This window comes from Homo sapiens, chromosome 2 (genome assembly GCF_000001405.40).
Source record: "Homo sapiens chromosome 2, GRCh38.p14 Primary Assembly".
NCBI classification, from domain to species: domain Eukaryota; kingdom Metazoa; phylum Chordata; class Mammalia; order Primates; family Hominidae; genus Homo; species Homo sapiens.
Window position 1 is genome coordinate 176,592,045 of NC_000002.12, and position 144,179 is coordinate 176,736,223.

A 144,179-nucleotide genomic window follows, 5' to 3' on the forward strand; every position below is an offset into this window, starting at 1 on the left:
GCACCTTAGGCATCAGTGGGTAACTGAGTCTCCATTCACTCTGAGTCCTAGTGAGGCTGGACCTGCCAGCCAGTTCCAGGTCCTGTGCGAGCTGGAGAAGCTCCCCAGATGTGAGGGAGACCTGGTTGTTATTGGCCCCCACCATGGTGGGGCTGGGCCTAAAGAAGGCACAGCACAGTTAATGACCTTTGAGATCCCATCAAGGAGAAGCAATGTGTTCCCCAATAGGATTCAGGATAGATTTCCAGATAAGAACAGGATAAGCTTCCCAAAGCCAGGGGCTTATGTTTTAGAGCAGAGATTTCTTCTTCTTGGTGGTGATCACAGAGAGAGTGGCAATAAGCTAGGCCTGGTAAGATGTTAGTACTTGTATGACGTCAGCGGATGGAGCTGGGCAGGAACAAAATCCCTGTGGATAGAAAGGAGACAGCAAAGATATGGGGGTGGGAAAGCACGCGGTGAGGGGGAGATTTACTTAGAAGAATTCAGGCCTGCAAGCTGGGGAAATTGGGCCGTAAAATTGGCATTGTTTTTTAGAATAATCACATAATTTTCTCGTTCTGGAGATTATCTTGACCTGTTCTTAATCTCCAGAGGAATTCGCTGCTTATGTATCCCTTCTTGACGCCAACCCCCTGTCAGTAACTGAGATTCAGTGTGTCCATGATCCTCAATAAGGGAGGAGATGCAGTGGTGGTGGTGGGGCAGGCATCAGCACTGATGAGTGGAGATTCTACTTTGAAAAGGTTTTACTCCACTGCAACCCTAGATGGTAATCAGTCAATTCCTGCTCTCAAGAGGAACAACCACTGGATGCTGGAACTTAGTTTTGGTCAAACATAGGGTTGCGCTGGATAGTATTTAAGATTCCTTCTGAGCTCAGATTCCAGGACTCTCTTCTCAAGGCTTGTTCATGCTGACAAGGTCATCTCCAAGTAGATAATATTTAAAGGAGCTAGAAATGTTTCGATTGAACTAGAAGAGTAGCTGCCACTTTTTCCATCTCACAATAGAATATTGATATTAGCCACTTTGAGAATGAATTATAAATCATTCCAATAACTATGAATTATATATTTATTGTGTACATGGAAGGCTGTGTGATATAAATGGGTATGACATGGCCCCTTACCTTGAGGGACTCTCAATGTGGTGAGACTAATATTTAAACACACAAATAGATGTGGCAATGTAACACAATGGTTGAGAAGGTGGGCCCCAGACACTGTTACATTGCTAAATATTTAACAATAACAACTGTTGATCTGAAAGAGAATTGTGGGAGGAGGGTACGCTGGTGTGTAGTTCATGCCTATTTCCATGGTGTAAATACTCTCACTATAGCTTATTTCAAGCTACCAACTTGACATCACTGAATGGAGAGTTAGAAAGAGATCCTAATAATAGACTCTCTAATGCTGGTATGAACTGGCTCTGGTGATAACCTATCTGGTCTTGAGTCTCAACTCTGGCATGTACTACTGTAGTCTCCGCTTTGTAACTCCTTTATCCTTTAGCACCATCTGGAAAGTGGGATGTTAGTGGTGCTTTTTCATAAGTTCATTTGAGGGTTCCATGTAAAGTACTTAGAACAGTGTCTGGTGCATGGTCTCAGTAAGCATGAATGTACTTATTATGATTAAATACAAAGAGGATGGAGAGATGGCTACCAGGTAGGGGATTCCAGGACTTAAGAAGGGGTAAATTTTTCTACAGGTGGGGATGGTGGGGATTGTCCTCCATCTCAAGGGTTGGGGGACAGCATGGCAAAGCCAAGCAGGTAAGAAAGTACCAATAATGTTTGGAAAATTCCTTGTAGCTCAGTTTGGCCTGGATACAGGTTTGCCTTTTTAGGGAGATTATGTGCTTAGGAATTAGGGTGGGCCACGTTGCAGGGGTCTTGAATGCAGGAAGATCGGACTTACTACAGGGGACAGTGAGGAGCCACTAACTATTTAGGGACAGCAGAGTGACATGAGACCTGGTATTCCCAACAAAACTTCTTTAAGCTGAGGGTGACATGAATGTCCAAGTGATGTGAGGTGACTGCTTCAAATTATCCCTTGGGAATGCAGACTTAATCTATGATTTAAAACCAGTATCGACTGGCTACAGCCAAGTCTGGCATGCAACTAAAGGACATCAAGGCAAACTCTGGGTTTCAATACAGTGTTCAGGACTCCAATTGGGCCAATGAAAGTTGTCAAACAGGTATATCTTCCATAATAATTAACTCACATTAATGAAATTTCCTATCAAGTAGATGCTCCATAGATATATGATCGAACTGACTGGAATCATCAGTTCACAGAAACTCTAATACAAAACAAATTGCTGCCCTTTAGAAATGACTTACAAATAGAACTTCTGCAAATATTATAGGATAGGAGAAGAGTATCACTTTCTACAGAGCTGATTGAAGGAGAAATTGCTCAGTTGATATTGTTTTCCAGAATGTCACCCCTTCAGAAAACACTCTTTCAAAATGGCTCATTTACTTTGCATCTAATTTCTATCAATTCAGGCTTTGTTTTGTAAACAATGTTCCAAGAGCCAAGTTCCTTTTTAACAGCTTACAAATTACCCCAAATCACACTATTGTTTGTAACAGCCTTCACATTTCGTGTGCTGATTACCAATTTAGAAGGTACAGTGGCATGCGTTGTTTCCTCTCATCTTCATAGTAGCCCTGTGAGAGGGAACTGCAGGACTTGAGAGTTGGAAGGGACCTGTGAGATGACATTGAAGGCCCTCTTTCCTCATTAATTCATTCAACAAACCTTTGTTGTATATTGACAGAAACTTGACAGAAACTGTGCCAGGATTACCCATGCTGAATAAGAGAGAAGGTTCCTGTTCTCAAGGAACTGACATTCTTAGTGGGAGGCCAACTGCAAACAAATGCACAAATGTATTATCAAGATAATTAAATTGTGGTATATTCTCTGAAGGGAATATACAGGTTCTATGATAGAGAGGATTTGGGTTGAAATTGTACTTTAGATATCACTGTCAGGAGGTGACATTTGAACTGAGACTTGAATAGTAAGAAGGAGCTAGTCGTTGAAGACCTTGGGGCAGAGCATTTAAGGCAGAGAGAACAGCAAGGACTCAGGCCAACAGTGAGCCTGGCATGGCTAAGGAAGGTGAGGACCAGTGTGGCAAAGCAAAATAAGCAAAGGGGACAGTGGTACAAGATGACATAGGAAACTTGGACACAACCCAGATTCTGAGGACTGAATTTCAACCCAAGCCATGGAAGTGTTCTGAGCAGAGGAGAGATATGTATCTGCTGGGAGGTGAAGGGATGTGTCGAGGTACTAAGAGTGTCAGCAGTGGGACCACTCAGGAAGCCGAAGCCCAGAGAGAGAAAGTAACTTTTTCAAGATCATTCAGATGGTTGGTGGCAGAATTGGTTCTAGAACCAGGTTTTCGCCCTCAAGTTTTAAGTGTTCTTGTCATTTTGCAAATAAGAAAGTGTCTAAGGGATTTTAATTACTGTTTGTACAGGAGCATCTAGAAAGTTTATAATCATCCCAGTCTTCAGAAAAAATATTATATTGCAGAGTATATTTTTAGTGTGTGTGTGTGTGAACACGTGTGTGTGTACGTTAGAAACACTGAGATCAGTCTATACTTCGTAGACACTAGGTATGTGGGTGTGGCAGACACACCTTATTGTCTATATTATTATAGTCTCCATCCTTTTCCTTTCTCCTGCCCACAGACTCCTCATTTTGTTCCAGATAACATTGTATTTTCCAGTCTCCTTTGCAGTTAAGAGTAACCTAGTTTTGACCAATTAGAATTTTGCTGAGGTTTTCTGGAAAATTTTTACTTTTCTCATAAAAGCCCCATTTTTTCTACATTCTTGTCATTTTCTCTTTCTTTTGTGAAACCATGGAAATGAAAGCCACATATTAAGATGGCAAAGTAAGAAGCTGGAAGGAGCCTGGTCCTTGGTGGTTTAAAAGTCATGGCACCAACTCTGTGCATATTATATTACTTCTGAACTTCATGGCAGTTAAGAAAATGTTAGTTAAACCACTGTGTTTGGATCTTTGTTAAATGCAGCTGAACGCATGAGCTAATTCACTGGCCTGGAGAGAGAAAGAGCGATAAGTTAATACACAGTGGCTGCAATCCAATATAAACAGCTTATGAAAATATGAGATGGGATCAACGATGTGCTAGAACCAGGAAAAGTAAGAGTTGTGGATTTTCCTAAACCAAAGTGGTATTTTTCTAAGCAAAGCTATGGTAGCACTTTCTTTAGGAGGAATTAAGCCATCAGCTTTTACAATAAAATTTCCTATCCATGTGGGCCCAAGAATCAAGGAGACCTAGAACCAGGGACATTTGAATTATACCAGGAGAAGGAACCCTGAGAGGGTGTTCAATCAAGCTGCTGTCAATCACCTGCAAATTCACTTAAAGCAATTGTCAAGAGGTCTAGGCAAGTTTAAGCCTCCTTTGCAGGTTATGAGTCCATCTGAGGTTGCATCCAGAGTCAGCTCAAGGGATTCTTGGTCCCTTTTATAGATCAGGCTCACAGTACATCTTCCTTCCAGGCTACTCACACCCAAGATGGTGATGAGCCTCTAAAGGTCACCCTATTTTCAATCTAGGGATCTCCATGGCTAGCCAAAGGAGATGTAAATAAGAGCTTTCTGTGTCATTTCTTTTCATGACTACCTGAAAACATTGTCTGACCCTACTCAAGTCCTTTGACAGTTATTCAAAGATGCTATTTGGGTCAAGGAGCAAAGGACTTATTCATGCCCTCATTTTCTCACATTAGAGCTGCTCTTAGAATTTGCATTTTCTCTCTTATACATAGACACACATAGACATTAGACTATAAATTTGAAGGCAAAGTCTATTTGTAATGGTTACTATATAATTCCAAGCCCCAGTACAGCATAAAGTACTATGTGTTATTCCATAAATATTCACTGTGTATCTGACTCGTGGACACAGACGTTCCTACAGCTTCCATAGAAAAGGCTCTAATAGGTCACTTACAGCTTCCATAGAAAAGGCTTAATAGGTCACTGAACAGGTACACAGAGGTAAGAGGAATATCAGGCTCTCCATCCCTCTAAAAGTTTCCCAGAAGCATGACCACTGAATACCCACCAGACTAAACTAAGAAATCCACCTGGGCCTTATCCATAACAACAAGATGTGACATTGAAAAAGCATTTTCACTTCTGAGGCTTCTGGTTCTTCTTGCATTATCCACCCACCACTCTATCCATGTAGCACACATTTATTGTTTCCTAGTTTCAGTTATTCTCAAATTCTTTTAGCTTGTGGGGTATCTGGGAAAATAAAGCATTTGAAAGCAAAGAAAGCCTGACCATGAACCAGCAGTCTCATGTAGCTACAACCCTGCAGGCCAGACTGTTACTCTAAAAGACATGTCATGGAGGTGGCTCAATTACCATGAAGGGGTTCCCTGCTGAGTGATGGGAGCACCTTTACAGCCTTCAGTAGTTACAATATCCCCTCTTAGTGGCTTATACTTTGGTATTAAAAACAGAATTTGTATCAGAAGTAAAAACTGGTCATGGCTCACATTTGGGAAATACTGTTGCCACGCTAATTTATTTTTCTTTTAAAAATACATCTTAACGTATTTTTTGACATTCCTTGGTCTCCTCTCCAAATGATGCCCTAGGAAACACTGGCGTTGCGGTCATAACTGGTTTTGAGCTAGTGACTTGCAGTGATTTTTCAAGCTTGGGTTGGGGGAGAGGAAGAAGAGAGGAGTGAGTTTGTTATTGGGCGTCAGGGATATACTTTTCAAAAATGCACAGCATCTTGGAAATTTGGTTTCCCATCACCATTTATATTGCTGAGGAATAGACATGTCTCTCACTCTGCAGTAGTGTTTCATGACATTTGGATTTACAGTGTTCAAGCTGAAGTCTCTAGCCCCTTGCAGTCTGTCAAAAACAGCTTCTTTGTCCATTTATTTTTGTCTTCCACACCCAGTCTGAATATCTTTTGTAAATTTATACTTGACAACCCTCGTATTTCAGTAGCTGGCTTTGGTTTCACAATCTACCTTGCTTGCTCAGTTACATTAGCTGAAACAACAAATTTAATCCATGATGTCAATAGTAAATTATAACAGAGAGGTAATATATGTCTGACATCATAAAGGTCAAGGCTATGGTGGAAACACTGCAAATTCTGGAGCCATTGTTTGAGCAAGTGGTTGGCTTTTGCTAAACACTAATATTATGAAAATCAGATTATAAAAGCTACATTTGGCTAATCTTATTTTTTTAATGGAAAATTTCTAAAAGCAGAAAGCTCTCATACTCTATACTGCACTGTGGATTTTGTTCCCATGGACATTGGCTATGTAATTATATTTTATATTTGGTAGTGGATAAATAATTAAAATGAGAATTACTTTCCTGAAAAGATTCATTTAGAGCACACATTTTCTATTACCATAGCTGTTAGATAGGGGAGGGGACATTGCCTCCTACCTACCTAAACTACCTTGCCATTAAAGTATCTAAATTACCTCGGTGAATTCTGACCACAGAAGTGGTTGATGAATTGCTTTTGCATAAATGCGCTTTCCCTTTGCTAGAATCTAATTTTATGAAACACACTCATGTGTGTGCCCACATGCACACACACACTCACCAAGAGACACACATATACCAAAGCAACCACTGAACCCTCTCAAGAAGAAAAATTGAAGGCTGGAATTTTCTCTATATAATGAAGTTTTTTTAAATGTTGCCAGTAATATAAGCATTGCTGAGGAAAGCCCAAATGGTTTCATCTCCTGTAGGCAAGAGCAGTTCATGAATCATTGTTTCCATGCAAAAGTGTTTCATTCCTTTAACTGGTGCTATCAATTGTACTGGCTGAATTTTTTTTTTTTAAAGTATCAAAATTTGATTCTGGCTTAAACTCATTTCTTACAAGTAGGGAAAAAAATCTTTCTGCAGAGTAAGCCCAAAAGCCATTCCGTGGATGAAAGGGTCTGAAAATCCCATCCCTTTTGTCATTATGATGTGTTTAAAAGCTTTGATCCATCATAGGCAAGCCCAGCAGCCAAGGAGGGTTCTTAAGCAGCTATATCTCTCACTTGGCGCAGATGTATTTTTATTTGTTAATTAGAAGCATTTATTATAGTTGCCATGTATTCTTGCTGCATGTGTTAGACTAGGAAAGAATACAGTATCTGAGCCCCAAGATATGATGTGGTGGAATAATTCGTGTTAGGTATTATCTCAAGGTAGTGTCATTTTTGTTTGTGTCCCTGAGAAGGGAGAAGATGACTTTAGTCCCCCAGTGTCAAGGATAACCAGCCGTTCATAAGATGAGAGTTGGAGCAACTGCTCTAAGGAATCTGAAGACAAACAGGCTGGCGGAAAGGAAGTCACCTCCAGTGCTCTAAGTCAGAGCCTCTCTGATTCGCCTGTCTCCATTATTGCACAGCACATGATGAGTCTGACTTTGAGAGATAAGTTGGCCAAAGTGGAGGAATGCCACATGCCTAGGCCACTTTCTCTGCCTAACTTTCGATCACTTACCATGAACAAGCTGAAGAAACTTACTCCTCAAACTGGCCTTTGCTCAAGTTCATAAAGCACTTCAAAGAAAGAAAATGACTCCTGTATATGAATGTTGTTGCAATTAATAACTGCCCATTTTTTATTTCTAAGCTATCTTTAATTTGGTGGTTGAGGCCTATGAATATGCCCAAGAGATCATGAACAAGACACAATTTCTGCCTTCAAGAACCTTAAAATTGAAAAATCACGACGAAAAAAAACAAAGCCCTCTGATCTGGTTTGGATTTGTGTCCCCACCCAAATCTCATGTCAAATTGTGATCCCCAGTGTTGGAGGAGGGTCCTGGTGGGAGTTGATTAGATCATGAGGCGACATCCCCCCTGCTGTTCTTGTGATAATGAGTAAGTTCTCACAAGATCTGGTTGTTTAGAAATGCGTAACAGCTCCCTTTTTGCCCTCTCCCTCCTGCTCTGGCCTGCTTTCCCTTCGCCTTTCGCCATGATTGTAAGTTTTCTGCAGCCTCCCCAGTCATATTCCCTGTACAGCCTGTGGAGCTGTGAGTCAATTAAACCTCTTTTCTTTGTAAATTACCCAGTCTCAGGCAGTTCTTTATAGCAAAGCAAGAACAGACTAATACACCCTCTACCCAGTCTCTCAGTCTATAATCCCTCTTGATGTCACGCTGCTGCAAGTGAGGATGAGAAATTGGAGAACAGGTGTGTGTCATTCACGATGGGCTTCATCACAGCGTCTACCACAGCGTATTTTGCTACACTGACAGCATTACCATCACTTATGTGTACTGATTTATATGCCAAAGAAAGATCACTGGGGTGTGGTGTGTACCTTGCCTTATATCACCAACATGTAACTTTGATATTTCTTCTTCATAACAAAAAAGAAAAATTATTTAATTTCTCTAATTTTTGTTACAAAGTAAAGTAACATCCTACAAAGCAGGTTTTGATCATTTCTGGCAGCAATCAGTTTTCTTCTCTACTTTAATTCAAGAGTAAATTTTGTTTTCGAATGAATGAATAAGTGAATTGTAGCTGGTACTATGATCCACCCACCTGTACTTCTTTTTGACTCTGATAGTGAATAGAAGTTTACAAAAGTTTACCCTCCTAGTTTGGCCTTAAAAACATAGAACCTTGGTTTCAGGGCTATTTGACTGCTGCTTTAGCTAAACAATAGCAATAATTAACCATTACTATGTCCCATGTCATAGGTACCATGCCTGGCACATCATTTGCTGTATCTCATTCAGTGTTTGCAATAGCCCTTTGAGTTAGGTATTGTTATTTTTCCGTTTTACAAAGAGAGAAGTAGGATTCAGCAAAACTCGATAACGATCAAATGCTACAAAAACAAAAAATAGGTTGATTGCTAGCCTATGGATTGATTTCCTTTGGGTCAGGTGTCCACTCCTGCTCCAAAAATCCATTCAAGGATACAAATCTGACCGCCTCCAAATGCAATGTCTCTTATCTCTGCCCAGTCCTACTTCATTGATGGTTCACATTACTAAGTTCCCTTGATGTGGATTATTCTCCCTGTTAATTCTCTCGGTCCTAGAGTGACAATTGTACTTCCTTTAGCAATTAGAAAGCAGTGGTTTCCTGGGCTTGCTTCATCACCTCAAGCAAGCCTGTTAGCTACTGCTCTTAGCAGGGGAACTGGGAACATGACGAATGATGGCCATCTGCTCCAGGAATAAACAAACTCTTCATTATTCCATTAGTGATTTTCCATTTCCTGCTAAGCCTAACAATTTATTAGCACTATTTAGGCTAATGTATGGCTGTATTATTTTACATAGTTACTTCATATTCTTCATGTGATGACATATTTAGGTGTTCAGATCCTCTGTGTGGTTTTCTGCAGACAGAATTGGATGAGTTTGAGAAGATAACTCTCCCAGCACTGGTAAGACCACCATTAATTCCTCTTTGTGGAGCAACTTTTCTCCAAGGATTTTAAAAGAAATGACCGCATGGCCATTGTGAATCAAATAGGTTTGAAATGCAATGCATTAGGAGGAAACATTTATGTGTGCTTCTCAGTCACGCTACACTGAACATAATTCTTAGGGTTGTGTTGAAAGCAGCACTAGACAAGGCCCCAGGACCCCAATTTCCAGCCCTCTACTCTGTAGGGTTTTTATGAAAATCAGCAAAGGCATGTAGGTGATGACTCTGAAAAAGTGACTCTTATCCAGACTCCTTTAAAAGAAACACCTTTATTGCAAGATCACACGTGGACTGGAATTGGAAGAAGAAAGCAAAGTCCCAGGGGATAGAGAACACTCTAGGTCTCCTCTGGCCACCTCTCTCTCTCCTTTTCAGGTGACATGTTCTTGCTCCCATTGTGTCTGTTCTCTGTGACGTTGCTGTCCTCTTGCTGTGGCCACTGCTCTCTCGACACTGACCAGCTTCTTTCTTCCATCTCTTCCAAGATTCAGAAAATGGTGGCCAAGAAGCCAAATACAGCCTGAAGTTGTGCTTTATTTGGCCAGCTTAATATTTAGATCAAATTTTGAATTTGAATGTTTTTGGCAAGGCATGTATTAATTTTTGCCACTTAGTTGCAAATCCGTACATTTACTTTTTTTCAGATGAAGGCATTCAAGTTTAAAACCACTTTATATATTTTCTCTACTTCCTTATCCTTATTCATAGTTTTCGCTACTTCTTAACTTTCTATGACTTCACATGCTGTCCACCCATCTAATAACGTGCTCTGCTACAATTGTATGTCCTGTCACTGCTAACCCTCAGTTGATCTGTTTATCTCCATTGACATTTCTGAGAAAGAACACTGCTGTCCCATATGACATAATAGGTCATTCCAAGACATCACTACTGACATGTGTATTGTAAGTGGAAAAGTTGTAGGGTATCCATTATTATTATTGTTATTCTTATGTGGTAGTATATATTAGGGCCATATAATAACTCCAACTCCAAAAAAATTTCTTTCCTGGCATATGTGATGATTTATTGCTTTGGAGTTTATCCAAAGACCTTAGCTAAGAAGCACAGCAGTTAAGCTATGGACCCATTTTTTTTACTGATGTGAACATACCCGTGGGTCTTCTGTACACATCTGTGAGGCAATAGTTTCAGGTTCAGACAAACCACTCAGGTTCTTAGTTGAGTGAGGTAGTCTGTAGGCAGAGCCAAAGCACCCTGGAGATACATGGGCAGGCACAGGTCATTTGGGGCTACCTTGAAAAGAGTTTAAAAAAACTTTTGGATACAACAAAGCCATCAGTGTTGAAGAATGTTATGTGGTCCTTACTTATGCTTACAAATTTGGCCCCTTCTTCATCTTTGATACACCTACCTTCTATTCACTCAGTCATTTGTCTGTTTTATTCTGTTCCAACCTCCTCTGCCAACATGGACTCAGATTAAAAATAAAATGAAGACAAATAAGGGAAAATAGACCATTTTCTGCTTTCTGCCAGGTCTAGGCACCAAGGCTGAATGTGTCTCTTTCAGTATCTCATTTTATAAAGAGATAAAGACCACAATTATCAGAGAAGCCAAACTACTAGACTGAAAGATTTCATAAATATTTAGACTTAACTAATAAAGTAGCATATGTTTACAAAGAATATAGTCTTGGAGATCTCATAACTAGAACTAATTAAGGTTGGGAATTAACTTTGGAAAGAACTCAAAAGCAATGAAAACAATTAGACAAATGATCTCTTAGTCCAGAAGATGCAAGATTTTGCAAGTGGCTATGACTCGGCCAATGTCTCTTAAGCTTTCTACTTTAGACATTGTACTGGAAGCTCAAGAGGCCAGATCTTAGCCCATGAGTTATCTGCCTTGGAACAATTCTAAGGGGTGTCATGAAGATAAAAGAGATAATCAATGTAAAGACATATCAAGCATTTAGAAAGAAAGGTACTGTATACACCCAAGGTATTATTAGCATTATTACCATTACCTGTTCTAGCAGGCTTTTTTCTTCAAGGATGCTGCAGTGTAGTACCCAGTTGTAAAAAGCCTAAGTAAAAACAAACAAAAACAAGACCAACATGCAAACAACAAATATCTTAAGGCCATCCAGGAATGCCTGGAAAATCATCCTTTCATGTGCGTGGGAACTTTGCACTTTTGAAGGCTGCAGGCAGGCTGAGCACAGAGCTTAAGAGCAACATTGTAATGGGACCAAATCACTTGGCTCACAAACTTGTGTGTGTGTCTTTTTTGGGAGGGTGGGGGAGGGTGTTGATTAATCCCTCTTGGTGGCCATAAGTGATGCAAAGGGCCCTAACTTGAGAAGAACTGAGTCTCTGTAGATGCCAACTGACCTGCCCCATGTCTTCAGGTGGTAATTCCTTTGCACCAATGTCAAAATAGCAGGGATTAGAGCAGTTAGCAAACGTTAAGAGGTGTATTTATTATCAGTATCATTTGAACGTCTTCATCTGCCCAGGATTCTTTTTTAAGACTTTGTTTTCCAGGCACCTAATGACTAACTAGAAAAGCCCAGTTAAAATTATTATTATTTTTTTTAATTTTAGTAGCAGATTTCCTTTGAGAGGAGGATGTGGACAATATGGGCATTTGTAATTTTTAAGAAGTCAGTTGTTTTAAAAAGGATGATAAGGGTGATATAAGGTTACATTCAGCTCATTCTCAGCAGTATTAAGTCAATGTTTGTGGAACACTGTGTGGAAACAATGTTGAATTAGGCCATAATGACTAGAAAAAAGGAGGATACAATAGCAACTTGGAGAGATGGGAGAGAATAAATTTAAAAATTGTAGTCATTAAATCAGAAGTTCCAAGTTGAAAAGAATCCCAATTGTCTTCTACTCTGGTTTCTCAAATTTTAACTTGGACAAGAATCACCCAGAGGTCTTGTTAAAATGCAGATTCTGGGCCAGGTGTGGTGGCTCACACCTGTAATCCTAGCACTTTGGGAGGCCGAGGTGGGTGGATCACTTGAGGCCAGGAGTTCAAGACCAGCCTGGGCAACATGGCAAAACCCCGTCTCTACTAAAAATACAAAAATTAGCTGTGCATGGTGGCACATACTTGTAAACCAAGCTACTTGGGTGGCTGAGGCATGAGAATTGCTTGAACTCATGAGGCAGAGGCTACAGTGAGCCGAGATCAGACCATTGCACTCTAGCCTGAGCAACAGAGCAAGACTCTGTCTTGAAAAAACAAAAAATAAAAAAATAAAAATAAAAAAGCAGATTCTGATTCAGAAGGTGAGGTGGTGGGTTGCTGAGTTTCTGAATTTCTAACCAGCTCCCAGATGATGGGTCCATAGACTAGCTAGGGAGCTCTACCCTAGCTCCCTACCTGGAAAATGAGTCCATTCAACCACACAATACCTTTTACATCTGGTACGGGCCGTAGAGTTCACAAAGCACTTTCATATGTCTTCTCATCTGATTTTCCTAATCCTTACTTTATATTCTGCCAACCTACTCCCTTGGCCCATTTTACCAGTGAGAAAACCAAGGCTTAGATGAGTTGGACAGGGTCTCGTGGTTACAGAGGGCAGACCAGGACAGAGGTCTTCTTCCTCCTAGCCTACATCTCTTATCTCAGAGGGGCTGTACTTGGGTGTAGATACCAGATAAATAAGCAGAGAATGATAGCTAGTTAGAGGAGAAGTATTGCAGTAATTTTGGGAGCGTTTCTTCTGTGAAGTTCAAAAGTTCTTTGTACACATTACTATACAACCTAGTGTAGGACTTGATTCTCTTTTAGTTTTATTGTATGAGGGGCCTTTTGACAATATGTTGAAAGGTATGAGCCCTTCTCAGAAAATTTCACTCACACTCACACCCAAATGTTAAGAGTTATAAATTTTCTTGAAACCTATGTCACTACAGCCAGGCTAAGGAGTCTGTCTCTGCTAGAAGCTACCTTTCAGTTTTTTTTCTCACCTTGTACCTTGAATTCTCCAACTAGCAAAAACATATTTCCCTCTCTTTGTCTCCTTCTATTCTCTTGGAGGTTATGATTACAGGTGACATATAATTTATGCACAAACTTCTAGGTGATAGCACTCAAGGTATTATTATGTTCCCTTCCCTACCTCATTCCTTTCTTCCTTTATCTCTCTCTGTCTCTCCCACCTTCCCCGCCCACCCTCCCCCCCACCCCCCGTCATATCACACTCCTGTCTTGGGCTGAACTTGTCATCTAATAAGATCTATTTATTACATGATTTGCTGCTAGGTCAGTGTCTTCACCTGGGTTCCCACCAAAGTAGAGTAAGTAGAGTCTGATGACCAGGACCTGTGTGCAGCAGGTGTCTTTGAAGATGATCCTAGGGATCAGGAGTGACAACCAGGGACAGAGGAGAAGCCCATCAGTTCCTTATAGAGTTGGTTCCTCTTGTACTCAACTGGACTATCTTGTTAGGACCATCTGAGGATATAGAATGCTACTCAGAATTGCTCATAATGAAAACCACTGAAACAAAACACATTTATCCATCAACTCTCATACCTGTTGTCTAGGAGTTGCCCCAGCTACTGTTGCATGTGACCTGAGCAGGCTTCTCTAGGTGCAGTTCCTAAGAATCGCAGGGCTTTATCCGTTTCTTCAAGGTTATCCAATTTGTTGGCATATAATTGTTCACAGTAGCCTCTTATGGTCTTTTATATTCTGTGGCATCAGTTATAATGTCTCCTCTTTCATTTCTGATTCTATTTATTTGAATCTTATTTTCTTAGTTGAGCTGAATTTTGTCAGTTTTAACCATCCTTCTCAGGGGAAAAAGACAATTTTTCCGTGGATGGGGTGGTGGTCGGGGGATGGTTTCATCAGGCATTAGGTTCTTCTAAGGAGTGCGCAGCATAGATCTTTTGCATGCACAGTTCACAATAGGGTTCTTTTCAAGAAAACAACTGTTTTGTGATTTTCTAAAATTTTCTATTTCATTTATTTCTGCTCTAATATTTACTATTTCCTTTCTTCTGCTAATTTGGCTTAGTTTGTCCTTTTCTAGGTCCTTTACGTATAAAGTTGGGTTGTTTATTTGTGATCTTTCTTCCTTTTTAATGTAGGTGTTTATTACTACACAAGCTCATAAAAGTGGAGAGTAGAAGTGTGGTCACCCGGGACTGGGGGAGAAAGAAATGGAGAGCTGTTCAATGGGTATAAAGTTTCAGTTATGCAACATGAATAAGTTCTGGAGAACTGCTATACATCACAGTACCTATAGTTAACAATACCGTACTGGGCCCTTAAAAATTTTAGGGGAGTAGATCTCATATTAGGTGTGCTTACCACAAAAACAAACAAACATACAAACAAAAACCAAACAAAAAAATACAGAGTCACAAGGAAACTTTCGGAGAGGTTAATGATGGATAAATATGATGGATATGTTTATTACCTAGCTTATGGTGATGGTTCCATGTGTGTACACATATATCCAAACTCATCAAATTATAGACATTAAATATGTGCAGATTTTTGCACATCAGTTATACTTAATAAAGCTGGAAGAAGGAGAAGGAAGAGGAGGTGGGAGGAAGAGAAAGAGAAGGAGAAGGAGAAACAGAAGGAGAAGGAGGAGAAGGAGAAGAAGGAGGAGGAGAATAATAATAATCTCAGGGCAGAAATGTGAGCTCTTTAAATGAGGTTCTGTTAGCAGAAGTGTCCTGCAGAGCTTCTAGCACAGTGGTTCCCAACCTTTTTGGCACTAAAACCTTTTTTGTGGAAGACAATTTTTCCACAGATAGGGTGGTGGTCATTTCATCAGGCATTAGATTTTCATAAGGAGTGTGCAACCTCCATCCCTCACATGCACAGTTCATAGTAGGGTTTGAGCTCCTATGAGAATTGAATGCTGCCACTGATCTCACAGGAGGTGGAACTCAGCTGGTAATGCTCGCTAACCTGTGGCTCACCTCCTGCTGTGTGGCCCGGGTCCTAACAGGCCATGGACCAGTACCTGTCCATGGCTCAGGTGTTGGGACCCCTGTTTTAGAGGATATGTGCCACAGCAGCAGCTAGAATTAGAAGTGAGGCTAGGCCAGGCACGGTGGCTCATGCCTATAATCCCAGCACTCTGGGAGATTGAGGCTGGTGGGTCACTTGAGGCCAGGAGTTCGAGACCAGACTGGCCAACATGGTGAAACCCTGTCTCTACAAAGAAATACAAAAATTAGCTGGGCTTGGTGTTGAATGCCTGTAATCCCAACTACTTGGGAGGCTGAAGCAGGAGAATCACTTGAGCCCGGGAGGTGGAGGTTGCAGTGAGCTGAGATGGCGCCACTGCACTCCAGCCTGAGCAACAGGACAAGGCCCTGTCTCAAGGGGGGGGGAAGAGAAAGGCTGGCAAGATACAAGGTGATGCCCAAGAGACTCTGATGCGTGAGATCTTCCTCAGCCTGCTTTTGTGCAATTGACTTATGTTAATCTAATAGAGAAATTGAGAGTTATTCCTCTTATTTTCACCTTATTGATTTTTGCCTAGCAATTTAGCCTAGAGAATATTTCAAATATTCTGTTTCCTTCACTTACAGTTGTGCCAATCTTGGCCAGTTTTGCCTGTCCACTAGGTGGTTTGCCTTTGGATGTGGAGTCTGCTGGCTTGGACTCAAATCCCAGTTCCATCAACTAGCAGTGCGACTTCAGGGAAGTTACTTAACTTCTCTCACTTATAAATTGGGGATTTATAACCCTATTGTGAACTGTGCATTACAGTATGTACATAATAAAATTTTTGTTCTAAAGATTAAATGAAATAATCCTTGAACAATTAGCTGAGTATATGGATTATGTAAAATAAATGCTTAATAAATATAAACTATATTTTTAAATCTGATAAGTTTATAACCCCATCTAAGTCATTGGTAAAAGGATTGAACAGGAAAGGTTCAAATGAAGAACCTAATGGCAATTTTTCTGAGCCTTTCCTTTGGGTTATTCTCAATCTACAGGATCTCATAAAATCTGCTTTGAGTCCAACCACCAATCTCTTGCTTGAGTTCACCACAACAGATGACCTCAATTGCTTTGCTGAACTAAAGGAATCCTTTATCTACATAACTCAAAGTGTGGCCCATCAACTATTACTAGTCTGAAATGAGATGTACAGAAATTGAGAGTAATTGGGCACAAATTTTTATAGGAATTTGACATTGCCTTAACGTTCAAATGCATGGTCAATGGACTGTCTTCATTGAACAGTATATAGACCAGATCAGGGAGTTTTGAAATCATAAGGTGAGCTACAGATGGTAAGTAGTAAGAACATGCTAAAGCATGTAATATTTTAAGGTTAAGTTGTCAACTGTAACTCAAATGTATATAAATACAAAAGTCCCTGTCTGTTCAAAAGTTAACTACAAATTTACAGAATAAATTGTTGGAACTGCTTACTGATAAAGAATTTAAAAATTTTGCATAGAGCATCACTTGCTACATTTTGGGAAAAAATGTTAAAAATGAATATCCTGTTTTCTTTGCCATGAATATATCTATGTAAGACTGGTTTGTCTATTTTGTTATCAAAACATAGAGACAGTTTTGATATACATTATCCCCTATAAGTAGCACTGTCATCAGTCTAGCCTAGATTAGATAAGTTAACATCAAGAAGCAAGCTCATTCATCACAGGAAAATTACACATTAATATACAAATTGTTCATTAAAGTGTGTACATAGGTGCTTAATATGCAGAATTTATTCCATTCATAACTTCGTTATGATTGAAGAATTACAAAAATTATGAGTGTAACAGTAATTTTCTCTATTTGTCTCTCCAGACATTGTCAATGAACAATGTGTACAGTTTTTTAAAATTCACTTTTTTTCTTATGTTTGGTAATATTAGTTGAAATGTAATTTTATGTCTACTGAATATAATATTAAAAGGGGGCAAGCATTTTGCATTCTTTAACTTTTTTTAAATTGACAAATTGTAATTATATATATTTATGGAGTACAATGTGATGTTTTGATACATGTATCTGTTATATAATGATCAAATCAGCTTAGTTAGCATACCATCACCTCATGCTCTTATCATTTATTTGTGTTTAGGACATTCAAAAACCTCTCTTCCAGCTATTTTATAATACACAATACCTTACTGTTAACCATAGTCACCCTACTGTGCAACAGGACACCAGAATTTTATTCCTCCTAATTGTAACTTTGTACCCATTGACAAACCTCTCCCTGTTTTTCCCCTCATTCATCCCCGTCTGCAGTCTCTAGTAACCACTGTTCTGCTCTGCTTCTGTGATACCCCCTTTTTTTTTTTTTTTTTTTTTGAGACGGAGTCTCGCTCTGTCCCCCAGGCTGGAGGGCAGTGGCGTGATCTCGGCTCACTGCAAGCTCCGCCTCCCGGGTTCACGCCATTCTCTTGCCTCAGCCTCCCGAGTAGCTGGGACTACAGGCGCCTGCCACCGCGCCAGGCTAATTTTTTGTATTTTTAGTAGAGACAGGGTTTCACTGTGTTAGCCAGAATGGTCTCGATCTCCTGACCTCGTGATCCGCCTGCCTCGGCCTCCCAAGGTGCTGGGATTACAGGCGTGAACCACTGCGCCGGGCCCCAACCTTTTTTTTAAGTTTCCACATATGAGTGAGATCATGTGGTGTTTCTTTCTGTGTCTGACTTAGTTCACTTAACATAAGGTCTTCCAGATTCATGCATGTTGTCGCGAATCACAGGATTTCATTCTTTTTTTATGGTGCAGTAGTATTCTATTGTGAATATATATATATCACGTTTTCTTTATTCATTTATCCACTGTTGGACACTTAGCTAGTGTGAGTAGTGCTGCAATAAGCATGGGAGTGCAGAAATCTCTTTAATATACTGATTTTTATTTTCAGATATATACCCATTAGTGGGGTTCCTGGATCATATGGTAGTACTTGTTTTAATTTTCTGGGATACCACTATACTGTTTTCCATAATGGCTGTACTAATTTACATTCCTACCAATAGTATGTAAGAAAAGACACTTTTCTTTTGTCTTTTTGGTAACCGCCTTCTAATTGGAGCAAGGTGGTATCTCATTGTGCTTTGGGTTTGCATTTCCCTGATGATTAGTGATGTTGAGCATTTTTTCATACCACGACCATTTGTATGTCTTCTTTTGAAAAACAGTAGTTTATTTTTATTGGTTTTACAAAAGTTGCCAACCTCTTGGAAAATTTTTTAAAAAGCTAACCTTCCACAAGAGATAGTTTGAGAAGCTCTTCTCTATGCTATTCACTTGATTCACCAACCATCCCCAGAAAAGGAAATGAGTAACTCTCATGAACCGAATATAACCCTTATAAGATTTTATTATCTATAAAATAACTGAAATTATCTCACACAAGACATTGTAAGGCTGAATTATTGTTTATGAATCAGCTTTGAAGACAGGTTAAAAAATAACCACCGATTTTTACATTCATAACAATGTCCACCAATCTCTTCTGTAACCACAGAGTGTAGTAGTGGAAGGTATCAGAGAATACCTTTCAAATTATGGTACACAAGATCACAATAAGCATCAATACCCAGAGAAGGCAAGGAGCACCCTGGGAGGTGAGGTGAGTAGGAGGAAGTGCAGGAGCTCATGAAGAGCCTCTCTCTGGGTCAGTTTCATTTTTTAGTAAAATTTTTCATACTGACCCCATAACACAGACAATATAGCCTGGCCTGGCAGTGCTAAAACTGGAATAAAGCTACAATTCATTAGCCAACATTTATCAGTTCTGGAGTATATCCTGGGATCACCAAGACTTGAAGAAGGCAATATAAAAACACAGAAGGAAGGAAGTCAATGATAATAACAAAACCCAATGCATGATTTTTTAGGGAAAATAATGGATAAAAACATTTATGGTTTTAAAACATCTTTATTGAGACATAATCACATAAATAACATAAAAAACACCCATTTAAAGTATACATTTTAATGGTTTGTAGTATAGTCACAGAATTGTGCAATGATCATAATTTATTTTTTTAAATTTTAATATATTCACTTTTATTATATATAACTATTAATTGTGCACACACATATATGCTAAGTTACTGAATAAAAAATACATCAATGGTCACCTTGGAGGAATTAACAATGCCTAACAAAAGGAGCTTAGCTTCTTGCTACTTCCCTGTTTACTGCTCCAGAGGGGAGGTGAATGAGCAGCCCAGGGCTGGAAGTCCTCACCTCCCCATCAGAGATGGGCTGCAGTAAGCTAGCTGACCTTCCCCTACCATGACCCCGATCCTGACTGTGAGTGGTACTGGGCCTCCTGGGCAGGTTTTGACCAGTAGCTGTGCCTCACCAGCCCAAGTTAGTGGTTCTATTGGTTTCTCAATGTTGACTCTAGTCTGGTTGCAACTACCAATGTATTTTCCATGTGGCCACAGAACATCAGATAATGATTTTACTTCCTACTAATCTGGAGTAGGTTCAAATTGGATGTCTACAGAGAAGAGAAGGCATGGGTATGTTTCCCCATTTCTTTTCCTATATTCCAAATCCTAAGTTCCTTGAACCACTTCCTGTTTCCAAATGAGTCTGTCCTTCTAGTCTCCCACTTCCCACAATTCTCACTCTTTTCTTTGACTCTTTAGGAAAACTGATTGCCACTCTTGGAAGCGTATCTGGGATAACTGTCTTTTGATGAACTGTTACTGTTTCAGTGCCTAGACACTTAGCCAACAAAGTATTTTCTCAAGTGCAAATAACACATTGTTTTCCAAGCGCACCACTCCAGAGCATCCCAGCCACCAACCATAGCGCCACGTGGACCCCTTCATGCATTAAAATAATAAATGCATTAATCTGGGAAGAGGGAAGAAAATGAGAATGCTATTTTATTGGAAAGCCCAAATGATTTAAAAATAAATATAAGGAAAATATAGCTCCCTAATGTAAACTTCACTGCAAAAAGGCAAACATAAAAATGTGGTCTCTGTTTCAGGTGTTCTGGAAACAAATTCACTTTTAAGATTTGGGGACCAAGTCCAAGCACTGACAAAATTAAGAGAGAAATCTGTTTTTGTAATATTTTCCTTCCTTTGTTAAACAATCTTTTCTATCTTGCAGAAGTTTTAAGATTGCAATTTTGGTTCTGATAAACAGTGATTTCACTAACATGTATTTAAATAATTCAAAATTTGGAAACGATAGACAAACAGCACACTGGTTTACCTTCTCACTGTGTACTCATAATGCAAACCAACTGTGTAAAAACATTGGTAACATAAAATTACAACCTGAAGAGAGCTCTTCAATATTTTTGTGAGTGCTCACCGTGTGCCAGCACTGGGCCAGGACACCACATAACCTGCACGTACAGGGTGCATTCCAGAGCAGAAACAAGTGGTAAGCAGCTATGATAAAGAAGAATGCTATGCTAGATAAACAGCATGGTTCTATGACAGTTCGTGGCAAAGGCACTGCCAGAGGAAGTGCTAACCTCATGGCAAATGGAAATCACAGGTTTCTAGAAGTAAAGTGATTTTAGCTTCACTGCTTCATACTTGGAACAGCAGACACCCATAGAGAATACAAACTTCTCTGTTCCACTCAAGTTAGAAGCAGCAACTCAAATGCAGAAAACCACCAAAATAGAAATGCTGCCTCAATGCATTTGAAAGGAATTTTTCAACAAGAACAGCAATTGCATATTGTCTGAAGAGGAGCAAACTGGCAATCTTTTCCATTTTTCTTTCTTCTCTAAGATGCTGGCATCTGTTTCTGCTCTGTTTACTAAGGTTTTCATTAGAAAAAGTACAATATATACAACTTTTCTCTATCATTAATATAATACATACTATCTTTTTTGAGTGTTGAATTCAGACAAGTAAAGTATCTCTGTATTTTCCATCATAGTTGGCCATAAATCCTGCAGCCTGCAAGTGATAATGTGCTTTGGCTTTATGTAATTGTGCTGGCTGGAGCTCTGCATGCTCGTGTCTCCAGTTTTATTGTGTTGGGAAGACAGAAAACTCTTCCAAGTTCCTGATGGAGATGTTGGCAATGGTTCAGCTCTCTTGGGTGATGATATGTGGGTTGCTTTCTCTAAGGAATTGCTTCTCTCTGACCAGCAATTTCTCTCGTGGCAGTAGTATGTCCATCCTTTGGAAGACCATGAAAAAAGTACAAATATTCCCCCTCTCCATAGCTTAATGTGAGAATGAGGGTGGAGGGTGGAAATGGACATGTTGGCTTTAAAAGCATAAAAGAAAATAAGTGAGTCACATTAAATGCATACACATTAATTCACCCACTCCTTCCTCCCTCCCTCCTCCCTCCCTTCCTTTATACCTTCCTTCCTCAATTCCATATGCATTTATTAAATACCTTACATGTCCTGCACTATATTGAATGTCACGAAAGTCCTAAAGGAATTTCAAGTTCTGACATGGAAAAGACAACTATAATGGAAACTTTGGGGAAGAGTGTCAGCTTTGGCAGTATATGTGTTAGGGTAACATTAGCTGCTATTAACAATAAACTTCAAAATACCAGCGACTTCACACAACAGAAGTTTCTCTCTCACTCAGATAACAATCCAAAGCAGATGTTCCTTATCTGTGGGAGGTTTTCCTCCATGTGGTGATAAAGGATTCAGCCTTCTCTCTTGAGGCTTGGCTTTTCCCTATGGCTTCAGAATCATTTCCAGTCCCCAGAGATACTGGAAAAGGCACAGCCACTTAGAAACTCTACTTCTGCTTATTTTCCATTGGCGAGAACTTGTCACATGACCCAGCTAGATGCAAAGGAGGCTTGGAAGTGCAGTCCCTGGCCAGGCACCTGTATTCCCCAGTATGGAAGGAGAAATGAAAAACTAAGGGACAGCCACAAGAAGAATAGAAATGAATTCTCTCTCTTCTCTTTTTTTAAACAATTAATGATAGTAGAACACTTGGTAGGAAAATACTGGTGGACCTACCGAGATAAGCTAGAAATAGAACAAGGAGATTTGAGAGTCTAAAGGCTGGCATATAAGCAGATCCAACCTCCTATTTTTCAGGCAAGAAAACATGATATTGTTTATGCTACTTCTCATTTTCAAATCCCCTATCACAGTGTGATTTGGCTCATTTTCTTTCCCTTTTTTTCTTGAAGCAATCATAAAAATTAAGTCTAAAACAAAAGTAATTCTTCAGATGGCAGGTTTGGCTGCCCTTTAAGATACCTAATTTACAAAGCTCCCTTTAATGGGTGCCATCTTACAGCCGGGGAAATGAGCCACTACCATGGAAGTCAGGTTTGTTAGCTTTTTTGCCTGAATCCCCTCCGTTTTTCTCCCAGCCTCAGCAAGCACAGTTTCTTTTCATCCTAATGTGGAGAGGGATAAAATGAAAGGAAATTTTTCCTTAATCCAATAGTGAAACTTTCCAGTTGTGAAGCACTTTGAAATACAAACTAATTAATAAACACAACTCTCTTCCAAAGCAGTAAGGATTGCCATTCTCATTTTTCACAGCTGAGAAAGCTGCAGTTAAAATAGTTTGCCCCAGGCTGCGTACCTTGTCTGTGGAAAAACTTTGAGGCACCAGCCCTGTATTCTCTCAGGATGGCATGTTGCCTCTCTAGAGAGTAATTGGCTTTCATACGGGTTGTAGCTAACAGTGACTTCCTCAATGACTCCACAGTGCCCCTGGCACCAGCTATGCAATTGCTAATGCTCTTGTCACAAACTGTGAGTGACCCACTAAAGAAAATAAAGAAAAAGTAATTCACTGGATGGCCCTCTCTCTCACAAACACTTCTGGAGATTGAAGAAATACTTTTGCAATCATAAGTCCTGTGCTAAACTGAGAATCAGACAAATGAAAAGTATTTGTTCATATCCTCATGGTACTAAGACCTTAGGGCCAAAATTATTACTGCCATTTCACAGGTGGAGAAACTAAGAACCAGAGATCATTGCTCCCAGTGGGAAGTCATTACAAGTCTCTCATCTCAATGCTATCATTTTGTCTTATCTCATTAAAAGAAATACGCTTGTATACAACAGCACTGCAGCTATTTCAGTAAGAAAAAAATGATCACAGGTGACATTATGTGTGAGAGTTTGCCTTGACCATGCCTTTTATGATGGAATAATTGGTTCTGAGTTGTATCATAGATGCATAATCACAAACAGGCCCCAGTGATGGTGGAATCTAGCCAATCTGGGAAGCCCAAAATGCTTTTACTATACCCACAGTTAAAACATTTGTATTTACAATACTGTGTCATAGCTTGCTTATGAAGTATAGGGCTTGTCATAAACACTATTGGCTGTCAAATATAAGAGAAATGCCTAGGACATAGATCTTTACAGAATCTTTGTTCTCCCTTCTTGAAGCATACACTGTTTATGTAAGTGAGGGATTAGTTATCATGAATAAATCCAGCCAGAATACTCTGGGTTCATTTTCATTGGTGACCATGGTGAGATTTAATGTTGATGTTATAAAACTGGACTCCTCAATATAAGAGCCACTAGCCACATGTGGCTATTGAGCTCTGCAATTTGCTGGTACAAATTGAAACATATACATGTAAAATACACACCAGATTTTGAAGACTTCATATAAAAACAAAATTGCAAAATAGCTCATTATTTTTATATTGATTCCACGTTGAAATGATAATATTTTGGAAATACTGGGTGAAATATAAGATTATTAAAATGAATTTCACCTTTTTTTTTGTAATGTTATTACGGAGCTACTAGAACATTTAAAATTCTATTCGTGAATCACATATTTCTACTGGAAAGTGCTATTACAGAATTCTCTCAAGAGCTTCCTAAATTGAAAGCTTATTCAATCATTCAGTCCCCCAGACCACCAGCAACAGCTTCCTGCCAAATGCACAGTGTATTAGGCCATTTGCGTTGCTATGAAAAAATACCTGATGCTGGGTAATTTATAAACGAAAGGGCTTTAATTGGCTCATGTTTCTGCAGGCTGTACAAGCATGGCACCAGCATCTGCTAGGCTTCTGGTGAAGGCCTCAGGAATCTTCCAATCATGGTAGAAGGAGAAGTGGAAGCAGGCACGTCACATGGTGAGAGCTAGAGCAAGAAAGAGAGACGGGGAGGTCCTAGACTTTTAAACAACCAGATGTCTCATGAATTAACTGGGTGGGAACTCACTTATCATCAAGGGGATGATGCAAAACCATTCATGAGGGATCCGCCTCCATGGTCCAGTCACCCCCAACACTGGCAATCAATATCAACATGAGATTTGGAGGGGACAAACATCCAAACTGTATCACACAGGAAGAGAATATTCAAGGAAGAGAATGTTTCCTGGCTTTAACATCTGTCTTAATTATTTTATTTTCTAATATTGGAAAAGACACTATAAAGTATTTTTCTTATATTTCTCCCTTGACTAATTCCTACATGTCCTTCAAGACAGCTCCACATCACCGCCACTTGGAAGCCATGCCTCACTACCACATCCCTCCATTCCTGGCTGTCTGGTGGCATGAAGCTGGCTGGGTTAGGTGCTCCTGTTCTGTGCTACTCTAGCCATATTATAATCTTGTCTCATTATAATCTACTTGTCTCTTAAACCCATTTCCTATAAATTCCTATGGTAAAAGTCTCTGTCTAAATTTCTCTTATGTAGCACAGTACCTGGAAACATTTCACAAACAATCATTTGTTGAATGATTGCTTAAATGAAGAACAAATAAATAAAAATAATTATTGGCTGGGCATGGTGACTTTTGCCTATAATCCCAGCAATTTGGGAGGCCAAGGTGGAAGGATCACTTAAGACCAGAAGTTCAAGACCAGCCTGTGCAACATAGAGAGAGTCCCTCTCTACAAAAAACAAACAAACAAACAAAAGTTAAAAGAATTAGCTGGGTATAGTGATGCATGCCTGTAGTCCCAGTTACTCTGGAGGCTGAGGCAGAAGGATGGCTTGAGCCCAGGAGTCTCAGGCTGCAGTGAGCTATGATCATGCCACTGCACTCCAGCCTGGTTGACAGAGCAAGCCTCTGTCTCTAAAAATAGTAATAATACTGCTTTAGTTGACATTGTTATTTCAGAATTATAAATTACAGTAGTTTACTTTTTTTTTTTTTTTTGAGACAGGGTCTCACTCTGTCATCCAGGCTGGAGTGCAGTGGCATGCTCACGGCTCACTGCAGCCTTGACCTCCAGGGCTCAGTTGATCCTCCCACCTCAGCCTCCCAGGTAGCTGGGACTACAGGTGTGTGCCACCATGCCCAGCTAATTTTTTGTATTTTTAGTTTTTGTAGAGATAGTGTTTCATCATGTTGCCCAGGTTGGTCTTCAACTCCTAGTCTCAAGTGATCTTCTCACCTTGGCCTCCCAAAGTGTTGGGGTTACAGGCTTGAGCCACTGTGCTTGGCCAGTAAGTTTGCATTTAATTGACACTATACAAAAGTTATGTTAGTTTATTCTCATAAATGTATTTGAAAGAAAATCCTTCATCATTTTATTAATCACAATTCTTTGTAATTACTCTCCCTCAACTCAGGAGTGCTGTGAAAATGATATTGATGACTAGAAATTGCTATGTGAAAAATATAAAGTAAAAATGTATTTGTATTTGTATATCACAAATCAACCAAACCGATGGTAGAGAGGTTAGTGGTGATACATATGAAGCATTTGCTGGGAATTGAGAAGGTGCCTATTATAAAATTAATGCGTTTGTGTCATATAATTTACTGACCAAACCCAGAGACTCTGAGAGTTAATGGTAGTGCTGTAATATTTATTCTGGGACAAAAAGCATAAATAGGACTGTCAGGAACAAATCAGGACATATGGGCACCTCGTTACATTAAATGAGAACCGTTTCTTATGCAGGTAACCCACAGTATAGAAGTAATGGATGGGCTGTCCTCACAGGTTTATAGGAAGAAAGGGACCCTCATCCTTAATGGAAGTCCCACGAGTTAGAACCAGCAGTTACAAGATTCTGTCTTTTCTACTGGCCACTCTGTCTCGGGTGGATGAAACCTTTCAGCAGTCCCCTTCCCGATGGAGCAACTGACGAGCCCTGTGAGTGGAAGCTCTATCACTTTGCCCATCAGCTCACAAACTCAGAAAACTGCTTGGATGGATCTGTTCTGTCGGGTGTGGGGAGAGTCCTTCCTTGATCAATGCTTAATGAGCCAACTCTGTCATCTTCCTTTCTGTGCCCTCCATCAGAGAGGTTGGAAAGAGGGAGGAGCTATAGAGCTGCAGCTTACTAAAGCCACTAGCCTCTGTCATTGTTCTGTTTGTTCCTCCTCGCCTTGGGAAAAAACTCAAAGCTATATCATCTTGATAAGAGCTTTCTATTAAAAACCAGTGCATACATTATTATTATCTCTTGAGAGATGAAGAAATGGAGGCTCAGAGACATTAAGAGATTTGCCCAGAGGGAGTATCATGGTGGAGACTTCCGAGGCCCGGGCTGGGGCATTTTCCACCGTAACACAGTGCTACATGGAAACACCTCATAAAGACTGCATTGCTTTAATTTAATTTACAATATAAGCTTGAGTGTTTCCAAAGAAATCAAATGTGATGTTCACGCTTTGTTTCCTACAGCGGTGGTTACCCTGTATCATTCCGTAGGCTTGCTGTCCTTGGGCAAATGTGACGCTGCACACCTAATAATCACAGCCAGTCTAGCGGAGGCCTGTGCTGCCGGAGAGCTCCGTGGATGCCGACCAGCATTATTTAAGTTTTCATTCAAAATCTCCTTTAGGGTGACTTCTGTGCACCTGAACTTCCCGTTCAAGAAGATCAACAAATGGCTGAAGACAGATTTTTCAGCCAGAGGAAAGAATTATTACCTTACCATCAGTCTAATGAAAACAGAGGTGAAATACCAACCTGCAGTAGATAAACAGCACACCGAGCCATCCATCACATTCAGCCTTACTGAGCAGAACACCCTAACCGATTTCGCCTGATTTTCCTGCGCCTCTTGCAGACAGGCATTCACAATATCAGAGAGCTGAGACATTTTCCAGCAAGCTTTCGTCAGAATAAAAACCTGATCAGGAATCCTTGAAGCCATCCCGTCTCCCAATCTAAATTCCCCTTTCTCTCTAGCTATGAACACCAATAGCTTATTAAAGACTTGCTTCTCACTCGCAAGCTCTGCCAAGCTGGCATTCCCTTCCAGGAGCTGGTTTCTATTATTATTGGATCTACACAGCACCTCCAACGACAACTCTCTTTTTCAGAACCTTCTAGTTGATAATTAGCATATCCATTCATTCAGCAGAAATACCTGCCCATTACTAGGCACTCCGGGTATAGAGATACAAGGCCCCTGTCTTCCAGGAGCTGAAAGTCAAAGGAAAAAGGCATCTTGCCTATCTATAGACCTTTTCTTTCATTTTTCACATATATCATCACTCATTTTGCCTTAGCAATGGTGAATCAAAGACAGCAATGCACATGTTGTTAACAATGGCCGTTGAGGAACATGTTTGAAGGGCTCTAACACATTATAAATTGTGCTAATGTCTGTTGATCTTTGCAATAAGGAATCATAATAGAAACAACAAAACTATGAAATAGATTTGTGGAATGCTTATGATGTGAAAGGCGCTAATCATATTTTGTTTAATACTTATGGAAATCCCACAAGATCGTAGTATCCCCAATACACAAATGAAGAAATGGAGCCCAGCCTGAGAGTATACATCTAGTGAGTAGCAAAGCCACTATTTGGACCCAGGTATTTTTCAGGGTATTCAGAGATGGTCATACTGTATCTGGTTAATTCACAAGAAACTAATAAGTAAAAGAAAATTTTCACTATCCATAGTGGAGGATATCCCTTTCTGGGGTCCAGAATACCTTGCTCCTATCCATGGAACACCTTCCTCATATCACATTTTTAATCAGAAATCTGCAAAGGGAGAGCGAATAGTATCAGAGGATGTTCCATACAGACTACGGTAAGGACAGATGAGATGACACTTCAAGTCATACACACATGTGTACACACACAAACACACATACATGCACACGGACATGATCTCTGGTGACTGGAGTGATTCCCCCTTTCACTTCCATCACCATCTCTCTAGGACAATTCTACACAAGTCACAAAACTCTGCCTATATGATTACTTATTTTGTGTTCCAGTGCAGATCATCCAAGGTGAGCTTTTGTCCTTAGCCTGGGATAGGCCATATTCCCAGAGTAAGTATGCCTTGTAAATTAGCTCCTTAGTACACTAATGAGTATGACATTTTTAAAAAAGCAAGAGGTCATGTGATAGAGTTCTATGGTTTAAAACATGTTTAAGAAATGCAAATGTAAACAAAGTGAAATCGGCACTGTGACTATGGAAGATTGTCCCAAACAGATTTGAGAAGCACTGTAGGACTCATGCTCCTTAGGACACTGGGCTGTACTCCTGCTTCTTCTGAAATCACATTTTGCAAAAGGTAAAGAAACATTCTATCTCCTTCAATTATGCATGTATTTAAGTAACTTAATGCTTAGAGCACAACTACTTGCCCTAACTTCCAAGCTTCGGAGAGATACCTCCATGTCACCCCCAAGAACCATAAGATGTATCACTTATTTATTTCTATTGCCTCTAACACTTACACTTAGTAGAGAAATAAACTTTTAAGTAATCATCTTTTTACTGGAATCACCGTGTCCAGTCATATTAGTATCTCACCCAATGTGGCTGCTCCATAAAATGTCAATAAGGAGTTGAGATTTCAGACTTTTCTTCTGTGGCTGTGAAACTGGGATGTAATCCAGCTGTTGGGTCAAAGACAAACATCACCTGTACTGTTTCAGATCCATCATGAGTATGATGTGCAAAGATAAGGTTACACCCAGTCAGGTGCTGACACATAGGAAATCGAATCGACCCAAGGGCCACGTTAATTAAAGCAGAGCTCTGCCAAGCAGGGTTTATCAACTGAAGGGGCCGAAGACTCCCTAAATGTGGGCAGCTCAAGATCAAACCCAGTGAACCCTTGCCCTTGGCTGTGAGGCACTCTGAGGACTCGTTTGAAGTACAACCTGAACTTTGCTGGCACTGACCCAAATGCCTACACAAGGCTTTGATCATGTAGCTCTGCGTGCCACAGGATTTCAGTCCAAACTGAGGCTCACTAACAACGACAGAAGGTGGAGATTAGAGGAAAGCAAGAAAGACCCAAAACTTCAAGCACATGCCAAGGAGATAACACTGTGTTGAGAGGCAGTCAGTGCCTCATGAACAATGCTTTGAGCTGCAGTTAATAACAGAGGCATCAACACCTCCCTCACAGATACTATCTTTTCACATTGCCCTCTTGTGTTTTGTATGTTAACATTTATTTCTCTAGTGCATTTATGCTGTCTATGCCATGTGATGTGCTATGACAATCAGAGAATTTTGATGTGGCCTAGATTCTGGAAAAACATAATGAAGATTTGTTTTTCTTTGTTATGATGGAATTCAAACTAAGCCCTACACTGGAAAGGTGTTCTCATGGTAAGTTTACTGGTTTTGGAAATAGATGTGGTATTTGTCTAACCCTTATTTCTTGTGTATCTTTTTCCTTAGGCGGCTCCATTCATGGGTTCTGTGAAGGGCTGGGAGCCAAGTGTTGAGAGAAGGAAAGCTGGTGTGCGTGATCTGTGCTGATGAATTGAGGGTGGCTGGGGGAGCCCATCAGCCGTGCTGAGTGACATTCCACAGAGTTAGCCTCAGCAGATGTCCTGTACAGAGGGCTTTGTGGTACCCACACAAGTTATGAACTCTGGAGTCTGTAGCTATGAAGAGGTATTTCAAGAAAGAAATTCCTTCTGCATTCATCCTCTTTCTGGTGCATCTAATACTTTCCCTGTGGATGGAGGAATTTTGTATGGTGCTAAGTATCACCTGATGAAATAGTTACTTTAGGCCGGCGTGGTGGCTCATGCCTGTAATCCCAGCACTTCCGGAGGCCAAGGTGGACGGATCACTTGAGGTCAGGAGTTCGAGACTAGCCTGGCCAACATGGTGAAATCCTGTTTCTACTAAGAATACAAAAATTAGCTGTGTGTGGTGGTGCATACCTGTAATCCCAGCTACTCGGGAGGCTGAGACAGGAGAATCACTTGAACCTGGGAGGCAGAAGTTGTAGTGAGCTGAGATGGTGCCACGACACTCCAGCCTGGGACACAGAGTGAGACTCTCTCAAAAAAATAAATAAAAAGAAATAGTTACTTTAATTGCTTGTTATACTAGTAGTGGACAAGAATAGGGCCTCTGAATGGCTAGATGAAAACAACAATAAGAAAACCACAATTTTCTATGTCGTCATAACTGGATAATCATTTAGGGTGAAGGTGGATTCTAAAACATCTTTGGTAGCTGAAGTTACCTCCTTTCTTGTTCTTTCACTTCCGTGCATGGATCTCTTGCTTACTATAGTAATGTGCATAAGCATATTCCGTAAGATGTGCATAAGATCTGCCTTTTGCATAAGATGTGCATATGTTAAACAGGGAATCCTTTCCCCATTGCTTGTTTTTGTCAGGTTTGTCAAAGATCAGATGGTTGGAGATGTGTGGCGTTATTTCTGAGGCCTCTGTTCTGTTCCATAGGTCTATATATCTGTTTTGGTACCAGTTCCAAGCTGTTTTAGCTACTGTAGCCTTGTAGTATAGTCTGAAGTCAGGTAGTGTGATGCCTCCAGCTTTGTTCTTTTTGCTTAGGATTGTCTTGGCTATATGGGCTCGTTTTTGGTTCCATATGAAATTTAAAGTAGTTTTTTTCTAATTCTGTGAAGTAAGTCAATGGTAGCTTAATGGGGATAGCATTGAATCTATAAATTACTTTGGGCAGTATGGCCATTTTCATGATATTGATTCTTCCTATCCATGAGCATGGAATGTTTTGCCATTTCTTTGTTTCTTCTCTTATTTCCTTGAGCAGTGGTTTGTGGTTCTCCTTGAAGAGGTCCTTCACATCCCTTGTAAGTTGTATTCCTAGGTATTTTATTCTCTTTGTAGCAATTGTGAATGAGAGTTCACTCATGATTTAGCTCTCTGTTTGTCTATTATTGGTGTACAGGAATGCTTGTGATTTTTGCAAATTGATTTTGTATCTTGAGACTTTGCTGAAATTGCTTATCAACTTAAGGACATTTTGGGCTGAGACAATGGGGTTTTCTAAATATACACTCATGTCATCTGCAAACAGAGACAATTTGACTTCCTCTCTTCCTATTTGAATACCCTTTCCTCTCTTCCTAATTGAATACCCTTTATTTCCTTCTCCTGCCTAATTGTCCTGGCCAGAACTTCCAATACTATGTTGAATAGGAGTGGTGAGAAAGGGCATGCTTGTCTTGAGCCAGTTTTCAAAGGGAATGCTTCCAGCTTTTGCCCATTCAGTATGATATTGGCTATGGGTTTGTCATAAATAGCTCTTATTATTTTGAGAAACATTCCATTAATACGTAGTTTATTGAGAGTTTTTAGCATGAAGGGGTGTTGAATTTTATGGAAGGTCTTTACTGCATCTATTGAGATAATCATGTGGTTTTTGTCATTGGTTCTGTTTATGTGATGGATTACGTTAACTGATTTGCCTATGTTGAACCAGCCTTGCATCCCAGGGATGAAGTTGACTTGTTCGTGGTGGATAAGCTTTTTGATGTGCTGCTGGATTTGGTTTGCCAGTATTTTATTATCAATGTTCATCAGAGATATTGGTCTAAAATTCTCTTTTTGTGTGTCTCTGCCGGCTTTGGTATCAGGATGATGCTGGCCTCATAAAATGAGTTAGGGAGGAGTCCCTCCTTTTCTATTGTTTGGAATAGTTTCAGAAGGAATGGTACCAGCTCCTCTTTGTACCTCTGGTAGAATTCAGCTGTGAATCCATCTGGTCCTGGGCTTTTTTGGTTGGTAGGCTATTAATTACTGCCTCAATTTCAGAACTTGTTATTGGTTTATTCAGGGATTCGGCTTCTTCCTGGTTTAGTCTTGGGAGTGTGTATGTGCCCAGGAATTTATCCATTTCTTCTAGATTTTCTAGTTTATTTGCATAGAGGTGTTTATAGTATTCACTGATGGTAGTTTTTATTTCTGTGGGATCAGTGGTGATATCCCCTTTATCACTTTTTATTGTGTGAAAACTGGCTAGCCATATCAGAAAACTGAAACTAGACCTCTTCCTTACACCTTACACAAAAATTAACTCAAGATGGATTAAGGACTTAAACGTAAGACCTAAAACCATAAAAACCCTAGAAGAAAACCTAGGCAATACCATTCAGGACACAGGCATGGGCAAAGACTTCATGACTAAAATACCAAAAGCAATGGGAACAAAAGCCAAAATTGACAAATGGGATCTAATTAAACTAAAGAGCTTCTGCACAGCAAAAGAAACTATCATCAGAATGAACAGGCAAGCCACAGAATGGGAGAAAATTTTTGCAATCTGTCCATCTGACAAAGGGCTAATATCCAGAATCTACAAAGAACTTAAACAAATTTACAAGAAAAAAAACAAACAATCCCATCAAAAAGTGGGCAAAGGATATGAACAGACACTTCTCAAAAGAAGACATTTATGCGGCCAACAAACACATGAAAAAAAGCTCATCATCACTGATCATTAGAGAAATACAAATCAAAACCACGATGAGATACCATCTCATGCCAGTTAGAATGGATCATTAAAAAGTCAGGAAAACAAATGCTGGAGAGGATGTGGAGAAACAGGAACACTTTTACACTGTTGGTGGGAGTGTAAATTAGTTCAACCATTGTGGCAGACAGTGTGGCAATTCCTCAAGGATCTAGATCCAGAAATACCATTTGACCCAGCAATCCCATTACTGGGCATATACCCAAAGGATTATAAGTCATTCTACTATGAAGACACATGCATGTGTATGTTTATTGCAGCACAGTTCACAACAGCAAAGACTTGGAACCAACCCAAATACTCATCAATCATAGACTGGATAAAGAAAATGTGGCACATATACACCATGGAATATTATCCAGCCATAAAAAAGAATGAGTTCATGTCCTCTGCAGGGACATGGATGAAGCTGGAAACCATCATGCTCAGCAAACCAACACAAGAACAGAAAACCAAACACCGCATGTTCTCAATCATAAGTGGGAGTTGAACAGTGAGCACACATGGACACATGGAGGGGAATATCACACACTGGGGCCTGTCGGGGGGTGGGGAGCTAGGGGAGGGATAGCATTAGGAGAAATACCTAATGTAGATGATGGGTTGGTAGGTGCAGCAAACCATCATGGCACGTGTACAGCTATGTAACAATCCTGCACGTTCTACACATGTATCCTAGAACTTAAAGTATAATAATAATAAAAGATGTGCATATGTTCTGCATCTTGCATAGGATCCCTGGGTAAGACTTGACTGTGTTGGGATCCTTTTACTTAATGAACTTTTGATAGCTGAGCTTTGTTCCATGTTGAGTTACCATTATTGTTTTAAATCATTAAAACTGTCATTTAAAATAGTCTTTAAAGCAGAAAAGGACACAACCTAGTCTATCCATCTATTTGGATCTTCCAGTCTGAAGTGCACATATTACATAGCAGCAAACAACAGTCTTTCTCCAACCACTTGGTTAAGTGATGACCACTGTCCTTTCCCCCTGATTCTTTTTTTCTTTTTTTAAGGTATGCACTTTTATTCAACTGGTCTTAAGTCAGTGTACAGGTAAGCCCTGGCTGCCTCCACACCTCCACCCCCTCCCAGGGAGACCAAAAGCATTCATACATCGCAAGTTGGGAGACAAAAAAGGGGGGCCACGATGGCTGATCATTCAAAATAAAAAAGTATTAAATTGAAGATTAAAAAAATTACATTACCTTATTTACATTGAAAGCACTGCTATCACCTCCCATGTGTGGGACTCGGGAGAGGACTGGGCCATTCTCCTTAGAGAGAAGTGGGGTGGTTTTGGGGATGGCAAGCGTCTTCCTGTAACAATGCATCTCACGATATTTGGAATGACTTAAAAAAAGATTAATCAAAGTCCTCAGACACATTGCAGAACTTTGGGGGATGCTCACTCCAACTGACTGCTGTCACCTTCATCGGTCTAGTTTTTTTAAATCCTGAGTCAATCCAAAAACAAAACAAAACAAAAGCCTTGCCAATCTTGTTTTTTGCCCATAGATAGGTTTTGGCAAGAAAGGGTATAACGCAACTAAGTAACAGTCTGCCTAGAGGCATTTGCAGCGGACAGCGGAGGGGCTGGACTCGTATTCCCGCTTGCTGATCCACATCTGCTGGAAGGTGGACAGTGAGGCCAGGATGGAGCCTGCCCTGGATTCTGACTTCAATTCCTAACTCCCCTCTCCTTGCTCTTTCTGCTTCAGCCCAAGTGACCTGCTTAACGTGCCAGGGCACACGGCAGGACAGGGACTTTGCACTTGCTGTTTCTTCAGTCTGATGGCTCCTCTCCAGCTATCTGCATGACTCGTCCTTGCTTCCTCCAGGTCTTTGTTCAAATGTCATCCTCTTAGTGAGGCCTCCCCTGGCCGCTCTGTCTAAAGTTCGCCTTGCACCCGGCACTTTCTGTTCTCCTTCCTTGCTTTATATTTCTCCCACATATTTATTGCTATACTATAAATATATACATACTGTATTTTTTAGTTTTGGCTCATTTTAGTGTTGATCTTCCCAGGCAGAATGTGAGGACAGAATTTTTGTTTGTTTTGCTCTCTGTTGCATTAGGGCACATGACAAGTATTTAATATAAATTTTTGAATGAATGAATGAATGAATAGGGTCCAGGTTCTCTGCTGGTCACAACTGATCAAGTCAAATATGGTTTTTCATTGCAAGGAGTTTATGTCTCATGAGGATGGCAGATATTTAAGTAATTAAAATGTGTCCACACATAAACCTGCATACAGATGTTTATGGCAGCTTTATCCACAATTCCCGAAATTTGGAAGCAACCATGGTGTCCTTCAGTATGTGAATGGATAAATAAGCTTGAGGACATCCAGACAATGAAATATTTATTCAGTACTAAAAATAGCTATCAAGCCATGAAAAGATGTGGAACAAAGTTAAATGCATTTTACTAAGTGAATGAAGCCAATCTAAAAAGGCTATATACTATAATAATTCCAACTATATGACATTCTGGAAAAGGCAAAACCATGAAGATAGTAAAAAGACCAGTGGTTTCCAGTGCTTAGGGACAGTGAGTGATGAATAGATGGAGCATAGAGGAGTTTTTTTTTTTTAAGCAGTGGAACTACTGTGTATGATACAATAATGGTAGATATATGTCATTATACATTTGTCCAAACCCATAGACTATGAATGAATCCTGATGTAAACTATGGACTTTGAGTGATAATGATATGTTCATGTAGGTCCATGAATTGTTTTAAATGTACCACTCTGGTAGGGGATGTTGATGGTGGGGGGTGTTGATAACATGGGGAGTGGCAGGGGCATATGTGAGATCTCTGTACCTTCCCCTCAACTTTGCTGTGAATGTAAAATTACCTAAAAAATAGTCTATTAAAAATGTGCAAATAATTTGTGAGAAAATCTAAGTGTCTCCAAGATCATGAGTTTGAACTTGAAAATGGCTGTCTATACAAAAAAAAAAAAAAAAAAAAGAAAGGGGTCACTGCAGGGGTGAGAAGGAATAGCAGTGGAGCCTAATCCGGTCTTCCTGTGGAAGTGATGTTTAAACCAACACCTGAGCTTTATGTGAGGGGCCAGAGGCAAGAGAGAGTATGGCAGTTGCCAGTTCCAGGTGGCTGGAGCTGGGACGCAAGAAGTGAGAAGGGTCCAGATGTTAAATGAAGCTCAAGGTGGCAGGGGGAGCGGGGTGGATGCAAAGATCTGGCATGAAATCTTCAGGAGACTGAGCAACAGGGAGCCATAGAGGGGTCTGAAGCAGGAAAATGACATGACCAGAATAGTATTTTAGCCAGATTTGAGAGAAGCAAGAAGAAAAGTTAAAATGAAACAGATCTCAATGTGTGCAGACTGTCAAATCTGTCTCTAGGAGAACTGATTCACTCTGGACAGACAAAAATAGTAAGCACATAGAGTACAAGTGAAATTTTCTTGGGGTCCTTACAGCTCTGGGAACACTGAGCCCATCCCTGCCTCAGCATTTCACCCACCATGTCCCCTTACTGAAAATGTTCTTTTCTTCCATCCACAGCCACTCATCCTTCACAAATACAGTTGCAGTCTACTTCCTCTGGAGAACTCTTTCTGTCCTCATTGGTATTTCTTTCCTTTGATTTCCTAAAGCACTAAGGTGCACACCATGCAACTTAGCTCTTAATGGTCTACCTTACTGAATAATCTGATACCTTAGTAACCCAAGTAGAATGTTCTTTCCTGACTAACAAAGACTCCATACCCCACCCACCTCCTCACTACCTACCAGGTTCTTCCAAAATGTATCAAATAATTTAGGTCCAGAGTATTGAATATAACCTGGCAGTCTGCAATCTTAGAATGACTCTTCAAAGACTCACACTTTATAAATGAGAACATCTGGACATGAGTAGGTCAGCAGGGAAAGCCAGGAGAACTAGGCTTTGGAGTTATTATCTAGCTATAATTTAGTTGAGTGACCCCATGCCAAAAAAATCAGAAGACCCTCTATGACAGTTGAGCATTTGTGAAGAACAAAGGCAGAATATCCAAAACGTAAGGACAAATCTTAAATATAGTAAAAAATTAGGCAACTGCCACATGAAAACACCTAGTAGAATCTGAAAAACAAACTTCAGTGAAATTTGGCCAACTGTGTAAATGACCACAGACCTCAGTATGGTCAGTATTGATATCCAAAATAATGGAGTAAAATATATAAAAACAGCTCTATTTCTGGAGTAAGATGTCAGAGCATTCCCTCCCTCCCTTCCTCCCTCCCTCCCTCCCTTCCTCCCTTCCTCCTTTCCTCCCTTCCTTCCTTTCCTCCTCCTCCCTGTCTCCCTCCCTACCTGGTGTTGAAAATATTATCAATAGACCTATTAACAATTACTGCATTCACGTATTCTTCCAGTGTCTTTTTATTGGCTGTCAAGGACCATTAAATGGATCAACATAAAACAGTGTGCTACCTCTTGACTCCAGTTTCAAAATCTCAGTATATTTCAGTAAACTATCTCTTTAGTGAGAGTGATGATGTTTGACCATAAGGCCTTGTTGAGAGTGACAACAATGAATGGGTTACACATTGCTGATCTAGATCAAGAAGCTTGTCAGATGTTACAGTATGCTCACACATTAAAGTTACACTATGCGGCAATTACCCTAAGTTTATTTTGTGTCAGTTACAGCATGATGGGGATGCCAATCACAGAGCTCTCCTTGCAGGTAGGTTAGCATTTCTATTCTAGGTCCCCATATTCAAAAGCGTTCATAACTTGGTCATAAAAACTAATCATGGAATGAATCTTGGCATATAAAAGTCATTTCTCAGAAGATTAAAAAAATACAAATTAGAAAAAAGCCCCAAGTGCTTTGCCATTCTGATGTTACCCACAGGCCCCAAAATGAATTAGCAAGTCAGCAAGTCCTTTTCACTTATTTTTTTCTTTCTCCAAGAAAACTGTGTACTTCAGGGCCTTTGGGTCAGTTTTTAAGCTGACTTGTCTGGAAAAGGTTATCACTTGGAGGGAAAGAAGTTCTTTTCCAGCCTGGACAATATAGTTGAGACTCGGTCTCTATAAAAAATTTAAAAAGACAAATCAGCCAGGCATGGTGGCTCACACCTGCAGTTCCAGCTACTCGGAAGGCTGAGGTGGGAGGATGACTTGAGCTCAGGAGTTCAAGGCTGCAGTGAGCCATGATGGTGCCACCACACTCCAGCCTGGGTGATGGCAGAGTGAGACCCTGTTTTAAAAGGAAAAAAAAAGAATTAGAATTAAGTTCTTTTGTGCTACACAAAGATATTTTCCTTCAGGTGGTGATGGGAGGAGGGAAGGTTGGCTAACACTGAAGTTTCAAGTTTGAGTTCAGGGCTGTATTTCTGAATATAAACAAGATGCTATTGAAACTGTTCATTTAGATGCTCTCTCTCTTTTCTTTAAATAATCTCTAAAATTTTATATAATGAGAAACTGAGAACAAAGATTCAATCTTGTTTTTCCCTTGCAACTGCAGTAGCAGATATTTACTGATGGCAAACTGTTCCAGATATTTTGTGAACGTTATGCCATTTAATACTAATTTTAATATTGCAAAAAGGCACCACTTACTGCCTTTGTTTTATAAATGAGGAAACTTAGGCTCAGACCAGTTAAGAAACCTGCCAGGGGACATACACTGAAGCTGAAACCCGGGAAACCCAGGCCCATAATAAGTTAAATGTGTGTGTTCTATTAGTCATATATGCTTTTTAGCATGACACACAAAGGTAGGTCATGCTAAAAAGTGCCAATACCTATGTGGAAGAAAATACTCACAGTTAAACATATGCTCTAAAGGTCTTAATGTTAACATACAGGTGTCTGAATGGCAACTGCTAGGGCTTTGTGGGGCTGGGCCTAAGTAAATGCTGATACAGGCAGCCCCTTCACTTAGCCCATCCATTTTTGCCCACATTGTCTTTGGCAATTTCTGTAGTCATCTCCAATTCATTTAAAAAGTTTACTACAAGAGTTAATTGATCTTGATTGCTGGTGGGTAGCATTAACTCAAATACAGAAATGCTCTTGCTCTCCAAGATGACTCCTATTTTAGGGCCTGGCCACCGCTAGGCTAAGCTTGGTGGGTTACCCTCAAATGACCACCCACATTCATGTAAGGTGAACTTGTCCTCAAACAGCTGCTGGCTATTAAAGTTAAATTTTGATCAGATCTTCCAACATTTAGTAGTACAATTCCAACTCACTAGGTTTTCCAGGTTTTTCAAAAATCACCTTTCGTTCTCATGGTGAATAATTTTAATTGGAGAAAGAAAAAAAAATCTCAAATGCACAAAATCTTTTACCATGTTTCATCTTTTTAATAATGTATTTATTTTTATTCTAAGTCCAACAGGCAAAGACCAAGTCAATTTCAGTATTTGGCACAAAGCCTGCTGCAATATTGATGATATAATATCAATCATGATTATAAGTTACTCTGTTATTATGTGAATATTATTTTATAAGCTTTAATAAGATGCTTGAGCATTTAAGATGAATGGTTTAAAGTCTAAATTCATATTCATGCCAAATATGTAGGACATATTTTTCATAATTGTTCTTGTCCCTTGGGTCAGTAATATACTTTATAATCATCATAAAATTTCATTCTTAATTCATTTTAATTTATCAGAAGGAAAATATGGATGGTTATTGCCCAATTAAAATACTCCTGATGCTTTTAAGGTAGATATTATTGGGGTTTTGGAGTTTCACTGAAGACAATTTAAAAAAAAAAAAAGAGCAGCTGCATGGCTTCAAAGTGTTTTTAAGTGCTCTGAGTTTCCAGAGATATCCAGCTGTTTAGCAGTTCCCTGTCCCATGTCCTGTTCTCGTATCATCTGTGATGTAATCAAGGAAAGACTGGAACATTTTTCCCACATGAAAGGTGCAGGAGCATGTGACTAGAGATAGAATTTTCACTTGGTACCTAGAGAATCCATTCTAATACTTATGTACACTTGGCTTACAGTTGCCAAGAGCAGGATCTAGGAAGAAGGTCACCAAAAAACCTGAGATAAATGCATGAATCTGAGTCTGCCTCCTTGGCTAGACATAGTACCACTTGCTTTGTGAGAGACACAAGAGGTGTGCCCTTGGAATGGATGCTTTTTGAAGGTGTTTGCTAAAGGCATTTTCTCTAGACAATTCACATGATACTGGCTAGAAAGCAAACCGGTAGGTGCCCATACAGAACCCAATAGAGCAGATTCTGTTACAAAAGCTACAGTTTCTTCCAGAGAAATTAAATGAATCAAAGTGATTAATGTCCATAAAAGAAAACATATAGTCAGAAAAACTGCATTTCAGTTCATTTTGAAAAAATTACAAACAGAATTCAGTCTGACCGTTCTTCCTTTGATGCATTTGATTTCTACTTTCTTCTCAATTTCATCAAGATCTTAAGCCATAACTGTATTGACACCTATTTTTATTTTCTTCCCCTCACTTATCAGGATATTGTAATTTTATATACACGTGTTCAGTTCTCTGAAAAGAAAGTCCCCAAAGTTCATAATCTTCTAAATGTTTACCTAATATTAAGATGAAAGCACTCTTAAGGACGGATACTATGAAGATGCCTTAAGATTGTTTGAAAGTCCAGGCTTTCAAACAATTGGTGTTCCTCTCCAAAAAGAGGAGAGTCTTTGCAGTGGGAGCATAAGGATTAGTTGGTGGATGTGGTAAAGGCAGACAAGTTTATTAAAATATATGCAAATTGCTTTCATTTGGAGGTGTGTTATAGTTTACAAAGAGCTTTGGCATGCACATGTTGTATCATTTGGTAAAAATTAGCATACCCACCATTCTTAGAAGCAATTCAGTTGTCTTCTAATACACTGCTCATTTGTGAATATTTTCTTTTCGAACAGGCAGATTTTCACTTGAAATATTGAACTGTAAGATTCACATCATAAGGGGCGATAAAGTCATATGCATTCTTAAATAAAAATAATAGCACATTCTTAAAAGGACATTTGTTTGTTTATTACTTAAATGGGTTTCAGCCACTAGCGTACATTTGGCACCAGTTGCTGTGTTTTGCTCTAGCCTGAGACTCTAATGCCTGAGCACTAGTTACTCCGGTTCTAAAAAGCTATGAATTTTGATATATAGCCTACGTTATGAAAGCTTACCTCTTTATGGCTTCAACCAGGTGAGTGTATGGCTCCGGGCTTTTCTTTTCTTTTTTTTTTTTTTTTTTTGAGACGGAGTCTCGCTCTGTCGCCCAGGCTGGAGTGCAGTGGCGGGATCTCGGCTCACTGCAAGCTCCGCCTCCCGGGTTCACGCCATTCTCCTGCCTCAGCCTCCCAAGGAGCTGGGACTACAGGCGCCCGCCACTACGCCCGGCTAATTTTTTGTATTTTTAGTAGAGACGGGGTTTCACCGTTTTAGCCGGGATGGTCTCGATCTCCTGACCTCGTGATCCGCCCGCCTCGGCCTCCCAAAGTGCTGGGATTACAGGCGTGAGCCACCGCGCCCGGCCCGGGCTTTTCTTTTAGGCTCTTTGACCTAGAGAAATGAAGCTTGGAACAGGGGATCTGCAGGCACTAACTTGTAGAGGAGAGTCCCAGAGGTGCAGGTATCATGCATTCAGTGAGCTGGGAAACTCTAGCCCGGGAACATGGAGTCACTAAGTCTTTCAATGTAGGAAAGGAGCCCCAACTGTTAAGGCAGCTAGCCAAGCAGGTGACAAACTGTTGCACTTCAAAGACAGGAAATCCCTTCAAACGTTAAATTGTAAGGACACAAAATGACCTACATTCAGGAAAATGGGGAGTCAGTAATTCCACATCAGGCTTGTTCCAGTTTATTGAAGCATGTCTGGTGGATATTAACTGGTCCTAAGGATCCCACTCTAAGTGAATGGCAGCCTTTTCCACCAGAAACCCACATTTTCAACATCTTATTTTTAAAAAGTCATTCGAGTTCACATCAGATTGAAGTTATTATGTAAGGACTCTCTCTGGGACAGTTTTCAACCCTAAAATTAGTCTAGTTTAAAATTACAATTACTCAGAATGTTTAAGAAATCTATGAACATGTTTAAAAAATCTTCTGAACATCAAAACTAAGAGAAGGCATCAGTCTACAGTGCAGTCTTAGAAAACAACTGATGGATTGCTTAAAATTGGAAAGACAGCCTAGAAGTGCCACAATATCAAGGCATAGGACTTCCTAGTAGTTTTACCCAGCTCAGAAGGCAAAGTCTAGATGGATTTCCTGCCAATCCCCAAAACTACCTAGGGCTGTGGATGCAGCAGTTTGAAACATGTGTCAATGCTAAATACTTGTCCAACTGGCTTGAAATAAAGGGAGGGCTGGGGGTGGGGATGGTTGAAGGGGGCAGAGAAATGGCATATGCTTTTCTCAAGGCAGGGCCTCTGTCCCCCAGCACTCGAAGAATTACTGAACAAATGTGTTAAGTGGGAAGGAAATGGATGGGTAAAAGCTAACTTCATCTCAGCACAAAAGAAGTTGTCCTTCCATGCTTACATTTTCAAAATGCAAAAATCCAAAAAGCATCGATATTGGAAAATTCTTGGGAAACTGAAAAGCTTAACCATATTCCATAATTTTATTAATTTAAGACCTTCCAAGCAGGGAGGTCAAACTTAACTCTGCTTCCAGCTTACAAAGCACGTCAACTTATTTTGTATGTATAGCTATAAACTGTTTGCAAGTTTCCTCAGTCAGGTACTCGGGATGAATTATGAATGGAATTAGCCAGCCTGACTTGGAATTTCCTCACTTTTACTGGTCTTTAAACAAGATTTTTATACATTCATATGTAATCGATGGAACCAACACATGAAATGGCCCTTCACATAAAACACTCTCTTTTAAAGTGATTTTGCAGTTAAGGAAACCTAAATATGAACTTCTGATGTGGAAAAGGTAGTTTTTATATGCTATTTAGAAACTGATCTGAAAAACTGATGAGCTGACCACAAGATTTCTGTCAGAAACTGAAATTAGGATTATATTTTAAAATACAATTGTAAATGCTTGCTTTCTTTTATAAAACCAATCTGCTTCTCATATTCCTAGCCTTAGTCACACTGAAAATACATAAATTTGGTATTTGGTTATTGAGTTTTGAAGTTGCAAGGCAGGATAATTTAGATATTCATAAATACAGAGCATAAGAAAATCCTTCCTGAGTGCAAAACTATCTTTAAAATAATCATCCAAAGGAGTGAATGCCACACCTCCTGATTTAATTTTGGCTATTAGCTATTCATTCCTTAATATACATTCTTCCACATAAAACTTGCACTGTCTTAAAACTTGCCTACAAACTGGCATGTCCAAATTGTGTGCATAAAAAATAAGATGAAGATCGATGCCAAGTTTTCAAGAAAGAAATGAATTTGGATTGTTTATTACACCAACAAGACACATGTTCAAATTTATCCCCTGTATATAAAAAGATTAGTATAAAATATTTCTCAATTGTTTATGCAGAAAGTAGTAGGGAACAAATTCCAATAATTTTTATCACATAGCTGATATAGCTAAATATTTGGAACCTTTAAAAGAAAAGTGCTAATTAAAATACATATAAATTTTTCAAAGTTTAAAAAGCAGTTGGAAAAATACTTCTACCACTTAGAACACAATTACCTGCACAGCTTAATAGTCTTATGGATTTCAGTAGTAAAATATGTTTAGAAACATCTTGTCTTTTCCATTCCCTCAAACACACAGTGGGCTGAGAATATAACTCTTCATAATATATTAAAAAGTATCCACCATCTTGAGAAAACTATATATTATGGTAATAATTTTTACATCTGATTATGCCATTTTTAGACTATGGAATATAGTTTCTGAATTCTTTTGGGGGGAGGGAAATGGTGTGGAAAAACTACTTTTAAAACGTGCTTCTATCTTCATTTAAAATGTATAAATTCTCAAGTTTCTTAACAAAAAACTTTGATCCCACTATTTTATATAGACTGCATTTATAGGCTTGGAAATCCTGTTCTCTCTATTAAACTCCTTAGACAGGATTATATTAATCTTACTTAAAAGAAAAAACTACTTACAGCAAACATGGCACTCAAAAGAATTAAAAATAATACTTGCAATATTTTAATATTTATGAAAATCTGTTTTTTGAAAGACAGATGAACTTAGAAATGTGAACACACAAAAAAATACAAGTATAAAGTTTCCTTTCGAAACTTTTCCTTTCAAAGAAATATTTATCCCACATTTCTACATGCAAAACTTTTAGTGTAAACTATTGAGAAAATCCTAAATAGTAAAACATTTGTTTCTGTAAGTCCATAAGCACTTGCTGTACATACTCAGAGGCAGCCCTGGCCCACTGTATCCGCAAATGCATCTGCAGGGGGAATGGTTCCAAGCCAGTCACTGAGTGTCATCTGTCCCTTCTCCAGGGGCAGGGACATTGAGTCACAATGAAATTTTATTATTTATATACATTATTTTAAATTCTGTTTTTCTTAGAGCTCAAAGCTTTGACAGTAAATGTCAAACCACACTGAAGTTGACTTGTTAGCTTTTGTAGCTAGCCTTACTGCTGTCGGCTATTTCAAATTGCAAATGACAATAAACAGGTGGTTTTTTCTTTTAATCACTAAAGAACATCCCTTTTCATATAGCTAATATAACAAAAAAGTCTAAAACATGGGCATATAATTCCCACTGTAAATTAATTATAATTATTTCAGGCTTAAGTATTAATAGTAAGTGAATTCTTTTCAAGAGATCCTTGGCGGTTCCATTTGCCCTTGAACATTAACCCTGCCACCTCAAAACTCAATGCCTTTGCACTTAGTCTAGAAAATTAAAAATACAACTCGTCCTCATCCTAGTAACCTGCGCAAGTCTCTACAAGAGACTGGAGGATCTACGTGGTAACTAACTTTAACTTACCTCTTCTAGGCTTTATTAACGAGTTTATCAAAAAATATTAACTTTCAGGCAAGATGTGGCTAATTCTTAAATGCAGCTTAAAACTTTCGACATCCCCTTGTAAAAATGATGCCACGAAATGTGCCACTGTCCATTTATTTCCCATTTCACTTAACGCATTAATATTGACCCTTCGGACAGCAGCGCTGGCATCATTTTGGAGCTGCAAAGCAAGACGTGGCGCGTTGATGAGCTAAAAAGGACCCGTCTTTCTCTGGGCCCCTTACCAACATCTCTCTCCCTAGAAGACAAATACTTTTCAGATCTCGCACCCCTCTTTACAAACCTGAGCGGGGCTTTCGGGGTAAGGGGAGGCAAGACTTTGGTGGGAGCTGCTCGTCTTCAGCAAAGCGAGGGCCGGCTGCAAAGGCGCAGGCTGGCAGTTCGGGTCATTTCCTGCCGATTCCCCATTCCCCTCGGAGCAGCTTGGAGAGGAAGTCGGACTTCTTTTCCAGGCGGAGCCTCCACGATGGGCGTGGGCGCCTCGTGCGTGGGCCGGGGGCCTCGTGCGTGGGCGGGGATCGGGGCCTGGGAAAAACGGGAACCCGGTACCCGCCCGCGCCCTCGCGCGTCGGCCAGGAACCTCGGCCCCATGCGGGCGGGCCAGCGCGGCCAGGAGGGCCGGGAAGAGGGGTCCCCGGGGCCCCGGATGCGCTGAACTCCGGGGAGGGGATGGGCAGGAGAGAGAGCACACTCCTGGAGCCGCGACGTCCAAACCCGGACGCACTTGAACCCGCAGCGAGGCCCGTGGCTCGCGGCCTTCGGAGAGCACCCGCGCCCCGCGCAGACCGGACGCCGGCCTTGCCCGATCCTCGGCATCCTTCGGCGGGGCGGCCAGTCCCAGGGCGCTCGCTGAGGGCCACACCCTGGCCCCAGAGTTTAGCACCGCCGCGGGCAGGGCGCTCCGCTCCCGGACCCCGAATCTGAAAGCGGAGACCAAGGGCTGCCTGCGGCAAAGCTCGACATACACTTGATTTTCTTCCGATTTGGAGAAAATGTCACGGGCGAGAGCAAAAAAAAAAAAAAAAAAAAAAAAAAAAACCCTAACTGTAAATATTATTTGGAGGTGGGCGAGGGCGCGGCGTGCGCGCGGCGGCGGGTGGCGGGCGGCGCGGGCGCCCTTGCGGGGATTCCCGGTCTCTCAGCGCGCCCTAGTGGACGCCCTGCCTTTCGCTGGCTCCCCGTGCTCGTTACAATCTGCAATATATTATTTCTTCCGAAGTATTGACAATGTGTGAGACTCCAGTAACCCCGGAGCTCTCGTCTGTAATCAGCACATTTATCCACATTTAAGGGGGAAAATCCGAATTAAATCCCCGTGACCCTGATTGGGTTACAGTGTCATTTTCCCTGGATCCTCTTTTAAATCCACTCCACACTGCTTCTCTGTCTATTACATGCTAATTTAATTTTACTGTGGAAGATATTTTCAGGATTTGCTGAGGACAGTAAATTTTGTAGTTTATGTTATTTCACTTTTTATGACTTTTTAACACTTAATAAAATTTTATTAGAGCACTTTTGTGTTTACAAGGCCACAAAACTCTTGGCAGGTTGTCAGAAGTCCTTTTTATTATGATCCTACTGATATACTGCGAGTAATGAAATAATCATGTCCAGAAATGTATCAAAGGCCAGAGGGATTATCCCACTTAATAGCTCCACAGATGCGCCCAGAAGAATGTGGACGCGCGACAGGACGGGCTGAAAGGCTGCAGGAGGAAGCAGGCAGCCCCGGCTCCTGGCTTTACCATTTCGGTTGCTTTCCTAAAAGGCTACATGCAGGGTCATGTGACTTTCCGCGGTCTCAATAAAAAAAAAAAAAAAAAAAAAAAAAAAGAATTTATTCTATTGCAAAATGTGCTTTTCTTTTTATACTCCTTGTGTGGGCATTTAAGACTGTTCTAGTGGCAGTGGGGTTGGCTGTACATATCCATGTCAGTCACCGCGCCCGGCCCCACTTTCTTCTCATTTCTAAGTGTACTTTTGTGGCATTTAAACTGCCGATGGTGACTTTGGTGTTGAGCGGTGTTGTTTCCACAGCCCACACTGAAGGCATTGGGAGGGACCCAGGAGGGCACAAGGTGTTTTAAGGCCCTTTCCCACCTGCCAAACACCTTTTGCTGTTGCTTTTTGGTTTTATTTTGTTTTGCGAAACCGGGGAATAGTGACTTAAGGACTCGGCTTTCTGCCTTGTGCCAGAGAGCCACAGTACACTGCTTTTATTTTTATTTTTTGGTAAGACTTGGCTATAGGAAGGACTGAGAATATAGCTTTCATTTCTTTTAAAAAACATTTCCTTTTCTTTTAAATAGATACGTGATCATTTAACACACGGGTGTTAAGTTCATTCTTGCTGCAAAAGAAGGCCATTGTACCTCCTGACCCTGAAAGCAAGGTGGGTGGCTTTGTTTTATAATTAAATTTTCTGTCTTCAGCTTCATATTTCTCTTTCTCTGTTATTTCCTAAAGAGTGTGTCAAAGTGATAAAAGAGGTGAGGAATGGACTCATAAACAGAGTGATTTTGAAATTACTGTTGGTGTATCCATAGCACGTGTTCTTCTAAACTTTGGCTTTTAAGGATTTCAGCAGGGTTTTTCACAAGCAAGTGTGTGTGTGTGTTTCATGTTCCAACATATCACATTAGGATTTTGTAATCTGTCACTGTTTAAAACAGCCTCTGGGAAGCGCGCCTCTCTCTGGATTGCCTCCATCACACGTGTGTTCTCTCCCATTCAGAAATACATAAGGCTGCTCATGATGCTCTTTGATTTCAACTTCAAGGAAGCAGTTTAGTTTTTTGTATGTCGTTTGCTAACCATGGACAAAATTTAGCACCTGGTCTAATAGTCTTCTGTGTGTCTGTGATGGCCTAGATTCTGAAAAGAGCTTACGAAGGACTGCAGTCCTACCTTAAAAATAATTATGTCCTGAGATCATTTGGGCAGCCATTTATCTCCTTTTCTGGTATTTTCTATTTGCAAATATGAGTCAGTTTTTCTTTCTCTTTTTCAAATTATTTCTCTAACAGTTAAAGAACTAGGAAAGAAAGTGATGTTAGGCCCTGACTAAATATTCTTCCTTCATTCTGCTTACTACTGACGGCTTGTTTTCTTTGCCTTTTACCACATGAGACACAAGATATGAGACGGAGCAGAGAAAAAGGTTCTGATGTTAGCTCTCCAAATTCCAGAGTGTTTTGCATAAGGGAATTTATGCTCAAGTTCAGGAATCAAGAGGAACATATTAATTTTCATTCTGCTATGAAGTGACAGTTCAATTTTATGAGTAATTTGTGTCTGGGACAATTTAAATAATACTTAAAAGCCTGCAGTAGCTTTCAAGTTAAAAATCTATTGTGTTCAATTATGAAGTAAACCTCCCCAAGGCAGATCCATTTAATGCATCAAAGTATGTTTTTAACTCTTATTCAAAACTCCAAGAGATTGGCTTAAATATGGTAACTGATGGCACACAGCTGTGTTAATGGAGGGCTAACTAGTGTCCACACCGACTTCACAGTCCCTTCTCAAGTCTTCAGTGATGAAAGGAAAGAAAAGAGTGAAGCCTCAATCTTTTCATCTAGAGAATCGATCTTCAAAAACAGGAGTAAAGGAGCCACACCAGAAGCATGCAATGGTCTCCTCATAAGAAAACGTGCTGTTACAAAGCAGTAAGGTATTGGTGATACCAGGGCAGACCCTAGAACCACTTTGCTTGTTTCCAATCCAGTTCTGCTGTCTATTACTGTGTGGCCCTGGACAAGTTATATAACCTCTCTGTGATTAGTTTTTTCATCTGTAGAATGAGACTGATGCTAGTCCCCCCCTCCTAGTTTTGTTGAAAAGTTTAAAGAGTTAATTCATATGAAATGCTTAAAACAGACCCTGAGTGCTTCTTAAAACAAACTCCTGGAAGACTGACATATCCATCACCTAGCACAGTGCCTGGCACATAGTAGGTCAATCAATATTTGTTGGATGAATATTGGATGTTATTTCATTGAGTGCCCTAGTTGGTTCAGGTGTGACCCATGAAGCAATGACTGAAGCACTCTCAGCCTCAGGTGTGGACTTGACTACTGAGAGTGGGCAGCACTCCAAGAGAAGTTTTATCCAACTGCAATTTTACTTTTTCTACGGATTTCTATGTTGTCTTCTTGATTAACAATTGGGTTATAAAGCTTTTGAGAAAAGAGCATCCGAAATTTTGAGGGGTCTCTATAGCACTTACCACAGTGCTTTGTACATAAGTAATAGACAATTGGTAAGACAGTATGCCACACATATCAGAGCAGTATGCATTACAGTCTTTTATTCAATAAACGATGGTTACAGGCACTATGCGAAATCTTTTCCATACATTGTTTCATTTTATTCACACTAATTTTCATACAGGTAGTTACAATCCCTATTGTATAGGTAAGGAAAATATGAGGCTCAGAGAAGCCTAGTGACTTTCCCAAGGTCACACAGCTAGTAAATGACAGGTCTGGATGTTTAGTCCAGGTCTATGGAAATGTCAAACATATACAGTTAGCACTACCCTGCACTGCCTCCCAATCTGTTTGGCTTTAAAGAGTCCCTAATCAATCTGGTCATTTACAATTAATGTGTAAACCATAATGAAAATGGAAATGATTAAGGCTGGAACCCAGGCCTATTATTCTTGAATTAGTCTTGTGCGGTGGTTGGAATACTAGGCCCAGTGGGGTGAGACACAGGCCTGCCTCCCAGGGTCTTTCCTGTCCTCCGCTCATTCCACCACTACATGTAGATATTTGAAAAGGCCCAGAGGAAAAGTCAGGGTTACTTTTTTCCCCTCTGTGGAAAAACATGATGAAGCTGAATTTACCTCAACTAGTATTAAAACATCAAGTGAACAGATGTACATATTGATTAAAGATGAAGAAAGGAGAACTCAGACAAGTGGGTGGCAGAGCAGTTTTTCCTTTTAACCAAACGTTCTTTCTTTATGGCCTTTAAAGATATGCATTCTTCCAAGATACTTGATGGGTGTTCTGACCATTTCAGGGAATGAAGAACAGCCTGAGACCATAAGGAAAGCCTTGATTCATGTACGAGTTTCTTTAATGAGTAAGCAAGAGTCATGCAAGAGTGCTCTGCTGTAGCCATGTGATTCATTCTGTACCCCTGAAACAAATATGTACAGAACCCCAAAAGAGGAAGCTAAGGAGCCTGTGAGTTATTCTAAGGAATGTGCAACACCCCCTATTAAAAACTCCATCCTAAAACGGTGAAACCCCGTCTCTACTAAAAAAATACAAAAAATTAGCCGGGCGTAGTGGCGGGCGCCTGTAGTCCCAGCTACTTGGGAGGCTGAGGCAGGAGAATGGCGTGAACCCGGGAGGCGGAGCTTGCAGTGAGCCGAGATCCCGCCACTGCACTCCAGCCTGGGCGACAGAGCGAGATTCCGTCTCAAAAAAAAAAAAAAAAAAAACTCCATCCAAGGATAAATTTCAAAAGTAGATGCTGAAAAGATGGAAGTCACTGGCTCCACCTGGTAAATCCTATACTATCCCTGAGAAGGCAGAAGTCATTCTTAGGTTTAGAGAGAGTCTACTACAGCCAAAACAGTTAGAATTAATCTTGGACTTATGACTTTGTGGCTGTTATTGCTGGGACAGGGGGACGGAAATGGGGGGAGGAATTGAGGGATACCTCCAAAGAACTCACAAGTCTGCAGAGACCGAGCTCACTACATAAATACAGCAGTGGCAGACTCCAAACCTCAACTTGCTGCTCAGGGAACCCCAGGCAGTACCAGGCTTTGGTGGCTTTGCTGGAAAAGAGTTCTGGGGTTTACCAGCCCTCTCATGCATTTAACTCTGGGCACTCAACTCACCTTAAGTCTTTGAGTTTTCTTATTGAAAGAGAAAAGTAATCACACCTTAAATTAAATTTATGGGTTTTTTTGAATAAAGGATATACTTATAGTTTCCAGCTCTTCACTGTGAAGTCTGATTAATTTTTTAACAGATGAGGAATTTGTGTATTGATGAATATTTGATAAAAACAAGAGAAAACATTAAAAAGCAACATGAACTGCAGAGTTCAATCCCACCAAAATAAAAATGTAGCACTGTATATCTTGAAACTGAGGTTAGACTCTCTAGGAAGAACATGGAGGAAATAAATGCTCAATCCATATTGCAGCAGACATAATTTTAAGCCACCACAACTTTCAAGGACCTTTGAACCATTTTCTTCAAATTTGCCTTGCCTTTCTTTCTGCATCTGTGAACTTGCCAAGTTAGAGTTTATTGCTGTAACAGGTTTTGAATGATAGTGTATCTGTTTTGAAAAGGTCAGTACTTTTTGATTATTTGATGGAAAGAATGTGTGCTTTTCCTTTTTTATGTATCTTTCAAACCAACTGTCTTGATATAAATGGAATCTTTAAAAAATATATTTACCCTTTTTAGACTAAGACCAAACATTCCGTTCCATGAAAGTCATGAGTGGTTGCTGAAAGGAGGTTATGAATGAAATAGTGTCTCCGCTTGAACGTCAGCAGCTAGCCTGCATTTATTCCTCAATTTCCAGAATCTAGAATAAAAATAGTGATTAGCAAGGCCAAAATACAAAACCCCAGGACGTAAAGCAGTGAGCACAGGGAGGCTCCCAGGACAGGAAGCCACTGGAAGCTGGTTGCTAGGAGACACTCGTCTTTTGCCGGCAGCAGGAAGATGTCCTTGAGCATGGCTTCCCCTGTGGTTGGCTTTGGACAAGCCGTGAATCAGACTGTCCTCACTAGTGCCGCCCTCCCAGCAGGGCCGACCAGCCTACCATACAGGTGCCACTGAGGGGCAATGGTGGGTCCTGTTCCCTGGGAAAGTTTCTCACATGTGCCCAGCTTTTCTGATATGCTCTTCTGAAATCAACAAGCATTTGATGTCTACTCTGGGTTATAAGAATATGGAAAAAAAAAAAAAACAGTTTCCTGGGTGGTGCTTTTTAGGTGAGAATTTTAAAAAATAAAATCATACCCTAAATTATACGAAACAGCCTACAAGAGCTGTAGGAAAAAAGATAAGATAATGAGTTAATGGTAATTAAAAGAGAAATCATAGAGGAGAGAGCATCAGAGCTGGAGGATTCACCTAGGGAGGAGGATGCTGGCAGGGGAACACCCTGTTTACTGTCAAGAGCTCTCGGAGGGCCCTTGATGGCAGTGAACTTGTCTTTCTTGCTCCCAGAAGCATCCCCAGTACATAGGACAGTGTTTGTCAGAGTGTTCAGGGTTCAATGGCTGAACAAATGCAGGAGAATGAAGATGCTGAAGATGAGCAGAGGGGCTTGGTGGTCATTGTTGGTGTTCCAGGGAAGAACCAGTGGAGAGAATGCTGAATGAAGAAGGCTGGCCTCATTGTTATCAGAGTCTGTAGTGGAAAATGGTGAGAAATGAGGTGGCTGGATAAGGTGCAGACCAGTTATGAAGACTCCTAAAAACCAGACAGAAAATGGCTTAAAGAAATTAGGGAGCTACTGTGGGAATCTGAGCCTGGTAGAGATGAAAGTTTTATGGTTTACAAATGCTTCTTTTCAAATGCATCATCGCTTAACATGTACAGTTTATTATATGTCCGTTACAACTCGATAAAGCTGTTAAAAATACATGATCTCATTAGGTGTTCAATATTTGGTGAAATGGACCTTATCCTTATTTCATTTTTACAGATGAGGAAACTGAGACCCAGAGAGGTTCATGGCTTGCCCGAGTTCAAACGTTTCAGATGACAAGCCAAGACTTCCGGGTTTTCTGCCTCCACGTCCCTCATTTGCTTCTTTCTGAATGCAGCTCTCTGCTGAGGGACTTGGAAGGAGACTGGCCTGTGGTTGGGGAGGCCAGTTGGGAGGCGGCGGCAGATGGCTGTTTGCAGTTTTCTCTCCCTCTCTCTCCCTTGCTTTCTTGTCTATGCTGCCCTCACCTTCTCTTCTTTTCTCCTCCATTGTTTCTTCTTCCCTGACAGTGTCTCAGACCTCTGGGTGGCATCCTGCTAAGCTGCACATGTGGGGGTTGCTCCCTGACTGTCACAGCTGCTAAGGGGCCAGCTTTAGGGCAGTGCTGTGCCATTTGGACATGAAGGGCAGCACCTTTGGGACCTGCAGCATTACATCTGTGGCACCTCTTTGGAGAGGTCTGATGTAAAAGAGAACACAAAGAATGAGATTTGGAGCCCAGGAAATATTACTAAGATTCAGACAATACGTGGGAATGTTGCATTTAAATATGCAGTTAACAGATCATCTTAATCGTCTTCCCCAGACCTAGCTTCAAAAGCATTCACCCAGTTCTCACATGTGTGAGTGAAAATCACTTAGATTTTGACTTGGCTATTAAATGGCCTCAAGCAAAAGCAAGTCAACCAAATTAGAAAGAAGGCAAAGTGCTATGGGCTTTGGAGCGAGATGACTGTGAAGTTCAATCTGGATTCCTCCATTTACTACATGTCACTAGTGCTAGATGCTACTTAGCCTCTTTGGGCCTCAGTTTTCTCATCTGTAAAATGGAAATAATGAGTCCAACTTAACAGGTTTGTTACAGCAATTAAATAACCGATGTATTGTGCACAGTGCCAGGCATGTAGTGAGCCCTCACCATGTGAATGGCAGCACCAGCATCCACATCAGCTCATCATCTTCATCAGTGGCATTACCTGAAACACTCTGTCCTCATCCGTGACATACATTAGAGGAAAACAGCCTTGTTTTCTTTAGGTTTTGTATTCTCCCAAGGCTGAAACTTGTATTTGTAATGCTACAACTTTGATAATTTTTTCCCTTAAGAGTTCCTTCAGCAGCATTTTTTTCCTACCAACTTGCATGTGTAGAGTTATTCAGTAGATGACACCGAAGAGTTTCATAGTGAATGTTTGTTGAGTGAATGTATGAAATGAACAATACCACCACCTCCAAAGCAAGTTTATTTTCTCTTGTTGATTCTAATGAGGATTTTGTTTTTAAATGGGGTAGGTGGTGGTGGTTGGTATGTGGTTTTGATAGCCAGGAGTGATGTGGCACAGGTGGTTGTGTGGGGTTAGGGATGGCTAGCCCATCAACCCAATCATATGGAAATTCCTTTTCATTATACTGCAAAGCAGCCAGCTAGAAATGGAAAATCTAGTTAACTAGTTCTTTTATGGAAAACATCCAAGTTGGTAGAAGTTTTTTTCACTGAATGTCTCCTAACACCTCCCTGATGGCCTGGCTAGATTGACTCATTATTTCCAACCGACCAGCTTGACCTGACAGAGCTTCTGTGACAGAACCCCTGCCCAAAGCTCCTTCTATCCCCAAAGCGCTCTGCTGGCTGCTCTGGAGAGCGCAGGTTTGACAATCTCCAGTCTCCCCTCCATTGAGTCTTAACTGTTTCTAACAATCATTTCACGGCTGAACCCCAATTTGCATCATGGGTATAGACAAGGGGTAGAATACTAGTATTAAACAGTTGAATACGTGGCAAATGGGAGTAGAATTAAGACAAACAAACAACAGTAAAGAGATCAAGAAGCCTGCTAGTGTGAAAGGCAGTTTGGGCTGCTAAGTCATATCTTCCCAAGGGGTAATATACAAGCAACTGGAAACAAGAGGTGTCTTCTTAACAATAGAGTCAGACATACATACACCCTTCAATCTTTTAGTAATACTTTGGGTTAAAAAATGTTTAAATATTAGGCCTATATTTTCCTTTATTACCAGAGCCTCTTCTTCCAGATTCTATCAGAAAGCTAATACTAACAATAATGTCGTATAGGTTCTAAGATTGTGGGAAACCTCACTTCAAAGCCCCTTCATTAGAAGCTCAGACTTCCATACTAGCACCTAGTTTCAGGCCCATGTTGGGACTAATTACTGCCACTGGGTTTGTCGTGAGCCATCGCACCTGGCGAACCTACCTATATCTTTCTTTGAATGTGCTCAGACCAAGGGTCTTATCTTAAAGGAATATCAGACCAGAGCACCAGACCTATGGCTGAGAAACACCTTTTTTACCCCAGCACACATTTTCCCATCCATCCATTCATCCATCTCCAACAAATAACCTTACACAGCTTCCCCACTCTGAAAGGTAGATACCATATCTGTCTACTTTATCTCCAAATCATAGTCCATAGCCAGCAGAGCGTAACCACCAAAGGAATATTTGTTCAATAAATAAGTGAACAGTTATAAAATGCCCACTATATTGGCATAGTCATACATATATGATGAAGCACAGTCCCTGCCTTCTTGATACTCACAGTTGTTTTTCAGGATAGCTTTGTACCCCATCAGAAAAAAATAGATTTCAAGGCCGCTAATGTTCCTTTTATATTCCATTGGCTGGCCGTGTCAATATTGACTGTGTAATGCACTGACAGATGCGCAGTTCCCTTCAGAGAGAAATGAGAAAAAAAAAAAAAACAGCTTCACATCAGGCAAATTTTGATTATTTCTTTCTAAAGTGCACAGCACCTCCAGTCACTAATGGTTGTAAGAGACTTCGGGGACACTAATCTTAATGCGCCATTTCCTATAGGTCTTGTTAGTTCCTAAAACCATCTGTAAGAAGTTATTGTATTTGGCTTTCTTCAGCCATATTTTTTAAGCACGACATTTAATTAGTGCTTGTTAAGATGTTTCAAGTGCTTTGGCCACTTCTCTCACCCCTGCTGTTTCTTCATGGTCAGCATATTTTCTGGAAATGTTGTTTTCGGGAAAGGGCATCAGATGCGTCTGTGTCTGGAGAATTGCTCTGTGTATCCATGTGAAGCAAGTCTCTGAGAGCAACTGGAGGGACTGTCAGGCTGGCTGTGGGGCCTCCGTGTTCACAGCAGCTACTTTGAAAGGCCTCCAGTTTTGACGTTCTCATGGAAAAAGCAGAGACCTCAAAATGGGTTTGGAACCGACAACAATAGGAGGGTACACTGGAGCCCTGGAGAAGAATGTCACATAAGTGAAATGTATTTGAAATATTTAATCTAGGAACCTTTGGATTAACTTCATTAAAAAGAGTTTGCTTGAAAGGGCATAATTTTTGCTCGAAGAGACCTTATGAAAACTGCAAAATGGTTGATGGTACTGAAATATCCACCCATGCTCACTAAAGGAATAAATAGGTTGAATATAATTCCATTATTTTTGCAACTGTTTAATACCATAAAATTCATTAAAATTTCAAACTGCTTTACAAAATAAGACATTTTTTTCTAAGTTTTTCCCCAAAATTCTTTATCCACATTTGGATTAGAATGGCTTGATATTTGTAGTAGTTTATGAAGCGCAAATTCATGTCAAATCTGATATACAAAAGAAAAGTATTTCAAGATAATACGGAATCTGTGAAAATGAAGAAATATGTGTATTTAGCTAGGTTAAGAAACGCTATCTAATCTACTAGCATAACCTCAAATTTTTTTTGAGACATATTCGAGGAACAAAAAGCTTTATGCCGATCATTGCTTTAATGGTAATTAAGTTTTCTTTCTCTTTGAATTTTACTGTACTCTTCTAAGGTAAAGAGGAAGCACAATACATGTAATATAGAGTTAGTCAAATTATTAATATTCCACATGTAAAGTAATTTCTACTGGAGCCTTTTTTTTGCCTCTGTAATCTAAACATTAAAGTATATTGAAGTCTTTAGTCAAAGACTGGCATTTGGCACTGGGTGTCCAAACATTTCCCGCTGGGCCCTCAACCACTAACAAGCTTTTTGTTTGGATAGAAGAGAAAGGGGAGAGTAAGGAGTTGAGCTGGCTAACTCTTGACATCTGAAATCTTTATCAGTCACAACGACTTTTTTGGTTTGTGTTGATGATTTGTGGTATTGTTGTTTATCTGTATATCATTCACTTGGACTCGCTGTTTAGATGCAAAGATCTCAAGACCATCTGCAGTCTTGATGGGTAGTTGTAGCAGCCCGACCAGACATCTGGCTGTCAGTTATAATTGCATTCCTGCTCCTAAAGTTGTTGTTAGATACTCCTGATTCCCTTTGAATGTATTACCGTGATGCACCACCGTTTCAGGCCATTGATGTGAGAGACCGAGTTAATTCCTGGCTTTCGTCTGGCTAGAACCAAGATTTATAAAATGAACAGAACTATCCATTTTGCTGGAAGTGTGGCTGTTTTTGTCTGCATTAGGTTTAATGATGCATCAGTTTCTTCTGCAGCCTATACAACTGATTCTTTGAACATGGAGAGAAATAGTGCATCCGAAAACTATTTTCATGGTGTTGCCATGTTTACTATTTCCTGTTGTCTTTGCCTGAAAGTGTTTTAACAAAAATTAGGGTAGAGCATACAAACATTTGAGGCAGGGGATGAAAGGAGTTGTTATTATGTTTCCTTTCCAGGTTAATGTGGTTGCCTTTGATTTAAGCACTACATACTTAGGACAGGATATGACACCAATTAAAGACATGAAACTTAATTTTTGGACTAAACAATCACATAATCCTTCTTCTGGTATCTGGTTGAGGTTTACTGACATGGCATTTATTTCTCAGTCACAATCCTAAATTTATTGGGTTGGCTTTACTTAAGGTACATGGGGCAACTAATATTAGTGCATGTAAAAACCTAGCAATGTCCTAAATTGTAAAGGAGCTATTATAAAGAGAACATATTTTTTCCCGATGACTGTCAACATGAGATCAAGAATGCATGCAAACTCACTCCATGAGCCCTGGGCTCACTCATCTTGGTTGGAGGCAGATTTTGATTTAAGATCTAAATTTCAAAAAATGAAAATCAATTTTATCTCATAAAGTACAACAGGGAAAATTTTTACTAATAACCTCTCCTTAGCCTTAAATTTAAATTACATTTTTGTCAAGAGAATTTTAGTATTTATTGAAAATCAAGTTTAGATAATAATCACAAAATAATGCATTAATCGTTTAAAAAGATAAAAAGTAATGTACTGTTTGTGGGTAACACATTTAAATAATAAAATTGAATATTAGTGTTTAATTTTAGTACAAAAAATAATTAAAATGAAGGCATGCAAATATAATGAGCCAGGTTAACCTCCCCATCTTTCCACTTTGACACCTTGTTTAACTCTAGCTAATGATGCTATGAAAAAAAGTATTAGTGGTTTCAGTTCAGCCCCTGGTGGTCTATATCACATATTGCATAACCTGCTGGTGGGTCTTACGGGCTATTTCTCATTTACAGACAGTAGCCTTTTATAATTCTGTCTGGAAGTGGGGGATTGCAGAGGGAGGGTGCCCTGTTTTAACCTATTTATTATGCACTTGAAAATACTGAAAATGTTTATAGAAGTCAAATTAAATTTTGTAAAACACATTAGTGCATTCATATGTTCAAACCTGAGCCTACAATTCTATACCAACTACTCACGTAAAGTCATTATGTGGAAAAGAAAAAAGTCACTTATGGCTTCTACTCCATGTGGAAAATTACCAAAGACTGCAGTTTTTCTAACCACGAATGGTCTCATTTCCCATGTGCAGTTGGTTAGCTCCTCACTGTATCCCCAAGGAGTGCGTGAGTCTGAAGCACTGCAGAAAAATGAGAATTTTCACACTTTAAAAGAGCCAAGGCAGCATTTGTAATGACTAAAAATAAGAGCAGAAGAAGTAAAAGAGGAAAGAAAGATTGGTCCCTGGTTTTCCTTCCCCTCTGTTAAGCGAGACCATGGAGTTTCCAGGTGAAAGTCAATTGTGGGCTTGCTTTTAATTTATACAGGACGTTAGGAAAGAAAAAGAAAGAAAAAGAATACCAACTCCCTTAAATTTCCTAGCTCAAAGTTGCTTGCAGTGAATGCTAAAATGAAAGGAGTTATCAAGGCCAAATTCACTATACAGCTTTTGCGAACTGTTAGAAGCAATTTCCAGGACCTGTGCTTTTACATAGGTTTGCTTTCACTCTCAGCTTGAGTGTTAATTTTTGACTAGTTCTTTCTATCCTTTCGTCAAATGTACACATCCATTTCTTCCGGCATCTCATACACACACTGCACACCACACACACACACGTGCATTATATACATAAGCAAATACCTCTAGCCACTTGGTAACAGTATTTTAGAAAGCAGCTTGATATCTGGATTAGAGAGTTGAATACTTTCAGACAACTCTCGTGGGCACAATGTGTTAACTGTTTTCTGTGCCACCATTTTATTGTATGCGAGCGGATGGCAAAATGGTGGTTCCAGCTTTTTGTTGTATAAGGACTCCTTCGCATTCAGCCTCTGATTGAAGAACCAGTTTGTATACCGATAGAAAAGCCAGGCTTCTCAGTCTGGGAGACTGACTAAATAAACCATATACGCAAATCTTCTTCTACTCACTGCTTTGCAGACGCTTAACCAAAATTTTGCATATATAAGTACAAAGGGAGCAAATCCTGATTAAAATAAAAAATGGACAGAAATGATATTCCATTTAAATATATAATTCAATGGTGTTGGTAAATACATATGTTATTAAAAGACCTTCCAACGTTGCCATAAGTAAACTACCTTGAGAAAAGGTCCAACACAGAGTTAGCGTAGAGAATGTGAATGTTTTACTTGTGCATAAACGATCTTTCCAGATCAAGGTCGAGGTCATTGGCAAGATAGTTTAGTGAGCTCATTCTACAGTTATTTGCACATGCAAATTGGGGTTCCAATTTTAAAAATATTATTGCTTTTTGTTCATGAGAAGAGCTTTGATTAAATTCTTAAAATAAGAATATTAAAATAATTGAACAATATACCTGTGCTAATAATATTCAGTTTTAATTAGCTCCTAAATAGAATCAAAGCTAAAATGGATTTTGACGTACCCTTAACTGGATCTCAAATTAAGGAGAGATGAATTTGACTAAGAGAAGATTTTTACATTGTTGTCTATTACAGCTGAATTACCACTCTCTTTTGTCTGAAGAAAAATATTTTCTTCTCAACGAGGTATATATTTTTAAGACTGAAGACAACTGAAGCTTACAGCATATAGTATTTGGTTAGATTTTTTTTTTTTTTGCTTTTTGACTGCAGTTGCCAAACATTTGAGATTATAAAAACGATAGTACTACATAAAATAGACCTGCAGCAACACTGTTTATGGCACACGCAACAATATTATTTTCTGCTGTTTGGTGTGCAGGAGTTGTAAATAGCAAAATGTGTAAGCCATTAAATCTAGTAGCAATAGGACTCAAAGCAAGGTTTATTATACCAGTGCCTGAAAAGCTTTACTTTTTATCTCTGTGTGTTAAATTTTCGTGTTTGCAACAGTATTTTAGCTCTGGAGCTATTTATCTGGTAGCATCTTTGAGAAAAAGGAAATGGACAGATGTCCATAAACAAAGGGCTCCACCTGGTGGTAAAGAGGAGGTATGAAATGTTGATGAAGAGAACTAATGCTGCAAAGGCAAACAGATGGAAGAGCAACGCGTGTGCGTGTGTGTATGTCTCCTAAAATGAATATGTTTGAAGGAAAGAGAATGACAAAATCCTCCAAATTTGGATTCCAGTGTGGATATAGGCTTACAGCTAACATTATTTGATTATTTCTTTCACATTCAGTCATTCCAATATGTTTACAAATTATTTTATTCAAAATACATACATCTGAACAGATATTAACAGATGACCCTAACAGATACTAGGTACAATTGATGACAAACTATCCATATCATCTGATCATCTTAGGTTTTAGTAGAATGCCATCTAGTAGACAGATTTAAACAAAGAAAGCATTTGTTCCGACTCGAGGGCATCCTTTAGGTGGCTTTGTGGCTCACCTAGTTAGGAAGACCTGAAAAGGATGTGGTGCAGAGCTCCGGGGAGGGAAGCAAGGGTTTCAAATCCATGACTAAGAAACAGAAAATTGTTCATTTTAAAATGTCATCTGTGGCTGAAGTGTTGAAGAATTTGAATCTGCGTATTGTGATTCTTCCACCTTTTCAAACTCTAAAATTAGGCCAGGAATTACATATATCAAATACTATGCAAAATGTAAAACAGGCATGCCGTTTATGGCTCTCTACGTAAGGTGGAAATTAAATCTTCAGCCTCCAATAAAATTGTATTTCTGTAATAAAACTGCTGCACCTTGACTCTAGACTACATTGAATCCCAAATTAAACACTCCATTTGCTGTACTGTAACAAGCAAAAGGGTTTGCTACACTGAACAATATTACAGATAGGAAAAACGTATTCTTTTTTGCTTTATCACCTATGTAGAGACCACGAAAACAGGCTAATTCCTCATCTCTTCTTTCTCAGAACACAACATGTTTTGATATGGGAAATTTTAAAATTCTATCTTTCATTGCTAAAATTTATATTTCTTCCTAATTCTATAAATCAGCATAGATGACTAGGCCTAAAAAAAGTCAACCAAGTAGGATATTTACTACAAAATGTCTACTGCATTTCATGGATAACTCAGGCTTATAAGCAGAAACAGCTGGTGTGCTAAAGGCTAGGTACATTTCTTTATGCATTATGTATAATTCCCCATAATGTACATGCAACATTCACTCCACATCCATATCTGAAGTGCACACATACTGCTACATGATCTATGAAAGTTTTAAACTTAGGATCTGTTAATACATATGTATTTATCTCACCCAGTGTTGATTTAGAAGAAATTAGACTGGATGTTCTTTTAAGCAGTCTAATTCTATAGTTTTTTTTTCCCTCACCACGCCATGGCCCAGCCAGCGCTGACTTCTGGCATTTGTAAAGTGTCTGTAATAGAAATGAAAGCCTACCCAGGGTGAGGAATAGAAAGCAATGAATACTAATGTTGCTTCTTCTTACCAACTAAAGTGCAGGCGAACAAGACAGGAAGCTGTCTGTGCCTCTCTGTCTCGGCCGTCCTCCCTTGGCTCTGCCAAGCCACCCTCTAGTGGACTGAGGGGGGAATTTCCTTTCCTGGCTGCCTCACTCGGCTATTCATTTGATAAATGAGCTCCCCTCCCCCTCTCTCAGGAGATGGTAGATATTATTAACCTTCAAGCACGATACAGCGAGATGAATGTTAATCATGAAGGGATTTCTCATCAAGTTTAATGGTGTAAGACATAGAGAAGTTGTGTTAGCAGTTTCAATCCTGCTAAAAATGCTAATTGTTATGTTTCATATGATAGGTGAGGATAATAGGAAAATGGCAACAGCTTCAGCGTTTCCATTTGGAAGTTGTTGCCCATAATTTTGAGGCAAATATAGAGGAAAAGATTACGGTCCTTAGTATGAATGACTTGTGAAGAGGCTAATTTAGGGCTGCTTCTTTGGAGACATTGGAGATTTGAGGCTTGACATCTACTGAGCTCAAGAAAAGAGAATTTTCTGCTGGGAAGAACTAAAGCCAAAAGAAGAAATTTTGGACCTAGAAAGAACATGAGTCTATGGTAAGGGATACAAGGTTATAGTGTTGAGTACTGATCTTTTGAGCACTTTCTGTCTTCTACATTTTTCTCTGTGTTTCACTGGCACTTTTGCCAACATGTAGAGGTAATCTTTTTTTTAAAGCAGTTATTTCATCCTGACCTAGGAATCATAGTAAGTGCACTTAGGAGTCCTAGATGAACCCCAAGAGAAATGCCATTTTTGTTTTTCTCAACATGTCCCTTTCCTTGCCCCATGAGTTGTTACCCATGCTCTGGCATAAGGACACCCTACTGTCCCCAGCTTCAATGACCCCAGTCTTGCAGAGTTGGCTTCTCATGTAGCTCTGTTGTTTGTCCTGGTCCCTAACTGTTTGAGCTGGGGTTCTTTCGGGGCACATACACACACAAGTGGGGATCCTGGAATGTTATATGAGCAATGTCTTCAGTGTATACTTTTACTTGACTTTGATTACCCTAAATTCTATTGCTCAACCCTAAACTTCTATAGTAGCTCATGGTGTTACCTGTGAATGAACTGGAAAGCATTTTGCTGCAAGGAAGCTTATCAGTTGAATGTGGGCCTTGAAAAATTTCCTTGTAATTTCATAGTTTATGTGTTCAGTTTGACTTTAGAAAGCATCTAAATGATAAATGCAAATTCAAAAATAATCCATTAAGGATATGAGCCTATGTGGATATGGACCTTTTTAACTGTATTGTCCCAGTTTTCATATGTAGCTTTTGTCATCATTTTTTTACAGACTCCTATAAAATGGAGTCAACATAGAGAAAATATGTGATTCTCCAGGTGCTAACATGAGATGGGATATCAATGACTAACATTATTTTCCCATCAATAATGATAATTATACTAATTAGTCCAGGCATCACACCTGTGTAAAATCCCTATCCCTATTTTACAGATGAAGTCACTGAGACACCAAAGGTTAATTGCTTGCCCAAAGCCATGTAGCAACTTGGTGAGTACCAGTATTTAAAATCTTACACTCTTGCTTCCTTAACAATGGAACAAAGTTATTGCTTGTATCACAGGAGATTGGTGTCAATGAACAATGGAGCAAAGGGGTCACATATTGCTTGTTTTAAAATTGTAGACTCTTTCTCATATTAATGGAGTCCTTTACTGTGTTTTCCAGGTTGAAGTTACTTTAGTGTCGAAAGCTCCACATATGTGCTTTTCGCAAAATCAATAGTCACCCCATGCAAACGAAGAGATGGTAATTAGAGATGGGACAGACCCCAACATATCCTTCATTTGAAGATAGAATAAATTCAGCAAGATACCTAATTATTATCATCATCTTTCACAAAAACATATGTGATTTTTCCCCCCTACCCAAATGTTTTAGTGAAAACTGCAACTGTGCATTAAAAGGCAGTTTTGCATGCATATATTCAGAGAACAATATGGAGAATCTATCCCTTGGGATAAAAAAAAAAACACCCAGCAACAACAAACTTGAAAACAGATGGTTCTGATACAGTCTGATAAGAATGTAAACAAGAAAATCTTTGTTGACTTATTTCATAGTAATCAGTAATAATTAGTTATTGTCTAGAGGTGAGTTACAAATTTCACAAGCATGGCCACGAACAGCCTCTGAAAAGTGAAGCTAAATTTGTGACATCAGTGAGGAATTACTGACCCCTGCTGAACCCTCCTTATTAACATTTTTCTTGATTGACATAAAGGAATGAAACCCTGGAAGAGGATAATTTCTGCATTCTTTGTTTTTTCTTTTGTCATCATTTGATTTAGAGATATTAGACCCCTCTGACTAATCCATGAATTTTAAGTTCTTTGAAAAAGAACTTAAATTTTCTCTACAGCTTAGAGAACTAAAGCTCTCTTTCCTTCCGTTTTTCCTTCCTTCCTTCCTTCCTTCCTTCCTTCCTTCCTTCCTTTCTTCCTTTTTTCTTCCCTCCCTCCCTTCTTTCCTTCCTTCCTTCCTTCCTTCCTTCCTTCCTTCCTTCCTTCCTTCCTTCCTTCCTTCCTTCCTTCATGGGGTCCACAGTTTAGTTGGAGAGGCAAGTTTGTAAAAAAATAACTATCACCCAGTTTGTTAAGAAGTGGGCAAGGGCTGGATGCCATGGTTCATGTCTGTAATCCCAGCACTTTTCAGAGGCCAAGGATGAGGAGGATCACTTGAGCCCAGAAGTTTGAGACCAGCCTGGGCAACAAAATGAGACTCCATCTCTACAAAAAAATTAAAAAAAGATTAGCTAGGTTTGATGGTGTATGTCTGTGGTCCCAAATACGTGGAAGGCTGAAGCAGGAGGATCGCTTGAGCCCAGGAGATCAAGGCTGAAGTGAGTTATGATTGCACCACTGCACTCCAGCCTGAACAACAGAGCAAAACTCTGTCTCAGGAGGAGGAGGAGGAGGAGGAGGGGAAAGGGTGGGAGAGGGGGAGGGAGGATGAGGGGGAGTGAAACACAGAGGGAGGAGGAGTGCCAGTGAAACACAGAGAAAAATGTAGAAGCTAGAAAAATGTAGAAGATAGAAAGGGAGGAGGAGGAGGGAGGAAGGGAGGAAGGGAGAAGGAAGAGAGAAGGAGAAGGAAGGAAGAAGAAGAAAGAAGTGGGAAAGATGGCATGGAGAGGAGTCAGGAGAAGGACTGAGTCCTTGCAGAGGAGATATTAGACCAGGTATTATGTAGTGCTATTACCAAGTCCTGACTGCAGAGATCACCAGGCTGTTGACTATGACATCCTGAGTGAATAATGAAAATTTAAACTGCTGGCTAATTCTTTGGATCAGGTGATTGTACACCATCAGTTGTGTGGGTAGCATGCAGACAAGATCATGGTATCCTGCCATGATCCAAAAGTTTGGAGAGGTGCCCTTCTTTTACAATACTTGTAATAGAAAACTTAGGCTGTATTCCTCCATGATAACGTGCCTTTGGAAAGAGTAGTCCCTTCTTTAATATGTAATTCAGCCATCTGAAAATACTTGTTATTAAAATAAAATAATACAAATAGTCTATGACAAATAGTCTAGGCAGTGCATCCTGGAAACCCTTGGCTTTTATTCAACAATATTCAAGAGCTGTTTAGTCAGTGCTTGTAACTTGTCAGACACTACTAGGCACGTGAATTAAGAGAATGAATGCTCTATGTAACTTCTCCTTTATAGAACACAAAATCTGGTTGGGAAGGACAATATCAAACAGAAAATTACCCAAATTGTTTATTAATGAAAATGTGATAAGTGCTATTGGAAGCAATAGATGCTGTTGTTTTGTCTACCCTGATTCTATTCTTCCGGTGACAGCATCTTGATTTTGTTTTGAGAACTATCCTTCACCATTGCATGCAACCTTGATGAGACTCTTAGTCGAGGGGCACTGCCCCTACCTAGTTTGTGATTCAAGCTGGGCCAGTAAGATGCCCTTTTCCAGTAATGAGTGCACTCTCTCGCTCACTCGCTCTCTCTCTCTCTCTAGTTTAATAGTATAAAGATCTTCAAAGTTTGTATTTACGTTGGTCAAAAGTAATTGCGTTTTTTACCATTGCTTTTAATGTTTAATCCTTAGCTTTTCCTTTGAGTTGAGAGTGACCCTTATATCCTTCCAACAAATTTCTTAAGTTAATCTGTTAAATTAACTGCTTGTAACCAGTTGTAGTATTTATAGCACTGCCTAAAAATCCAGGACTCAAATAACAGGTAAACTAAATTGTGGCATGATTTTGAGAGTTTGTTAGAGTTTAAGAGAATGTATTTTACTGACTGTGATGCTTAGAACATTCTATTTTGAATAGCATGAGTTGGTGACAGAGGATTAATTTTCTTCCTGTATCTGTAATAAATAACATTTCCATAATATCAGTAGTCATAATATCTATAAAACAAAATATAAATATTATAAACTTTGACAGTATAGAGCTATACCCTGACAGAAGTCCAGAGATGATGAGGTATGTTAACTTTCTTATCTGAGAGTATTAAGGTCAATAACTCTTTTCTAAAGCTGCTAGATCCAGAAATGAATACATCTATCCAACTGAAGAACTAAAAAATCATGAGTTAGCCCAAATTGGGGAGCAGGTGGGGAGGGAAGGAAGGCATATAAATGAATGAAATTCTTCATCTTTCATGCAGAGAAGTCAGCAGGTACTGGCTACCTAAGACTGAAAAATCAAGAAAGAGAGATGCAGGCATATTATTTATTTGGAGTTAAAAGTAGAAACCACTGGAAGAAATAAAATGTAAGTTTATTAATAATGACTTCCTTTGGAGAATAGATGGTAGGAGAAGGGTCTAGATAGAGGGTATAATTTGACACAAACTTGGCTGCAGAAGATCTGGCATTCCAGAAATATATGCGTCATTAACCTAGTGATGGCATTAAGAAAGCGATATTATCCCGGGCTGTGTTAAGACAAGTATTATTTGCAGCTAGGAAATAACCCTTGTGTCAAATTTATTGTAGGTTGGGCTTTTATTTGAATATTACACTTTGGGTCTGTAACTTAAAACATATGCAGGAAAATTGCATAGAATCCACGTATAGAAGAGGAAAATGATGACAGGGATTGGAGACTATGTACACAAGGAAAGGAGGTGGGTTGTTTATTCTGGAGAAGAGAAGGCTGAAGGGAGACAAAATTAACAACCTATGGGCAGTGAGGTGGAACTCTGCAGAACACCAGTCAACCTTCTCCATCTCACTGGACTGAACAGAAGAAAATGGGTTTAGACTGCATCAGGAGAAAATGTGTTTTTAAGACACAGGAAGACTTGATGACCTGTGGTTGTGACTGAACGTGGGAACAGGATGCCCTAAGAACTTTTGGAGTACTTTAGAAATAAGATAGAAATATTCATTTTCAAAATAAGGGTTTGTATTAGACTTGAGGTCCCTTTAGATACAGTAACCACATTCTATAGTTGGATGTCTGTGAACTTACATATGGAGAAAGGTTAATGATCAAGTGGTCTAAATAGTCTCACCTTGGCTGTGATTCCCAGGTAATATCTCATTAGGGAAAAAAAATCAATATTCACATTTTTTTTCTTTAAAGTACTGTGCTATCTACTGGTTCTTTTAAAATATATATGCATGCACATATATATATATAACTGTGTATCATATTTTAAGGGAAATTCATATAGTCTTAGGAGCAATAGTTATCATATTCAAAGTTTGTACCATTAAAATATTTATGGTTTATTTTTCTAACAAAAGCAATAAGATTTTGATGCTGAAAATCTTCAAAAACACAAAAAGCACAGGAAATACCTTTTTTTTCATTAAAATGTGAGCAAGCAAAAAAAAAACATACAAACAAATTTGGTCCTGTCTTATCATGACTGCTGCTAAGGCGGTCCAGCTGGGTTTCCCTGTAGCCAGAATCTGGTCCCCTATGCTCATCCTTTCAAGAAGGAAGTGTGAGTGCCTGATTAGCTGTGTCTTTATCTTTCCTCCTCACTGCAATTGGATCGCACTTACCCAGTCTCTCACACTTATGTATTGAAACAATTATTAGAAATGTGGTGATGGAGTATTGACTTACCTGGCACCTAAGTCGAGGTTAATCCCTTTTGAAAGCTGGTTGTATAATCTGTGCCTGGGCAGCTGTAGCCCTGGCAAGTTTAGTTAAGACACTAAAATGAACATCTGGATGTTGGTTCAGGCATTTGTATTCAACACCTGGATAGGATTCTTCAACTTTGGTCTTTGGGTCTGAAGAAAACCCCTATCTACGTAAAGCTCGTGGTTGCTTGAGATTTGGTGTGGGAGGGCAGAAAGGGAGGAGTGAAGGGAATGACTATTGGTTCCTTAACCAATAGAGGCTGCCACAACAGGATTCCTGAGCTAAAGGAAGTTTGAAAATTTCAGACCATGCTGATCGCAGGTGATAGACACCTTGCGGGCCAACTCTTCCTATCCATGCATACACTTGAGTGATGGACAGACATACCTCATTTTATTGCACTTTGCTTTGTTGTGCTTCACAGATTTTTTTTATGGTATCTGTTATGGTGATCTTGTGATCAGTGGGTCTTTGATGTTTCTATTGTAGTTATTTTGGGGCACCACTAACTGTGCCCATATGAAATGGCAAGCTTAACTCTTAAGTGTTGGGTGTGTTGTAACAATATATTGTATGTTTTGAAGTAGCTAGAAGAGAGGACTCGAGATGTTGCCAACACATAGAAAGGATAAATACTTGAGGTGATGTGATGGAGACCCTAAATACCTGACTTGATCATTCATTATATTATACATACTATGCACATAACGAAATATGAAATACCACACATACCCCATAAATATGTACAAATACTATGTATCAATAAAAAAAAAAATGTGATTATTCAAAAGTAGGTCCAGCCTCAGGCATGGTTAATCGGGCTCCAGCTCCTTTGCTCTGAGGTTCTCTTTATTCTCTTTATTCTTCGCTCTTCCACATATCAGCCTCATTTTCAGGCTGACTCTTCTCATGGTCACAAGAAAGCTGCTGTAAACTCTGGGGCTGCAGCTTCCCCATTCACCTACAGGATAGAAACTGCTGGTTCCCACAATCAGAGAACAAGTTCCTGAGGTTTGCTCTGACCGGACTGATGCAAACTGCAAACCAAGCACAGCGGCAGGTGGGATAAGACGATGAAGATTGCCTTAGACTAGCAGGGCCCTCCTCTGAAACTGATGACGGGGTCAGTCTCACCTAAACCCCATGACTGCTGTACAACAAAGGAAAATCTGGAATTAATAATAGGGTGGAGGGAGAATGGATCCTGGGAGAACAACCAAGAAATGTCCACAGTCTTTTGGGCTCTGGGTAAGGCTTCCTGACTGGGAAGTCCCTGGGAAGGTAGAATGCTTCTTAACGATGGAGACAGAAGATTCCCATCAGACCGGTCAGGTGTCAGGGGCTGGGTGTCAGACAATTTGATTAAAGAAAATAAATAAATGGGTAGTTCTTGTGAAAAAAATGTTGTGTGTATTCTGACTGCTCCACTGATTGGCCCGTTCTCCAGTCCCTCTCCCTCTACTGGAGCCTCCCTATTCCCTGAGATACAACAATATTCAAATTAGGCTAATTAATGACCTACAGTGGCCTCTAAGTGTTAAAGTGAAAGGAAGAGTCACATGTTCCTCCCTTTAAATCAAAAGCTAGAAATGATTAGTGAGGAAGCCATGTTGAAAGTTGAGACAGGCCAAAAGCTAGGCCTCTTGTGCCAAACAGTTAGCCAAGTTGTGGATGCAAAGGAAAAGTTCTTGAAGGACGTGAAAAGTGCTACTCTAGTGAACACATGAATGATAAGAAAATGAAACAGCCTTATTGCTGATAGGGGAAAGTTTGAGTGGTCTGGGTAGAAGATCACTTCAGCCACAACATTCCCTTAAGCCAAAGTCTAATCCAGAACAAGGCCCTAACTGTCTTTAATTCTGTGAAGAGCATGTGTAGTGCATGCTACAGAGAAATCTTTCATGAAAGAGTCAATGGATATGGCAAACTTCATTGCTGTCTTATTTTAAGAAATTGCCACAGCCACCCCAGCCTTCAAAATCCACCACCCTGGTTAGTCAGCAGCCATCAACATCAAGGCAAGACCCTTCAATGGCAAAAAGATTACAACTCACTGAAGGCTCAGATGATTGTTAGCTTTTTTTTTTTTAATTTTAGCAATAAAGTATTTTTAAATTAAGGTGTGTATGTTGTGCTATTAGACATAATGCTATTGCATACTTAGTAGACCACAGAAGAGTATAAATATAACTTTTATGTGTTTGGGAAACCAAAAAATGTGTGTGATTTGTGTTATTGCAGTGGCCTAGTACCCAATCCACAATACCGCCTATGCATGTCTGCATTCCTCTCATCTCCTATCAGTGCACTTCTCACTCTAGCCAGCACCTCTTTCCATTCTTCTTGAACCCTTGCGTCAGAATTATGCTCTGGTTCTCTTAATTTTCCCTGGAAAAGAGACGCTTTCTCTGTAACTCTCCTATGAATCAAATGGCGATAAGGAAGAGGTAGGAGCTGTGGCTTTCATTTATTTCGCTGCTACTCCAACATGCTTAAATTTTTAACCCTTCTGCCCACTCACTATTTGCTGGTTACAGAGGTAGAACGCACATCTGTTCTGCGCAAACACATGAATACACATCATATAGTCACTCCCCAGCTCTGCATACTGAGCTCAAAGAATTTCAGAGCTAGAAGGAAGCAATACAATTTTAAGCTTTTAATTTGTAGTTGAAAAATCAAGACCCAGAAAGACTGGATGTATTGCCCAAGACCATATAGCTACTTACTGCAGATCTAAGACTAGACCCCAGGTCATTTATTTCCTAGGATCCTGGTGCTTCCTCCAGAAAGGATGGTCCGAGACGCCAACAGCAGCTGGATGTTCTCATCAGTCCTCCCTGTTCTGTTCTGCTCTGAAGTTGTCAGAGGCATGGAAGTATTCCCTGATGAGCCACTGGTTCCCACAGTTGATAGTCTAATATTTAAGAAAAGCCACTATTATGAGGTCTTTCCTGTAACTTAGCATGGTTACTAAATAGACCTGTAGCACTAATATTTACATAGTAACCAGTGGCTTACAGAAGAAAGTATATGCAGACAGAAGTTACTTTTTTATGACACCAGTTAATTCTGTCTCTCATTTTAGTTTTTAAAAATCTCAAAAAGCAAATGATTCTTGCTCATTTAGTTTCAGTTTTCTTGTCTATAAAATAAAGCAATATGAGATGGTCTTTAAGATCCTTTCAAAACCCCAAAAACGTGGATATCTACATTTGGATTTTCTGAAGAGCTAAGATTTGGGTACTTTACCTTAATTTTGAATACTTCATAATGAAGCCTTTCTAAAGTATTCTCCTTCACCTGCTGTCATACACAGTGTAGGCAAAACACTGTGAATCTTTTCTTGGTGGGCCAGGATCAGGTGTATGGGAACACCCGTGGGGCTGAATTCTGCACCAGTGGCGATGTCCTCAGGGATTAAAACAACATTCAGACCACTGGCTTTTTGAGTTATTGTATCAGAAGTGATATATTCCGAAAAAGCAGAACAACAACAAGCAGATAAGTAAGATAAGTGAAAAAGGCTCAAAGGCCGCTAATGAGTGGGAAAATTGGCCAGTGGCTAAAAGCCAAGTGCCTTCTTGCAACTAAAATGTCTTCATTATTTTTTCTGCCACTGAAAAAGGTAGAACAGAACATCTATACTTACCTCCTGAGCAGCTTTCTGACTGGAAGGAACATGAAGAGGCAGACACATGTGAGCTTTAGAGGGTAGGGAGCCGTCAGGAGGATGAGGGTTGCTTCCAGGGTGGAGAAGAGGCTCCTAGGGGTGAATGGCTTGTTGTCCAGTTATATTGTCAACCAGGGTTTGTGACAGCCTGGCTCACTCATATAGAATTTTTACACATAATATAATTCACAGGACTTTAAGTTCCCAAATATCCTCTGTCATCAACAGTTGATTCTAATCTTTTGTTCTAGGAGCTGCATGACCTCCTCCCACCACTCCTGATGTTACTTGTGTGAAGAAATGATTTGATATGCTCTCTCCTTAGCAGGGGGTTGGGAGGGGTGGACACTGAGGACCAGGACAGCAAAATATTATCCTCTAGTCGTATCTCAAATCTGTATCTGTCTGTGACACAGCCAATCCACTCGATCTAGTTATTTTCACAATTTTACATTAGCTCCAGTTATAGAAGCTTGAAAACATTAAAGATATTCTTTACACTGTATATAGAAAACAGATATATATATATAATTCATATATTATATGCAATATATGCATATTTAATATGATATATATATCGATCTGTCTGTCTATATATCTCTCTCACAGACAAAGGTAGAAGCAGAGATGTAAATTCAAGAAGCTCAGAGACATTATTCTGTGTCCTTTTTACTACTTTCCACAAGTAATGGTCTATATCTCCATGAGTTTTCCTTGTTTTTGGAGCCTGAATTGTGCTTTTAGAGACCCTCACTCTGAGGAGACTAACTTTAAGTTTTATTTATATTCATTAACAAGAACATAAAAGCACCCTACCGAGGACCTCTGAAAACTAAAGTTGAATGCAGTGCTCCACACCCTGCCCCTGCGTGCTTGGTTGCAGTAGTCACTTGTGGTCTAGTTTACTTAATAGCTAGAGAGGTTAGCACCCCGTTTGACAAGGATGGAAGAGTCCCTCAGGCCTGACAAATAAAATAAAAAAAATAGCTGTAAAACCAGTAAAGATTGTACTAAATGCTGTCTTGTGAAAAAAATAAAAATAAAAAAAGGATATAAAGAAAAGCCGGAGTATTCTAGCCAGCTGTCTAATTCTGGAAAATCATATAACCTCTCTGGGTCTTGTTTTCTGTGTCTATAAAAGGAGCTTGGAATTTTCTGTGATTCTAAGCAGCTGGGCATTAAGCTTATTGACGACCACACCTGTGGCACAAATGTGTTTTGGAATAGTAGTAGGTGCTGAATTTGTCAGAAATTGTTTGAATGAGGAATGGATGGATAGGGCGAGTTCTGCCCTTCAAGCCAGAAAAAGTGTGTTGACTTTTTTCACTTGAAGGCACCTGATTAGTGTATCAGAGACTAAGCCTGCCCTTCTAGCTTTGCCATGGAATCAGTCTCACTCTGGGACATGGTTCAGATCATACCATGGAAATAGTAAGGGAGCAGGACTACATTTTTGCCAAGGGGAACCCAGAGCAGTGTTATGCTTCCTTCACTGGGAGGTGGAAAATTCCATTGCAATGAGCAAGACCATCTCTCAATGCACAGGATCCACTTTGAGTCTATTTCCAGGTACCCGCCTTTGTTTGATCAAATTTGTTAAAGAGCCTCTTCCTTATGATTTGGCTTGCCAGCTAGATCCATCTACAGGGAGAGAAGAAGCTGGAGTATTTTTGTTCCTGTGACAGTTATACCTCACTGTAAATTTTTTAAAAGGAGAGTAGATTGGGCCAGGTGCAGTGGCTCACACCTGTAATCCTAGCACTTTGGGAGGCTGAGGTAGGTGGATCACGAGGTCAGGAGATTGAGACCATCTTGGCTAACATGGTGAAAACTCCGTCTCTACTAAAAATACAAAAAATTAGCCGGGCATGGTGGCAGGCACCTGTAGTCCCAGCTACTTGGGAGGCTGAGGCAGGAGAATGGCATGAACCCGGGAGGCGGAGCTTGCAGTGAGCCGAGATCACGCCACTGCACTCCAGCCTGGGTGACAGAGCGAGACTCCGTCTCAAAAAAAAAAAAAAAAAAAAAAAGAGTAGATTGTATTAGCATGGAGAGGGAATTTAAAGGGATAGAATGTACTAGAGAAACAGTGAAGGGTAGAGGAGGGGCAGAAAATTGGGCCAAAAGGGCATCACTTCGTAACCCTTAGAGAAATTTCATGGGGCATGGGAATACAAGTTGGAGGTTATTAATATGTCTGTGTTGCTGGTTTGTCCATACACACTTGGTGCAAATATCAACAGTGGATTTGCTTTATAATTAAGGTGGCATTTTGCAATTCACCTGTAATAAAGAATGTGAGTAGTTTATTAAAGATTGGTTTGTATAGTGAATAGTATTTATTGCAAATAAATAAGAAGCACAGTGGCCTCACGCAGAATGAGTAATAATCTGTTTAAAAATGGAGCTAGCATGAAATTGCTGAAGACATACCTTGATCGAGCATTATAAAATCTCTTCTTTATGGAAATATCTCTGTATTTATAGATTGACCTACTTCTGTATACTTCTAGTTGGACTTGTACTAATGATGGAAGAACTTGAACGTTTCAAAAGTTGAACAGTTTTACAGCGACTTCTGACAAGATACAAAGCATTTGGTAGTTAAGGGGGATATATACTTCTTAAAGGTCATTTTTAAACGTATTGAAACTATTAAATAAGTGTGTAGATTATATCCGTCTCTTAAACCCCAAACTAAAAATCTTCAGGAAGCATAAACACAAATTCCCTCAATCGAAAAAAGGCTGCTTAGCAGACTAAGAAGAATATAATTAAAGAAGCCCATTTTAGGCATATATGCAATTATTTTAAGATATGTTTATAATTTGCATTTAGTAGCAAGATCGGGTTATTAAGCGTACAACATACCAACCTTAGTAATCACGTTAACGAAATAAAATGTCTAGAAACTTTAGAAAGTTGATTAGTAATCTACATTTTGTACTAATTATGGAGGGGCACATTATAGCTTATAAATACACAAGATAAAAATCCCAAGTTTCTGAGTGCAAAAAAATAAACTTTCATATATTTTGACAAGCATTGCCTGGTCTGAACTATTTATAATACTTTAGAGTGTACTAGCACTTTTTTGGTAATATAAAAAGTAATAGAATCTTAGTAATATGAAGTCCCACTAGAGATATTTGCTATTAAATTGTTGCTGAGTGTGCTGAGGTTTGGGGGAGAATTATCGAGTTTGCAGATTAGCAAAGCAAGTTCTGGCAATGTTTTAAAATTGAATCAGTGATGCTTTAAAATGGGATATATTTTAAGGATTCACAATAAGAATTTAAAAATAGATGAAAAGATGGGTTTGTTATCGTCAAGCAGTGTATGTTAATTAGTGTCTATATGCAAACTAATTTTATGTTTGTCTCCAGGTTTAAGTGTATACAACAAGCAAAGGGTTAAGGGTGAGGCAGAGTTCAGGAAAGAATAATTAAAAATGAGAAGTGACATTAATTTTAAATAAGTGCTTTCCCATTTTCTGCTTTCTTTTTAATTTTTAAAAAATCTTTCCCTTTCAAGCATTAGCAGAGCTGCAAGCACAGGATGGCCCAATTTTGTGAAATTAGGCCTTTGCCCATGTTTCTAATTCAGAATTGGATGTACTTTAAATGTCCCCCTGAGTGTAGCAGCTGAGAGTCCTCTTCTCTCCTGGGTACTGTAATCTTTGGTGGGGTCACTAAAAGGAGGGATATGTCACAGGTAACCTTCTACCACTTGCTATGGGGAAGCTTTCTTTTGTGTTCTTTCAGATTTGAGTAAAGTTGCCAAACATGATAAAACTGCTTGATGATGGCAGAATTGTTAAGTCTACTCTTAACCCTGTCCACCAGTTTACCAATGAAAAGGTCAGTGGCATGCAAAGAGAGGAATTCTTTATAGCTGCCAAACAACTGGTTTAATTCACCTGTGTTCCACCCTAGAAGTACTCGGAGATAGCTACTGGAAGGTCAAGAAATAAATCCTTGTAGTTGGGAAGTCATAATTTTCAACAATCATCTTCAATTTATTTTGAAGCAATTATTTAAACCTGAATTAGTTGTTAAGTCACATATAAGATAGGTAGTTAGCTTGTATGGTATAATTATTCAAAGGTAATTTGTAATTAATTATGAAATACCTTTACTAGAAAAATAAGTCCTATATAAATTGAACTAATTTTTATGGTACTAGTAATATTACTATACCTATTAGAGGTGGAGCCTATATTAACTATTAACATTAATTAATGTTACACTAATAACATTAACATTAATAACAATTAATAACATTAATTGTTGTTACAGGATAATTTTAGATTTGCAAGGATCCTGAGAAGTTATCCAATTTAGCTTTTTACCTTCAGAGAGAATTAAGCTAAAGCTCCACCTGTTCCTTGAAAATGATTCCTTCTGCCCTAAACCTTGGAGAAGCTTTTCTTCCTTTGAATTCTGTGCTGTATCTGTGCTGGACATTTGGAATTTAGCATTGATTACTCTGTATTGCAATTTTATGTATGTGTCCTATCTCCTGAACCAAAGTGTCAGACCCTTTCAAATTAAAGACTGGAATTGAACATTTTGGCCCACTTCCCGCATATGCTAAGGCAGTGGTCTATGATGGAAGATGTTCAGTATGCACTGAGGAGATTGATCTAAATTTATCTTGAAAATCATGTTAGTCCTTAACAATCTTCTCTTGGTATTTGATCAACAACTTGAATTAGAAAGTATCAGAGATGTTTGGGACATTAGATATACTCTAATCTAATCCCTGTTTTACAGATCACAAAACTGAGTAAGGGCCAGAGAGCAAAATCAATTGCCTAAGACACATTGCTGGTTAGTCGACAAGAACCCTCTTTTTAGGATGCCATCTGATATTAATACCAATGTGTATGCCCTACATTAGGGTCTAACTTCACAGGTAGACTCTTCTCTCCTTAGGTTTGTTCATTTGAATGAATGAATGGTTCCTTATAAATGTCTGAGGTGCCAGACCAGTGTTCTTTCTTTGTATATTCATAGATTAGCAGCAGCTTATAATGCTGCAGATATATTCTGCTACTAGCCAGTGGCCCTGGAACCTAATTTACAATATCCGGGTATTCTGTATTCCCTTGAACATGTGATTTTTTTTCCCTTTGAATTCTATGTTTTTTGGATTGCTCATGGTGGAAGGTTTGGGACATAAATCATCATCATTTGCTACTGATCCAATTTGGGAAAACTAGGTCAGTGAATTGTACATCTGTATTAGTTGCTGTGGAAGGACCATTTTAAGCATTCTCAGACATGTAGCTAAGCAAGTCTGGGGCTCTCTGACATTACATAATTTCTCTGCTAAACCAAAGATCTCATTGAGTTTGCTGTTCAGCCATGTCTTATGTTGGATTAGGGGTATATTTGTTCAAAGCTCAGTTTCATCATTTGTCCAGCTTCACAGTATTTCCCCAGATAGGGAGGCTGCCTTCCAGGCTTGGCTGGTTTTTCCTATATTGCTGGGAAAGTTTTCAGTGAATGAATACAATGTAGAGTTTTCATTTGTCACCATGTTATCTCATTTCTAATTTTTGTTCAAGTTATTTTAAGGAAAAGCACCACCCAGTTTCTCTGACCAACTTTTAAAAAAAGATGAAAAGATTTTCTCAGCATGAATAATAGCAACAAGCACATGATGGTCTAAGCTTTTGAACTCTCAGACAGCTGGAGTGCCCAGAATCAGAGTGATTTTCTTCAACCACTTTAGTGCACTGTGAATGTGTGATCGGAGTAGAGTGTGTGATCTTAAACAGTCCTGGTGTCGTGTGGGGAGTTTCCATTCCTTCACTAAATAGACTTCCTGGTTTGAAATTAGCGTCTCATCATGACAAACAGGACCATGTACAGGGAGGTCAGCAGGGGCCTTTCCTGTCATTTGAAACGTGCCCTTGGTTTTGCTTCCCCTAACCCCAGTGCCTTGGAATGCTGTTTGAATCTGGGGATCAAGTGATTCTAAAGTCTCTCCAGGAAAGGAGAATTCAATGAAGCATTCAGCAGCAAAAACTTGGTTAAAAGTGCAGCCTGTGTCAGCATAGGAATGAATTAGAAACAGACTGTGAAAACCTCACCTGTGATCAGTATCACACCCAGAAAGTTGGAGACATCAGGAGGACATGTTCTATGTTTTCACTACCTTGTTGCAGGCAGTCATGAGAGTGATAGGAGGTCACTGTGACTTGTAGTTGTAGGTCCCATTTACTTTCAGGAGAGCAGGCTGAGAGGCTAAGTTCTGTGGTCCGTTGATTATCTTACCTTGGCTTTTCATAACCTGGCAGTTTCCAAAAATAGTTTGAGGACTAACAGAATTGCTAACTACCTCCCACCTCACTCCTGTAAAGACAGTGAACACAACCAGTCTCTTTTTTCCTTTGTTTCATACAAGAAGGGAAATTTTTATACTATAATATGAGAAGACTATAATCTAAAAATAAAATCTTTCTTAAGAAAATTTCCTCATTTTGCTCTGGACCTGTGAAAATGTTTGCACAGACCTGCCTTTGGGAAATCACTTCTCTAGGATGAGCAACATTACGAAATTCCCTCTGTATGGCCATAGCATAGCTTTGTTCCTAGCTCCGGCTAACTTTCTTTGTGGCTGATGCTTTTTAAAGAATTCTGGTTGAATGTCACTTAGTACTGGCTGGAACTTTGTTCAGTAGTTTTGGTAGATGCTGCTGGTATTATCATAATTCATTCATTCACTTGCTTATTTAACAAACTGCCAGACCCAGGCTATGTACTGAAGAGATAAAACAAAATAAACTCACTATTCTCAAGGAGCTTGAAACTCCTTTTCAAGAATCTTATTTAAAAATTTTTAAAAGTCTCTCTTTGTGCCATGAGGGCTTGTGTAGAACACAAGCAGAAGTTGTGAAATGAGTATTTATCTATAGATCCTAAATAAAGGTTTATTGGAGATTTCTCTCTCTACCTCTTTTTTTCTCTGTACTATTCAAAGAAACCTTGTTTCTGATAAGGTAAGGTAGAAGTTAACTAGATAAAGTTCTGACAATGAAATTTAAATTACAGGTTCTAGTGTGATTTTGGCACATCAAAACCCAAAGAACATTTAGAATGTGCCCAGCCCATGGAATCTATTCCTTTGATCTACTCAGCTCACCAAGATGATTGTTCAGCCCTCCCCCACTTTCTCTCAAAATATCTCAACCACTAACAACAGCAACAATAAATAAAAAGGAAAGGAGGAAAGAAGAAAAATCTCCTTAGGGGCATAAATTATTTTCATTTGCTTTCTGCAATGACAAAATTAAGAAAACACCAAATAGCTACATTACTTTGCATTGGGTAAACCTCCAGCCTTCAATTGCTAGGTAACATTTCTTGCAGCTGCTGAGGCTAAGAAACTAGTTTTGCTTTGAATAGATTTGGTGTATATTCAAAATCCTACTCGGTGAAATCCAGTTGTTTGTGAGCTTAAAATTGAAAGGCTTTGTATGCTTTTCTTTGAAATCAGGACCCATTTCAAAGGCATATTACTCACTGGATAAATTGCTGGTTCACAGTTCCAAACCAAAATCAAAGGGGTCTGCAGGCAACTTTGACACTGTCAAGTACCTGGAACTGTGCTGCTATGTGATGAACATTAAGTAAATGTTTGCTTAATGAATGAATGCATGGACTCAATTAATGATCATATCAGCTTGCATTTGTATATTGCTTTATAATTTGTAAAGTGATTTCACATCTATATTCACTATAACAGTTTGAATAAAGAAGAAATTAACTTCACATGTTGGATTCTGCTTTAAAGCTTTAAAGCCACTGATAAGTCGTTGGCTTAACGTGAATATTAATTATTTAACTAATAAAGTAAAAATAAGCTAGGGATCAAAACAGTGGTTTAAAAGATTATGCTACTATTATTTTTATACAATCTGGGGCAGAGTTGATCCTTAAACCAGAATTCCACCTCCAATGAATGTTTACTGTTGTGTGATTGTGGGTGTGTGTGTGTGTGTGTGTGTGTGTGTGTGTGTGTGTGTAAACACAGGCATGTATACTGTAGCTTTTCTGTTTTCTCCAGAAATGTAACCAAAAAATCTAGAGAGAAACAATCAAATATTTATACCAGAGCTTTGGTGCAAGTAGCTAAGATACCAGCCACTGACCCAGCTGGACAGTAGCCTTTTATTTTTTCCTTATTTGGAGCCATGGCCTTGACCTGGCTGAATGTCAGTAAAAGTAGTGTTAGGCAATGCTCCCAAATAATTCATCTAAGGACCCCAAAGCTGGCCCTTCCATACAACTCTTCTTCTTTGCAAAGGCTATAGATCACAGAAAGGCTTCCTTGAGAAATGAGGGGCAAAACAAATCAAATCAAAACACAAAACAGATAGCACCTCTCTTTGGGTTCCTGGACACCCCAGCTCTCAATTTTGTTTCAAGAGCTCAGACATCAGTCCTGATCATAAATTGCTGTAAATTCTAAGATTTCTCATAGAAAACAGTAGTTTGGCTACCTTAGATAAGTATTACATGAGGCTTGGTGAATGTTGAGTTAGTAGTAAATTACTGAATTCCTTGTTTTTCTTGTTGTTCTTGTTGTTGTTTATTTGTTTTCTTGGATAGCTTTATTTGTTAAATATACAGTAAAATGGTGTTATAATGAATTCACAGAGAGATTACAAAAAAAAAAAAGATTCCTGCATAAATTGCCAGGTATAGTGAGTCATGCCTGTAATCCCAGCACTTTGGGAAGCTGAGGTGGGAGGATTGCTTGAGCCTAGGAGTTCAAGACCAGCCTGGGCAACATAGGGAGACCCTGTCTCAAAAAATTAAAAAAAAAAAATAGCTGGGCATGGTGGTGCACCTGTGGTCCCAGCTACTAAAGAGGCTGAGGCCTATCCAAAAAAAAAAAAAAAGCCTAAGTTCTTGAGAAGATGTGTTCCTATTTGTGTTCATGTACCTTTTAATTCCTGCCTCAGATTCCCTGAGTTCACAATCCTGAAGTATCCCCAGGCCCAGGCCACAGTCAAGCTCCTCAGGATCTTATTGTCTCAAACTTAAATGCAAAGGAGACTAAAAATAAAAGATTGAAAGAGAACTAGAAGCCAGGCGGTAGTCAGCGAAAAAACATTTGGACTTCCTAGAGACCTTTGTTTATCAACATGCTCATGAAACTTGCAAAGAAAGTCATTTTAAAGCTCATATCAAGAGGGATTGTGATTAGTAGGAGCAAAGTATAGAAGCAGGGGAGTTGGCATTCAGGTTCCTGTTCTGCTGCCTAATAACTGAGTACCATTAAACAAATCACTTAATCCCTTTGAGCCTCAGTTTCCTTTTATGGAAATAGGTATGCTCATACGACATCACAGGTTTTGTGAAGACAAGATGAAATAATTACAGGAAAAGTCTTTATAAAGTGATGTCAAAACAGGTGCTATTACCAGTGGTAATACTTTTATAACAGTATGTTTTTTATTATAAAAATAATTTTTATTGCAGCAAAATTTTACAGTTATGTGAGTTGTAATGTGCTGACCACACAACTGAGGGATTCTGCAGTATCTGCAGATCCTTAAATGTCTAAAGCATCTGCCTGATGTTGCTGGGATTTGCTGCCATGCCTGTTTAGAAACTCTGTTTTGGAGCTCTGGGTCACTACAGACTGCCCATAGTGCTTACATTCCAGGGGCCACTTAAAGAGATTCCACCGAAAGATTTCTTAGAAGTAACCCTGCCAGCAAAATTCCAGATGCCTATAAAATCTGTGGCACAGCCTGTGTGCTGGAAAGAGACCACTGGGATGGAAATCAGGGGACAGAGCCTTAGTGTTAATCCTCTGTTAACTCTTCATGGTCCTGGACCTCAGTTTTCTCATCTGCAAAATGACCAGTTTGAACTAGATATTCTTTGAGGTAGATTCCACGTGCAGCGTTTAAAAGTCTTTGCTCAGTCTGTTGTTTCAGTGGGCTCTTCAAGCACCAACAGGGGCCAATCAGGAAGGTAGGACCTGCCTGATGTCAACTCAGGGCACGTCCCACAATATTTCCAGGTGTCTTCAGGAATATGGAGCACCACTGTCACCCCGTGTCACCTGTAAGATGGGAGAAGGGAACCCAGTCAATAAAGATTATGAGGAGGGCCGGGCACGGAGGCTCACGCCTGTAATCCCAGCACTTTGGGAGGCCAAGGTGGGCAGATCACTGGGTCAGGAGTTTGAGACCAGCCTGGCCAAAATGGTGAAACCTCCATCTCTACTACAAATACAAAAATTAGCTGGGCATGGTGGTGGGCGCCTGTAATCCCAGCTACTTGGGAGGCTCGGGAAGGAGAATTGCTTGAACCTGGGAGGTGGAGGTTGCAGTGAGCAGGAGTTGCAGTGAGCCGAGATCGTACCATTGCACTCCAGCATGGGCAACGAGCAAAACTCCATCTCAAAAAAAAAAAAAAAAAAAAAAGAGATGTTGAGGAAACTGTTGCCCAGTTTCAAATGTCTCCATTTTTCTCATTTCCCTGGGTGGATGGGAAGAAAACCATAAATATGTCTAGGAAGCCAGAAATATGAATTGGTTACAGATTTTTTTCTCTAAGAGGATAATTAGATAGATTGAATGTAAAATATAGTACTAAATGGGTAAGGGTACCATAGAGAAGCATCTGTTGGGAAGGACCAGAATTGCTTTTGTGTCTAACGAGAACAGAAATATGTTTCAGGGCATTTGAATGTTGCTTCAGACAATAGGTTTCAGCCTATATGAAGCCCTTGGAGTGTTCAGGAATGAAAAGTTCTTCAATGGAGTGCCTAAATGCTAACATACAGATTTAATGTTGGGGTTCTTCAACTCACAATCAGCACCAGTCTTGACACTGATTAAAGCAAACGTTTATAGGGGATTTGGACTTTGCCAGTATTTGCCCAGTCAGGGCAATTTATTGAACTTTTGGGTCAGCTTTTGTAATGACACAATAAGGAATAAAATCTTGTTCTCTTAAACTTGTCATCAAGAATATTTGCTCTCAGAATGTTGTGTGAAATATTAAAATGTGATCCATTATTAAAATAAAATGGTTTTGCTTTCACTTTACTGTGAGAGAAGTATATATCAAGCTCTGAAAGACTTGAGTGCTAAAAAACAAGGGGTGATTAAAAATGAATTCTTAAAAGCATAAGAAATCTAAAAAGTGGATTTCTTTAGAACGTAATGAAATATAGGTTGAAAAGGTAACTTGCCAAAATGACACTGCTCTTATTACTGGAAGAGACTTCCTGGGTGAATCAGTAATATATGATTTTAAAAAAATTAAAGGGAGGCTGATGTACTGACGTTAAATTCCACACAAATATTCTGGTTATTGAATAGTAATTTATTGTAGTTTTACTGGAAATTTTCTCCTCTTAGTTCTTAAAAGGTTTTCCAGGCTCAATTAGCACCTTTCCTCCTAATAATCAATATTGATTTTACTGTATTCATTTTAGATTTTAAAAATTTTGCCTAAAACTCAAATCTTAACTATTTTTACAGTAACATATTTCATTAAAAAAAATCAGGCTTAGCGGGTAGGCCTGCATTGCCATCTGAAAAATGATACATTTTCATTTATTTGAGGTGGGATCTTAAATTCAGAGAAGTAGTTACAGTTCTGGGTAATATGAGCTCTCTCTGGATTTAGAACTGTTGACAAGATGTTAATTGAGAATATGTGCATCATTTTCCAGTATCTTCTTAAAATTGAGTGGTTAATTTTAATAATATTGCAGCTTCTGTTTTTAACCTGCCTATGCATCTCTGTACTTCAGTATACTCAATGTTTCTAGGAGCTGATTATGTTGGTTTCACAGGGCACATTGCCTGACGGGGGACCATGGAGGTGGCCCCCAATGTGTTATGATATGTTCTCATGGGGAGAGTGAGCGACAGTCAGGGGTGATTCCTGTTCATTCAGTGTGCTGTGAAGTGAGCCGGAATTACCTGCTTTTCTACATTACTCACTTTTCCCCTCAAATGACAAGCTTTCTCCGACAACATGGGACCCATTGCGTCTGGAAAACACACACTTCACCCAAACACTTCCATTAACTCCTGTAAATTGTTTTGTGTAAATGTTTCCTGTGGTTTTTCATGCAGCATTCAATTTCATCTTCTTTTGAAATTGAAAAGGTCAGTTTTGTGGTTGTTTTTAGCATTCACTAGTAGAAAATTAAAAAGATTTCTAAGGACTACCTTTTCCAGTCACACATTTTACCAACATTTGAGCTACTGCCTTGGGTTGGCCAGGAAATGTCTGCCGCCACATTAGCGATGTGATAATGGGCTTCACATATCACCTGGACATTAATAGAATGAAATCACTTACTGCTCCTGAAAGCAGCTTTGTTCTCAGCGGGTGTCCTGAAGGCACTGCATGAGCACAATGGACCTTCTATCACAGAGGTGAAAGTCAGAAATAACCTAAACCCATCTTTATCTCGGGTGTGTGTGTGTGTGTGTGTGTGTGTGTGTGTGTGTATGTGTGTGCGTGTGTTTCATCTTTATTTAATGAGTCCACTGATATTTGATGGAAATGACCAAAATTCAGCTAGTTGCATAAAGTATTTCTGGGTCTCCAATCTGCTCTGATCTGTGACATGCAAAACTTCTAATGACTGGGGACCCCTAACTCAGCTGCAATAGCCCATCAAAGGTGCAACTTTATTCTCTCATAACAGCTTTGTAATGTGATCAGCAGACATATCTGTTAACTTTTCCCTGAGCTGTGCAGATGTGGCTATAAAAGAGGCACTATGCCGTTGTGTCTTTCCTACTTTCCTTCAGAAATGAATTTGCTTTTTGATTATGGCAGAATGGCTGCCATATAAATTTTCTGTGTAAATTTTTCCTTATAAATTAAGTGCACATCCACTTAAAGCCCAATCAATGAAAATTGGGAACTACAAAATAAGAATGATTCAGAATTATTATTAGCTTTATAGAAATGCTCTTTGCTTTGCAAAGGTATTTGCCATAGAATTCTATAAATAAAAGGCATCTTTTGTGCATTTATGTCATTCTTCAATTAATCAAAATTAGTATTTTTCTGATAGATACCTGTTACATAAAGTAAAACATGGACATTATTAAATAGTTAGCCTTGTGATTTGTGTGTGTATGTGTGTGTGTGTGTGTGTGTGTGTGTGTGTGTGTGTGTGGTTTTAATGAGTGGAGAGTTTAATAGGCAAGAAAGATGGGAGAAGGCAGAAGATAGAAGCTCCCCCGTTCAGAGACAGAGGGAGCGGGGCTCCAAAGTCAAGAGAGGGAACCTGGATTTTTTTTGGTTTTGGGAAAAAGTGTAAACTGGGAGTTGATTTGCCATATGATAGGTTTATTTAAAACTTGGACACACATTTTAACTGAAAAAAAAATCAGGCTTTGAATTATTTTTTACAAAAATAAAATGTGTGGTTTCTAAATTTTAGTTTTGAGTTTTTAACCTATTTCTCCTCTGAGGAATATGGGCTTGTGACTAGCATACGTTCTTCATATCACATTCAAAGTCAAATCTGGTTTTTCTAGCAATCACATGGATAGGCATAAACAGATAAATAGTCACCGCACTCCATTGACTGCCATGGCTCATTTTTCATCTTTTGAAATAAAAGCCCAAGAGAATTTTTGTCAGGCTAAATTGGAGATTAAAAAAAAGGTTCTGTTTTGAAGTAGATACTTTGAACATGGCAGATTTGTGAGAAATTTTCTTTTGCCTTTGATGCCTTTTAAGATCTAGAAGGCTCTACAAAATTAGAATTTTGGTTGCAGAAAGAGTGTTCATCTAATCCTAAATTAAAGAACTGCTTTTGAGCCAGGGCTGGAGTTGTTTTGGCTTTTGTAATTTCAGGTATATTATCAAGTTTAACACTAAATTTAAACATTATAAATTAGTTGACTTTTCCCTTAATTAGCCACAGCTATGTTCCCATAGAAAAGCTGAAAATATGAAGTTACGTTTTCCTCTAAAGGAGTCTAATTACATTATTATCTGAAATAATACCTCCTTAACGATTCTTTGAACAGTACTCCCTATGTTTTCTTCCACTATGCAGACTTTTCATAAATAACAGTCTACATCAAGACAAACAGTACATTCAGCAAGCTGAAGAAAGCAAATGAACCAACCCTCTGTATTCATAACATGCTTCTGGACCCCTTTAATGTGGAATTCACAATAGATGTATACAGTGTTCATTGGGGTATTTTAATATTTTTTCATACAATGCTATCCATCAAAAATGCAAAGAAGGCAAATTACTCACAAGGAAGAAACTGAAGAAGCCCAGAAATACTGAGCTATGTAGGATGACATCATGAGGCTAAAATATGCAGCAAATACTAACAATAATACTACTAGCTACTAATAAAGCAAATACAATCACCAGATCAGTGGTTGTATTAAAAATGGGCCTTCTCATTTAAGGCCAAAAAAAAAAAAAAAAAAAAAAAAAAAAAGACCCTATCCATTCTGACCTATCTTCCTTATTCAGAACAAAACAATGCTTCTAGAAAATCCCTCTAGACATTTTAAATCCCACATAAGATATCCCGGAATAAAAGAGCATTACGTGGACTTCTGGATGGCACAGCTACAGAATTATTATCCGTTGCATTATAAGGAATGACTTCCCCTCTAGTCCAGGGTTCATTTTTTCCCCCATAATCAATGTTTAACTCATCATGACAGTTTAGTGAGGCCAAATGTGTCAGTTTTACTTTTCCAAAGGAATTCTGTTCAGGGAATTACATTGAACATGGTGACATGCATTGCTTTTTAATACAAGTTTCTTTATTTCTGAAATTCAATTTTATTCTATATTTATGCATTTCTTTAAGGACTACTTGAGTTCACTAAAAGATAAATAAATAAAAATGCTTATACGTGCTACATGCCATGGACCTGTGGGCATAAATAACACAATGTGAATGCAGATACACATCCTTTTCCCATTTGTTTCCATTCTCGGTGCCAACTTTGGTTCAATAAACAATGACTTTCAACTTGGTATGAAGGAAGCATCTAGTACGTAATGCACAGAGCTGTGCCCCTCCAAAGAATGAAACCCTTCAGAATGGCTAAGGGTGAGAATAGAACCGAAGCTGATGAGAGCAGAATACAAAACACGAGCAGTTTCAAATTCACCTGAGGGGACAGCAGCAACTATGGCTGAGTCAGGGAAATATTTTCAAGCAGAGTTTTGCTGATCACTTTTACACCCATGAGCAGTAATCAGTCTAGATGATATTTATGAAATGAGCATTGAAATGGTCACAGAATTGAGCAAGAGCTGAGATTGGCTGATTGATTCCTTATGGCATATGTTCCTTAGTTTCTCCAGCAAGAAAATGGAAGCATTAATTCTTTCCATATCTCTCAAAAGCATGTTTCAAGGATTAAAGAATTCAGAGTGGCAAAGGATCAAATTACCATTTATGTAGGACTCTTTCTAACCAGCAGGGCATCATGTAGTACACTGGAAGAGCTTATTTATTGAATCCGCAATTGAATTGGCTTCAGAGAGTTAATACAACATCCAAGGTGACAAATTGACTCACTACAAATGAATTGCATTAGTTCCATTATTTGTAAAGCACTTTACCATCTGGGAAGAAAGTTGTAGTATAAATTCCATTCTTTTCAGTATCTTAGCTAAGGAGGTTCCAAAGAAACTGGCTCAACATTTTATGAGCCAGAAAAGTGAGGTTTTTTTCTTCTATTAATTTGCTAAGTGTTCTCTGCCCCATGGTTTTAACACAGGAAAGACAGCAGGTGGCAGAGGGTGCTGGCAAAGGAAAAGAGGTGGTTTTGCAAATTTGGAGTTGATTCTGGCTCAAAACAGGGGTGCCGAGTTAATAATCAGAAGAATCATTTAGTTGAGACTTACCTCCAGAACAGAGAGCATCTCAAAATTTTAGCAGATTCAGCATAGTCTCAGAGTTCCAAAATCTTAGGTTCCTTTCCTCAAAGCATTCCACAGAGACAATATTATGTAACGTCAGGTACATATACTTGGAATTCCAGTGATGTGAGTTTGAGCCACAGTGCCCTCATTGTTCAGTTTGACTTCAGCCAAATTAATTTTACCTCTCTGAGCCTCAGTGATATTCCCTGTAAAATGGGAATAAGAATGGTATCATGTTAGAGGGTTATGGTAAGATAAAATATGATAATGCACGTAAGGCTTCTAGCATGGTGCTTGTGCATTGTAAACCCTCACCAAGTGTTCACTCTTATTGCTGTCATCAAAAGTGTGACCCCAAGTGTCCGCTTCACTAAAAACAGTGCCCAGAGTGGTCTGGGAGAGTCCAGTAGACAATAATTCAACTCCCTGACATGTAAATAGTGGAGTATCGATATTTTTGTTGGCTCCCATCGACACATCCTGCCCGTTAATTTTGAGCACTGACCTGTACCCATTCATCCATTCATTCAGAGAGCACTGAGTTAGGGCCTCTGTGGGCAGGTCCTGTGCTAGTCCATTGAAAAAGGGAAGGGAGATCCCCTGTTTTTGGAAACATGAAAATACATAGAATTACTTTTAAAACAACAGGAAGCATATTTGTGCATACAGATGAACTAGTAATGATTTGATTGTTTGATCATAGCTAACACTTATTGAGATCTCATCAAAGGCTAGAGCCACTGTGTTAAGAGCTTTATGTAAATTATGCCATTTGATCCTTACAAGGATCCTGAAAGACCTAAAAGACACTTATTATTATTCTAAGCTTCGAACCCAAGAATTCTAACTCCAGAGTCCGTATTCTTGACTACTACTCTAAACTGCCATCCTAAGACAATATAGATTGCTAACCCATTCAGTATTGGGTTAAACTAGTACTCAATAATCTGGTACCTAAAGTACTAGATGCTCTTCTGGTATAGCCTGTCCTCCTTGAAGACTTAGACCTTATACTTTGCCACCATGCTGTATCGATCAAACACAGTTGCAACTGCATTTATTAGCAGTTATAACCCTGTACATTTTTATCTGCAATTTCCAGTGAATCGAGAGGCATTATATGTTTTGTTATTTAGACCTCATGTTTCACCAACAAGACCACAGGGTTCTTGTTTATGTAATCCTAACTGGGAAGTCACTACTATCTCCATTTTGCTGCTAAAGAAGCTGAGCCTTGGATAGAACCACTCCACTGATGAGCAAAATCAAGTATAGCTTGAACTCAGGTCTTTGACCCAAATAAATTATGAAATCATAGTTCATCTTTTAAAATTGGAGTAATGCATTTTATGCAACCAAAGCAAAAGTGACTTTAAATTTGATGACTGAACCATTGCATCATCCCTCTGTAGCCAGCTCATTTCTTGTTCATTCAGTCAAGATCACTGAGCTCCTCCCAAGTACTAAGCATTGTCAGGAAGGCAAAAATAAATCAGACACAGAGTCTGAGTGCAAAGAACTTATTTGAAAGAGGAAATGAGGATCTTCAATTAAAGACAAAATAAATAAATATATAGTAGAGGCCATAAAAGAGAAATCGAAGTTCAGGGCATTAAGGGAGTCTTTGCAGCTAGCTGACTTGTAGGCCCTATCAAAGTGGTAGCTGTCTTAAGAGGGGAGGGCATTCATGTCAAAGAAGTAATAGGCTGGTTTACTCAAATAAGGAGCTGATTAGGTAACTAAGGGGAAGGAGAAGCTAAAAAGTACAATTTGGCACAAAATTGAGCATTGTTGTCTATTAATTTTATCTTTTCTACCAGTTGTTTTGTTTTCACAGATACAGTATGAAATATTTTTTGAACTCAAATGAAAGGTTTCACACACCAGATGAAAACATATAAAGTTCATATTTTCAGTTTTTTCATATTTAGCATTTCATTTATTTTAGAGCTCTTTCATGTTGTTCACCTACTGCATTGAAAATAACTCTGTAACACACTTATGCACTTTCCCTTTAAGAAAAGATTCCAGCCCTGTTTTTCAGATGGTCATTCAGTGATACAAACCTGTAGGACTGAGATAAATTGCTCCTGGAAACATTTTCCTCTTGGAAAATCACAGATGAGACTAAATGAGACATTTTATATATATAGTAGCAAACAGTCTTAGGTACATTTCATTTTGAAAGTCCCATCTGTCTTGTAACCCAAACAGGTTTTGACACTGCAGAGTGATTGCAGTACTTCAGGACATGCGAAACACTAGGAATGTTCAGGACAGGATGCCAAAGAACTTCATACATTTTTATCATTTGGATATTTTTAAAAAAGCAAAAATATAATTAAAACTCTAGTTGTATCTCTTGATCTGTGTGACCACTGTATTTTGCAACATATAGCTTGAATACCCCAGCCCTGCATTTAAATACAACTGCAGTTTTTACAACAAAAGAGAACCAGTAAGTCTTTTTCCAGGATTAGGATTTTAATTGATATCATTATAGCTAAAAAGTTTGAACATGATGGGAATAATGACTGGTGTTTTTCAGCAAGTTATTATTCATTCTACATCTTTCTCTCAGCTATGTGCCCAAGTCCACAGTGTCTGTAATATTTAAATTAATAATGCAAATTTAACTATTGCCATTAAAGCAAAGAGCTAATTAGGTCCCTGCTTGCTGACTGGCAGTATGATGCAATGACTAAAATGATTTGAGTTGATAGCTAACATTGCCAGGAAAATGTGAATTGAGTTCGCTTGAGATTAAACAACCTCTAAGACTCCAAAGGAGGGGAAAATAAAAAGTGACTCATCCCATTTTTCTAAATAAAAAAAAATCCACGAAGAGACACAAATAGCTCATCAAGCAGCTGAGAGCAAGGTTTCTGAGATGTTGTGCAATTATTTTTTGCCTTTCATTTAATGGTGTTTCTTCCAAACACTCTGTGAAGAGGCAATTTTTCTCAGGCATCCGTTAGAATGTGTGCCTTCTTCCATAGTTTTCACATTCTAAGCCAGCAAGGCAAGGCAAGCAAGCTGAACTTTATCTGTTTTATAAACACCTCTTCTTCTAACTAAGCCCTAACAGGAGAGAAAGAGAGAGAAGGAGGAGGAGGAAGAGAGGGAGGGAGGTAAGGAAGGAGAGAGGCAGGCAAAGAAAAAGCGAGCAAGCTAAATGGCATTTCTGTCTGCCATTATTCTCATTTCAGAAAAACAACCCCAAAATAGATTAGATAGAAGACACGGAGAGAAAAATAGTGCTTGTTTCAAATTCAGGTAGGTTAAATCTGTCCGGGAATTTCTAGAAGCAGAAAAATAGTGCAAAAGACATAAGGACATATTCCATTTAATAGAGTAAAACTTTTGATGGTTGTCAGAAACAAAGTAGAGGCTTTCTTATACTGGAAGCAGTATGGGCTTGCTTGCTGCTACACACTGGCTCAGGGGTAGTTGCTTCTAGAACATGGAGCAGCCCAACCTCTCCTCTCTTGGCTGTTACAAAACTAATGGGCTGTTTGAGCATCTAACAAGAAGCCAGGTTCATCAGGTAGTACCACCTGAAAGGTACGATAGAGCAATAATTGGGTGTGAGACAGAAAAAGGCAATTTGGCTCAACATGCTTTTTAAAAATAAGCTTGACATGTAATAAAAGGTGAACATTTTATTCATTGAGTGATAATTTCATATATCGTGTGAAAAGACTCCATTTTTAAAGAATGATGCTCTTACTCTAAGGAAACTGCTTATTTAATTGGATTGCTACAACCTAACACTATTAAATATTTGCCTCATTTGATTTCATCAAATGACAGTTCATATATCTGTGCTAATGAATTCATTTGTTAAGATTATGTTCTCATAGCAAATTTACTCATGTTCTATTTTCTAAAACCTCCTTCCCTTTCTACTACTTCCAAAGTATCATAATGTGATTCTCCAAGGATAAGTCAATTCTAGTTGTCCATCATTGCAGAAGGCTCTCCTGTGGCAAATAGTGAGAATTCCATGTACTAAAAGCATTGCTCACCTTTATCTCCAGCTTGACAAGGAACTGGCATTCACGTGACAGGAGAGGAATGTTAATCACTGAAAGGCTATGCTGCTAAAGGTGTTGATCATACTATTCTTCTGGAACTTGTCTACATGGCATCAATGGTTTCTGGTTCAGACCAAAAATTACTTTAAAAATCTTTTTAAATTGGATTATTTAGCATTGCTAGAGGCAATGTGGCATAGTGATTTGTAAAAATACCAGCTGCTATGTATTGAGATGTTACTATAGCTTCACACACATGATGTCATCTAATCCTCAGGATAACCTTATGACTGGCTTTGAAGTCAGACAGATCATTTGTATTGCTTTGGAATTTAGCTTCCTTATCAGTAAAATGAGGTAATAATACCTCATAAGTTTTTTTTAAAGATAAAATCATATATGTAAATTGACTAATGGCATAGCCCATATTCTCAATAAACAATGCATATTCTACTCATTTATCAGGAAACATAAAGTTGTGATCCCTGCACTACTGGGGCTTGGTAGCTACACTCAAAAAGCCATCTATTCATTGTGCCCATGTTTGAGCAAAGTTGCCTGGCCATTTTGAATATATCGTCTTTCAAAAGAAGGCTGTATCAGGAAAGCCATTAAGGTTCTTTCAAACCTACCTCCCAGGTTAAACTGCTGTAGAATCCTTCTGAAGGTTCCCAATGGAACTGCAGAATTGAATTGCTACTATTTCATTATTTTGATATATCAATATTAATTTAACTACAACTCTATCCGTAGATATTTAGGTTGTTGTCAATTTTTAAATACTTTAAATAGTATCACGGTCGATATATTTATGTTCGTATTTTTTCCTATATTCTGGATGATTTCCTTGGAAATGATCTTCAGAAATGAGGTAGATGACTGAGTTGAAAAATGTGAGCATTTTTTAAGGGTCTTGATATATATTGCCAAATTGCTTTTCCATTTACAATGCTTTGTGTGAATATAGTTTCACCAAACTTCTGCCTAAGCTTGAGTCCTTTTCTCCTACAGAAACTCTCCAATTCAAAAATACTTGCTAAAAGATAGCACTAGATTGAATGATGTAAGTACTTGTTAGAGGATACGAAATGAGATATGTGCCCAAACTCCCAAGCATCTTTGGAGGTTGGTAGACAAGGAAGAATTGCCATGTTGGACTCAGAGCCTATAGGTTGGAGTGAAGAATAAATCAAAACCAGGCTGGCTCACAGGAGTCACGAGACCAGTAGCCAACATTTATTGAGGTCTTCCTATAATAACCAGGTCAGTGTTTAGCTCTTTACATGGGTGATTTTATTGAATTTTCCCCAAACCCTCATTTTACAGCTGACAAGGCTTTACTAGCATTTGGAAGTGAACGTCTGAAAGCAGATTTTCCAAGGGGAAGGAATAGTCCAAAATAATCAGCCCAGTTTTCCCGTTTTTCATCCAGATTAACAATCACAGCATCTTCTCCCAAAGCCATGTGGGAGGCGAGGGATCTCCTATGGGGAGAAACGAAGAAGAAAGGGAGGAAGAAGAAAGGCAGTTGAACTGGGCTCTTTCCAGAAGCTTTCAGAGGTGTCGTGCCACCTTTGGTCTGTGACCCTCTGGGCCAGCAGTCCCCTTGAAGCTTTGTGGGATGCAAACAGCCCGTGCTCTGCAGGCTGTCAGGGGCCACGATAGGAGTTCATGCCAATAGAATGGCCTTTCGAGAAGCATTTCTCCATCTCAGAAACACAAACACATATACATTCCTGTCCATATCAGACACACGGGCTTTCCAGTTCACCTTTTCTTTCCTGAACAAGCATATCTATCATGGTCAATGTACAAGAAATGCCCTTTTTGTGCAGTTCCCTTTTGTCCCTCTTTTCATGCCTTAAGCCATCAAAAGAGCACAAAACTCGGTGACATTTTGTAGGATTTACCTCTGAGACTCTGGTGTCACAAACGCAGCTGGGAGTATTGAATGTGTCCTGGTATCAACCAGTGTCCTGAGGGTCTTTCCATTGATTTTACTTCTGAGTTCACAGGAAGACCCAGTGTGCTTACTTTGACTCAGTACTGAGATGTCATTATCCTAGGACAGTTCATATAAAGGGAAGAAAAGGGAAATTCAGGGAAAAAGAGACAGTATAGGCCACATTGAGAAGTACAACTATGAGGCAGAATGAGCTGAACTATCTTACCTGCTGTATTTCAGAATAAAACCTTAGTCCTGCCCCCTTCAAATACTATGCTGTGAAGTCTCCACTGCTCTCGGGATAAAGACCAAGCTCCTCTATGTGGCACACACAGCCTTTCAGCATCCTGCCTCATCCTCCAGTGGCCTCTACTTGCCCTTAGCTAGATAAACTCCAGTCTCCCTGATTCATTTTCAGTGCTAGGATTGTGTAACTCTTGCCTCAAGGACTCTGTACTTGCTGATTCCTCTGCCTTTAGGGACTTTCTCCTTGCTCCTCCCTGGCTTGGCTACCTGACGTGCCGTCTCTTCCAGGAAGCATTCCCTGACCACTCAAGACCTGGCTGCACACCTCTCTTCTGTGCTCCTAGAAATGCCTGCATATTCTGTTCTTATCAAAATGCTTCTCCCACTGATTGAAATTTCCTTTTACATATCTGTTTCCTCTCTAAGCTGCAAGCTGGCTGGAGGGTAGAGGCTATGTCTTATTCAGTATTTTCATATCCAGTTTTTAGAACAGTGCTTGACTCAGAAGTCATTTCATAGATGTTTGTTACTGTGGAAATCCTGAACTTGACGGCTTCTATAGATGACATGCACTTATACTTAAATGCACTAAGGGAATGGAGATAGGTATCCCGTGTTTGTTCCACTGAATTGCAGGCTGCATGAATACCTGTCTGAACCACCATACAGTTCACTCTCTGTTTCTCACATGATTATGCAGTTACAGTGTAGAACTAGAATCATGCCTGTAACACTACTCTATGCTCAGAAGGCATTATTTACATATCCACTCTACATTTATCCGGAAACCACAGCTACTAACTCTACTAACCATTCACACAACCTTGGTAAGTAATTGGTGTAAGTGCATAGATGGCTGATAATGTTCCATCCTCCTTCTATTCTCGATAGCTGAGTTTGGGTTCATAAGCTTAGAGAAAGGCTCCTCAGAGCAAGCTCGTGGTTTGGAGAGTGGAAAAGGCATGCATTTTTATTGTGGCTCTTGTTTCCAAGACTCAGCTAAGACCTGAATAGATAAACAAAAAATATATCATAGAAGCAGCCTATTATTCTCAGGGTTGCTGTGACTGTCCCCAGGGCCTTACAAATTATCAATGAAAAATACAACATACTTTCACAGAATTAAAATGCTTGTTGGGCAAATGGCTCAACTTCAAAGAGTGGCTTTGTTTAGAGCCACCTAGTGACATTTTCTCAGTCCTCCACCCTGGATGGAGAGTGGGAGCCACTACTTACCACCTACCTCCTGCCCCCTTTACCCATAGCTTGTTACATTAAGCTAGGAAAGTTTTATGTGTATAATTTGTGAAGTTCTCTTAAGCAGACAGTGCTATATATATATATATATATATATATGTGTGTGTGTGAAATGCTGTTATTAATAATAAAGGTCGGCTCACCTAAGAATACTGTAGAATTAAAGTAATGAGATTCTATTTTTAGGCAGGCTTGCCAATAACATGCAAGTATGATAAGGCTATGATTTAAAGCTCGCTTGAAGATTCCATTGCTCTAAAGAGTACATTTTCTGGGCTGCCTGCACACAGTAGTCAGCCGCACAGAGCTCTATTAACGCTAATGGTGGCTCCACACGTGAATCCCAGCATGCCCAGCTAAAAATAGGTCTCAGTCTTTCAGACATGGGAGTGTATCCTGCAGACAGCTTGCTTTCACAAAATATATATCAGCCTCTTCAGTCACCTTGCAAAACCCTCATCACTGTCTTTGAAACACTAAAAAAAAGCCTCTAGAATGTGTTTTGAAATTTTTATACATCTGTAATTATGTGAAGATAAAGGATGTGCTTGGGAGGCTCAGTTCTGTTTATATTCAGATGTGAAAAGGTATTTAATAAAGGCCTCGATTCTAAGTGATTCATAACTAGAAAAGAAGTCCCACTCCTCAGGAAAAAATATAATTAGCTCTTCCACCACTAATGTTCAGGTCAATGCTTTGTCAATAACAGTAACTCTTCTTCACCAATTTAGTGCAGCCTATAAAGATCATTATGACTCATAATTACAGATGCAGATTTATGTCAAAATGCATATATAAATCTCCAGTTCTGGATATGGGTCACCTCTTATCAGGCAAAAAGATTAGTATAAGGAGACACTCTCCTTGATCCCTGTGATCATTTTTCTCTTGCCTTTTTGGGGGTAGAATTATAAGGGTTTCCTATCACTGACCCAGATATAGCCCAAGGCACATTACAGAGTCACCTCTGGAGGGAGTGAGTTGCTGGCTGGCTTTGGTGGTGAGAATGGGAGAAGGACGATGTAGCTGTGGAAATATACTTCCTGAGATTATTGCTGTCTGGTTAAATGAAGAGCCCCTTTTCAACACCTGCAGGTCAGCCCCTGTAAATCAGAGGGAAGATGATCATCTGAGCAGAGGGAGATGGGTTTTAAAATGACTGAGACTTCTCCAGGCCGAAGTCTACTGCTCAGTGCTGCACCCAGGGCAGTCGTAGTCCTGATAAGTTATCAAAATTTGTGGAAGCTTGAGTGACTGAATGGGATGTTATGTTGGCCTTGCCAAAGATTTTGTCGTGTTAGGATTTGGGTTTTGATGCATTTCCTGCTAGGAAGTCTGAGGTTTGGAATGTCACCTGGTCTCCAGAGAATCTCCCTGATGGTAGAGGGGCAGGATTTCCCCAGCACCTGCGGAGGATGTGAAAAAGGCACCCACCCTCTGTGTGTGCACAGGTAACTGCTGAAAAATTGCTAGTTCTTCTATTTAATAACAGCCTGAATGCTGAGTTTGGGAGATTACTATGAGAATGCCCAGAGACTCCACTTTTTTCCTACTGCAGAGCTCAACCCGATATACTTAGAAAAGATAATTGCTGTTTAATATGGCAACTCTCAGACAGTGTTAATAAAAAAAATGCATAGACAGTTAAACACACACCTACCCTATGACCAAGCAATTCAGCTTTTGTGAATACACTCAAAAGAAGCAAGTACATATGTCAACAAAAAGACCTGTACAGGAATATTCAACACAGCTTTATTCATAACAGCCCAGGCCTGGAGACAACCGAAATGTCCATCAACAGGTGAATGGATAAACAAACTCTCATATATCTCTGCATTCAGCAAGAGCAAGCAATGAACTACTGATTCCCGTACAACACAGTTGAATCTAAGAAATGTTGCATTAAGTGAAAGGAGCCAGACACAAAAGAATCCACTGTGTATGAATCCATTTATATGAATTTCAAGGACAGGCAAAACTAATCCATCAAAATAGAAATCAGAATACTAGCTATTTCAGTGGGGCTGAGGGTTATTGACTAGAAAGGTGCACAAGGGAACTCACTTGGGTGATGAAAATGTTTTATATCCTAATCTGGGCAGTGGTTAACATGGTATATACATATGTAAAAAATTCATTGGGCTGTATACTTAAGATTTATGCATTTTGCTGTTTGTAAATGATAGCTCAATAAATAGAAGTTTTTAAAAGCTAGGTGGAAAAAATACATGGAGAAGAACTCATTTCTTAAGAGCAATCATGAACAAAGACAAAATCAGGAAGATATTCTAAAGACTAAATGAAAAAGAATAAATGAAAAAATATGAGCCTTTTATTCTTCCTACTTTTATCACATGACATAAAAATGCCGGGGCTCAGGAAACCAAAATCATTATTTGAAATGCTTATGAATTCACCAAGAGTTCTTCAAAGGCTTATTTTCTGAGTGCTTCTCTTAAATTAGGAAGTGTTTCATTTACAAGGTTTTCCTTAGGAAATGGTGTTGTTTAAACATAAACAACCAGGAAATAGATAATTTCAGTTGATGCATCACTTGTCTTAACAAGAGCTCAATTAGTTAATGATATTGTTGGCCTTAAGCATACTTCAGTAAAATATATTTCATTATCTTGAATATTTAGATTAATTAAGGTAGGAAGCTATAGGGTTTATGACAAAAATTGATATTAAATACACAGTGCCCATTTTTCATACAATACACCTCAGTCCTTTTGTGTTTGTCTTGTGATAGATAAAGACTTTCAAGTTGTTAAAGGAAGTTTTCCTGGGGTACTTGCCTTCCTGTGTCATTAATTAAACAAATTTATTTTTCAAGAAGGATCATGACAGAACTTCCACGTGGCATCTGCTACTGATTATTCAGTTGACATTTTCATTTCTGGAATTCTAGAGTTTGTCTGAAATTGTTAGTGACATTTATAAAATGCTTGCAGAATTTTAAACTGGACCCAAGAGATCACTAAGTCCTTCCTCCCTCATTTAAGATGAGGAAACTGAGATCGAGAAAGGTTAAGTGACTTACTTGCCTGGGTTTGGTTTCTCTGGGTGACTTCTTATATAGAATTTGGATGTCTTTCTTGAACTCCATGATAACAGCAGATTCTATGATTAAAGAGATATTGCTGTTGCATTTGTAAGCACGTGCGCATTTTACAAAATGGGAATCAAGATGAAGACATCTTTGCGTGGGACCCAGAGTATTTTCCAGTCATGGAATTCTGTTTCTGATCTCTATATAGTTTCACCACAGTGAAGCTTCTGTCACTCACTTTAGGCTAAGCCTATTTATCCCCCTTACCAGTAATAACTCCTCAAGAGTTCTATGAACCAGTGTCACGCATGTAATATGGCGTGGGAGCTGTGTTGCCTGGGTTCACCTCTCATTTCTCTATTTGCTAGCTGTGTAACTAAATTACTTGCACTGTAGATCTCAGGTTCCTTATTTGGAAAACTGTGATAATACTATTACCTTACCATTTCTTTTTTAGGTTTAAGTTGAATTATGTAAGTCAAGTCAGCCTGGCTCTTAATAAATATTCAATAAGTGTTATATAATAGATAATTATGGAGTTTTTAGAAAGAAAACCACACTCCATCTTCTTTTGGTTGGTTTTCCCACATTTTTGCATATACAGTTCACTGAACTGAATACCCTACTCTTTCCATTGTATCTTCTGCCAGGTATCCTCTCAAATCCAGCTCCCTCCATCATTAATTACTTTGTCCTCAGCATACCTGCCATCTGGCTGGTTTTTCATGGCATGCGTAGCTCATCGTACACATTTTAGCAGTGAACCCTTTTGGTCTTATAATGCTCTTTATTTTACCTTATGTCAGCTTTCAGAAGGCAGGGGCTATATCATGTGTTTCTTTTGCATCTTTAATAGTATCTAGCGTGATGAGGGACATGTAGCAAATTATTGTAACAAAGGAATTCATATAGAGCAACTTGAAAAATACTAAGCCTTGGTTTCAGTGATGGCTGGCAAACTATTTTGATGGTGATATTCTGTAAAGTCATATTTAAAATGTATTTCATATAGCAGGAACATTGTTGGCCCTCCCCCCAAAAAACTAAAGAAATAAAAAACCTATAATCCAATCATTATAACCCAAATTCTGAAAACCTGATGTTTCCTTTTAGTCCTGTTAGAGTGCATGCAATCAAACATCAGGACCAAAGCCCTGCTTTTGATCTATGCATCAGATAATGACCCAAAGCCAAAAAGAAAATATAAAAACATATCTCCAACACATGTTCATAGTCATAGTCTTTTTAAATACCAGGAAGTTACAGAGCCATCAAGAATATACAACAGCAATGGTAAGGCTTATGGTTAACATTATATATACATCAGAAAATAGAGATTTAGGAAAGCATCCCAAATACTTAGGCTTTCTGGCGATTCTGTACCAGAATTCTTTCATTCCCTTTTTGATGCTGTGATTCCCTAATGTCCATTTCACAAAAGATCTTTCTCAAGTAGAGCTAAGAATGTAGAATTGTTTGGATAATTGCCATTTACACTCCAACTTTAACCTTTCCAAGGCCTTGGTCCAATTTTGTGATTTATTTAAAACAATAACTATTTTTTTTTCTGTTTACACGAGTTCATTGCTAACTCAGGCATTTGATTTTTAATTTTTGTTTAATTCCTAGGTAATGGCTAAGATATCTTAAGTGCCAGGATAAACAATGCCAGGTAATATGTAGTTCTGGCACTTTATGTTCCTAACTTATATACTTGACAGGAATAAGACTTCTTGGGACACCACTCTGTAAAGAGTTTTGCTTACGGGGTTTGCTTACTCAGGGTACCAGCATTCAGCTGCAGTTGTTAGAATAATGTGTGCACATCCACACACAGCCATGCAACTGTAATATAAAGGGTGTTTCTGGTATTTATTATTATTATTAATTTAATTGATAAATGAAAATTGTGTATATTGTGTACAGCCTGATGTTTTGAAATATGTATACATTGTGGAATGGCTACATCAAACTAATTTGCATATGCATTACTTCACATACTTTTTTTGTGGTAAGAACATTTAAAATGTACTCTCTTAGCAATTTCCAAGTATAAAACCCATTGTTGTTACCTATAATTACCATGTTGTGCAAGATGTCTCTTGAATGTATCCCTCCTGTCTAACTGAAATTTTGTATCCTTTGACTAACATCTCCTCTAACCCTTCTCTCTACCCCAGCCCCTGGTAACCACCATTCTACTCAATGCTTCTATGAGTTCTGTTTATTTAGATTTCACATATAAGTGAGATCATTCAGTATTTGTTTTTCTGTGCCTGGCTTTTTTTCACTTAATATAATGTCCTCCGGGTTCATCCACATTGTTGCAAATGACAGGATTTCCTTATTTTTTAAGGATGAATAGTATGCCTTTGTGTACATATCACATTTTCTTTATGCATCCAACCATTGATGGACATTTAGGTTAGCTCTGTATCTTGGCTGTTATGAATAATGCTGCAATAGACATGAGAGTGTGGATAGCTCTTTGACACACTGATTTCATTTCCTTTGGATATAAGCCCAGAAGTTGGATTGCTGGTCATAAGGTAGTTCTATTTCTAATTTTCTGGTATTATCTTATTTTTCATCATTTCTCCATCAATTCAACAAATATTGAATGTCAACTATGTACTACTTTGGGAAACAGCAGAGGAAAAAACACAAACACCCCTGCCTTCATGGAGCTTAATTCTAAGATCTTTTCTTTTAGCCTCTTGGGCTTTCTTTAGTCCTTTGCTCCTTTGCTTCAATTCCCACTATTTGGTTTTGACAACAGTAGCAGATAATTCTTTGCATGCTGTGGCCCATCAGGATTATAGTTTTGGCATTACTTGTTTTAGGCTGTATTGACTATACATGTCTCATCCTTAAAATATAGCCCAAACATATGTTCATTACTCTTTAAATGTGATATGGTTTCTCTCTTTACAGCCTTTGCAGTGGAGGGGTTTTGTTAATGAAATGTGTAATGGGAACATTTTTTTGAATGAAGAAAATTGGGATTATTTCAATTTACCGTATATGCCAGAACATCTATCTATTTTGACCATCAGTTAATGAATTGATGGGTCGATTAATGTTTTACAGAGGCTAGTTTTTTCCTGGTATATTGTCTTTTACTTTTTTCATGTTCAAACATATAATCTGTGGCCCACTGATGTTTCTCTTTGCTGTTGTAATAAATGCTAATGATAGTATTTGGAGTCCAGTGGTCATAGTGTGGACTTGTATGTTTAAATACGACTGATGGGCATCATGTAAAGCTCATGGCTAGGTTTTTAATTCTCCTCAAGGATGATTAAAAGAGTGTATATTTCACTTTTTGCACTAAATTGGTAGCAACCTATCCTGTGCTAGGTGGAGCAGAAGCAAGGACATCCTAAAATATTAATTGTTTCTGTAGGTAGTGGTGGTTTTATGAAGTATTGAGAAGATGGGTATAGTGATCAAGATTAAGTGGAATTTCTCTGCCATATAGAGAGAAATTCTCAGAAATGTTAATGGTATGTTCATCCCTGCAATCACAGTGAGATTAACAGGAAATGGAGAAATCTTTACTAATTAACTAGGTTCAAAAAATAGGGGAACACACCAGCCCTTTCTTGTTTTAAAGGGCAATTTTTTGAAGCACTACTGATGACTGCCCCATCATTCCACCCTAAAAAGGCAATTAGTTGTTCCTATCATATATATGCATTCCAGGATGGAGAGCTATGTAGGAATGTAATTTGAAGCAAAAATCAGTTGAGAAGTCATGAATTGCAATTGTAAATGAAAGTTATGGATTGCAGCTAAAAACAAGTTTTGTCCATATGTATGAATATGAAACAAATTTTGGAATATGCCTCTGTTTTCTAAACAGCAATTCCAAATAATTTCTTTGATTTCTTAAAATTCATAGTAGGATGAGTTCCTTCATTGATTATGGGGCTGAACTGAATAAAACTAATAATGTAAAATAATTAAAAATGATAAAACAGTAGCATTTGTGGAATGCTTTTCATTTGTCAAGCATATGCAAAATATCAGTTATTTTATTTAACTTTTATTTTAACTCTATGAGATGAAGACATTTTAATATCTCTTAATAGCTGAGGAAACTGAGGCATGGAGAGATTGAAAAAAACATTCCCAAACTCCCGTAGTCAGTATTTGGACTGGGGCTCTGTAGCCCATATTTGTAACCATCTTTTTTACAATGCCTCTTGGACTTTGGCAAGAGAAAAGGAAATTCTATATTCTTCTTTTTTTTTTTAATCTCATATCGTTTATTCAAAGGTCAAATTCACATCTCTTGCAGATGGACATTTTGTGGTTCTTTCTGGAGGATGGTTCATGATTCTTTTCAAAGACATCTTTGACTTAAGGTGCTCATATATCCAACTTCCAAAGTTGCCCCATCTGAGGAGCTTAAAATTATCTGATGCTTACTTGCAACCTTTTTAGTAAATGCCCATCTGGCTTAGGGTAGCTTTGGTATTTCATATTTAGTAAAAGTGTCTGCTACCTGTCTTTAGAAAATATCTTGGTTTTATGTCTCCCAGACTGCTTTTTGCTAAAGGCAAAGTGTGGAATGGAGAGTGGTGGAATTTCACTGTGCTATAGGAATTAGGTGCAACTACTACATTAAAAGCAATAGCAGCTGCTATAAATCTGAACTCTGTTTGGGGGAAGAAAAAGAATAAAAGTAAAACATGTGACAGGATAGGCTGCAAATTGCCAAGGGGAAGACACTTTCCTTAAAGAAATAATTAAGACTTTCTACAAAGAAATCATTTTTTATTTTGGATTGCACTTAAAATGTGAAGGTATAATTCAGATTTCTAAATAATGAATCATTCAATTTCTCCAAAGACATTTCATCTTCTTCAGGGCACTTCTTTTTTCCCAATATTAAAAAAAATTCTTAATAAAGTAATTCATGTTTATCGTAGAAAATCTAGAAATACATGAATAACCCAAATAGCATAATACAGAAATAACTACTGTTAACATTTTAGTATATGTCCTTCCAATATTTATTTTACACATATACAATTTTTAATATAATCTGTTCTCTTCAATTATCAATATATCACAGAATCTTTCCATCTCATCAAATATTATTTGACAACATTGTTTTTAATGATTGTTTAATATTCTGTGTATGAGTATTTCATATGTTACACAGATCATTATACTGGAAATTGAGGTCGTTTCCAGTTTTACACTGTCATAAGCAATGCTGCCATGAACATTACGTAGCTGATTCTTAGTATGCATTCATGATTATTTTTCTTAGGATAAATTCCTATAATTGGACATGTTGATACCAAGGGTTTGTAAAATATACTGATGAATTGCTCCTCGAGAAAGATACCAGTTTACATTCACAAAAATATAATGTTTTACATGTAAATGTTAAAAAATTGGCATTTCTGATCATTCTTTAGAGTAGCTTTGGCGAACTGTTATTTCTATACCAGTAAAGCTGGGCCCTTTATCTGTGCATCTGGTGGACAGTAGATGAGCTGAGACAGCTTATAAGTCATCTTTCCATTCATTTCCATCTCTACCTCAGGCTTTATATTTTGCTTTCCTGTACTTTGGTAAGGTTGGGACAAAAGAGAGAGAAATGGTAGGGGAGCAGGATGGAGAAAGAAGTAAACACACTCTCCTAAACTGGACTCTTGTGGAAATAGTGATTTCCCTGTGATAGACTTATTACAAGGGAGAAAAAAAAGCTGCTTCTTATTTTCATTCATTCATTATTGCATGTCCCATACCTCTTCTTTTTTTGTTTCTCTTTTGAGATGAAGTCTTGCTCTGTCGCTCAGGCTGGAGTGCAGTGGCATGATCTCAGCTCACTGCAACCTCTACCTCCCAGGTTCAAGCAATTCTCCTGCCTCAGCCTCCCAAGTAGCTGGGACTACAGGCACACGCCACCATGCCTGGCTAATTTTTTTTTATTTTTATTTTTTGTATTTTTAGTAGAGACAGGGTTTCACCATGTTGGCCAGGCTGGTCTTGAACTCCTGACCTCAGGTGATCCGCCCTCCTCGGCCTCCCAAAGTGCTGGGATTACAGGCATGAGCCACTGCACCCAGCCCTGTACCTCTTCTTAATGTAGAGAAATGCAGCTGTTTCAGATTTCATAGCAAGATTTATTTATTTATTTATTTATTTATTTATTTATTTATTTATTTAGAGACAGAGTTTTGCTCTTGTTGCTCAGGCTGGAGTGCAATGGCGCAGTCTTGGCTCTCCGCAACCTCTGCCTCCTGGGTTCAAACTATTCTCCTGCCTCAGCCTCCCAAGTAGCTGAGATTATAGGCATGCACCACCACACCCAGCTAATTTTGTATTTTTAGTAGAGACAGGGTTTCTCCATGTTGGTCAGGCTGGTCTCAAACTCCCGACCTCAGGTGATCTGCCCACCTTAGCCTCCCAAAGTGCTGGGATTACAGGCGTGAGCCACTGCACCCGGCCAGCAAGCTTTATTAGTGTATATTTTCAGCGTGCCTTTATTTTGACTTGCTGACTGTAATAAGCCCCGGTTTATTCTCAGTATGATATCTTCATTGGTATATTTTAGTGGTGGAAGAACTGTATCAAAACATCAAACCCACCACCCCCACTCCTAGGAGAGAAGATGACTTTGGACCTGCGAAATATACTCTGATCATGGATTTGTTAATATCATTAGGATGTCTTTACAGACTATAACCAAGCCAACCAACAATCTCATTCATATGAAGTTAGAATAATCTTAACAGGCCTGTATTTTGGAGAATTGTAGCCTGAAGTTGGCCAAAGTAACATGCGGATACCCAAAAGAAACATCTTCCCAAACAAGAAAATTCAAAGTTCTTGTTCACTTATATTTCAAAGAAGTGGATATAATGATGAAAAGAAAGCAGGTTAACCTTTTCTGACCATACAAAGTTTCTCTGGCTCTTCGAAATAATAGTAAATACTTCTCAACTCTGTCTAGAGATAGAACTTCTAATTAAGTCAAATCCAAGAAAGAGAATTGTGCAATGCAGTGGTTCCCAAATTCTGATAACATTGAAGTGCTAGGAATTTGGCCGAGCTGCAGCAGAAGGTTCTGGGGATGGAGGTACTCCTCCTTCAGCCAGAGCAGCCATGCTTTTTTCTGAGCTCTACCTTGAACCTCTTTCTAAGTGCTCACTCAAAGGGAGACTTCCTCAGCAATAATAATAGTGACAACAACAACAATAGAGAAATACCAGTATAACTGTAAAAATGTGATCTGATAATGATTACAATATGGCCAGAATGTTCACCCAGTCTTAGACACTAGCACTGAAAGATGTTCTGATACTCTTGCAGACTATTTTTTGGAAGTAAGATTAGAAATGCCCTCCTGCCTAGCACAAAATAGGTACCCAATAAATGTTTGTGAAATTAATGAATAAGCTATTGGATGAGAAAGGGAAGAGTGTTGGACCAGCGGTTTAAAGACCTAGAGATCCAAATCCTGATTTCTTGAGGGACCTTGGGTTTTTCTCTGAGCCTCAGTTTCTGAAACTTTCTGAGGAGTGTAAAATTAGTTTTAAGATGCCATCCAATTCTACCTGGAATTATGACTAGAAAAATGTAGGCTGTGTTAGAAAGGAATTAGAAAGAGAAAGAGCAAGTTACAAATTCTGAAGGTCAGGCAGGTAAATAAAGATCAAGCTACCAACAGCAACTACAATACCCAGCACAGCCTGCCCTGAAACCTGTATATCACTTTGCTGTTCACAAAGCATTTGACACATTCTTAGAATACCTTCAGGCCCATTTTATAAGTGACAAAACTGAGGTTCAGCAAGGCAAGTCATTTTCTTAATGTCACCCAGTGGCAGAACTGACACTGGGAATTGAGTCTTCAGATAACATCACCCCATGGACTCAAATATATAGAAAGCTTTATAACCTGGTCACCCAGGTGGCAGGGACACATAAAGTGGCAAAAGGATTCTACTGAGTTGGGGTGGCCTAGTTCTCCTCTCCCAAGAAGGAGGCCCATAACCTAAGTCTCTTAATTTCCGATCCAGAGTTTTATGCATGAAACTTTATGGCCTCTTGAAAGGTGAATGAGTAGGTTTGATTCATTGGAAGTCAGAAACAGCTTTTTAAACATTTGGAAATCAAGATAGGTAGTTAGTCTGCCTTGTAAAATTTTCTTATGGATATCACTACCAGAAAAATTTATCTTAGCTTAGTATATTGCAAAGCTTATTCAGTCCCATCACACGTTCAGATTCAGTCATTGTTAGTTGAGAGTTTTAGCATTAATCCTAGCCATATCTTCATTCATGTGTTCTTGGAAAGTAACAATTTGTTTTGCTATCACCAAATTCCACCCATGTAAAATGGGTCACTAGGATGTCAAATTTTATAAGGTTATTTATACCACCACTCTCTTTTTGGACTGCAGTTTTGCAGGTTATTTTTCTTCTGTGTATTAATAAGAGGAGTTCAGAGTACTGAATTTTGTTTATTGAAGAAATTGGCACTGTGAATCCTGAGTAAACAAAAAATACAAAATGTGAAATATTGAAATAGTTTATCTAGCCATGAAAGGGTACATTCTAGTTTTATAATATGAATCAAGAAAATCTTATAATGAAAAATGTTCTTCATTTCCTAGTTTATTTGTAAGATGATGTAATCTATACACATAACTTAAAAAAATCAACCAATTATACTTTAATAATCTTATATGAGTGTATATATGTACATGTATTATATATAAATATTAAATATACACACATTCCACCTTAATAATCAACTATTAATGCCTTTTCTTTAAAAAACAGTCTTATCCGATACCTGTCGTTTTTAGGTATATGGACAAGATAACTTTATACATATTAAAATTAGTTAACAAATAGCAGCTGCATGTTCACTAACATACTAATAACTGTAAGTTCTTTCTTGTCCTAATTATTTCTAATAATCTCTGTGGAGACTTATATCTCAAAAAGCACATATGTGTTGATGATAGAAAGCAGGTTGAAAAGTACTGATTTATTGCCACTCTTCATTAAGGTTAAAAGCATTCCAGTGAGATGAAGACATCTGCCTTGTATTTTCACATTGCAGAAGAAAAGTTAAGGGCAGGAAGAACAAAAAGAAAGAAAATAATGTTTCAAGTTGAATTCAAAGCCAGGTTTAAAGAAAATAGTTCTTGTTTCATATCTGTAAAACTTTTTGGGAAAGAATCCCCCATGCCCATGACTGTCACTTACTATTATGCTATTCAATATACTTAATACTATATATTGACAATGGAAATCATGCTCTGTGTCCCTAAATTATTTTTCAAAATTTTACACAAAGTTAATGAACACACATATCTCTTAATAGTTCCTTTCTTTTAAAAAATTAACAAAGAAAGCTACTACCAGAGAGAATTAAGAGGGTTAATTATACAATGTACAGGAAAAAGATTTTTGAAATGGGCCATTTCTCACCTCTTCTTTGAAAGGTGGGACTGGCTATAGGGTTTAGTGAATAGTTACTTGCTGTTTTGGAAATCAAAGGAAAAGGCCACTGGAGAGAGGGTGAATTTAGCTGTTGCAGGATTTTTATCTCTCTAAATGAGTGCTACTGACAGGAACCATATATGATACTTACTCCAGCTGTGGAAGAGAACATGGGTGGTTTTCCAAGGAGCTGTCACCTGCCTATGTATGCTTGTCTATCTGTGAGCTCATAGACAAATCAGATATATTTATGATTTCTGGTGTATAATAAACACTTAGAGCTACATGTAAGCTTGGGGACTGTGTGTTTCTCTCATTTAAAAAGGATTATATGTGAATATCCAGGTTGCCTTTGCCTTAGAATTACAATCAGTCTTTGTACTTAGTGGTGTTTGTCACTACACAAAAACATTTGTGAATGCATGAGGCCCCCTTTGAAATGACAGAAGAAAGATAAAGTAGTTCCTGATTAAGCCTGTATTTATTAGCCCACTCAAAAATAAGGAACAATTCAAGCAGAGCTGATCACTCAAACCAATAAGTTAAGTATTTCACTTAGGTAACCAAATGCATTTACTTCATACTGCAGTGTCAGGTTTCTTGAACAGCAGATATTTTCCCAGGAAAAGCAGACGCAAGTGACATTTTAATTTGCATTTCTGTGGTATATCTTTTTCCCAACCTTTTGCTTTTAACCTACCTATATCATTTTACGTGAAGTGAATTTCTTGTAGAAAGCATACAGTCAGGGTTGAGGGAACATTGATTTTTTTTAAAATCCATTTTGATAATCTCTGTTTTTGATTGATGTCTATAAACCATTTATATTTAATACAATTATTGATATGTTTATACTTGTCTGTATTTTTATTTTTAATTGTGTGTGTTCCTTTTGTTTTTCATTAATCTGTTTTCCCCTTTCCTGGCCTCTTTTGGATTATCAAAACTTTTTAAATTATTTCATTTTAATTTATTGTGCTGTTGACTATATCTCTTTGTGTAGGTTTTTAGTGGTTACTCTAGGGACTGTATTATATATCCATAACTTCTCATAATCTACTTAAAATCAATACTTTACCATATTAGGTGGAATGTAGGAACCATACCACCATATTGATCCTTTTATACTCCTTTCCCATGATGTTATGCTTGTCATATATTACAGCTATGCACATTGAGAACTCTATCAAGACAATGTTAGAAATGTTTCCTTCTCAACCATTAAACATCTTTTAAAAAGAGAATAATCTATCTATACCCTCATGTTTGCCATTTCTGTTGCATTCCCATTATTTATGATATTCCAAGTTTCCTTCTGCTATCATTTCCTTTTTTTCTGAAAAACTTCCTTTAGTAATAAATCAGCTTAGTTTTCCTTCATCTAAGAATGTTTATTTCACCGTCACTCTTGAAGAATATTTTCTCTAGATACAGAATTATGTGATAGTTTTTTTTTTTTTTTTTTTTTTTTGAGCACTTGAAAACTATTGAGCCACTTCCAATTATTCTCTATGGTTTCTGATAAGAAATCTGCAGTCGTTGTTCGAATCCTTGTTCTCCTGTAGATAATATGCTATTCTTCTCTGGCTGCTTTCAGGATTTTTTTTTTCCTGTAGTTTTCAGCAGTTTGCTTATGATGTGGCTAGGCATGAATTTCTTGGAGTTTATTCTATAGAGGGTTCTTTGAGCTTCTTGATGCTTTAGGTATGTGTTTTTCACCAAACTTGAAAAAATTTCAGTCAGTATATTTTTCAATTATTTTTAGCACCATAGTTTTTTCTACTCTTCTTCTTGAGCTCTAATGACATGAATGTTAGGTCTCTTTTTAGTATCCCACTGATACCTGAATCTCTTAATTTTTAAAATCTTATTCTGTCTGTTGTTTAGTTTGCATAATTCTGTTAATCAATCTTCACATTAATAAACTCTTTTCTTTGTAATCTCCATTCTAGTAAATCCATCCAGTGAGTTTCTTATTTAACTTATAGCATTTTTGGTGCTAAAATTTCTATTTGGATTTTCTTTATATTTTTTGTTTTACTGCTGAGACTTTCTATTTTTCTATTTGTTTTAAGAGAGCTTATAATTGTTTGTTGGAGCATTTTTATAATGGCAACTTTAAATTCTTGTGTTGTCTTGGCATTTGGTGTCTGTTGATTGTCTTTTCCTATGTGAGTTGCATTTTCCTGGTTCTTCATGTGCCAAGTAATTTTAGATTATATGCTGAAAATTTTGAATATTGTATTACGAGACTCTGGGTCTCGCTTAAAGCCTGTGGAGAATATTGATATTTTGTCAGCAGGCAAGTGACCTGATAATGTTCATGGCACAAGTTTAAACTTGCCTTCTATGGGCTGTGGTCCCAGTGTCAGTGAACTTTTTAATGCCCAGTGCTATTCAGATTTGTCCCTTGGGTATGCCCCCCAGTGACAACTCTGAGAACTGAGTGGGAATCTCTCTATTCACCTTCTGAAGTCTTGTATGTGCTGATTAGAATGAGATCCATGCATGTGCAGTTCTTGGAATCTAGGAGTTAATAAATAATCTTACAGGGCTGCTTTCATAAACTCACCCTCTCTGCAATCTCCCAGTACTTTCTGATTTCTGAGGACTCCCCTTTTAATGCTTCCGGTGAGAAAGCTGGGGTTCTGCCATGCACTTCTGCAGCTATGCCTGCCTCCAGGGCCATGTGGTGGGAAAGAAAGTAAGGGTAAGCTCATACTAGCTCAGTGCTACTTTGAAATTCAGTCCTCTTCCCAAATTTGCTATTTATTATTATTTTTTCAAAGCTCTCAAATGAACTCTGCACATGTTCTCTCGATGCTTTATAGCTGCATTCAGTAGGGTGGAGTGTGTTTTCTCCATCTTACCCAAGAACCCGAATCTTGGGAGTGACATTTTAAAATGATATATTTTGTTATATTAAACTTGTCAGTTAAATTTCCAGGTGTAGTGTTCTCAATAATTGAGGACATTCAATTTTCAGATAGTTAAGTCCTAAATCCCTTAATGTTATAAGGAATGTCATGCTTAAGTAATGAACCAGGAAATAGCTGTTGCAAAATCAATATAGGGTCATATAACAAGATAGGCATGACAGTATAGATTTATTCATGTACCTGCGTAGGATACATATGCAACTCTACAATTTGCTCATTCTGATTCTTGTGGCATGTCCGCATGGTGGTTCCATAATGTATCATCATATGATACCATAATGTGGAATGTTTCTTCTGTTATGTGAATGTGAGAGTGCACACACACACATTCTCACACACAGCTATGTTTTTAAAAATGATCTGTTTGGAACTAGATTGCTCTAAAACAGTAGTTCTCAAACTTCAGTATTTCTGACCTTTAGAGGTTTTGATTCATTACTTCTGAGATCGGGCCTAAGAATGTGCATTTCTAAAAGACAATACCAGATGATGCCAATGCTGCTGGATTCAGAACTACTCTTTCAGAATGGCTACCACAAAGAAATGAACAAATACCCCAGAATTTTATGTGAGCCACCAAAAGGCAGAAATTGAAATGTGTGACTTTCTATTCATTTTTGGAGATTTACCAAGCAGAAATCTCTTTTGGCTTTGTGTTGATTTCTTATTATAATACTTTACATTTTAAGTTTTGATGAACACAAGTACTTGCAGTAAGTTCAATGGCTATTACGTATATAAGTATATACACACTAAACCCATATGCAGTATATCATACTAATAATACAAGTTGAAATAAGAATAATTCATCCAATTAAATAATTTGGTTTCTTCAGTGTCAAAACTTTTCAGAATTATCTAAAGTAAGTAAAGAATGGTTTTTAGATTTTTTTAAATGTCAGAAAGGAGGAAGAAGAAGAGGAGGAGGAGGAGCCATAGAATGTATATGTGGCCCACAAAGCACAGAATATCTATGATTCAACCATTTATGGAGAAAGTTTACTGGCGCAGATGTAGAACATGGTCTGGTTAATCAAAGCAATGCATCAAGAGATGGTAGGGTAGCGATTAAAACTATGGTTTTTGTTGTCAGATTGCCCTTGTTCAAATCCTGAGTTCACTAACCACTTATGTAACCTTGGACAAATTAACACAATGTTTCTGTGCATCTGTATCCTCATCTACAAAATGTAGATGATAAAAGTCCCCAACTCATAGGGCTATTATGTGATTTAATTAGTTAATACATGTAAAGTGCTTAGAATAGCACCTGGCATATAGTCAGCATCAAATAGACATTAGCTACAATTGTCTACTTGATAGAATACTGTGGAAACATTAAAAGTGATTTTGTACCAAGCATTCATAAAATATATGTAAATGTTTCTATGTAATATTAACAAGAAAGAAAGCAAAGCACAAAATGGCTCACAATACTTTGTAGAATAAGTAAAACATGAAAGCTATGCACTGGAATCAAAATACAGGAAGGAAATACTCCAACTTATCAGCAGTGGTAGTGCTAGTTTGATGTGGCTATGGATGATTTTCCCCCTTCTGCCTTTCTGCATTTCCCAAATTTTCCAAAATACACTGTGGATTTCAGCTTACTGGCTGTACCTCAGGAGTAGTGTATGCCTCTGCCAAGGTGCTTATCTCTGAGATAGAATAACAAGATGAGCTAAGGTCGTAGTGCTCACCATATTTCTGCCAGTATTTATTTTGGTCCCTCTAAGTCGGGGCCTTCACATTCTTTGTGCACAGTTGTATTTAATTAGGACTTGAGCTAGTCATAAAATATGCATTAATTGTCTGTTGTTTCATGAGTGATGGCCAAAATAACAGCCCTTGATAGGAACAGTTTGGGGGTGAGCACCACTTGGTCTGTTCATCTTCCAAGACTCCCTGCCCAAGTAAGAGATTCCTATTTGTTATCTCCTTTTATCCTGGAGAATTACTAATCCTGCACTACCATATTAAGTACTAATTAAGCAGAGATTTGTCATTCCTGCCTGAGAACATTGAGCTGGGCTGCGGCTGCATATTTCACAGACTTCTGACAGAAATTATTTTAATTAGACTGCTGCTAGCAGCATTTAAAATAGTCTGTATGGTCAGAGAGGAAGAATGGCTCCTCAGTCAGATAATTTACTTATTTTTCTTTTTCACTCACCATAAATCTTAGGATTCTGGTTATTAAACCCTTGAAGGGGGAGGGGTAGTCAGGGAAAGGAATCAGCTAAACTTTATCTTACTTTAAATCCCAGAAAAGAAAAACCTCCCATGGGTTTGCTGAAAAAGACACTTTTAAAAGAAAAAGATGTTCAAGCAAAATCTGACACCAACAGGCTATTTTTACATGACGAATATCCAAAATGTCTAAACAATAAAGAGAATCCATGCATCTTTTATATATGAATAAGGTGGTTGGTCCTTTCCTTTTCACTTGTTATGCCCCCAAAACTGATGTCATTATTTGATAATTACTAGGTTAACCTGACACTGAAAAGCAAACTAAATAAATAACAACTAAATGGAACTCCACACTCAGTATACCTCAATTAATCAGAACACAAGTTTTGCAGTTTTACAGGGATATATTCAATTTTATGTATCCATTGACTAATATGAGAAACTGGATGAGTACAAGCTCTTTTTCTCTTTAAAAAATTTTTTTTAACAATCAATAAACATCTTTTATTATCTACATATAGATTAATGACAAACATATCTCTTTGTATGCATTTAATTCTATTACAAAATAGAACCGAAAGGTGACCAGAAGTGAAAGAGTGGAATGAGACCAGAGAGATGGTGGCCACACTCACTGGCACACCTGAGATGGTCAATCCTTCCACACTTAGGTTATGACTGTGTGTACTCCAGGAAGCAGTGAGAAGATGGGCACATGGCCAGGAGAAATGGCAATGGAACTGAAACCTGGACTCTACCTTAAAACAGTTATTGGGTAGGAATTAACAGTAATTAGCATGGTAATTAACTCACAGTCTTTATCTGACTTTTTAACTCTTCAAAGCCAAATTCTTAAAAGTTTTAATTTCTCACAAGTAATTTTGAATGCATTTCATTGTTTCTGATTAATAGTGCTTATCAGAATTTTAGTATCACACACATAGCAAATTTGCATTGGCTAATATACAAGTTCCAAATAAGAGCTTGTAAGTTCAGTTGTCAGTAAAACCCAAGTGATGGAAGGGTATGAACTTGCGATCCAAGATAAAATTCTGCCATGCTTTAAAACCAGCTGTTCTCTTCTCCTTTAGAAGAAGATACCAGATATATGCCTTGTCTGGTATCTTCTTCTAAAACAAACCAATTCTATCTACATTGAAAATCTGTGGAGGGAAGTCACGTTTCTTAACGATCTACCCAAACATCTTGGGAAACAATTTAGCAGCCACAATATCTCATACTCTGTGCCAGTGTTTACTTTCACCATATGTAGATTCATGTGACCCTTGAAACTGAAGAACCAACCGTAAGTGGTAAAAATACATTTTATCAGGTGCACTATCACCATGAAGTCAGCAACAAACCCTGAGATTTCTTCTGAATCATTATCAGATTAATAGGATGCAAATCTTGAGACTGATCCTCTAGTCCAGTGGTTCTCAAAGTGTGCCCTCAGAACAGCAGCATCAGTATCACTTGGTAATTTGTTAGAAATGCAAATTCTTGGCCCTCACCCCAAGCCTGGTAAATCAGAAGCTCTGGAGGTTGAGCCCAGCAAGCTGTAGTTTGATAAAACCTTCAAGTGATTCTGATGCTAAAATTCGAGAACCATTGCTATAGCCCAAATTTGATTGTATATTGTAATCATATGGGGAGCTTTAGAAATTGCTGATGCCTGTGTCCCAGTTCTAGAAGTTCTAATGTAACTGGTCTGGAATATGGCCCCAGAACCAGTATTTTTTAAAAGCTCCTTGGGTGATTCAAATGTGCAGTGAGAGCTGAAAACCACTGTAATAGCCCAAACAAAAATGGCTCCTATTTTATCAGTTTCTTGGCAATAATTGTCTGTTGCCTAGATGCGTAGCTTTCCATACATCAAATAAATACTCATTGTCCTTCTGAATTATTCGTACTGTCAAACGTTTCATTCCATTAAATCAGTGATACTTATTTTTTCATTTTTCAGTGGTAAGTGGTGGGCAGGTAAAGGGTCTTTTAACTTGTTCTTCAAGAACATGTAGTAGCTACAGCCTTTGGATTCACCTTGTATTTCAGATGTCTGTGGGCTTTCAGGTGGGAAACCTCTCAAGTAAGTCATGAAGCATTAAAATTCAATTAAAGATAAAATAATAGGGTTGTGGCTACTTCATACAGGGAAGACTAGCCCATATGCGTGAGTGAGGAATTCAGGTGAAAAATATTCATTTTTATGGCTCAATATTTTAGCAAATTTTTAGAATATATACTTAAATATATTTGATCTGGTTCAATAAGTCAGAATGTTTGGAAATAAAAGACTGAATAATATTCCAATTAATTGAGTATTGACCAGAAAATTTAAAAGGTAGGAGGAAAAATCCTTATTTAAAAAATTTTTATTCAAAAGAGACACTAACCTTAATATGATATATTCTGGATAGCATATGAAGGAATCCCACATGGAAGGATCAACTGAGTCATTTTAAACACGTATTATTTCTCATGTGTACTTTTTTTAAAAAAATGCATTAGAAGACTAGGAGAAAACTAGACATAATAGTTTTCTATCATCATGGAGATGTTGTGAGAATCATGTAAGATAATACATTGCAAAGTCCTTAGGATGGAACCTATGCATGGCTTCCAAATAAAAGTTAACTAAAATATTCACAACATGATTTAAAATTTGTTTTCAGAATTTATATATTTTGTTCAAATAGATAACCCAAACTCAGTTTTGAAAATTTATGAACTAAAATAGAAAACATGAAGATGCTATTTTTATAGATAATCACATTGATAATAATATAATTTAGAAATTTTTAGTACATTTTAAAAGGGGAGGGTTAATCTTTTTTTTCTTTTAAAATCTTTTTTTTTAATTTTATTATTATACTTTAAGTTTTAGGGCACATGTGCACAACGTGCAGGTTTGTTACCTATGTATACATGTGCCATGTTGGTGTGCTCCACCCATTAACTCGTCATTTAGCATTAGGTATATCTCCTAATGCTATCCCTCCCCACTCCCCCCACCCCGCAACAGTCCCCGGTGTGTGATGTTCCCCTTCCTGTGTCCATGTGTTCTCATTGTTCAATTCCCACCTATGAGTGAGAACACGCGGTGTTTGGTTTTTTGTCCTTGCGATAGTTTGCTGAGAATGATGGTTTGCAGCTTCACCCATGTCTCTCTTTTTTTTTTAATCAGTGAGAATCTCACCTAAGGCGTGAAGCTCACCCTTCTCTCTGCCCAGTCTCAAGTCTTCATGGAGCCTGCCCTGACGCCCAGCCTGCTGAGACCTTTCATTCTCTAGTCAAACGTTTCATTCCATATTGATGAATTAGGTTTTTTTTTCTCAGCACTTTTACTACTTTAGCTCTTTCACATTAAAAAAAGTTTATTTATTTCCATTATAATCATACTTTAGCATCTTCGTGATTTTCAGTGCTTTTGTGTTTATCAGCTACGATGGGATGAATAATATTTATCAGTTTTTCAAAATGAAGTACAGATACCCTGAACGTACTTCCATGCCGTCTATTAGTGGTAGGCATATTGACCCAGTTCTGCTTTGGAGGATCATTTTGTTCTTACATCAAAAATTTTCCATTAGACAACCTACTTTACATGATTTATTTCTACATTTCCATTGGGAATTACATTTAGGCAGGACAAACAGTATATATATAGGTGGAGCTACACACAGACCAATTTTCACCATAAGACCCCCACACAAGGTCCTTTGTACTTATATCAATATCCCACTATTCATTGATCTATTCAACTTATATTCACTGAGAAGACACCACACATTGAATTAACCATTTAAGTAATAGTACGGTATTACCCATGCCATTGATGGTAGTTCAACAGAAATTAGAAAACAGCTACCATTATAAGCCAGTTTGATAGAAATTTAATTAAGAAAGAATGTCCATACAGCCATATTTTAGGATTCTTCTTATGTAGTGATGGTGGTACATGGTGTTGACCCCCCACAGAATGGTATGGCATGAAGGCACCCACTTTTCACTGCCACAAAACTAGGGCTTGGTGGCTTAGCCCTCTGCCCTCTGATATATAGTCCCAACCCAATTAATTAGATACTTATCGAACATTTAGCAAATATATATTAAGCATCTTCCATTAGAAGGCATGGTACTGTTCCCAAGTTGCCAAGCTGTAATGAGAGAAAAGAACTGTTCCTGGTATATTACTACAGACAGGCATTGGTGGCCCCAGTTGGGTCTGGGCTAATGCATTCCAATTTCCTGGGTAGCCATACCCACTTGACCATGCCTGGATTATTTGGTGTTAGGAGTTGCTGAGAAGCATGCAAATAAATGCATTGTATATTATACCCCAGGTTTCACCCTGTGTGAAGTAAAGAAATGGAGACATTTTTAATGAAAGAGGTTATTCACTGGCTAGTGATCCAATGAGATTTGGGGAATGTCTGCTATCTGACTCTCCTTTCTGGTGAAAAGTCAAGAATATGCACATGGGAAGATTATAATCCGAATTAGCATTCAGACTGACTTCAGCACTCCCTTTTCCAGTCCCTCAAAACAAAACAACCCATTGTTTTCCTGGTGCAGTGGTGCTCCTCGGCCCTCTCGGGAGGTTAGGATCCACTCGGTGGCTCTGACCTATTTCTCAGCTTCAGGAGGTTAGAGGTTGATTGTGTTTGGTGCCCCGAGTTTCCATGATTCTTGCCCCTCAACTTAAAACACTGTGTTTTGAAGTTAACACAACTGAACTGTGGGCGCGTGGCCAATGTGGAGGCTGGGGAGAGAGGGATGGGTGTCAGGGGGATGTGGCCAGGAGGAAATAAGAGCAAATTCCTCCAAAACGATGTGACAGGAAATGACAGAGTATCAGCCTCCTACCACCTCACTCGGCCGCTTACGAAGGGAAAAGTCCTTCCTAATCACAGAGCTGTGCCAGAGCGCAGTAGGTGAGGATGATGAAATAATAAAGCATTTCCCGTATGTGTTTTTCATTAGGACTGTTTTGTTTTTCTTCCAAGTGCTGGGGAAACAGAACAGAAGCCCCGCTTCAACCGGCACCACAGCGGCCGCCTCCCCTGGGAATAGCAGCTGCGCTAATAGGAGGGGTGCCCTTGGTGGAATGGGTTCTAACACCTTCCTAATGGAAATAATGATTTGTAAAGCTCTCTTTATACCCTTTGCTGCATAATTAGTAGCCCAGAGAGCTACAGATTAGAAACGCTGTTCTTACTCCCAACATTTTTGAAAATTTGGCAAAACATTAAATGTTCCGTTCTGAGAGCCAAACAGGTAGAGGTCTTTGAATAGTCCCAGCCCTGGCTGGTGGTGCTGGCCCTGAATCACTCAACACTTATTACATAGAAATTAACTGGCTTGATGTCAATTAGTGAGAATTTGTTAGCAGACATATCCAATGGACCTCCCCTAACCCAGTTTGGTAGTTATTGTGGAAAATATCTAAATACCCTCATCCAAGCTAACTTAGATAGTATTAGGAGAGGCAAGGTGTGTCAGCCTCCTTTGTGTTTTGTGTGTATGTGTGCATGTGCTTGTGTTTAAGGCCAGGGCTGAACATCAATTTTTACCCATCTCTCAGAGAAGATATTTAAGAGGAGCTCAGAAGGAGGCTGGCTAGAAAATTCTCTCTGGCCCTAAGAAATAACCAACCCAAAATGCCTGTTGTTAAATGGGTCATAAAAGCACTGGGAAATCAATATCTGACTTTCTGTTTCAGGAATGGTGGCTGCTACATGCAGTTTTAGATCAATCTGCTATCGTAATTGTACCCAAGACTCAAATAATTTCCGTGTTAACTCTGGACACTTTGAAGGTGGAAATCTCACTTGTTTATCTTTTTATAAGTAATTGCTCCCCCCATCCCAATTGGATAGCCCATGTAAAATAAACCATGTGAGAAATAAAATAAGGATTCATTTTATTAAATATCTAGGAGAAGCGCTTGGGTGACCTGAAAATGTAATTAAACCTCCAAATAAGCAGATTACTGGCTGAAAAGCGAGATTGATAGATGAACCCCTTCAGCTAAAAGGGATTGCTTAATGGACTGAACGACAATCTTGGACTCTGTCCACCTTGGAATTACAGGTCCAGAATCAGGCAGGCTCCACTCCAACACTTCGCCTCCTAAGATAAATGAAGCTGCATGAGGCCGCTGTGAGGAGAGCCCAGAGGTGAGACCTGTGGCTCCGTGTGGACAGGCAGATGTGCAACACTCCTTATAAAAATAGCCAAAGACGCCCAGAGCAGTGTTTCCAAGCCTCTTCCTGACTTACTATCCAGGAGGCTTAAATAACTCATTCATCTCAAAAGGTTAAATTTATTTCTGGCTTTTTGAACATAAGATACTAATTGCATTAGAAAATGAAGAGCAGAAAATGAAGTTAAAGCCTCAGTAGGACAGACTAAGCTCAAATAATGAAAAATTACCTGTTGTTATTATAGTTGTACTCCTGCCATTTAAAAAAAGACCAGAGTCTGCCTTCCTTTTTGACAAATATGACAAACTTTCCGACTCTGAGCTTTTTAACCTTTTTTTTTTCTGAAGGAGGTTTTGGTGAAGTTTTTCATACCATAAATTTTGGCCCCAAGTCTGTAAAACTGATATATTTCAACTTTAAATATTTGCAGCATTTTGGATTTATCATCTTGGTTTTCTGCTTTGTATCGTTTAGAAACTGGAATTAACTGAGCCTTTCCCTGTAGCTGTGTGACAGTTTCAGAAATTGACAATGTCAAACTGTAATGTCTTTTCTTTGATACTGATAGGAGTTCTGTAACCTACATGACTGATGCAATTTATCTTAAGATAGAGGCAGCAGCCCTGACTCCAGAAAAGACTGAACCAGTTGCAGTTGTCTTAGTTTGGTGCTATTGGTCATCCAGGCCTCTTTGCTATCATGGCTAAAGATCAGTCCTTAAGCCAACATCTCACTGGTAAATTCACTCATAGTAATTTTGTCCACAACATTTACCCCTAAGAAATTAGCCTAATGGATCCCCCTTGATGAAACTCAGTTTTCCAATCTACTTGTTCAGGACAAGTCATTGCTGTCTCTCAACCTGTGAAAGACAGAATTCTGTCCTCTTCTCACTTCAGGACAAGAACAAGGGTATAGTCCTTATCCCCATCTAAGTCTGTGAAAAAACATCCTGGAGGTCATGACCACTTGTGGAGTTTAGCTGGCTAAAAAACTGTACTTTACTTCTTGGTGATAATACATGACATGGAAAAAAAAATAGATCCAAGGCACAAGGGCCACTCTATAGTCATGTACTCAACCTTGAATAGAGCAAATAATTACTTTGATGCTAAAGACAACTTATCCTCCCAAAGTTCATCATCAGTAAGATTAGCATTTCCCGAAGCACCTGACTCCATCTTTTGATTGGAGTGACTTCATTTAGCTCTGCAAGTACCCATCTTATGGTTTATCTTTAATCTCAATTAAAGATCAGTGTTCTTTATATGATTCCATTATGAACTATGAGAGAATGGCTTGATTCTAGGATCAATTTAAGAATTATCAATTTCCAGATTTGGCACAAGAGTCTGTCTGTGATCTTAACTTCAAGAACTTTGCCAGACCATCTATCAGAATGGAGCCCTTAAAGAGAAGAGACAGTCTGAATGTTGCAGGGATTATTCACAATATTATTCAGTTATTACCAAATGTGTATAGTTATGGAAAACAGGACAGAGACTAATGAGATTTGGGAAAAGAGTGATTCCTTATTTTTTTTTAACTTCCTAAGCTTTATTTCCTAAAGTTTATCAAACAATGAGCTGTTAATATTGTGAGCACATGAACAACTTGACATTTTGGCACCTACTATTACATACTGTGTTCTTTAAGGAAATACTATGTGAAAGGGTGCACATTGACTCAGAGTTTAGTCCAGATCTTCAATTTCCCATATGACATAAGGCTTACGGGTTGACTAGATTGACTTTTCAACAACCTGAGAGGTGGTTAAGCATCGTGGTTCAGCACATAGTCCCTGGAGCCAGATTGCCTGGGTCTGAATCTCAGCTATGCTACCGACAAGCTGGTGTATCCTGAGAAAGTTATGTAGCCCTTCTGTGCCTCAGTTTTCCCATCTATAAAAGAGCGTTAATTCTAATGCTGTTTCATGGAGTTGTTGTAAGGATTAAAAGAGTTCATGTAGGTCATGAGCTTTGCTTGCTATTTGGCACATAGGAGGTTAGCTTAGGTAGGCATTAGCTGTTATTATAACTATCTCAGCTCCACTCCCCGCAGCAAAGGCCTGCTGTGGAGAGAGTTCAGGAGAGCTCTTCTCCAACAATGACAGCCATGGTGGCTGACTGTGCATAGCACACAGTGAGACTTCTGAATGTTTCTCTTTACTAGAAATCTCTTCCCACAGTACCCCCCTCATAGTAGCTACTCATTTCAGCTTCCAAAACGTTCTCAGTTCTTCCCTCTCTGGCCAAGATCTTCTCTCCTTCTTCCTACCTCTCAGACCTTTTGATTTTTTCCAGGCAGCTTTGTGTCTACATCTGTGTAGGTCAAATAAGTCTCTCAGTTTCTCCAAGTCTGTGTCTCTTCCTATTATCCCACCCTATCCATTACTCCTCATACAAAATGATCCTCTTTAGAAGGCAGGAGAGGGAGAAAGGCTGTGAATAATTATATTTGTAATATTCTTATCTCTGTCACAGTAAATACTTACTAAAATACATGAATATGATCCTATGACTCTTTCTAATCTGAAAGCAATACCTAGAGTCTAACCATCGGCATATATTGCAGTGGCAAATTTATTTTTTAAAAATATACTATTCACTGTCAAGCACAATGGCAGCATGATAGAATCATTACTTCATTATTATTTGTTGTTTTTAAATTACTATAGCAATCTACATTAAGAGACATCCTGAAGTCTATATTTCTCTTTTTACGGAACCATCAGAATGGATTGAAATTAATTTCAAATCATTTCTTAAAAAGAGCATTCAGTGTTTCCCTGTTATTCACTACTTGGCTGACAAAGACAAATTCTATTTGGAAACATTATGTGACATTACCTGATACTGTTTTCCCATAAAGAGAAAAAAGTGTACCTATTTTTCTGTTTAATGAGCTAAGATAACTGAAGGCTATGGCACTCGATACATCTTGTAGCTTTTATGATATTGTCCAATTTTGCAAGATTCATAATTTACAACTCAGGTAGAGAAACGAGAGGTGGGCATGAATGGAAATTAGAAACCTGTTGGGTAGTACTGTTGAGTGTGGTGGCTTGATGTTAATTAGGATGAGAGGTTGCATGCTTTGCTCCAAGTGTGCACCACATTGGCAGCAAAGACATATTTGCTCCACCTTCATTACCTCTGAAGAAGAAAAGTCTACAAAACCCCCAAAGGTTGCCAAAGTTGGCCTTTGCTACCCTCTCCCCACTGCTTTGTTTTCAAATGCATCCTTCTCTAGGTGGCAGCCCAGATTCCTATCTCCCATCTTTTCCTGGCCCAATCTATTCTCATAATGGCTGTGATGCTGGCTGCGCATCAAAAATTTGTGCTCCTCCTTCCATGTGGCTCTGGAAAGTGGATGCCTAGGAGAGATCGTATTTCCCAGTTCCACGTGCATCTTGGTAGAGCCATGGACTAGTTCTTACCACTAGTCTATGGGCAATAAGGTGTATCCAGCTTTGGCCAAGGTGGTTAAGAAGACTTCTTCACACCCTGTCTTTCCTCTTCTGTACTGTTAACAGAGGACGTAAGGATGCCAGGGGGCCACAGTGTGGAAGGAGTCTAAATCTCTCAGTTTCCACATGGAGGAAAGCTGGCTGCTCACCATGACACCTACCTTGTACTGTTACATGATTAAAAAGTAAAATATTTTGTGATAAACCACTGAAATTGTATGGTTTGTCAGAGCAGTAAGCTTTATCCCAGCCCAGATAATACATTATGGTCCCTATTCATTCTTAGTGGGTGATATAGTTGGATATTTTTCCCCCAAAATCTCATGTTAAAATGTAATCCTCAGTGTTGGAGGTGGGGTATGGTAGGGGGTGATTGGATCATGGGGGTGGATTTCTCATCAGTGGTTTAGTGCCATCCTCTTGGGGCTGTCCTCATGACAGTGGGTGAATCCCCATGAGATCTGGTTGTTTCAGTATGGTACCTCCCCGCTGCACTCTCTCTTGCTCCTGCTTTCACCATGTGACATGCCCGCTTTCGCTTCACCTTTTGCTGTGAGTAAAAGCTCCCTGAGGCCTCCCCAGAAGCTGAGCAGATGTGGGTGTCATGCTCTTACAGAACTATGAGCCAATTAAACATTTTTTCTTTTTAAATTACCCAGCCTCGGGTATTTTTTTTATAGCAATGCAAGAATGACCTAACACGGCTGACTAAACACTAATGCCCAGGATTAAGTCAGAGAATGATGACACCCTCCTACTGGAGGATTTGTGTTTTGCTTGGGGGAACTGCCTACCCTTGTCCTCTGTCAAATGATAATGTTCATGGTTGTACATGCCAACCACATGGTGACTGACCCTGCCATCCATCAACATGATGAGGAGAAAATAGGGCTGGTTAGAATCAGAGTTCCTGGATCTGAGTTCTAATAACTTAATACTTAGTGGGTACTGAGCAGGCTATTTAACTCCCAGAGCCATGGTTTTCTCATCAGGAAAGTGGGGGGGAGTGTTGTCATGTTCAAGACTTTGGAACCTGACAGCCCCCAGTTTGCGATCTACAAAATCTTTACGAATTCCTTACTCTTTGTAAGACTTGGTTTTCTCAACTGCAAAATGCAGATAAGAACACCTTTCTTGTGAGCTTATTGGCTTACTCATTCAATAATTTATTTATGCATTCAACAAGTATTTACTGAGAACTTTCTCTGTGCCAGACAAAATTACAAATACAGGAATACAATTGTGAACAAGACAAAGTTTATGTCCTTATGAAGCTTATAGTGGCCATGGTAGATAATAAACAACAAATAAACCTGTATTCAACTAGTATGGTGAGGTGAAATGAGCTTATGACTGTAAGTCTCTTACACAGTGCCTGGTACATGGTGAAGACTAAGAAGTGGGAGATATTATTAATATTAACTATAAAGATGAAAATGCTGAGTAATTACATTCAAAAGGATCCAGTAGGGCTATTGTGAGGATTAGATGAAATTAGTGTTTATAAGCTATTTATTTTATCTGCTTACTTGGTGATTAATTGAAGCAAATATAAAGAATATGTTAAGTTTCCCCTCACTATTTCAGTGAGGTTGGGATATTTTTGGTTCGCATAAGCCACTTGTTTCTTGAGAGCAGAGGAACCACAGTCAAAATGTAGCCCCCACCCCATGCCAATCTAAGTCGCTTTGAGGTGTTGTGTCTGCCCTCGAGCAGAAATAATTTAACTTTGGCTAAATCAAATGCGGGAGAACAGGACTCTTCGAATGGCTCCTGGATTCTGTCATTGGCACAAAGTGCCTGGACCCTAAATAGAAGCTCCGACTTTACTGGCACCAGTGTCCATCTGCCGGACAGCGCCTCTCGGAACCCTGATGTGCAATAACTGTGCACTACCTCTGAGTAAAAAATAGTTAGCTTCAATGCGTGTATGGGAAGGGGAGTATGTGAGAGCAGGCAGGTAAAAGGATTTGCAAGGTACTATCTCTTTTTGAGATTCTTGCCATGTGATTTTCCTACAAACAGGTGAGCAGAGCACACTGTTAGCTAGTAGATTAGGTTGCATAAGTAGAATGAGCATAAAAGTTATCCATTGTGGACACTTTTGAGTGTGAAAGGGAACAGTATTAATAATTATGTCAGGACAGCAAGAGTAAGTCAGGGCTGCCCTGGGCAGCAAAAAGAGACACATGTCCACCCTGAGCACATGTCCTCAGGAAAAAAGCTCTTATTGATTTCTAACAATCACGAGGAAACAGAAAATATACAAAAGTAGCCACAGAAGTTTTATTAACATCTTAAATGCCCTTACTTTGCATACTATGTACTTAGTATGTAATGCATTGTATAACATGTGCTTCTTTAAACTATAGAGCTGCGGTATACAAACAGGTTTTTGCAACCTGTTCTCTAATTTTAGCAACATGCTGTAAACATTATGTCCAGTCTTTGAATATAACATACAATATTTTAAAATACAAGAAAAAGAGGGAGAGAAAAAAATCATCTTCCTTTAAATGAGTTTGCTTTTACATAGGGATATAACATGGTGAGTCGGAAAAATACAATAAAGCCTTTTGATGCTTCATATTTTCTGAAAACCTAGAGGGGAAGAAAGGGGAGGTCCTAAGAGGGGAGTTAATAGTCATAGTTTACCATTTCTCACCAGTCTAGAGCAGGGATTAGCCCAGAATTTGGCAGTGAAGGGGTATGGGCAAAGTATTCCCAATAGGGTCTTCTGGTAACTGAAGTTGGAAGAAGTGCAGAACTTTTATCAGCAGGCCTCAAAGAGGGGAACAGAAACAGCGGGGAGATGGTAGTGTCCTGTTGCCTTGGGCCATTCCAGAGCAGTGAGTATAGGGCCCTCTCTCTTCTGGAGCACAGTGCATGGTCCTAAATCTTACCAAGAAGGGCCAGGTTGGTTCTCCTGGAAGCAGACTGAGAGACGCTGATTTTCCTTAGGAAGTGGGTTGAGGTGTGCCCTTGGAGCAATACCTGTGAAGGAGCAAGGGCAGCAGGACTGGGCAGAGGGAGGAGTTGAACTGTGATGCAGTTACAAACAAAGGCCTCAGCGGATCCCACGGGGGGCTCTGGACTGGGATGGCCCTTCAGAGTTGTCCTACATTAAGGAAAGAGTCTCAAACCTTTGGATCCCTGTCCTTATCTCCATAGACTAATCTCCATCTACTACTACAGAGAGGAGACATGGCCTTGGATGAGGTAGCTCTCTTCAGCTGAAGGCAATGCTGGGAGAGGAACTCAGCTGACAGCTGGCAGCTACCAACACTCCTAGAGCCTGGGGGAAAGAATACTACAGTCCTGGATGGGGAATCTGGGCTACCTACCATAGCATACCCTACCCAAGTGGTTCCCAAACTTTAGCACAGTGTATCCCAGTCACCTGGTGGGCTTGTTAATATACAGACTCCTGGGCTCCATCCCTAATGTTTCTGATCCATTAAGTCTGGGACAGGGTCAAGCATTTGTATTTCTAACAAGTTCCCAGGAGTGCTGACCAGGGTGTCCCACTTTGAGAACCACTGTAGTACATCAGGCATTTAGGAACTCATGCTCAGGCACAGATAGCTCACCAATCCTTTAAAAATATACAGCTAACAGCCATTCAAGTTTGTACATTTCAAAGCTGAATCAGGCAGCTTTTACTATCTGTAAGATCTCAGGTTTCTGCTTCTTTAAGTGACAATTTAGGGACCAGAAAAGAAAGTCCTGTTGCAATGCAGCATTTATTTGGAGGGCTTTAGGTCTCAGTGTCATAAATTATCTCAATTTTCCAGAGGCCAGTAGCTGCTATTTGAAATTGTCATGAGCAATTCATTCCTTTACCTTAAGCATAACGGCCTAGAAAAGAGAAAGAAACTGGTTGCTTAGCTTACAGAATTTCTCCCCACAGCTGCATCTGTGCTACCTGGCATCTGTTCTTCTAGTGGACCACTCCTCTTGCCCCTGCTTGTACCATTTAGTCCAGTTCAGAAGGATCATGCCCTCATTGGACTGTGGCCTCCATAACTGGTTTAAGGGTAGACATGAGACCCAACTGGATTCCTCTGAGTCCTTTTGCAAGACTTGTATTTGGAGTTGAGAGTTGAGAACATTTTCCTCTCTAATAAAGAGGATATGAGCCTCATTGAGGATAGAAGACCCTGTGGCTGTGTCTTTTGCACAGTGAAGAAGTCTATAGGCAATGTGGGAATGGGAGACCAATGGGTAGAGAGAGTGAGATAAGATACACTTGTACCCAGCTATTTCCCTGCCCTTCTTGGTGACAGGAGCCAATAAACCCTCCTTTCCTTAGAGAGCTCAAGGAGCTGAAGGTAGGTTGTTGCCACTTGCAGTCAAATGAGTCCTGTCTAATGCTGCCTTTAAATGCAAATACTATGGGAAGCAGGATACATGGACCCAATTTTCAATCCTAACAACTTAACTGAAGATAATGTAAATAGAGAAGCCCTGCATGAAGTCTTGGTAAAGTCCAGTTAGCATGCAGCAGTAGGGATCTTTTAAAGCTACGTTTGCTTAGAGAATACTGGGGGATGAGGGTAGGAATGGAAGATAAATAGAACCACAAGTGGATACTCGCTGTGTACATCCACCAAGTGCTCTTTTATGTATGAAACACTCTTCATTCCATGTAGTCCGGGATGGCAGGTAACATAGAAAAAGAAAGTGAGGCCTAGAGAGGTTTTGTGCATTTCTCAAGGCCGCATGATGAATAAGTGGCAAGGCCATGGTTCAAACAAAACCTTTCTGATTGCAAGCAATGTGCACATCAGCATTTCCCTGCCCTGTATGTGACCTGTACTCAAAGCAGAGGCCACAACAGAGGAAGGAGCAGATTTATAGTGGCAAGAAGGCAAAATTTACCCATTTCACAGCTTTGCCAAGGATTCACCTGGAGACTGAGACCTGGGACCCTTTCAGTGATCCAGGATCAATTTTGAGGGGTCAGGTACATTTCTTAAAAATCTTAAAATCCAGGAAGCCAAGTTCAGCACTGAAGAATGTTAGGGTAAAGCATATCATATTGAATTTATATTTATGTTGAAATTGATATTTATATTCCTTGACAGTCCACCCAGAGGTGAAACGATGGGTTTTGTCATTTTTGTTGCTTATTACCAAGATGTCTCAAGCGTCCATGATCAAAATACTCTATGGAACTCTTTCAATTAAACATTGTTAACTCATACTCCATTAATTTGAACTCTTCCTATAATTCAGACGATGTCTATGTAATGCTTATTTAGTAAAAAGTTTGAAATTATTTCTTATTTTACCAATTCCTAAGGCTTCCTCTCAAGTACAGAGAGTCTAAAAAAAGTATAACATTTTAAAAGAAAGACTCAGAAATTATGAATTTCTTCATGACACTTTCACCACTGTGTCCAGTAACGAAGTCTTGTATGTTAGAAGAGTTTTATGTTTAGGAGGCATTAATATGTAGAATAGGCCTACATATTAAATGGTCCTCATTTAATCTATTAGCACTCATTTATGTCTTTATTTCTAATATACACTGCAATTAAAAATAATTAGCACTATTTCTTTGAAAACTATTCTGTAATTGAAGCTTTTGTCTAAGGCACTAAAGCTTTCCCATCATCATCAAATGCATAGGAAATGTTTTCACTCTGCATTGCTGTACTGATGCATTGAAACCAACTGGGTGGTTTGGAAATAAGTCTTGTCTGAATTAGTCAGACAAGTGTTTCCCTAACTTGCTTCATCATAAAGTTTACCTCTGAGATTCTGCTTCAGGTCTTGGTTAGGACCTGGAAAGCTTTATTTTTAACCAGCATGCCAGGGATTCTGATATAGGCAGTCCATGGATAATGCTTTGAAAAATACTGAATTGGATGATGCCTAACTTCTTTATTTTCCTTTGAAATAAATCTGAATTAAGCTAGAAGAATATAGTATAGCAAAAGTATGTATTTACATTATCCATATATGAACATATGTCTGCAGTTGACATGTATGATTAGAAGCTTAGAGAAAATTTCATTTGTCAAAAAGTAAAATTCCTTTATAAAGAGGGAATTTATGGTGATTTTTCCCATTCTTACTCATTTCTTTCAAGGTGAGATTTAATTTCCCATGACAATCATTTCACCAAATGATACACACTCACAAATACATAATTTTCTTTTGAAAAATTCAATATACTGTTCACCTCTAGGGCCTTTTCTTTACAGTGGAATGATTTGTATAATTTCACACCTTAGCTGTATTCTTTGAGTTCTTATTGATAATTGAACATGATTTGTTATGAGAACAAACACACATCAATAGGAACACTGAGTGTACAAATTGTAAACACAACTAAAATTAAACAATTGTCTGTTTCTTCTAGCTTGTCCAGCAAACACAATTTACGTACTTCTTTGACCTTGAAAATGAAACTAGGTTTTAATCAATTATTCAATCATTTTGAGACAGAATTGAATATGGCCATTCAATTTATTAATTTTGAAATTATAGTATTCCAATTGAATAAAAATATTTTAAAAGGCCACTGTATCTTGTTCTCTAATTTTCAAAGTACCATATATAGTTGCTACAGTAGGAGCTTATTTATGCCTCCTTCTCAATTCACAAACTTGCTCATTTTCTTCTGGCTTGCAACAAAGGTTTAACGAACAAATTCAGGAGTACTATGATATCCTAAGATGAAAAGTTCACAAAATTCACCACCAGACATTTACTAGTAGACAATATATATTATCATTAGTAATTAAAACTAAATTACCCTTGTCAAAATGAATGGAAAAATGAGTCTTATCGTGTGCTGCTCTTGTATTTTATCATGTTTGTTGAGCATTTGTCTATTGGTGTGTTTCATGGGGCTTCCCATTGCAGTTGCTGCATAGCCCAGTAGCACTATTAGAGCACAACATGAAAGAATATGATGAATCCATCCCTTGTTTATGCACCAGGGATCCACTGTGCAAAAATCTCGTAATCCAATGTGAGTCTCCCCTTTGACGTTAGTGATTAAGCAAAGTTCTGCTTTCCTTATCACTTTAGAAAAGTATTCTAATTCCTACTCTTTACTTTCCCCTTCAATTTCTGATACACATATATCTCCATGGTTCATGAAAAATTTTCCCTGAAATAAATGGTGATGAAATGGAGACAAAGAATATAGTTACCAGTCTTTCTTTTGTATAACATGCTGCCTGTCTATTCAACCAGCACTTACTGAATACCTGCCATGTGCCGAACTCTGGGTAGGCAATAAGGAGAGAAGATTAAAATCAATGAGAGAGTTTCTGCTCTCCAGGAGTTCACATTCTGTTTGGAGAGACAAATGCATAAATACATTAATTGAAATAGAATGTGGCAAATGCAGTAATGTACACACGTGACTGCTCCATAGGGCACACATGTGACACACATGCATGGCAGGGCTAAAGGAGCATATGGGGAACATCTGACCAGAGGATGACCACCCATGAGGCTCCATTGAATAACAGTCATTGAGTTGAGACTTGAAGCACAAGCAGACAAGCAGAGGGAACTTAAAAGAGCATGACTTGTGGGGTTGGGGCGAGGTAGGCTGAGTAGCTAAGTGTAAAGGGAACAGGGAAGAGAGGCTGTACTGAAGAATGGGAAAAGCTCCATTTTGTAGATTAAATTGCATCCCCCTGCCCTGCCAATTCACATGTTGAAGCCCCAATCCCCAGGGTGACTATATTTGGAGACAGGGCCATTAAGGAGGTAATTAAGATTAAATTAGGTCTTAAGAGTGGGGTCCTCATCCAATAGGACTAGTGTTGTAATAAGAAGAGGAAGGGACACCAGAGATCTCTGGTGAGAAAAGAGGTCATGTGAGTGCATAACAAGATGGTAGCCACCTGCAAATCAAAAGGAGAGGTCTTAGCACGAAGCCTATCTTGCTGGCTCCTTGCTCTTGGGCTTCTCAGCCTCCAGAACTGTGAGAAATACATTTCTGTCAATTAAGTCACCCATTCTGGGGGTATTTTGTCATGGCAGCTCTAGTAGACTCCTACACTCTATGAGTCAGTGTTAAAAGGGCTTTGTCTGCAGTGCTAAAGAATCTGGACTAGAAGTGACAGATGGCTAATTTGCAGAGCAGTGTCATGGTCAGATTTGGGCTTTTTGAAGACTGCTGTGTCTGCAGTGGGGATGGCAGGTGGGAGGGAAGGTAGACTGAGGCCATAAAACATGCAAGGAATAGAAACATAAGGGCAGATCAAAGACCTCAGTCTGGGGAGCCAGGAGGGGGCTATGTTTTAGTCCAGCTCTTCTACTACCAGCTGTTTGACCTTGAGACAATCACTTTATTCTTCTGGACCCCTGCTTCCTCTTCTGTAAAATGAGGAGTGTTCACTCATGGGTAGTCACTATGGCCTCACATAATGGACATTCTTCTCTGAATACTCTCCCCTCCCCTTCCCCACAGTGTGTTTGAACCTCATGACCCTGTTGCACAGGCTAGAGTTGATTGGATCAAAGTGGTCACCTTACTTAGTCTGGCTTAGTCTGGCTCTTTCTGTCAAAGCTTTGGTCAGAGTCAGTCAAGAGGTCTGGGTATTGGGAACTGCTATGGGCTGAATGTATGTGTCCCCCGCAAATTCACGGTTGAAATCTAAATCCCCAAAGTAATAGTATTAAGAGGTGGGGGCTTTGGGAGGTTATTAGGCCATGAGGTCTCTACCCTCATGAATGCGACTAGTGCCCTTATAAAAGAGGCTTGAGGGAGCCTGCTTGTCCCTTCCACCATATGAGGTCACAGTAAGAAGTTGCCATTTATGAGGAATAAGCCCTCACTAAATATCAGATCTGCTGGCATCTTGATCTTAGTCTTTTCAGACTCCAAAACTGCAAGAGATAAATTTCTGTTGCTTATAAATTACCCAGTCTAAGGTATTTTGTTACGGCAGCTCAGCCAGAATAAGATAGGAACCATTCACATTAACAAGAGAAAGTTTTTGGAATCTTATCCGTGTGTCCTCAGAGTGGCCCCTGTTCACCGTATTCCTGAGACCTGCTTGTTCAGATTTTCCTTGAGTTCTCCTTGATTTCTCACCTCCATATATTTAGATTATTAATTTTTTCCCTTAGGCTAGCTTGAGTCAGTTTTTGTTATTTATAACCAGAAATGTGTTATCCAAATGACTTCCTGATTTGACATTTGATGAATCTGACATAAGGACATGACATGCATTTGTAGCTGGTCTAGGGCCAGCCACATCCCATTCAGAATGGCAGAGTGGTTGCTGGGGTATAAGATCCTCAGTCCTCCTATAAGATTTCTCTACTTACCCTGTCGGTGTGTCTGAAATTCCCACTCTAATAGTCACGCCTGTGGATAGGGAATTTCTGCAATTCCATTGTCAGTGAGTCTTGGATTATAAGACTCATTACTTATTTATCATTAGAAAACAGGGTCCCAAGGAGGGAAGTCTTTGAGGATGGATAAAGTTAGAAAATATATGGATATAAAAAGTCAGCAGGCCAGAACTGAGATTTCAGGGTGCTAAGATCTGTTGGTGGTAGTCACGGGTCCAGATGACTCTGGAGGTAGAGGAAGGGTGCACCAAATGACGGAATGGAAAGAAAATTGATCAGTGATATCATCCAATGCAGAACTGATGATTTCACTGTGGTTCAATCTTGGGCCAGAGTAGGGCCTCTAGGAAGTTCTGTGAGAGTCCAGCTTGATTGTTCACATTCTACGTGAAGAACTGTTCTCCTTTCCAAAGTGTGTGAGTAGGGAGCCCCTCTAGGAAGCTGAACTGAGCAGGTTTTGGGCAGAGTGCTGAGATGAGCACATGCTTAGGTTAGAAGCTGCTGTCTCAATGCTTGCTCCACCACTTGCTGACCAAGGGCTTCAGCCAAGGCACTCAATCCCCTTGTGCTTCCCTTCCATTTCTTGCAAGGCAGCTGTGAGTAGAAATTAAGTTAGGTGCCATATGGAAAGATGTTTAACAAATGTTTACAATGAAAGAAAAAGCACATATCTATAGCTATCAAAGTTAAATGATATTTTTCACAGGCAAAAACCTTCATCAAGATGCCATTGAAAGAGAAAACTGGGAAATGGTTTGCATAGCACAGATTTGTTAGATTTTATGTTTTGCTCCAAACTATAACTTCACTAATTTGTCTGGGAATAGGCATTATTTCTCAGTACACCTTTTGTCCTGCTATGATGTTATTTTGACATCTCTGCCCACTGGCGTTTTGTCGGTTACTTAAACAAGATTGCTCTGGCTGGAAACTTGGAACCTGTGTTAGAATTCTCCACCTCTTGTGTACTCTGAGATAAATGCTCTACCTCTCTGTGCTGTAGTTTCTTTTCGTCTGAAAACAAACTGATGCCTGCTTCCCTATCTTATGGATTCTCCACGGAAAACAATTAACAAAAGTGATAACTAAACACTCTTCCCCCAATCAAGTGCAGTAGTTCAGTTTTGTATACATTAACCGCATGGTATTTTAAATCAACCGGGGAAACAGGCACTCACCTCCTCAGCCAAGATGATTAAAAATTTATGCCAACAAAATGAAAAAGCATGCTGATTCTGTTCATTTCACCCATTAACTTCATTCCACAAAGAAGAGAATGGACTGCTTAACAAATACATGTGAGCTCATTTAAATGGTATAGACACTTATTTTCATGTAAAGATAGTGGTATGTATGATAGATGACCTTAAAATCATATCCAGCCCCATGGTTTGGATCTACAATTTTGTATACTTTTTAGGTGGTTAAGGAAGAATTCACTGTTAAAAACAGGAATCATTGATTGTAGGCTGGTGCTGCTACTGCAAAATGCTGCTCAGCCCCGCAGTGCTCTCAGTTGGGTTGACAAAGTCATCTCCATCCAAAGCGTCAAAGGCCACCCTGACATTGTTTTGGTTGGAAACATGAATGACAACAGCCATCTGGGCTCCTCAGGGTGCTAAGGTGGTCTGTGATGCCTCCCCCAGTCCTTTGCAATGCCTCCAGCACACCCAACAGCCGTTTCCCAGTGTCCGTGTACACAAAGGTGGCTATCAACTCTGGGGAGGGAGTGCTTCCTGTGTCCTCCTTGGAATAGAGGGTGGCCCTGAGTAACTTGTACCATGTCAGGATACATAGGCAGAGTTCTGATTCAGCGGTTCTGTATCTCTATTGAGCTGATGAAAGTCTTTAAGTCTAGTAGAAAAAGCTCAGGCTCACTTCTCAAATGGACTGAAGTGCAAATCCTAACTTAGTCACTAACTCCACTAATTCACTCTGTGATCGTGAGCTAATTGTTCAATTTTCTGAGCCTCAGTTTCTTCACCAGTAAAATAGATAGCTGGAAACAGGGTTGTATTAAATAAAACAACCAGTCCAAATTAAGGGACTTAATAAGTATTTGGTTTCTCCTTGATTATTAAAACCATTGGATTTATTCAGAGCTAGGTACGGTTGTTAAGTTAGTTCTTTTCATGAAACAAATGACATTAACCACAGTAAAATATTCTTTATCGACTGGATAGAGATGAGCTAATGTAGACAATGAAAGCATATTTTGGGGATGAGCCTTGCCAAGTCCACTTTGATATTTTTGTTGTACAAGAGCAAAGCCAGATGGAGATGATGAAGTGGCTAAGCTGGGTGCAAAAATATGAGACCAAGGTATTTTTTCACTAATTTTTACCCATGGAACTATTTGGCACCTTCCCTGAGTTATAAAAGAGGGCTTCTACTCAAAGTCTGTGGGTCACACAGCCCCTATCCAGACCCCAAAAGTCCTTTAGCAAAATCTGACTTTGAGTTAAAAGCAGAAATGGGTTGTGAGCATCTGCTCTGGAGGCGTCAGATAACACTCTTGCTTATCAAACCTTGATCAGAGAGGATGACAGAAACATATGGAAAGGCCTTGCCCTTCTGACCTTCCCACTATAATGTTTGGAAACCAAGGGGCTCAGGGTGCTTTAGGAGAGGCCTGAAAAAGAGGCTAGTGTGCCTAAATTCAGTTCTACACACATTTATCAAGCTGGTCCCAAATGGTAGACATACTGCCAGGAGCCTAGGTGGCATTAGGACCATCACAGAGACCAGAAGGCACTTAGTCTCTGGAGCCACAATCTCCAGAGCACCAGCATCTTGGTAAATTCATATTCAAGCATTTGATTTGCACATGATAACCTCTGTGTCTGTTGCAAACCGGTCCAGCAACAATACAGCCATTATTATTTTTTATTGTTTTCTATGTATGAGCTCACAGAATTCTAGGCATTGTATAGAATATAATCATAGTAGTTTTATATTCAGTATTGCATCAGATCTGAGATCTTAGTTGCTTAGTTTAAAAAATAGTCTAATTTATATGATAAGTTATGCCAAAGAGAATGATACACAGTAGAAACTCTCATAATTTCCAAATTTTGGAACTGATTTGAGGATTAAATGGAATGATTAATGAAAAGTACCTAGTTCAGTGCCTGGCCCATTGTAGGTCCCTTGATTCACACTGAGCATCACCAAGGTTTGTACCAAATCAGCAAATGGTCCCTCCAAACAGGCCAGCAAGATCATGAGTATAATTAGGCAATAATCAATACAATTATGGAATTATTGGGTTAGAAGGGAATTTGAACGCTCATCTGATCTCTCCTTGTAGCAAACCTAAATCTGTCAGCCTTACTTCTAAGCCCAGTTTACTTACCCTAAGCATATTCAGGATGAATCAACTTTTGGTTTTACGCTTCATGAGTGCCTAAAATCAGAATTACACGTATATATTGTTTTTCGATAAACTGCATGTAGTAGCCAGGGAGAAATGTTTTTCCTTTAACTTCCCAGTCCAACTTCAAACAGAAAGTATCCTTATAAAAAGACTGGCCAGATGCAGGTATATATCTCTGAGGGTTGTCCTGGTTTCTTTTTAAATTAGGCAATGAATATACTTCTTGACATGCACACACAAGATTTGTGGCAAAACACCTTTCTTTCATGTAACTGATTTTCCTTTAATCCCAACCTTAATGTATATCATTCTTGATGCATAATCTCAAATGGGCTTTGAACTAGCAAATGCTAACTTTGAATAATGAAGAAATAAATGGCAGTTTACTTTATAGCTGGGCTCAGGATACATGGGGTTGAGGGGCAATGGCAGTATAACTGTTCACCTTTCACCTTGGCATAAGCAGGTAAAGTACAAAAAGGAAGTGATTAGTAAGAGGTGACAATAAGTTAAAACCCAGAGGCTGAGTGTTCCCGACGCATTTGCATTCCTCGATTTGTAAGGCAGTGTTTAAAATAAAAAACCATCACCAAGACAGAAAAACTGCTATAGTTATATCACAGCACACTGAGTTGCAAACCTTTTAATGAAAGACATAATTCTTGGGTTGTCTACATCACACTATATTCTCATGCAAAATACTTTAATGCCTGGTGTAAATTACTTTAGACTTTCTTAGCGTGTATTGCATTTTTTAATCATGGGTGTTCAGTTCTATTTTCCATTTGGAGTCCAGGAGAGCAATATCCAGATAAAGCCAGATGAGCTCCATACCTCCAGCCTCTCCTTCTCTGCTTTTGCTCTCCCACCACTACCCTTCTTTTCTCCCCTACCTCTAGGACAACTACAGTTCCCAGTTCATCTTTAGTTGGAGGGTATAATCTGGTGCCTGGTCAGACAAGTGAACAAAGGCAGCTTTTCCCTGGACAGGATGCTGGACAAAGGATCACCAGCAGTGCTCCAGCCCACCGTGGACCAGCTCCATCTGCAGAAAGATGAGGTTTGCTGAGCAGAGCTCTACCCTCTTCACAGCAGCATATAGTAGAATGGTCACAAAGAACTGCTCATACCCTGTCTGCCTTCTGAGAAGGACATAGCTGAAGGAAAATTAAAATAGTCACATAAAATGGCCTAGGCCTGGGCCCAGAGTACCCATACAGTATGCACGTCCTGCCGGCCTGACTCTGACTGTTACCATGGTCATCTTTCTAAAACACCAATTAGATCAAACCTTTCTCAGCACATTGACCATCTTCCATGTTTCCCTCTAAGGCAGACTTAATCATTCATATCAGCCCTGAAAACACTGTATATATGCCTTTTGTTTGTTGGTTTCTTTTTTGAGACAGTCTCAGTCTGTCACCCAGGCTGGAGTGCAGTGGCACGATCTCAGCTCACTGCAACCTCTGTCTCGTGGGCTCACATGATCCTCCTGCCTCGCCCTCCCAAGTAACTGGGATTACAGGCATGCGCCACCACACCGTGCTAATTTTTTGTATTTTTTTTTAGCCGAGACAGGGTTTCACCCATGTTGGCCAGGCTGGTCTCTAAGTCCTGACCTCAGCTGATCTGCCTGTCTCAGCCTCCCAAAGTGCTGGGATTATAGGCATGAGCCACTACACCTGGTCCCATATGCTTTTTTTTTTTTTGAGATGGAGTTTCACTCTTGTTGCACAGGCTGGAGTGCAATGGCACGATCTCGGCTCACTGGGACCTCTGCCTCCTGGGTTCAAGCGATTCTCCTGCCTCAGCCTCCTGAGTAGCTGGGATTACAGGTGCCCGTGACTACGCCCAGCTAATTTTTGTATTTTTAGTAGAGATGGGGTTTCACCATGTTGGCCAGGCCGGTCTCAAACTCCTGACTTCAGGTAATCCACCTGCCTTGGCCTCCCATAGTGCTGGGATTACAGGCATGAGCCACTGAGCCCGGCCTCCGATAAGCCTTTTTAATAGCAAGTGTCACAATGGACCATAGGTGGAACACAGTGTCTTCCTTTACAATCTGTAAGCACGTCTGGGACCCAGATTTATTCATCTAAGAATCCCAGGGCATAGCACTGTGCCGGTATGCTCAAAGTTTGCTAAATGAATGAATGATATATCCTATGGAGAAAGATGCCAGATTTATACATTGCCATTTAAATCATATATATTTTCATTTCACAATCTCCAAATTGTGTAATGAAAGTAGGCAACTCCCTGTGATGGTGACAGAACTCCATATTCTGTGTTCTGAAAAGTATGTAATGATAGTAAAATATTGAATGCAGTTATCCACATTTAATTCAAGAGATTGGCAACATGGCTGCATTTGCAATTTTTTGGTAGTGGGAGCAAGGGTAAATGAAGAATTTAATATATTCTGTGCAGGATTCCCCTTTTTTTCTGACGGAAAAAAAAGTAACTTTTACTTATTTATCTATAACCTTTGTATAGCTCTATTTTTTCAGCTGGTTCTTCCTATCCAGCTTCAGGGTCTAAATAGGGGTTGGTCCAAGGCTAGCTAAAACCCTGGATGGGATGAGTCTGGCACCTATTCCTGTGACTATTGATTCTGGGGCTGTGCCAGGTCTCTGGGGATTGGAAAGATTCCCTATCTGAGGCTACTTGGCTATGAAAACTTGTCCTCCAGCTCTTGCCAACTAAAACACAGTAGGAGAAAATGTTGTGTGGCAACCGGGTATAAACACAACAGTTGGAATGCTTCAGAAACAAGTTTGGATTTCCTGGCTAAATGTATTCAATGTTAAAACAACAATAACAGTGTTAAAAACACATTTGGGGATTGTTAGAATGCCTTACCCACTGGTTCTGATTATTATGCTTAGAGGCTTATTGGATATACTGGTGTCTCTGAGAAATATTTTCTTAGGGACTATGTTCAAGGTTATGTCTATACAGACATGTTGAGGTGAAGAAATCCCAACACCTATGGAATAATGAAAGGGAAGTAAAGATATGTGGGTTCTACTTTTGTCTGTAACCTGATGAGCTCTGAAAGTTTGGGTAAATCATGTCTCTGACTCAGTTTTCTCATCTGTAAAGTGGGTAGGTCACTTATAGAAGTCTCTGAAGTGCCTCCTAGTACTGAAGCTTGATGAGCTTTGCTCTCCTCTGAAATTGACCAAATGTCCTCAGTCCAGTATGTTTGTGCTTGAGTAGAGATGAAAGGCTCTTAGTTTTTAAATCATGGCTTTTGATGTTAGCACAGGGACAGAAAACCTCATTAATTTTTCACCCAGGGACTACCTAGTGGGGCAAGGCCTTTTTATGAGTTGAATTGTGTGTCTCCACCACTGACCCTCCCCACAAGAAAATATATGGTATATTGAAGTCCTAATCCCAGTTCTTAGAAATGTAGCCTTCATTGGAAATAGGGTCTTTGAAGATTTAAGCAAGTTAAAATAAAGTTAACCATTTCACATTTCTACCTGTCTGATCTCACTTAATCCTCACAAGACCTCTGCAAAGCACATGTCATCATTTTTTCCATTTACAGGTAAAGAATTGGAAGTGCAGAGAAGTTAAATAATTTTCTAAAAGCCTGTGGCTAGTAGGAATAGAGCCAGGGCTCAAACCTAGGTGTATCTGCCTCTAACACCTGGGCTTTTAGCCACTACTCCATCAGCCTTCTGTAGAGAGGTTATCTGGCCATGGGTAATTCAGAAGTCACTCAGATCTGAGAGTGTATTATGTGTGCCATCCCTAGTCAAATCTCCAACCAAATAAAATGTTTTGACCAGGTCAAGGCGACTCATATAAAGATGAAATCATATAATAATGAACACAAATAGATTATTTTCCACATTGTCGAAGACTTTTGTCCAAACAACATGATTTAATATTTGCCAAATGCCCACTGCAAGTTGAGCAGAGGAGGCACCATCATCATGCACTGGCATTTCTCAGGGTTTCAATATTGGAAACAAAATAGCAACAACTATTCTCTAGTGTCAGGTAATGATCTTGAGAGAGATATATTATTCTCACTCTATCCCTACCCATGTATCTATTGCATAAGAGGGAGCATTTCACAGATACAACTCAGATTTATGGGTAACATAAATCCAATTATTCTTAAATAAGATTTGTCTTTGTCATCTGATCAGCTCTGTAGCATTCTTAACTCTTTGTCTATGTTTACTAGGCAATCCCATTTGGTAAACACCACCCAAGCATGCTCTCAAACACACTGTCTTTTAGAAATCAATGTAAATGTAATTCTACCAACATCAGCTAAGATAATAAGATCTGAAAGGTCTTAATGCTACCAGACATGCTATGAATAATAGCTGTAAATGCAACTCAATGATTGATTCAACCGATGACAATGAAGGTCCTGGGGAAAATGAGCATTTGATTTTCTCATATTCCCTGGTACATTCTAAAGTACCTTTAATTTTGGGATTGGCTCTCAGGCTCATTGTGGTATCACTACACACATTATTGGAGCAGAGCCTGCAAAAGGAAGAGAAACTGCAAAAGTAGAGAAAGTTGATTTCATTGCTGTGTCCCACTCTGTCTTAGAAAGAACCTAAATCATCAACATGTATGTTTTATCTATTCCCTTTAAACACATCTGCTTACTTCCTAGGACTGCCATAACAAAGTACTACAAACTAGGTGGCTAAAAGCAACAGAAATTTATTGTCTCACAGTTCTGGAGGCCAGAAGTCCAAAGTCAAGATGTTGGCAGAGTTGGCTTGTAGATGCATCGCTGCAATCCTCTGTCTTCACAGGGTTTTATCCCTGTGTCTCTGTGTCTTCACACGGCTGTCTTATAAAGACACCAGTTATATCCAGACTACACCAGCACAACCTCATCTTAACTAATTACATTTGCAATGACCGTCTTTTCAAATAAAGTCACATTCTGAAATGCTGAGGGTTAGGACTTCAACATCTCTTTTGACAGGGGGGACATAATTCAACCTAAAACACTCAAGTAAATAAACATTAGAATTCATAGCTCTATAGCAGTTAGGTTAAAAGTCAGACAAAATATTTACCAAAACTATAATAGAGAATATGGAAGTCTCAGTTATAAGCAGTATTTGGTTATAAGTATTTTTTTTTTACATTTTAAGTTATAAAATAGTTAATACTAAAAAAGAAAGAAAATGTCAGATAAGGAAAGTACTATGCAGTGGATTAAAATATGGTGATGTGACAGAAAGTAACTGATTGGCTTCCTTGGATTAGAATATCAAGAAGGGGTTCTTTGGGGTGGTGATATTTAAGCCGAGATCTAAGTGAAAAGAGCGAATGAGCCATATGAAGATAAGAGAGAAAGCTTTCCAGACTAAGGGATGAGAATGTACAAAGGCTCTAGGCAAGGCAAGCCTGGCAAATAAAAAGGTTGGTGACTAGAATTTTATAGGTGAGGACAAACTAGAATCACAGTTTAGCATGGGCTTTAACTTTACAGAAAAGGGATTATATTTTGTTCTAGGACCAATGAGCTACTATTTGTGTTAGTCCATTTTGCATGGCTGTAAAAGAATTCTTGAGACTGGGTAATTTGTAAAGAAAAGAAGTTTATTTGGCTCATGGTTCTGCAGACTGTACAAGAAGCATGGTGCTTTCTTGTCTCTGGTGAGGCTTCAGGGGGCTTTCAATCACGGCAGAAGGTGAAAGGGGAGCAGGCACATGGCAATAGAGGGAGCAAGAGAGAATAGAGGAAGTGCCAGACTCTTTAAACAACTGTGAATGAATACAATGAGAACTCACTCATTACCCCATTCATTAATGGTTTGATGCCCTCCTTGGGGATCCACCCCTATGACCAAACACCTCCCACCAGGTTCCACCTTCAACATTGGGGACCACATTCCAACATGAGATTTGGAGGGAACAAATATCCAAACTATGTCACTATTGGAGGGTTTTCATCAGGAGAATAACATGACCTGACATATGTTTCAAGATAACTGCGGTTACCACGTGGAGAATGAAGACAGGGACAGATGAGATGTAGGGAAACATGAGGATTAGATTGGTAGAAGTGGAGATGGGCAAAAGCATTGACTTGGGATGTGCTTTAGAGGTGAGCTCTACAGAGTGTATTGATGCACTGGATGTGAGGAATAAGGAAGATGATGCCAGTATTTTTGGTTTGAGCAACTGAATGGACTATAGTATATTTTAATGAGATGGAAAAAATTGTGGAGGAACAAATTTGGAGGGGATGTGTGAATCACAGGCTTTCCTTTGCTAAAGTTGAAAAATGCATATGAGAGAATCATGTGAATATATTAATAGGCAGTTTGTCATATAAGTCCTTGTAGTTTGTAAAAACTAGACTCATTCCTCATGTAGTGTAGTCAACTCTACATTAGTCAGGACACTTTCTCTGGCTGGTAAATTTTGTCAGCCATTTTCTTGTGGCCTCTTTCACTTTTCTTCCTGCCTATTAAATAATCACTTACCATATTTTTTTTGTGTGTGTGCTGGTTATGTGGATGAGCACAGTGCTGGCAGCTAACACTGCAGACATAGGTGGTTCTTTATGAATGTTTGCAGAATAATTGAATGAATGAATATACCTGTCAGGTTCCCTTGAGGCTTAAGTCTTGAAGTAATGACTAGTCTAGTACAGAAAATAATAAATATACTTTAATAACTAAAATAGAAAGTAAAAAAGTGGTGAGTTGAACAGGAAAGGTCCTAATTAAGGATTGGGGGAATTCAGAAGAAGCTAGGGGATTCCAGAAAGACTTCATTAGAAATGTGGCATACTGACATGATATTAATAGAATACTATTTAGTAATGAGAATGGAGAAGCTAAAACTATATGCAACAACATGGATAAATTCCAAAAACATAATTTTGAGCAAAATAAGCCATACAAAAGACTAAACACTGTATGGTTTCAATCATGTGAAGTTCAAGAAAGGCAAAACTAAACTATGGTGTTGAAAGTCGGGAGAACACTTGCTCCGTAGGGGAGTTATGACTGTTAGTGAGCACAAGGGGAGTTCTGAGGTTCTGCTTCTATTCCGTTCCTTTGGTTTTGTTTGTATAAGTGTGTTTACTTCATAAAAATTCACCTACTTGTACACTTGTGATTTGTGTACTTTTTCCTCCCTTCCCCCTTTATTTTTCTTTTATTTTCCCTTAATCCTCTCTTCAAAGAATGTGTACCTTTTAAATGTGTATTACGTCAAGAACTGTGAAGGGTCTGAGATTTTACTCTATTTGCAATCCTGCCATAGTTTTATGGATGCTGGCAGAAGACATGATATTCCTAGGTCAGAGACAAAATAGTTTGTGACTCATAGCATGGCAAATAGCATGAGCTTTATGTTAGCTCTGGTTCCCTTTGGTCTTCCTCCCCCGAATTGCACAGAAGAGGCTACAATGGATGCTATACACACAATGGGTTTGTGTCATGGCTGAGGAACCTCAAGTTTAGAGAAACCAAATCCTTCATAATGAGATAAAAGCAACATGCTCTATCTTTGCCCTGGAGGGAGACAATACCTTTGTTATAGCAAATAATAAACAAACCTGTCCTTTGCTTGGGAGGAAGATGCCATCTATCTTCCAAAGCTGTTCTGTATACAAACATCCTTGGAAAGTTAGTCTGGAACAAAAGTTGTCAGTGCCTCACTGCTCACAGGACATGCAGAAATGTGAGAGACTTGTGGAGAATTATCACATAACAAAACATTTTTCAATAAAATGTTTACACTTAAAAATCTCTGATGCTTTAGCTAGGCCTTATTTGGGCATAATCAAATTGAGGGAAAATAACTTTTACATGAGCGATGGTGAACAGTTGAGTAGAGCAGGGGGTTTTCCCGACCCGAAAGGTCTTCTCACGTGGGAAGTTGAGTGAAATGAAACTCAAATTGCCAATTTTACTATCTTTTTTACTGCTCAGATAAAGGTTCGTAGAAGGGAAGAAAATCACATTAAAGAGTGAAACAAAAATTTAAGGAATCATCTGTGAATCTCATTTATCTTTTGCCCTCCTCCTCAAACTCGGCAAGAATTTGTATTATTTAAGAGTTGAGGGCCAGGCGCGGTGGCTCACGTCTGTAATCCCAGCACTTTGGGAGGCCGAGGCAGGCGGATCACAAGGTCAGGAGATCGAGACCATCCTGGCTAACACCGTGAAACCCCGTCTCTACTAAAAATACAAAAAATTAGCCGGGCGCGGTGGCGGGCACCTATAGTCCCAGCTACTCAGGAGGCTGAGGCAGGAGAATGGCGTGAACTCAGGAGGCGGAGCTTGCAGTGAGCCGAGATCGCGCCACTGCACTCCAGCCTGGGCAACAGAGCCAGACTCCGTCTCAAAAAAAAAAAAAAAGAGTTGAGATTTGGAAAATATTTCCATCGTACTATGTGCACAGTTCAGTAGTTTTTATTTTGAAAATGAACCATGAAATAGAGAAAATAATAAACTCAAATGCCTTTAAAAGTTTTTTATTTTCATAATTGAAATTTTTATACCAAAATTATATTGGCCCTAATTAACTTCACTTTGAAAGACAAATCCCTAAATTCCTCTTGTCTTATTCACAATAAATCTAGATGACCCAATAGCATTTAAGCAGAAATGTGATATGCTTAATGCTTAACAGTTTCTTAACATTTTCTCTCTGAAACATCCATTTTTATGCTACCTAGGTAAGAGTATGGAAGTGAATATTAAAATCCCATAACCATATTTTGGTGCTGATGCTGCATTTTCACGTTTTATGATCTATCTCGAGCTGTTTGATTGAACGGCAGTCTGCTGTTTAATCAAGAGCCATGTGTAATTCTATATAAGTGTACTGTATTATAAAAATGAATGTAAAATTAATTTCAGGATATATATGTTTAATTACACAGTTTCATGTTACATATCTGAATCAAATTGTGCATTGCCTTTTAATATCTTTAAGAAGTTTGGAATTAATTTAAGCAATGAAGCTT

At 39.0% G+C, this 144,179-nt stretch overlaps 3 long non-coding RNA genes, 1 other non-coding gene and 1 pseudogene across 7 annotated transcripts, besides 5 other annotated features; 2 read left to right on the top strand and 3 right to left on the bottom strand.

Moving 5' to 3' along the window:
- Nucleotides 1–8,935: 8,935 nt before the first annotated feature.
- Nucleotides 8,936–9,008, bottom strand: MIR1246 (microRNA 1246). Its single transcript, NR_031648.1, has one exon. It is a non-coding gene; the product is annotated as a microRNA 1246 (primary transcript).
- Nucleotides 9,009–19,392: 10,384 nt separating this feature from the next.
- Nucleotides 19,393–45,565, bottom strand: LINC01116 (long intergenic non-protein coding RNA 1116). Of its 4 annotated transcripts, none has more exons than NR_188022.1 (5): nt 45,418–45,565; nt 40,989–41,081; nt 38,268–38,388; nt 24,419–24,581; nt 19,393–21,736 (listed from the first exon to the last, which is right to left on the bottom strand). It is a non-coding gene; the product is annotated as a long intergenic non-protein coding RNA 1116 (long non-coding RNA). The 4 variants fall into 4 exon arrangements; NR_188023.1 differs by lacking the exon at nt 24,419–24,581 and adding an exon at nt 30,573–30,692; NR_188021.1 differs by lacking the exon at nt 24,419–24,581.
- Nucleotides 28,869–30,068: an enhancer, noted in NCBI's record as "P300/CBP strongly-dependent group 1 enhancer chr2:177485641-177486840 (GRCh37/hg19 assembly coordinates)". NCBI's record gives its function as "activates an origin of replication core promoter dependent on BRD2, BRD4, P300/CBP, MED14 and CDK7 cofactors, with strong dependence on P300/CBP, by STARR-seq in HCT116 cells {active_cell/tissue: HCT116}" and the evidence as "EXISTENCE:reporter gene assay evidence [ECO:0000049][PMID:35650434]".
- A 144-nt stretch (nt 45,566–45,709) lies between the features above and the next one.
- LINC01117 (long intergenic non-protein coding RNA 1117) lies at nt 45,710–63,914 on the top strand. The gene is made up of 4 exons (NR_110599.1): nt 45,710–45,964; nt 47,447–47,529; nt 63,420–63,476; nt 63,654–63,914. It is a non-coding gene; the product is annotated as a long intergenic non-protein coding RNA 1117 (long non-coding RNA).
- Nucleotides 46,175–46,224: a silencer, noted in NCBI's record as "silent region_12138". NCBI's record gives its function as "represses an Ori minimal core promoter by ATAC-STARR-seq in GM12878 lymphoblastoid cells {active_cell/tissue: GM12878}" and the evidence as "EXISTENCE:reporter gene assay evidence [ECO:0000049][PMID:35858748]".
- Nucleotides 46,385–46,899: an enhancer, noted in NCBI's record as "VISTA enhancer hs248". NCBI's record gives its function as "enhancer in: nose[7/8]" and the evidence as "EXISTENCE:transgenic organism evidence [ECO:0001131][PMID:17130149]".
- Nucleotides 50,189–50,278: a silencer, noted in NCBI's record as "silent region_12139". NCBI's record gives its function as "represses an Ori minimal core promoter by ATAC-STARR-seq in GM12878 lymphoblastoid cells {active_cell/tissue: GM12878}" and the evidence as "EXISTENCE:reporter gene assay evidence [ECO:0000049][PMID:35858748]".
- RNU6ATAC14P (RNA, U6atac small nuclear 14, pseudogene) lies at nt 72,632–72,722 on the top strand (annotated as a pseudogene).
- Nucleotides 81,180–87,714, bottom strand: LOC105369143 (uncharacterized). Its single transcript, XR_001739797.2, has 2 exons — nt 87,638–87,714; nt 81,180–81,820 (listed from the first exon to the last, which is right to left on the bottom strand). It is a non-coding gene; the product is annotated as an uncharacterized LOC105369143 (long non-coding RNA).
- Nucleotides 122,942–123,021: a silencer, noted in NCBI's record as "silent region_12140". NCBI's record gives its function as "represses an Ori minimal core promoter by ATAC-STARR-seq in GM12878 lymphoblastoid cells {active_cell/tissue: GM12878}" and the evidence as "EXISTENCE:reporter gene assay evidence [ECO:0000049][PMID:35858748]".